Source organism: Phaethon aethereus, assembly GCF_964289735.1.
Source record: "Phaethon aethereus genome assembly, chromosome: 4".
NCBI lineage: Eukaryota > Metazoa > Chordata > Aves > Phaethontiformes > Phaethontidae > Phaethon > Phaethon aethereus.
In genome coordinates, this window is record NC_138578.1 from 67,605,084 (window position 1) to 67,749,262 (window position 144,179).

General features: G+C 39.4%; 5 protein-coding genes across 5 annotated transcripts; 2 read left to right on the top strand and 3 right to left on the bottom strand.

The window, feature by feature from the left end:
• Positions 1 to 2,421: 2,421 nt before the first annotated feature.
• On the top strand, positions 2,422 to 46,537 carry FAM184B (family with sequence similarity 184 member B; the record flags this gene model as incomplete). Its single annotated transcript, XM_081999734.1, has 12 exons — positions 2,422 to 2,556; positions 19,365 to 20,129; positions 28,082 to 28,192; positions 35,447 to 35,659; positions 36,894 to 37,047; positions 38,230 to 38,342; positions 38,856 to 39,104; positions 41,944 to 42,089; positions 43,516 to 43,633; positions 43,832 to 43,936; positions 44,645 to 44,847; positions 46,354 to 46,537. The coding sequence occupies 12 exons, from the start codon at positions 2,422 to 2,424 to the stop codon at positions 46,442 to 46,444; spliced, it is 2,403 nt and encodes an 800-aa protein (XP_081855860.1). The 3' UTR covers positions 46,445 to 46,537.
• Positions 46,538 to 48,340: 1,803 nt separating this feature from the next.
• MED28 (mediator complex subunit 28) lies at positions 48,341 to 50,982 on the bottom strand (the record flags this gene model as incomplete). Its single annotated transcript, XM_081998783.1, has 4 exons — positions 48,341 to 48,951; positions 49,429 to 49,541; positions 50,657 to 50,723; positions 50,824 to 50,982. 4 exons carry the CDS (start codon positions 50,980 to 50,982, stop codon positions 48,754 to 48,756), a joined length of 537 nt encoding a protein of 178 aa, XP_081854909.1. The 3' UTR covers positions 48,341 to 48,753.
• A 1,062-nt stretch (positions 50,983 to 52,044) lies between these two features.
• Positions 52,045 to 67,973, bottom strand: LAP3 (leucine aminopeptidase 3; the record flags this gene model as incomplete). Its single annotated transcript, XM_081999590.1, is given in 14 exon segments — positions 52,045 to 52,285; positions 52,395 to 52,507; positions 53,203 to 53,282; positions 55,014 to 55,116; positions 56,240 to 56,328; positions 57,970 to 58,094; positions 58,860 to 59,018; positions 60,030 to 60,191; positions 63,485 to 63,644; positions 64,721 to 64,826; positions 66,644 to 66,698; positions 67,102 to 67,217; positions 67,822 to 67,950; positions 67,953 to 67,973. Coding segments are annotated over 14 exon segments (1,617 nt in total). The 3' UTR covers positions 52,045 to 52,086.
• Positions 67,974 to 73,807: 5,834 nt separating this feature from the next.
• On the bottom strand, positions 73,808 to 80,152 carry CLRN2 (clarin 2; the record flags this gene model as incomplete). The annotated part of the gene is made up of 3 exons (XM_081999695.1): positions 79,867 to 80,152; positions 74,507 to 74,686; positions 73,808 to 74,073 (listed from the first exon to the last, which is right to left on the bottom strand). Exons 1-3 carry the CDS (start codon positions 80,117 to 80,119, stop codon positions 73,808 to 73,810), a joined length of 699 nt encoding a protein of 232 aa, XP_081855821.1. The 5' UTR covers positions 80,120 to 80,152.
• A 1,143-nt stretch (positions 80,153 to 81,295) lies between these two features.
• On the top strand, positions 81,296 to 91,041 carry QDPR (quinoid dihydropteridine reductase; the record flags this gene model as incomplete). Its single annotated transcript, XM_081998859.1, has 7 exons — positions 81,296 to 81,382; positions 81,508 to 81,600; positions 83,126 to 83,222; positions 84,752 to 84,892; positions 87,292 to 87,400; positions 88,809 to 88,892; positions 90,841 to 91,041. The coding sequence occupies 7 exons, from the start codon at positions 81,296 to 81,298 to the stop codon at positions 90,944 to 90,946; spliced, it is 717 nt and encodes a 238-aa protein (XP_081854985.1). The 3' UTR covers positions 90,947 to 91,041.
• Between the last annotated feature and the right edge of the window lie 53,138 nt (positions 91,042 to 144,179).

A 144,179-nucleotide genomic window follows, 5' to 3' on the forward strand; every position in this document is an offset into this window, starting at 1 on the left:
AGCTTTTCCAGTGTTTGAAGTATTGACTAACAATAGCACTAATCTGTACTCAGAATAATTTACCACTGACCAATTATGTTCTGCTAACACACTGTCGTGTACCAAAGCCTCAAGTTTTTCCATTCTAACCCCCCAAAATACATAAACAGCCTGCTTGAAAAAACCGCAGTGGTTTATTCCTTTCCCAGTGTACCTGAAGATCTGAGCTCCTCTGCTCTCTCTGTGCCTGTGTGTCTCAAGTCTCTGTCCAGCCATGCATTCAGGTCCAGTGTGTCCTCTGCTGTTCAGCAGAAAAAACATAAATGTTACTGTCTGTCTAGTTGAGTGATAACACAGGTAACTTATTGTAAGTATTTTTAAAACTTTTTGTATTTTTCTTAATTTGCTTTCAATTTTCACTCAGTTTTCTTCTTTTTCTGAAGAAGGTGCTATGAAATTGCTGTAGCCCTTTGTGCTCTCTTGATTGTCCTAATAAGTTCATCAATTTTATCAAAATTTTACACATAATTAAGTTCCTACACTTTTTTCTCAAATTGATGACCATGTAGAGAAGATACTATAGCCAGTTAAACTTAAGTGTGAGTACATGTCTTATCAGATACCAGACAATTGACAATGGCATGTACTTATGCCCTAGCTACAAAAAAAGTTTGTCACAGGCAGCAGCATCTTGGACGCTAATGGCAGTGAATGAAGAAACTATACTTAGCCATTCCTGTGTACAAGGCTCTGTTTCTTACCTTTTCTTATTCATGTTCTGTCTGGGCTAAACTTTTCTTCCCTGTTTAGCATCTCCCAGGAGCTGTGATCATCTTTGTTTTCTTTCCTGGACTTTCCCTTCTCCTGTGCTGAGTTTCTCAGTCTTAATTTCCTCTCGCTCCTGGACTGAAGATTCTTTCTGCCCCGGGAGATTGAGTCCCTCCTTTCCTCCCAGCAATTTAAGAATTTGGTTTCTCTGTCCCAAGGTCTTCTCTTACACCTTCTCACCCCTCCTTCTCCCCACTGCCTGCAGGCTTTCTTCTTCCGCCCTGATCTTTTTCCTCTTGGAGTGTTTATTCTTGACAGTGCTTTATCTCTTTTTGCCCTCACTGAGGGTTTTCTTTTTTTTCTTTTGCCCTGTCCTTAGCTGACACCAGATAATCCTCCTTCCCAATTCCGATAGTCCTAAGGAAGCTCTTTTTCAAACCCACCACTAGCAAAGTAGAAGCATCTTGCCCGACAAGGACAGAAGGTACTGCCTGCCCTGCATGGGGCAGGGGGAAGAGGCAGCCTCACGTCCCCTCCGGTGGGCAGCAAGCCAGTGTGAGCAGAGATGGGGCCCTCCATGGGGTCCTTTGTTCTGGCTGTAGCGACACGTCAAAGGAGAGTTGAGCAACTCCCGGCTTCTCTTACCTGTTCTTTCCCCCTCTTCCTCTTCTCCACCTCTCTGACTTTACCCTACTTGGCTTCTCCTTCCCCTTTCTCTTCTAGACTAGTTTAAACACGTCCTCTAACCATTTTCTTCTTGAATAACACTTTACTGAACCATTCTTCTTTAAAAATCACATTATCTTAATAGCTGGCCCTTTCTGTGCCCTTTTTCTTGCCTTTTTTGTCTTTTAATTTCTTTTTACATGTAGAAGGCTGGTCTCTTTGAAGAGAGGGAACTGCTTGCAGATGAAAAAAAAAAAAAAAAAAGAGACCTGTAATATTGTCGGTTTTCTTCTGGCACCTCTCCAGTGCCTCCAGTGTACCTTGAGGGGGATTGACCAGTCTCTTTGCCTAAGGCAGGGGACCGGGTCCTGGCCGCAGCTCCCGGGCTCAGCTGTGCTCAAGTGTGCCTTTTGGCTGGAAGAACTGTTCCATTCTGCGTTCAGCACGGCAGCAAAAATTCAACAAGCTTTTCTTCATCTTTTTATTGGTCCATCCGGACTTAGAGAGGATTGCCAAAATAACAGCGCTTATGAAAGGTGCGCACATCGTCCTCTCTGATGACCTCTGCAATCCTTTGGCAGCCCAGGAAGGTAACATGATTTAATCTGCAGACGATCTCTATAACAGATCCCCAGCAAGGGCTGTGCTGCTGCCCGTATGGCTGGCTCAGCGTCTCCTCTGGGGAATCTGTAGCATGCAGCCGCTGGCATCTTCTCCTGGCAGAAGCTCAACCATTTGAAGAGAAGGGGAGGGGAAAAAAAAAACCCCGATCAGGATGTTTGCACATGCTGTTCGCTGCCTCCTCGCCTGGGTGTTTCGCTGAAGGGTTAGGACATCTGTACAGAAGGAGAGCGGCGGCGGCTGGAGCTTGCCCTGCTCGGGGCCGAAGTTGTTCCAGCGCGATGGGGGTTTGAGTGTGTGCAACGCACCGGGCAGGCCGGCAGCAGCGACAGGATCGCACTCCCCATAGCGTACACAGACGGACTTCCTTAAAATATTTCAAGCCTAATGGCCTCTGGCATAAACAAGATTCATCAGCCCGGGACTAGCAATGGATCTGAAGCCGCTCACAGGAGCTCGGCAGAGGAATGCAATCAGGAAATGCACATGAAAATGTGCAAGAAGATTGCCCAGCTCACTAAGGTACGTCTGGCTGTTTCAGCCTTCCCAGGGAGGTGAAGCTGCTTTGGCCGGGGGCGGCGGGGCTGGCTCCGAGCTGCCGCCTCTGATGGCCCCTGTCTGAGAGGAGGGAGGGGAAACGGGCCCTCTCTTGCAGGGCGGTTGCCGAAAACATCGGTGTGGCCAAACTTCCTTTCAAACAGTTCCCCCGCGGGTGCCACAGACCAACCTCAGCTGGTTGCCTTTGTGGCTGACGATCGACGTTTCTCACTTAACCGGTCTAATTAGCGTGCAACCATAGCGAGAAGGGCTCAAGCTCTGCGAAAGACGTAGGGTCTGTCCGTGTGCTGCTCACAGGGGTTGACGGTATCAGCTTTTTTTACTGAATTACGAAGACGGCAATTCATTTGCGTTTTATAAATTCTCGAGTAATGTTGTTGCAATGCTGCAGCCGAACTGTGGTGACTGAAGTACAGCGTTATTTGTTGTCTTGTACTTAATTGTTCTTGATGTGCATAAGTAGAAATACTTAAGTGACCTTCGTAAAAGACAGGAGTTGGAGAAGAAGCAGGATTAAATTACGTAGTATATTGCGCTTAAACTTTTAGTCAATACTGAGCTACACTACTAAATATTTTGAACATTTTCCACACCGTGTTAAGAAATAAGAGAAAATCTGTAGGAGGTGGCAGTTACCTTTTAAACTATTTTCATGCTTCATCTTTGTCAGTGAGAGAAACCTATTTCCTACCCTTGTTTACTAATCCAGCTTTTACATGTTCTTTAACTTCACTGCAATCGGTAAAGACATTTTAGCAATGAAGAAACACTGACAATGAAAAAACACTGACTAAAAATACAGGTCAAACAATAGAAAATCATTAAGATGTTCAAGTTAGAATGGCTATGAATACATACACAAGTGCTACCTATATTTATGCGTATACTTGCTATATTATAGTTACTGTGCTGTACCAATACTTACTTTACCAGTGCTTTGATTGTGTGTTTGTATAACAGTATTTGTACACAATATGATCCTTACTTGTTGCCCATGAATGCACACATTACTCTTCAATGTACATTTTCGTTCCGTTGTAATTGAAGGAAAACTATCCAAATAAAAATACGGTTTTTAAACTATTTTGAATGCAGATATGCAATGAACAGTGCAGTGAAGTCTGTAAAAATTCTTAGAGGGAAGCACTTTCTGTTTATTGATAACATTCCTGATTCCTCAACCACGGTGAAATGTACATGGAAGATGACTGTAAATTAGATTAAGATGTCCTAAGTCGTTCCCTTGTTTTCTGTCTGATACTGACTTGCTACCCTTGATCAATGTAAAGGGTCACTATGTAAAGTTTGTCCATAAGTATCACTCAAAAAAAAAAAAAATCAAAGTATTACCTTTTCTAGCAAAAAAGCAATAGCTGGGTCTCTATTAATTGATACCTTATAATAGTAACAAGAATTGAGGAATCACCAGCTCCCTCTTTCTGTGTGGTCCATTTCTCATTTTCTGTAGAGATTTCTGTGCCTTCCTTTTTAGATAAAGTTATTCTTTTTAAAGTCTCTCTAATACGTATTAAATTTTGAGGGAAAAAAAATTCCTTTCTGAAAACTCTTATGTTACTTTATAAAGCTTGTTTTTGGGTTGGGGAAGAAAGTTCTGCTATTTTAGTAGCAAAGGGAACAAAATCATCTATGCAAAGGATCATGGCAAAATTCTGTTGCAGTGGGTTATTTTCAGATGCTTTTGCTAAATTTCTCTGTTAAAATGTGGGTGGGGTGATTTCTTTACTTTTAATAGAATTTCCCCTCTGGATACTTTTCAGTCATGTGAAATAAAGATGATTTATACCTGAAGCTCAAAAAAGTGCTTCCAAACAGCAGATAATTCTGTTTTGGAACGTGGCCTTTGAGGAGCAATTTTCTCTGCAATAACACTACACTTACAGAGAACTCATGGCAGAATTGTAATTTTAATCATATTCTTTCCCTTCTAAATTCTGGGTAGACTCATGCTGTACCAATAGCAAACATCTGAGAACAAAATCTGAGACCGCATTAGCTGAAAAATGGCTATATGGAAAATTTGTTATAATCATTTTTGGTCTAAGAACTTTGAGAGCTCCATTTTGAATCACTGTTTTCTTGGATATACTACAGTCGGGATCATTATAATAAAATCGCTCTGACCTTTAAATTGCCTGTAGTGCTTTCCATTCCCATTTCTAACCTCGTATGTGATACTACTGTCTGCTGTTACACAGCTGCAGCTTCCTGTCTCAGTAATGTTAGATTTTCATTGACGGGGAGGTAATGGTCTAATTACGCATCCACTCTGCATTGTGCTGGGAGAATTGAATACAAAATGTTTAAATTAGGTGTAGGATACAGAGTTAGACTTACATTCTCTCTTTGTTACATAGTAGTGGCCGCCTCCTACTTTCAAAGGCGAAGGAGGGATGTGCATCGACAAGCAGAACCAAACTGGGTGAAGTGATTGAGTGTCCATTCTTGCATGAAGTGCTGATTACATTGTAAGACGTGGGTTGGTACAGGGAGTTCCCATACATAGTCAGGACACAGAGATCCGGAAAGCTGCCGCCATTCTACTGCCCTGCTATTTCTGCTTTTGGAGAGGTAGAATATAGTACGTTTTCATACCTTCAGTTGTGCATTTTTCTGTTCTGCACCTTTTTGGCTGTAGCAGCAAAAATACAAACCTTTAGAAATGTTTTGTTTGCTTTGGGCAGCAAACTACTCCTTTTTGTAGCCCATTTATCAGTACTTTTAGAAGCCTGGCCCTTCTCACAAAGATTGACTTTTTCCACTGTTTTCATATAGAACATACATTGTTTTTCCACATTGAGCTATCACAACAAGCAAAACCAAAAAGCGTATTTTTAGCAGAGCCTGTTGCAATAGGACAAGGGGTAGTGGTTTTAAACTAGGAGGGTAGATTTAGACTACATATGAAGAATTTTTCACAGTGTGGGTGGTGGAACACTGGCACAGGTTGCCCAGAGAGGTGGTAGATGCCCCATCCCTGGAAACATTGAAGGTCAGCTTGGATGAGGCTCTGAGCAGCTTGGTATAGTTGAAGATGTCCCTGCTCATTGCGAGGAGCTTGGACTAGATGACCTTTCAAGGTCCCTTCCATCCTAAACTATTCTATGATTTGTAAGTTCAGTCAGGCTCCCTGTTCTGCTCTGCCTCTGTCTTTCCCCAAAAGTAATGTGCCCTTTGGATTTCAAGGCAGAACTGGCCACAGATTCTTGTTTACCATTAGACATCTGTCTGCCCACGTTTGAATTGTACTAATGAAAATACGTCAGGGTTTTATTATTAATTGTACAGTTTAGGTTTTGCTTTTAAAGCCTCAGCTCACATTGCTAAATGAGTATGTGGGATAACCAGGTTTTGTTTGAAAAAAAAATATTTTTTTTTAAAAGGGTATATTAAAAAGTGCAAACTGAATTTTTTTGTTCCCATGGATGCAGGTGTAAAGTTTAAAAGCCCTGGTAAGATTATTGAGTTTGGATGAGAGCTGTCTAGGCCATCTGAATTTTACCTTAAAATCTGGTAACATTGCAGCTATTTCCAGATGAGCTATCCTTTCATTTATGAACTTGCACAAAGTAAAATGGAAACATTCTGCTTGTAAATGGGAAGGACCACCTGTAGTTATCATTCACATATACGAATCGCACATTTAGTTGGTAGGTGCCTTTCTGCAACACTAGTACATTCAAATTAATAGGGACTTGAAGTTAGTGTACTCTTATGATTGTAGCAGAATGCATGACTTTGTACCAGTAATTAAGTTTAAATCTCCATCAGACATTGGACCTTTGGCATGCTGTCTTGTGTTTGCCAGTTTTTTGTATTTCTGATCTGTTTAGCAATAACATGACGTTTAAAATGCACGGTGACTTTATAATGACACTTCATGTTTCATTCCCTGCTGCCTCAGACTACAGATTTCTGACATCCACTGGCTCTTACAGGACTTACATGTGCTTATGGATTCTCAGGGCAGTCCTTTTTACTTGAGATAGGATGAGAAATGCAAATGAACTCTTGAAGAGGAGTGCTGAGGAGAGTGGATCACCTTTCATTGAAAAGGCAGTTCGGGCAGGGCTGGCAAGAACTAGATACACTGCTGATACATATGTTATTCAGGCTTCTTTTCAAACCTCTGCCAGTGGGGCTCAAACCAAACCCGCTGTTCTGGACTGCAGCTCTGGAACCAAGCCTGATGTGAATAGCTAGGATGGTGACATTACCTGGTGATCAGAGAGCTACCTAAGCCACAAAATGGTTCTGTTTCCTTCCTAGAGACAAATTCCTGGATACCAATGGAGGAATATTTTTCATGGGAGTAGATAGTTACCCTCAAACTCATTTTCCCTAAGGGTTCATCTGGTTCTATATTGTGGATCTTGCTGTAAGAAGCACATTTTAAATTGCAGTATTTCTGGTCAAATAGATTGTTAGTCAAAAAATCAAGCAGTCTGGCAAGAATTTTCTGTATGTATATTGGATACTGTGAGTTAACAAGGAAGAGAGTGCCAATGCAAGGAAAAGTTAATTGCTGGTAAAAAAGAATTATGAATCTTTTTTTTTCCTCCAGGGGAAAGAAATGTCAAAGGGAGCAAGTGTGTTCCTCTTCTAGAAGCAGCAATATAGGCAGATGTTCCTTAATGACTCTATGTAGAGCGGTTGAAAATGTTACACATTCCATCTGCTTATCACCACCAGTCACCAGGAGGGTTATTGCCCCTGAGCTCAGTCAGCAGGGTAGAAAATATGAACATTATTAAATAAGCTTCAATGGAAAATCAGCCAGATAAGCAAAACCCACTTTCATTACTTATTTAAGGAAGGATGTCTGAAGTGTATGCTCATATTTAGTTCTATTAGCTTCAGTCTGTGGGTGGAAATTTACAGAAGAATTAGCAAGTGGCCTGGTATCTGTGTGAGGGCATAGACTGTTTACATCATTGTCTTGTAGCATGGCTGTATATTAGATCTTTTAACCTTTCCTGTTTTATTTGCTATTAAAAAAATGGCTGATAGGTTCAGGAATGAAATATGATCAAATTCTAATGGGTTATTCCGGAAGCACCTATTAGCTGAGCAACTGTGACGGAGCATTCCTGTTGTCTACTCATGTTGCTAGTTGAAATATGTTGCCTTTTTCACATAATTTGAGCTAAATTTATTGGTCTTATTTACCATGATGTGTTAACAGTATGTGCTAACCAATGCTTACAGTGGCTCAGCTCGTGCAGTTAGTTGTTATGCTACCAGAGCTCTCCTGTGTGCTTAAGGCTTTTTGATCTCCATTCTCTAGAGAGGTATCAGTATTCTATAGAAATGAAGCAAAATGGAACAGCACAAAAACTAGGATCATGCTTTTGGAGCAACAATATTTTTCTTTTGGGCAAGGAATATGAAAACTGCTTTCCATGTAGGCCAAGGGAGAGAATCTTTTTATAAAGCTGCTTGCATTATATACTGACAAGACTAACAAAGTCAACTATCAATATTCCCATGTACTTTACTTTATGGTGTATTTGTTTGCATGATTTTTCTATCAGAAAATCAAAGCTAGCATTATTTTTGCCTACCAGCTGACAAAAATGTTCAGACTAAGATTTCTTAACTTGTTATCACTATGTTTTCCTTACAGAACTAGAAAGGAACTCCTGGATCATAAAATCCATGTGCAATGTCTTATAATTGTGTTGATCAACTAGTCAAAAGCAGTATTAAAGCCACTATGTCTATTAAAAAGCAACCTAGAATCTTATTATTTAGATGGCTAGAAATAGTCATTTAAATTAATTCAAGGTATAAGAATGACATGTATATACTGGAATTACCTTCTTACCATACAAATTTGTCACTGACTATACCAAGTTTGCTGAAAATCTGACAGCCTTAGTAATCGACAACTCAAAGCTACTTTATGATAGGAACAACATACTACATTCAAGTCACGTTTTCAAGGAACTCCAGTTAATGTTTATATACAAAATGTTGTGCATTTTATTAATATGCACATTACAGGCAATAGGTAATAAAATATCTAGTGATCCAGAGTTGCGCAAAAGAAAATTGCAAGGTTAGAGTTTTTTCATGTTCTCTTTTCTTCATGAGTAGTGTATAAAAGTACCCTTTTCAGTGACACTATAACTAATCTCTCCTAACATTTTTTTTAACCAGCATGTAAATGCCAATATTTAACAATTCAGAAAATTATACGTAAGTTAGAAGTCAATGCCAACTCAGCTTAAGACATTCTGGTTTAAATATTCTAAAGCTGTGGACTTAGGCTTTTGAGCACTTCAGTGTTGTGTGTGGTATAAAATACTTTTTCCATAAAGTATCCTGTTGTCTTTTCCCTGAAGGCACGGCTTCATTAGGTAAAGGCATGTTTATCTTTTATTAAAACAGCTGTTACACTGAGGTAGAACTACCTCTGCTGCCACCTCTACAGTCAGATCTTAAACACATTAGCTGTCTCACTGCAACAATTCACTTGCTTTTCCTGCCTGTACACAACCAGACTCTCTCTATGTGGTGCTGAAGGCCACTTCACCTGTGCTTTTAGTAGGAACAAATAGGCATGTGAGTTTTTCTTGCTTGTGCTTAAAGCCATCAGGAAGTGTGTGAAGGTAGTTACCCCAGTACCAAGACTGAGTTAATTTATCCTATTTCCCTGTGGGGCATGGTGGCTCAGACTTGGCTGTGGTGGTTCAGGCTTGGCATTTTACTTAATGTATATTCATTTGTCTTCCAAAGAGCTCAGAGACAGCACAACACACATAGCCTTATTACTGAGGAAATACTGCCTTTATTTCATAAACTACAAACTGACTGTTTTCAAATAGGGATTTTTTTCCTTAAGTTAATGACCTCAGTGAATCATAGAATAGTTTGGATTGGAAGGGCCCTTGAAAGGTCATCTAGTTCAAGCCCCCTGCAACGAGCAGGGACATCTTCAACTCGATCAGGTTGCTCAGAGCCCCATCCAACCTGACCTTGAATGTTTCCGGGGTGGGGCATCTACCACCTCTCTGGGCAACTTGTGCCAGTGCTTCACCACCCTCATTGTGAAAAATTTCTTCCTTGTATCAAGTCTAAATCTCAGTTCACCTCCTAAATCTGTTTTTTAGTTCATATATTGAAAAAGGTTATGATTGGTCATTTGGTATTTACCGTCTCCATTATACTTTTGACTGTAGGGATGGCATGGATCAGATTCAGTTTGAGATTAGGATACTTTAATTTGGTGTTCTTCATGCGTACTATACATCCAAGGTGCCAGTGTAGTCAGCAGAGCCTATAGAGTAATTTAGTAGACTAACCATTAGAGATTGAAGTCAGTTTCATGAACTAGCTAAAACTAGTGTCATTTGAGAATTGAGCATAATCTGCCTAGTTCTGGAAAAGCATAGTTATCCTGCAAAGCCTGTGGCGTATTTGTCAACTCCTGTGTGGATGTTTCAGGTGCCTATGGCATCTTAAAAGGCACCAGATCTCTGGGATTAGGCAAGTGAGTCAGGACCTCCGTGTCTGCCTCAGTGATCTGAATCGCTCTCAGGTCTCTGTCAGCTTTACTGATCTCTGGTGGTGGACTATAATGGGAGTTTACACAAATGGCACACCAGTGAACACCTAAATCCCAGTATTTTAATCTCTAGCAAAGTCATCTCATGTTCCCTTCCCAGCTGTGTCTCTTTTGGAGTTGGAGAGTCATGCTTTATTGTGTTACTGCTTGCAAAGAAGCTTTTATCATGATTGATTATTCTTGTTGCTTTTTAGTATCCCTTTTTTCAGTTCAGTTAGACTCTGCTTAAGAGCAGGGGGACATACCATAACTGCATTGTATACAAGATGTGGGTGAATCACAGACTTATGATTGTGATACAGGGAGCTTTTTCATTTGTTCTGCATTTGTTGCTTAGAAGTCCCATTATCTAGCTGTCTGACTGCTGTCTTCATTGTATGTTTTATAGCTCCAAGATTTCTTTTCTGAGCAATTTCAGATTCTGTCAGCGTGTATGCAAGGTTTAGATTTGCTCCTTTTAAGAACATTATCGTACATTTATCTACAGTGAACTTTATCTGCCTTTTGACCACTGTGTGAGGTTCTTCTGCAACTCCTGTAGTCAGGTATCACTTTTGATATTCATTTATTTTTCAAAATTTTAATGGATGTATTCAGTAGGATAGCTGCTAGTTCAGTGCTCTAGAGACTCTATTCATGGTCTCTATTCTGAAAACGGACTACTCTCTCTGAGAATATCTTCAGTCATAACAAAGTAAGAGTATGAACGCATATTATTAGGATGAGAAAACTGCAAGGCAACTGAAATCTCCACAGCCCCTAGAATGCTATGCTTTGCTTTTTCTAAAAGTGTGTACATAATAAACTGGGAAGAAAAAAGTGACAACCCTTTTGTTAAGATAGTAATGGTAGAGGGTCTGTGAAACTTTCACATGTATTCTCACTGTTGAATTTGCTTACAGCAGCAAAGAACTTAAATTTTCGTGTCTGCAGTAGTAGAAACTCGTATTATTAATTCATATATCATTAATTCATAATTCAATACCTGTGGGTTTTGATGGTTTCTTGTCTTAATTAGCAAAATATGTAGAACATATAAAGAAATCTTTTTAAATTTTAAAAATTACTCTGTCAGAATTTCACCTGAAAACTATAGGAGAGTAAGAATTTGATCCAATTTGTATAGTGCTTTAGTCTGGATTAGGAAGAAACAGGGCTCATTTTATCTATGCTTATCACAGATACGCATCAAAGGCAAAACCTGAAATAAACGTTGTGGTTTAGATAAATTACAATATTTGTCTCCACAAAAAGATGTATTTGGTTGGGAAAATCTGTTTCACCCTGGGCTGTAATTAAATCAATGATTCTACAGTTTATATTTGCAAGATTTCCAAATTCTACTGTATTTATAGTAAGAAGATACGTTGAAAAACAGGTATTGAGAACTTACTTGATGAGTTTGTTTACTGCATTTATTGTAAAATTGAACAATGTTGCTTTATCATAATCTATAACAAGATTTTAAAATTTATTTTGTAAGGATAAAGTTTCAGATAAATATCTAGAATAATCAAAAAGAAAACCCAACCCTTTGAAAGCACTGAACATATGTCTGCAATTTTAGACTCCTTAAAGCTCTTTAAAAATCTAGGATATAATGAAACATTTTCACAAAATCGACTGTTAATTTGGCAAATGAGTTCTATCATCACTGTATTTATCTGGTTAAGAAGATGCATTAGTTCATATTTTGGAGCATAATAGAGAGCAAACTTCTGGGATATAAACCAATCAAGCTCTTCTATAAGTTTTACACAGGTAACAAAAACCAGACAGCTACCCTGTCAGTGAATTACATGGAGATAAGGCCTTTTTATTCCTTCTATTGACACAGAATTGTTGACTTCACTTCTGTACTAAAAATTCACCTGGACTACAATGACCTTAAAATGGACAGACAGAAGGCATAAATATAAATGCGGTTTGTGTCAAACAAATCTTCTACTTCTTGCACCTTGTATGTCTGAGACAGCTTCATAAGATGAAGTTGCACTCATTCAAGACTGTAAAAGCCTAAGATTTATGAGCATCTTTGAGATCTTAAGGAGTTAGGCAAGAATTTCACCATGACAGAGACTGCAAAAGATGGACAGAAAGGACCTTGAAATCAAACAGTTTGGCCTTTCTGCTTGTCTGCATATGTGTGTTGATTTACATTGATACAACATGAGTCAGGAACTGTAAAAAAAGGGTTTATAACATTATATTGTAGGGAGGCAGATACTACAAAGATCTGGGCTAGAGCTTACATTATTTCACATATTAATGACCTGGAAGTAAAAATAAACAACATATTAAAATTAACAGATTATACTAATTCAAAGGGAGTCATAAACACCTAAACAAGATGGAAAGAAGAAAGGAGTGTAGATGGAAGACAAAATAAACTGCATTCAGTTTGGAAAAAAGCTTGTTTTTCCAAAATCCTGCATCAAAGCAGATGTGCATGGTATCTTTATGCCCAATACCTGTTTTGTTTGGTGAAGTGTTGGTAAAACAACATGGAGTGGGTGTACAGAAATGAAGTCAATATGAAGTGAGACATTAGTGCAGGATGGAGAGAAAGCCCAGAGAACAGAGAAATAGGAAAATTAATTAGTTTTGGCCTCTGAGAATTGAAACTTGTCTCTTCCCTTTGTATGGGAGTCTCTCTCAGGTCTGTAGAAAAAGGAAGAGCTGGGAAGTTGGCTGTGCAGAAGAAATGGCAACAAAACAACTAGTCAAACACCTGAAGCAATTTGGTTCACCTCTGTTACCTGATTTAGACACCTGTATTGGAAAGGGAAACACTGTCCTTTGGAAGCACCTGTCTTTCTCCTTTGACTAACCTAGATTAGATGTGTAATGATAAATGGATGATGTTAGGTGAGATGAATCCCATCTCTTGTATGCAGGAAACATCTTTCTGAGAATGAAATGCATAGGGTTTTTCTTGTTGTTTCCTTGCAGTAATTACTAGTGGCCTCTTCTGACCTCCTTCTGTGGTAGCTGTGTTTCAGAACAACCTGTTTCTCTCAGAATTTCCGTGTCAGAACTTGAGGAGTCTTTAGTATTTCCATGACTGTCAATGAAGACCTATTTCTTGAGATGCTGAGGAGGCACTGCTTACAACCAGAGTCATAGAGGGTGGATTTGTGACCAGTGTAAAGAGAAGGGATTAATGTTGAGTAGATTTTATAGAACAGTTCCAGGAGAAATTTCAGTAATAAACTGCATGTGAGTTTTCCAGCAAAGGAATCTCTGTCTAGAATTAACTTTTATGATTCTACAGTATATTTTTGCTTTGCAGAAATTGTTGGGATGTGGTATTGGTGCCTTTTTTAGCACTTGCTCTGCCTCTGGAAACATTTTTGCAATACAGTTTTACTTTCCTAGTTCTTGGAAATTGCCTGGCAATTATCTACTTAGCTCATTTGAAACTATAAAATAGAAATCAGTGACAGCTGATTTTATGTTTGATTGCACTTGAGAAATCAAGTGCAATACATAGGCCACTAAACTAAGGTTTTCTAAGTTTAGTTTTGCATTGCACTAGGCAAAAGAATAAAAAAGTAAAAAATGGGAATGAATAAATGTGCCTGTGAGATTTTCTTGTATAAAATTTAAACTAAGAGGAAAAAAAGTGAGAGAGATGCAGAAAGAGGCAAAAACATGCCAAAATAGTTTAGAAACCTGTAGACATTTTATGCTTATAGTTTCTTGATACATTCTAGTATCGCAATATATTTTTGGACTGACTGTAATACATGGTACATGTGGAGAAAAAGGGCAATATGTTCAAATTTTAAGAATGTAAGATCAACTTTACCTCTTCTACTGTGAATCTCTAGATAAGGAAAACCACAGATACCGTGGATACTGTGGAACATTCAGGAGGGTGAGACATTGCAGTGAACTTCTGCCCATGAGACATCAGATCATCTGAACAGTATTGGATTTCATACAGAGCCCTTGGCTACCTCAGTGCTGAGTCCTCCTCCCACCCCTCCAGGATCTGAAAGGCTTTATTAACATGGTTGGAGCAACGGATGAAAGGATTTAGATTGACCCTGCACTAAAAGAGAATGTCCTGAAGCAAAATCTTTTTTTAGTATGGTAATTAGGATTCATTCTGGTGCAGGACACAAGTGATGCAGCTCTTCTGAAGCCTGAGGAGTTGTGGAAACCAGCTTGGGTTATTGTGGACAACACAGGTGAGAGCTGATGGAGCTTACTGAGCTTGAGCTAAGGCTATGTCAAGCCAGTTGCATGTGTTTGCAACATGATGCTGGGACATCTGATCTGGCTTTTTGTTGAACTGGCATCCTCAAAGCTCATTAGTTTCCAGGTATAGTTTCCAGAGCTAAAAGCAGACATGCTGTTTTCAGCAAGAGGCTGGCACTGTGAGCTGTAGCTGGGTTCTCAGCTCTGACTTTGAGCTCATTAACTCCATTGAACATAAGTTAGCCCTGAACTCTTTGCATCTCTGACTTTGTTAATTTGTTATCCGTGCTCAGCACGCATGGATAGATAGAAGTTTGAGGGTTGGGAAATTTTGGAAAAATATTTTTAATAATTTACTGACAGTGAAAGGCTTGAAAAAATGTATTTTTATTGTTTTGTAAGTGAAAGTCAACACTGATGATCTTGAAGGTCCTTTCCAACCTAGTAATTCTGTGATTCTGTGTTGATTCAAGGTAACTTTAATGTACTGTCACAGTGAGTGGATAAATGAACAATGAACTGTGTATGTTTCTTATGAAAAGAAATATACTCTATAGCATTTTTCTAAAGAACGGGATGGTAGTAAGCTATGTAATCTGAAAGCTCACAAAAGAAACCTTTGGTATTTCTTTCCACAACTCCATCTTTTGAAAACAAACTTATATTCACTGGAGCTGAACTTTCATTTCAGAGGAAAATAAATTACTTTAGCTTGTGTTTTTGCAAGGTGCTGAAGTCACATATGGAAGATTAAAAAATTGCAAGGCAAATTAAAAAGAAAAACCCAACTTTAAAATCACAAGGAATTTTTTTTCTATTTTTAAGATATTTTTGTGATTTTTAGGTTCTGAAACACTTCTGGCTGTTTGGAGTGCCAATTTTTTTTAAAGCTTCTCTCATGCTACCCATTTATGTGTTTGTTATCAACAGTTGCTGCAACTATTTGGATGCATAAAATTATTCCTGTGCTTTCAGGAAGCCACAGAGGACACACGGAGAGATTTGAGACTTAGTTCATGAGTTCCCTACAGTATGTTAGAGTATCATATGTTAGAGCAGTATCATTCATCTGAAATCAGCATAGATGTAAAATTGGATCAGCACTGTACCTAATCATAGCGTAGGTCTGTACCTTAATTAAAATACATTCTTCCTTCTTCAGTGTTCAAAATACAAAAGATTCTTACTAGACTATTAGTTAATAAATTGTAGGAGTTGGTTTCTTTTTCTAACCTGTATAATTACAGTGACAGAGTGGGCTAAGGGATAGAGAGCTATTTCTTTCAATAACTGAACTTACTTTTAATAATTTCTCTGTCCTTTTCTCTAAAAGAGACCCTTTTAAGGCTGACATGTTTAGATACCTCACTCTGCTCTGGTCTGCTTGGGAAGTAGACAAGACAGAGTTCATAGAAACAAATTCACCTGCTAGTGAAGATACAATACTACTGCTGTTAGTGAAAAGGTAATACGTCTGGCATCAGTGAGCCTCTAGCAAGGTAATTTGCAATGGAAACTTGTCTCTTTCCCTGCTTTGTTTAGGGTGCTGCCAGGAGTACCCTGTTTGGCACACCCCTCCAGGGTCTTTTCTTATTCTTGTGTTTCTTTTATTTTTCTTTTAGTCCTTTCTCCATCAGGAAGGGTTTGTGTTTACTAGCTTGTGCCTGAAGGAAGAACACTTACGATCTTTTGCTTTTCTTTGATTCTTGTCATCCTCACTCGTCACCTTCCGTACCAAACTGTCTCATTTCTTATTCAGCTAGTAAAGCAACCTGCTAAAACCATTTCTTTGTTATGATAGTCAGGTACCTAGAGTAGTGTTTAATACTACTGTGGAAAGACAGAACAGTCTTTTTTGGTTTGAATGCTTTAGCTTTGTCTTCACTGATGAGGTGCAGTTGAATGTTTTCTTTTTTGTTATTTTACATCACCATAAAGAAAAGGAGAAAGGAAATGCCATTTAGATTTACAGCATTTGGAGAATAAAATAGGACTAATAAGATGTATTCATATTCACTGCACTGTTAATGTTCAAGTGTATGTGTGTAATAGTGTTTTTACCAACCTGTCGTATAACTCTTGGTTGCTACAAATTCAGTACAACATTTCCCAATACATTCAGTTTTGGAGAACTGCAAGGAGGCAGTAGCCGTTGGTATTATGCTAGTAACTCAGAGTACCGTAGTGCTCTTTTCATTTGAAAGCAATTCTGTCTGTATTGTCACACTGATCAATTTTAGAGCTGCTTTTAAAAAGCTGTTTATCAACACAACTGTTAAGAGGTTTATACCACATTAGCCAACAGTGCGTATGCTCACAAGGTATGGGCGCTGAAATGATTTTTCTGTATTTTTCCTTCCAGCACATAAAGTACCAGAGTCATCTCACATAATGGCAGTCTCGTAAATGAGGTATCTGGAATAGGAATATAGTAGCTATATTTATCAGGGAGTGAAAGGCATGTGTGAAGGACTTAAATTTCGTAAATTTTGTAAATTTCAGAGTAGCAGCCCTCTAAAAATTAAATCTCTTAAGAAGGTTAAGATACTGAGGAATCAGTTTCAGCACTGAAGCTTGAAGGTTAATTTTAAGGGCATGCATTTTCAAGTCAAAATTCTTCATTGTGGTTCTAGCCACTATTGAACAGAATTGTAGGCATAATAGATAGAGCAGGGAGGCCAGTTTCTTCCATTCTTTTAGATAACTCACTTAAGATGTTGGTGATGGTCTAATTTGGGAAATCTGTGTGATGAAGTCAGAGAGGAACCCAAATTCCCCTGTCAGCCTGAACACAACATGAGACAGGCAGTGCTGATTTACTAGATAAATTAATCATTAAGAGTGGAAGCCTTTGAGTCACAAAGGCCAGATGTTCATCTCTGTTTTGCTGGTGCAATGAAGCACAGAAATGTGATCATCAACATCTGACCCAGTTAATTGAAGAGCTGACTAATTACTGGTCATTCTAAACCTGTGGGCAAAATTAATCTTCTCATAGTTTTTATGTCTGTCTCCTGAATAGTTAAGAAAAGTTCATAGAATGATTTTAGTTAGTTGGGAGAAGGAATCTGCTCGATATGCTGCAGCTATTTCTGTTCCAAAGGAAAAATGGTTAAAAATAACAGAGAAGAATTAACAGCATGAAAGCTAAGGCCCAAAAAGATACATATCTCAATGTAGACAATGTCTTTTTGTCTGCTTTTATTCTGGAATATGGTGCTGTTATTCTCTTTTATCCAGAAATGTATCCAAACCATGTTTTGCATTTGTGACTTTTTAAGATTTCATTACTGCCAGGGAGGAAGTTGACTACACACAAGTTGTATTTGCTTTCATTTATGGATGACTGAAATTCAGTATGTTATTCATATACAGATAGCACAGAAAATGGTTAGATGTAACTAATAAAATAATTCTAGAGACATCATCCTCAGGGCTTATACAACACAGACTACAGACTTGTGACACTTACTGTGGTCAAGATGCCTATTGGTCTCAGGTGAGGCCAACTGAAGGAAGGATTGAAGATTACAGGGACAAATTTCTAGTATACTTAATTAATTAGTTTTGTGACCTTGTTTCCATATTTATTCATGTAATTAAAACTTTCTCAAACATTGTCTAGGAATCTTCTGATTAACCTCTGTGGGCTCAGGCCAGACTGAAGGTATCTGTCATAACTTGTATACAAATTCCAAACCTAGTTTTGTAGAGCAATAAGTTCTCTCTAAAAAAACCCAACCAAACAAGACGAAAACCTCCACACATGTTAATACATAATGTGCTACTCTCCTTGAGTTAGATAACTATGTCCAGTAGAAACTGGATTAGCCCCTATGTGGCCTAATGGGGGCCTGAAAAGACAAGCCTGTGTCTTTTCAAGGCAGTTACTATGTTTTGCAATTACATATAATTGTCTTGTAAGCTTACAACATGCACTTTTACCAGTTTTGACTCTGAATTCTTCATTTCATTCTACTGTGGGCTTCTAATAGCATTTTCTTTTCAAAACAATAGTAGCATGCTTGTATAACAGCTTCTGTGAGAGGTCTTTTGTGTTTGTCATGGGTAACAGATGAAGCCTGCTTGGGGTAATAATTTGTCTTCCAGTCATGAGAATTATTATTCTGCATTTTGTAGAAAGGAAATAAAGCATAAAAAGGCTTAAATCAATTGTTTGAAAAAATTGCTTATTGTCATCAGAGGCTCACTTGAGTCTCCTAAAACCTGATTTCTGAGTTATATACCTGTTATATACCTGAAGTGTGTGTGTGTGTGGAGGGGGAACCACATTGCCTGAATACTGCTCAGAATCAAGCCAAAAGGTGCTTGCAGTCAAGTAATACCTATCTTGAAATGCTGACCAAGCTACCTTGCCAGGCATATGGTTTCCAGGGGTGCCTCTGCAGTGGCATTTTAGTTTGAGTCAGGAGTGCAAAATTTAATCCTCCTTACAAACTTTCCTTTCGTTTACATCACAGAGTGATTTTGGTCCACATGAATTGGATGTCAGGACTTCAGGTTTCACTCCACAGATCTGCCACTATGGGTCCCCAGCACTTGCTAATGCTAAAAGGAAATGTGGCAGGTAGTCCTCCTGCACTGAAGGCTAGGTGAACTGGACTACAAACAGTAGTCCCCCTAGAGAAGGGACCCTATTTCATTCCTTGTACTGGAGATCAAACTAGGGGTATGAAGTGACAACTTGCCAAGAATAGAAAAGGAAATTTCTGACAAAAAGTGAGCAAAAATATTGTTTCTCACAGTAATGTCTTCCTTCTCTATAAGGTTTTGCAGTTTATTATTGTCCCTTCTGTTACTAGTGAAAAAAAAAACAACACAAAGAAACAACAACAAAAGATTTAACTGCAGCAGTAATTCTTGTTTAGCATTTAACACCTTGATAAATATAGTAACTGAATTCATAGCTACCGTTCATGAGATACTTGAATTTCCTATTATTTTTCTTGTTCAATAGGTAATCTATGCCTTGAACACTAAGAATGATGAACATGAGGCAAGTATACAGGCTCTGAGAGAGGCTCATGAAGAAGAAATTCAGCACATTCTTGCTGAGACAAGGGAAGTGATTCTGCAGTGTAAAAGCAAAGCTGAAGAAGAACAATTGCTGAGAAAACGTATTCAGGCCCTTGAAATTGCAGTAGAACAACACAAGAGGCTAAAGGAAGAGGCCTTGGCAGAGTTAACATTGTGCAAGAAGCAGGTGGAAGAGAGGGAGCCCAGAACAGAAGCGAAACAAGCACAGGCAGTCCTTTCTGCAGATGTGGTAGGTACCAATGCAGACTTTGAAAACAAGCTTCTACATTTAAATCGGGAATCTCATGGACTGCTAAATGAATGCAAAGCATGTAGGAGAGAAAATCTAGATAAAAAAATAATTTTAGATGAAAAACACAGTGTGAAAGGACAAGCTCTAATAAATGAGATGGAGAACCTGGAGACTGAGAACCAGAAAGCAACTGAAGAATATACTCAGAAAACAAGCAAACCGCAAACCTCTTATGAGAGAGGAAAAGAGACTTTGAAAAAGGCTATGCAGCAATCTATGATAGAAACAAAGAAGAATTGTCAGCAAGGAGAAATGGAGCAAATGAAAAGCTCAGAGGCTGACGAAGGTTTTTGGCTGCAGCAGATAAAGAAGCTGGAAGCAGACCTAGAGGAGAAAAGCCAGAAGATAAATGAGAGGAAGAAGCATTCCCAGAAGCTGAAGGAGAGAATACAGGTAGAATATGAGACTGTGATTCCTATCTTTGCCTATAAAAGTGCAAATTATCAATTCTTCAAAATTCAGCGGGGGAGGGATCTTTTAAGTATCGTATTGAGTCAAATGCTTTGTAAGCACTAAAGCAGTTTTAGAGGCTTAGAAGAGAAATAGGAGCGATGTAGTGCTGAGAGTTTTAAAGAAAGAGTTAAGACGATTAGTAACTCATTAGGAGAACTCTTTGAACACTAGACTTTGTATTCCCTGAGGAGTGAGGTAAAATTTGTCTGTTGACTGAATGGAGCTTTACCTATCCTGCCCAGAACTGTGAAAAGAACAGCAAGCCAGCACTAATGCTTAGCAATGAGTATTTACAGCGTACACTCTCCTTTTCCCTTGTGGTTGCCAACAGCTCAGTGCATGTATATGAACAGGGTTAGATAAAAGAACTGAGCTGGCAGGTTAGGAATCAAGTGCTTTGTATTGTATGGCTCTTGCAACAGTGGCTTGTACCAAGTGACATCTACTGAAGTGTCCTTTACACCTGTGAAGTTTTATGTGCTGAGCCATGAGACTTTCACCATGCATTCTCACCTCACACTTTGCCTGTCTACCCTCGCTGGTGTATATCTCATACAGCTGCAGCACAGCTCTGTAGCCCCTTTCTGCTTAATTGCATCATGTGTCAGATGCAGTTTCAGAGGTTCACACATCATGGGCAATCTGCCGACGAGCTGCATTTGGTACATAAGGTCAGGGTGTGGGAGAGACAATGATGAACTGCACTGAAGCCGAAACACCCAGCCATGCTCTGTGCTCAACAGTTCCACTCCCTTCTAATACTATTAGAATTAGTATATATAAACTCACCAATCAGACCTGTCCCCAGCGCTATGACAGCATTCTTGCATATTAGATAAGAAAACACCTTGAAGGTCTAGACTTGTAGCATTTCAGAATAACAATAATTGTTTCCTGATGGGAAAGAAGACTAATCTCCTTTAGAGTCAGAGAACCCCAGAATCCTGTAAAGAGCAGGGTCACCTTGGCCAGCTGTGTTCTTCCAAGATGACTCTGACCCTTTTCACCATCTGGCCTCTCATCTTGCCTGTCAGTATCATTTTGCTGATGGTGCAGAGTTCTGGGCCTCTTCTTCGAGGATGTTCTTTGAGGGAGTTCAGCCTTCAATACAGTCGCTGACTTATTGTTACACAAGATCAGAGGGTGAAATGAATAAGCCTTCCCCAACATTATTCAGATTCTATTCTCTCCATGTATAGATCTGTAGCAGAACAACCTCTATCTCCTCCAGAAAAGTGGAGAGGATATAATGAATGGCAGAGATGCAGATAAGCCATTTTTTTAGATTGAGTCAGGGAAATCCATAATATCTATTTCAACAAGGAAAAGAGTCCTGTCCCTGTAGAAGTTCAAACCAATAGAGGGGAAGAGGGAAAGTAAGATCCAGATTTTTTGTGGGTACTTGAAGTAACATTCATCAGAAATGAAAAATGGAGACATGAAAATTTATGCATGTGGTTTACTGTTCTGATTTATCATACAAGAAATGCAGTCTTTTAGGAATAAATAATGTAAAACGTGATAGGAAATGGAAATAAGAAGGTGATGTCATTAGCAATTTAATTTCTAAATTCAGTATCAGCTGGATAAAGCTGGAATATTTTCTGAGGGACATATGCTCAACTTGTACATTTCAGATCCTCTAAGTCTATGGAATGAGACTGATTTACATACCACCGGAGCATATTGCCTTGAGTCTTTAAAGAGATAGCCTCAGACTAGGATAAATCTGGAAGAAGGAAAACCGTTAGACACAATGTTATTTTGTGTTTCTTTCCAGTTTAAATAAAAAAGTAGCAGTTTCTACATTGGCTATATCTGATGCCACCATTAAATAACTATGTTTTTTTCAGAATCCTGTGGACAATGGCAGACTGGGAAACAGAAAAAATTCTTTAACCAGTATCGTGGTTTAGCCCCAGCCGGCAACTAAGCACCACACAGCAGCTTGCTCACTCCCCCCTCCCCCAGTGGGATGGGGGAGAGAACTGGGAAAAAATTCGTGGGTTAAGATAAAAACAGTTTAATAGGGGAGCAAGAGAGAAGGAAACAACAATGATAACAACAACAATAATACCGACAAAGGAATGTACAAGAACAAATGATGCCCAATACAGCAATTGCTCACCATCTGGTGATCGATAGCCTGTCCCCGAGCAGCGATTTCTGCCCCCCGGCCAACTCCAATTTAGGTACTGGGCATGATATTGTATGGTAGGGAATATCCCTTTGGCCAGCCTGGGTCAGCTGTCCTGGCTGTGTCCCCTCCCAGCTTCCTGTGCACCCTCAGCCTTCTTACTAGCAGGCCAGCATGAGAAGCTGGACTGTCCTTGACTACTTAGCAACAACTCAAAACATCAGCATGTTATCAACATTTTCTTATCCCAAATCCAAAATATATCCTCATGCTAGCTTCTGTGAAGAAAACCAGCTCTATCCTGGCTGAGACCTGGACAACCAGTAATAAATAAATCTTTAACCAGACCATTAGTAAGTACTAGCAAGAAAAGCCTATTATAAGGCTTGAAAGGTAAAAGGACTGACGTTTAAGCAAGATGAATTTTCTGTGTTCTCCTTAGTGTATGCCAAGAGGTCTGAGACCTTTAGATGAAAGGCATCACATTAGTGCACGTTTGTGATTATTACTGTGGAAGAGAGAATACAAAGGATGACAAGTCATTAAGTCTGATCTGTTCAGTCTAGTTTTGTAAGAATTTTGGCATATGTCAGAGGTAAAAGGAACAAGCTTACCTTTAAGTTTTCAACTACGGAAAGTGTTAAATACAGGTTAATTTTAACCCTTGAGGTGTTACTCAACATTCATATAGGAACAAATGGCAATTTTGTCTGAATGAGTATTGCAGTTTTATGTTAGACATCTGGAAGCTGAGACTAGAACCTCCAGAAATAGAACATTAAATCTGTTTCAAATTTTTGCCTCCAGTTATGGACAGATAATTCCCAGCAAAGTCTGTAGGAGCCAATTTTTCTGGTTTTAGGCAGCTGTATTATGGATTATGTTACAAACTATTGTACTTCAGCAACTGGAAAAAAACACAAAACTAATATTCATTAACATTTAGCACAAGCTGTTGTGAAATTAATGGAAGTATATCCTGTTCCAAGTTTAGGATAACCTCAGACATCTTTTAGATGGTAGCTCTTGATGAGTGTTCACTTTCCAATGATGCCTACTACATCTGACGCAAGTGGCTGCTCATTACACATGTTCTGGCAGCAGACACAGTTTAAGGGTATGGAAGAGCAAAAAATGCATTTCAACCAACCAGCTCTGTAGGTGAAAGATTTATATCATGGAATGACACCAAGAGAGAAAACGACCATTTATTTCAGATAACAAAACAATAACATATGTAATAAATGTAGAAGTAATGTTATGCATATTTTACGATTTGGAAGTGTAGCTTAAGGGAACACAACAAGAAATTCTGGGATCAAAAGGTATAGTGAAAAAAGTGGAGGAAGATCTAAGTGTAGTCAAAGAGAGAAATATACTTCAAGAGAATTAAATCCTGCAAAAAGCAGGGAAGATGCTCATTAATGTCATTCTGAAGTATTTCCATTGTTAGTAGTCACTCACATTGGAAATTCTGCAAGTTATTTATGCTATTTGAAATGTAAATTTTGATACCATGGAAGATATGGAAACTATGTTGAATTCTCAAAGAAAAGCTGTTAATAAAGTAGATGAACTGAAACATCTAATAACACAGCTGCAGCGAATGACTTCTACCAAACAGAGCCAGAACAATAGCATCTCTGAAGATGTGCAAGAGCTTAAACAGGTGGTTTGCTCTCAGATATTCAAAGGCATGGCATGCCAAAAGTACCGAAATCCATGTCATTTTTCTTTTAAGATTAATGGCTTTTGGGTTGTTCTACAGTAATCAATCCTGTAAGACTCCCAGATCTCTGACCTCATCCAGTGGAACACTGACCTGTTTCATAACCTGAACTACATGAGTTGCTGCAATGACAGCAGAGAAACTACTGACATCCTTGAGCTAGACCAGGGCAGAGTGTTAAACTTCTGTAACCAAAACCTTAAAGGGAACAAGGTCCAAGGCAGACTTTCTCTGTTGAAGTCAAATTGGAATCCTGATTTATTTTTTTTTTTTTTTAGTCTAGAAAACAGTTCTGAAAAGCTATGCAGAAATAATACCAGGAGTAAACTCAGTACAATGAGGAATGTATGTATCCTGAGAGTTCCCTCTGTACAATGTCTCACCTTAAACAATTGTCCAAGGCTGAATCTTTTCTATATTTCTTAGTTCTAGAATATTGTTCTGTTAGCATTCTGTAAAATTAGACCTGGCATCAGAGACATAAGAAAAACCAAATAGTCCATCATATTTTTTCACAGAACTAAGGTTGTCCTTGAGGAATCCTGCACAGTTGGAAATGAGTTACACACCTTAAAGTCAGAACAACAAAAAAACAAAACATTTCTAGACTGCAGAAGAGATATCAGGTCTCACAGCCTTCAATCACTACAGTTCTACTAAAGTAATGTCAGTATTTTTCAGTGGAGTATATCCACCTAAATAGCATATTTGCTATAAAATAGACTACTGCAACCCCAGAATTCTACCCTGCTTTTGTCATATTATACAGTTAGTGTGTTTTATAGACTATGGAAAGTGTAGCTATTTAAAAAGAGGGTATGAATAAAAGACACAGACAACTTGCTTTGTAAAGGCAAGCATCAGTCCAAAAGGAAAAGATTTGTCTGCAGGAATAGATGTTAAAAGGGCTGGAAGATCTTGTAATGAAGCATACAAAGGAAATCAAGCCAGTTTAAAACTTCATGGAAGCTGAAAGACAAAAATGCAGAAGGTAGGAATGTTCTTCTATTTATAGATGCTCTAATTAATCTATTTTTAATCTTATTGGTCACAGTGACATCATTTGAATTATCCTCACTGGAGGCACTTTGAATTAACATAAAATGCAAGGATTTTCTCGCTATGGTCTTACTGGAAAAAAAAAAAAAAGAAAAAAAAAAGTCAAACTGATGCATTTATGTAAAAAGCTTCACAAGCAGGAAGGTGAATTTATCCTTGATGTGATAAACTGCCTTCTTATTCTTGCATGCTCTGCATGTGACAGTTGGAGTGATTAATATAAGGTCCCTCCTGAAGAAAAATATATTGTAGGTGAATTCCTATTTCTGACTTACATTTCCACGGATTGCTGCTGTGAAACACTCAGGTATGATTTAATAAAAATGTTGCATTGTTTAGGCAGAGGATTTAATTCTGCAAAGTGTTGGTAAATGGATTCAGAGTGCAGGTGTTACCAATGAGATGACAACTAGTTACAAACAAATACATGCATATACATGTCCTTATTTAACTTTAGTCAGAAAGAATGCTTATCTTCTCCTGGAGCCAGGCAGGTTGCCTGAGCAATAGCTTCTCTCAATATGTTTCACATGGCTGAGATGTAATTTTTGTTCTCGGTGTGCATTAGCAGCGATTGGCTTAAGGTATTCTTCACAGAATTTCACTTTCATGAGAACTGCTGTCTGTGGCTGCATCCTTTGGCTTCAGGAAATTTGCAATCTATAATGTTCCTGTGCAGTAGGAGCCTAAATGTGAACTGAAATCTATTCAAACGGAGGAAAACCTTGAAACACGTTTAGTTTTAAGCACATGCTTCAATGCTTAGTGAAGCTTACAATTCAATGTATGCCCAAGTGGTTTGCCAAATTTGGGCATAAACTAATAAGGAATATAGTTTCTGTCTCCTAATGTACTTACGTGTTTGTCAGACATCATCTAGAAAAAAAAATTGGTTAGAGCAGTTTGTAGAATTGGACGAGCAGACTATTGGTCAAGTGTCTTAGACCCTTCTTGGTGTGAAGAATGTACTTCTACCCATTTTTCCCAGTTTTAATGCTTCTCTACTTTTCTGAGTTCAACATTTTATTGAGAATAATCAGATTGTTTGCTGACAAGTTGCAAAGTCATAAAAAGCATGTAGCTCTTATCACTAAATCTTGAGCTTCGTAGTACCTTCTAGATTTTGGAGACTAGGAATTGTGTTAAGTGTTCGTTAAATAAATTCATTTCTGCCTATGAAACTGCTGGAGTTTATACATTTATGCAATCTCATTTCTCAAAAAGGAACCTGTGTGAGTAAATTATTTTATCTGATTGTGAAAGTGCTCACAATTGATCAGTATGTAAAGATGCAGTGTTTCAAGGCATAGTTACACTATCAAGTATAAGACTTATGAAAAGGACTTTGCTTTTTATATATTGTATTCTTTTATGTGAATAAGTTTGTATAGGTATACTTAAAATGATGCCAGGCTGAAGCTCTTCATGTGAGTCAAATTTAAATATCAAGCACTTTATACTGTAGTAAAAAAGGCATAACAGTAGGCATTTATTGCTTATAGGCAAATAAACGTTATTGTTTATAATCATCTCATCTTAGAGATTCACATTATTTAAATCAGAAAAATCTTGACTTCGTAAACTGCAAATGAAATTACAATATTTTTCATTACTAATGCTATTTATATCCTCTGATGCAATTAAGACCAGTAACAGCTGTTTGAGAAGTATTATCTCTTCTCCAGACAAAAAAATTAAGATATAAAGAAGGAAGTCAGTTGGCAGAGTTGCAGCGGGAATGCTGCGAACACCTGATCTTCAGGTTTTAATCAAACAGACCATTATATCCTCTCCTTTTCTTACAGGCAAAACGAAAACTAATTTCTCCCTTTTAATATTAATGTCTCTCTGTTTGATTCCACCCTTTAATTGCTACCTAACAATTACCCTGTTTTTAAACTGTGAAATGCTAATGTGTTCTTTATTTAATTATGAGTTGTGAGGAATATGTCACTATGGCCTGTGCTTCCATTTCCTAATATCATGCCATCCTCCCAATGATTATCAATTTCTTAGTTTTTAGGTACTTTTTCTGTTATCTTGAATACTTAAGTCATTGTGCTATAAAAGGGGGGGTGGGGCAGGGAGTGTTAAGAAGGTGATGTACAGGAAGGAGGAGGTGTTAAATTACTATTTTTTACCTCTGTTTCCTCTATTTGTGGTGTCTGAAAATATGGTAGAATGTTTTTCTGAGTCAGCAGATTGGCACAACTAGGAAGAGCAAGCACACTAATAAGTTTGTAATATATATCACTTCATGACTTTTCTAGAAGTTGCACATTCAGTCTTTCTATAATACACAATTGCTCACATGTGCTACAAACGATTGCTACAAGTTCTTGGTCACTGCCTTGCAAGTGGTATTATCGTTGATTTTTTCAAAAAGTATTTCCAGCAATAAGGTGACTTCAGTTTTTAATTTTATTCTATTTTTAATTCCTCTCTGGGATTTTCTTTAGGGTTACTATAAGGTAGTGCTTCCTTTGATTCCCTTTTCTACTAATTGCCCATTAGTTAGCCAACTGGTTATTTATATGGTCAATGTACATATATGTTTTTTCAGATCTTGTGGTGACTCTTGCATACTAAATTATTTTTGAACACTAACACCACTCAAGGTACAACAGTCTGATTCTTCATGCTGTACAGCTTTCCACCTCAGGGAAGCTTTCAGTAGAAGATTAGGATTATGTGAGCTGTATTGTCCAACACTAGTCTTAGAAAGAACCAAATCAAACTGTTAATACTTGTTTGATTGAATAATACATGAGTGACATTAGAAGACAGTAACATGTATTATTGTGTAAACAGTAGCATGTATTACTGTGTATACTGCTCTATTATCTACGTTAATGTAGAAGAAATGTTCATTCTTTTTCATGCTGCATATTTTGTTCCAGCTATTGCATATTCTTTTTTTTTCTTTTTTTTCTTCTCTCTCTTTTTTTTTTTTTTTTTTAACTTTAGGAGCTCCAGACACAGCTAGAGGAATTTAAAAGAAAATCTGAGTGTGAACTAAGGCAAGTAGAGAAAGAGAAAGAAGTCCTAACTGGGAGACTTCAAAACTCTTCACTTGAGGTAAACTGGGCATAAATGTAACCCAGTAATAGAAGGGCTCTTCATTTTTCCTCTCATCTGAAAGATTCTTGTTTAGATTTTAATCGTATTTGCTGTGACTGTCACTCATGAAAATATGCAAGGACTCCAGATAGAAATAATAGAAATTACTGCTCCTGAACATCTATGAAGATTTTGACAAGCCTGTTTATTTTGATAAATTTCATATATCACTCTTTGGAGATATATTAAGGTTTTTTGGTGAGGAGTTTGGCAACATCAGGGTTGGATGGTGACTCTGACTGTCTGTACACAGGGCTAAGTAAGGGAGATTAGAATTTTCCTTACAGCTCTTGTTCACTTCCTGATTTATGTTTTTTGTATGTAGACATGTAAAAGGGCCTGCTTGCTTGCTCCCTTGGGCAAGAGAATTGAATGGAAAAAAGGTCAAATAGATAATTGTTTCTGTTCTGCCTGCTTGATGGTAAGGGTAGTAACTGAAGCAGATTAGAATGTGCAATAATTTACTATATATTAGTTGCTAAGTATGCCTCCCTCTATGTTCTCAAGATCAAGAGTGAAATAGAGAAATCATTGTGACCCCAAAGTAGCTTTGAGGATGTCATAGCTTATGTACTGTTCCCTGCTCTGGTTACATCTAAGTCATAATGCAGATCTGTGGACATGGATTAATCTGGAAATAAATACCTGAGATGTGTTAGTATTAGATTGGCCACCTGTAACATCTGTAATGTATAGTCAGTTGCAGGCCAAGTGGTGTAACTTTTTCAGACTAGTACATCTACCAAAATATTTATACAGGAAAACGTTGTTATTTGAAAAGCCGTAACAGGTTAGTTAAATAATTTTCTGCCAGAACAAAAGCAGAACACCTACAAGGCAATTATTTACCCAGGTAAACAGTGCACCTTTAAAATTTCTGGTAACTGTGAATACACATTTTCTCCCTCTCAGGTGTTCCTCTTTTGTGTTGTTCAGTTCTTTTCAGCAAATGCTATCTGCTTTAAAATGTTATGTACAGGATATTTCCTTTTCCTCAGTGTGAACATGTGCAGTTTTTCCTGTGAATATTTTGATACTAGTATCCCATGGATAAGCTATAAAGCAACAGCTTTAACAGAACTGAAATCAGTGCCCTAGTGAAAAGTTCTGAGTATGCTCAGTGCTGCATTTATTCTTCTACCCCAAGTATATCATTGCATTTGATATATTGTTCAGAAGAACAACGAAATGATTTGTGATTATCCATTCTGGGAGATTATGGGTGAATGGACATGTTTTCACCATAAGAACCTGTCATTCATTTCTTTGTTTTTTTCCTGCCAATCCAAGTTTTGAGTCTCCAAGATTTTATTAAGCAAAATGAGGATATTCCCAAATACAGAAAATTTCTTCAATCTAGTTCAAGAAAAAATAACAACAGGAATTAGGTAACTCACACTGTGGAACTCCTGAATTACAGGTAGCCACTGTTGTTCTAGTATAATTTACATTGCTTTATATCTTCACTGATTCTAACCAGTTTCACTTATAGCAAGTTCAGTGGGAGCTTGGATGGCAACAGCTCTGCAAAAGTTGAAGACGTAGGTCTTTCTCAGCTGGCATTTGTAGACACCGAGTGGCCATAATAAGCTTTTTTTGGGTGTTAGAAGACAGAAAAAGGACAGATAGGCTTATAAGGGGGCTAAACAAGATGTTGGTCCCCCTCATCCTACCTGCTTTCACTTTCCCACATGCCCTTACTTGGTGTGGCATGTTCTAGCAAAACAAGGCATGTGTTGCAGTCATTTAGTGTGTAACACCTGCCTTTTCTCCCATGCATGCTATACTAGTCTGATCTTTTCCCTTGGTCTTTTCCCTTTCATTTCTCCTATAAAACAGATTTATACATTCTGGTATCAAACAGTTTCATTCTGACATTCTATCAATTTCCTTGTCTTAGAAATACAGAATTTAAATGTAGTTCTTAATGTTCTTAAAGGTCTGGCTAAATCCCATTTTTAGGTTTCATTACACATTTCTGGCATGCCACTGTTTTTTACAGGTTCTTCTCTAAGAGAATTTCAGGTCAATCCAACCTGTGTTGACCTATCCAGAGTGACTTCTTTGCGCCTAATGCAAAATATGGTTCTCAGAAATCAGTGGACTTTATTCTTTTCCGAATTCCCCTAAATGTACATATTTCTACAAAAATATCTTCGTCTATTCAAAGCTGAAAATTTACACCCTGATATTCTGGCATCCATGGGTAATGCCTGAAAGTTATACTGGTTTGAGATGTGAGGGGAAGAGGTGGAAGGAAGGAGTAGTGGCACGCTGACTGATCTCATAGTATAGTGTATGTGCATGCAGGTGGTATATTCCACTGTAAGGTCTCAAAGAAATCAAAAGGCTTATGACATGAAGCAATTATTGTACAAGTTTTACAGATGGAAGAAGTGAGTCATCAAATTACTTTTCTTGAAGTCACACATTCAGGACAGGGAAATAGGAAAGAAACCTGTGTTTCCTAACTGGTAGTCTTCTCATATCATGAGATCATGGTAACTCCAAGGGGGATGGTAATTTATTGCCACTATAAACATAAACAAATAATATAAAATAGTATATGTCATGCCATATGTTACATTCACAACACCATGGTAAGTATGAACAGATACACTAAGAAACATTTTAGCGTATTTTAGAATTTAACAATGCTTCCAAAAGGGAGGAAATGCTCTCTCTGAAGAGAAATTTTGCATTTTTCTTGGTACTCTGTAAGTTACTTTCTGAACCAATTACTTAGCAGTATTGCCAGGAAAGTGAAGTAATTTCAACTTATAATACTTTCCTTCTATAAATATGTGAATATTCACAGCCAGGAAACCACCATTTACTATACAACATTATGTTTCACTGAGAGCATGATTCCCAGATGGGAACCTTTGCAGTGGCTCAGCCCACAGCTTCTGCCTCAGAGGTTAGGCAATGTGCTGTTACTAATCCAGTTCTAACCTGGATATAATTTCAGATCTAAAAATACCTTCCTTGGCTGCATAAGGCACATTTTTCATTGGGTTGACATAGCTAGAGCACTATGCAGAGTAAACAGAATCATAGAATCTTAGAATGATTTGGATTGGAAGGGACCTTTAAAGATCATCTAGTCCAACCCCCTGCAATGAGCAGGGACATCTTCATCTAGAGCAGGTTGCTCAGAGCCCTGTCCAACCTGACCTTGAATGTTTCCAGGGATGGGGCATCTACCACTTCTCTGGGCAACCTGTGCCAGTTTTTCATCACCCTTGTGAAAAATTTCTTCCTTATATCTAGTCTAAATTTACCCTTTTTTAGTTTAAAAACATCACCCCTTGTCTTATTGCAACAGGCCCTGCTAAAAAGTTTGTCCCCGTGTAAGTTCTTGTACAGAAGACTGTGGATGGGAATGTAAAGTGTGGGAGGAAGATATGGCAAACCAGAAGAGGACAATGACAGAGCTGGAAAATGTGAGATAAAGAAAAGAGTTTGGGAGGGCAGGAGGATGTCAGGACAGTGAGCAGCTGGGAAAAACTGCATGGAGTAAGGCCAGGGAAGAAGATAATGGGAAACTAGAGGGACCCTTAGCAGGAACAGGAAGAAATACCATGAGAAGAGGAGAAAGTCTTGTGGATGCAATAAGGAGCAGATGTGGTTTCTTTTTCATGAAGGAAAATGTGTACATGTGACTCACTGAACGCAGATTTGCAGGTAAATGTGACTCTCTTTTCTGCAATCAAGTGAGCTAATTTTTCCCAAGCTGAAGTTCTGCCAGCTGCAGCATCCAGTCATCTCTGGCTGTGTCTCTGAATACATGATGTCTCTAAAAATCATGATAATTTCCTCTTTCTGGGGATGTACTTCAAAGTGGTGGTATTTCTGTCTTACTGAGACTTTTCTGGATAAAGAAATCAGATTCACACCTATTTGGTCCTTTGGAAGGAAGGATTGTCAGATCCCGTGTGGGTTGAATGCTAATTCATTAAAGTCCTCCAGTTCCTTGCTTTTGGACTACAGGATCTCTTCAACATGTGTTAAAGGGGCTATTCTGGAATTATAAGGTATAAAAAGTGGAAGCACCGGCATCACCTTGTCATGATACATCTTTGAACAATGCTTTGAAAGCCCTTTTAACTGAAAGACAGGAGGAAGTAACCTGATGGGATGGAAATGTTTGTTTCTTAATCTCTAATATATTAGAAGTAGCAGGATTCATAAGAAAGAGTGTGTTTTATGTCTGATACATTTGTGTAGGTCTTTTTCCCTATCTGACTGAAAAATAATGTTTTTAGAAATACTTTCCCATCTGATTTCTTACTACATTATGTTCTGTGTTGTTACCAGTTTACTGCTTAGCCTATTTCTAGTTAATATGATCTTATGTTTCATGTTAGTAGTGCAATTAGACAACCAATAACTGCCTATGAAGAGAGTCTGGAAGGTTAATAACGTTGTGACCACAGCTGAAGCCTATATGTGCCTCTTTTAGTCTTTCCTGCCTAGATGAATATTTAATTTGCAAAAGAAATATTCCAAGTGACATTTTTCCTGTTTCCATTTTTTCAATTAGCAAATACACAGCCTAGTCTTCTAGCACATTCTTTTTACTCACTTGCTTACTTTCAGGAAGCCCAGAAAATAAATGCATGCTTGAGTGTAGTAATGCTAATGCATATGACATCAGCTGATACAGGGGACTGTACAGCATTAAGTGTTTCACAGCAAAGGTTAATTTTATAAGGAACTGCAGTACCTAAAAACTTCAGTGTTTCCTTCCTTTCTTTATATAGGAAAACATTGGCTTGAGTTCAATAAATATTAAGACAAAGTAAATATTTTACTTGTAACCAGAAGCCAAAGTGCCCCTTTGGTTAAATCTTATGATTTACCACTTCTTTAAAAAAAAAAAAAAAACCAAACAAAAAAACCCAAAAATTGCAGCAGATCTGGAAACAAAGGTGTGCTTGGGACGTGGCTCTGGCATCTGCCTGTTCTTGGAGTGTATCCAGGCTACAGATATATCCCATCACACAGACACATTAAAGACAATTAATGTTTTTCATTAAGAATAATATTTAGCAATTATTCTTTGCTAAGTTTGTTCAGACAGATAGTTTTCTTTGTGTTTAATCAGATGACGCAACAGAAGAAGCCAAGAAACCACTGGAGGATTAGTTAACTTAAACTCAGTTTGGAGCTAGGTACTCTTTCAGGTTTGCTAACTCAAAACAATTTGGTTGATTAGCTTCAGTGAAATTCAGTGAAACAATGTTGGTTTGAAATTGTTTAAGAAGTGGTAAAACTAATCTTCCATTTTCTGGCACTTAAAAGAGAACAAAATAAAAAACTTCATTTGCAAAACACTGGGTGAAGGAATGTTTGTTTTCTTCTTACTTACCAACCTAGCATTCCCATGATATGTGGGAGACCTGGGCTTGTTTTGTGGGGTTTTTTACCTACTGTCAGTTTTCTCACCTTTTAGAGAGTCCCCTTGTCACTGGGTTATAGGATAAAAGAGGGTGAGCTACGTTGTGTCACCTGTTGCTGCTTCTTCACTTGTATATTAAGTTGTCATTGAACAATCTAGGCCTTCATCACCTGGGTGAGTGTCCCAGTTACCTTTATAGGTACACTCTCTTGTTCTCTCAGTTTTTCTGTGCCTCCATGCTTCCTTTTTCCCTTTCACACACACAAAGCGGAACCACCACTGCCATCTCTTCTTCCCGTGTTCTGTGAATGAAGCCATTTGTCTCCTTGCAAATGATTAAATAATTTAAATTTTGAAAACATTGAATTCAGGCTGGAGAAAATATTTTAATTTTTTTCATTTTTATGTGTACATTAAAATTTTTTTCCTTTGGATTATTTGACTAGAAGTTTTGTTTGATTGCTTGATTTGGCACCAAATAGGAGGAAGTCAACTGCCCAAGCTGATAGCTTTGCTGAAGGGTTTTTTAACAAGGTTCATCTGCTTGCAGATTTTTGTCATGTCTACATTACAGATGCTGTTGTAGATTTTGGAACATGTGAAAAATCAGTAATAAAGCTGAGGAACTTTGAAGTTCAAACATAGCACACTACCCCACCTGGTAAAGGAAATCCATATTAATTACATTAGTAGTATGGACCTTTGTGAGCAAGCCATTGGAAGGGGTTCAGAGGGAAGCTGAAGTGTAAGATCAGTGATGATCTGTAATGACCACCACCAGTTAATTGGAGAAAAGGAATCTGACTTGTGGATTTGAAGTGAAGGACAGACTCTATTTAAATGGAATACAAGTATACTTGCTTCTGTATAGGCACAAGCCAGTATACTGGCTTGTATATAGGAACAGCAGTTCTGCAGCCATAAATCTGCTCAAAAATGGAACAGTAATTCTTTCTTGTAGCTGCTTACACAGGTACAGAAACTAGATTTAGTAAAGGAAGTTATGTAGTTCTCATGATATACGTGTGCGTTCAATTTGGAGATTTTGAGTTATCTCCACAGCACATGAAGTCCATGAACAGCAAAAAAGCAGACTTGGAAGTCAGATACAGCAGCAAAAATGCTAATTTGCCTTACTAATTATGCATGCTTCTTCTACGCAGAAGGCAATTTTTCAGAATTCCACAGCTATGATGTTTGGAATGGCAAATTTAAGAAGGGCAAATACAATTTTTTGATGAAAGTTTAGAAAACCTACCAAATAGAAAAGAGAACAGACTCCTTCCTTCCCCACCAAGTTACTCTTATAAACAGGTATTTTTTGCTACTTTTGTGTCAGCCATTATAGGCATATCTACTGTATTTAGTAATTAAGCTAAAAGAGGAGGGGAGCTTAATTAGTAATTAAGCTAAGAGGGAGGAACATAAATATGAACAGTGATGTGCAGAATTCTTGTTTCCATTGGTTCTAATCTACTGCTTTATATAAATGGACGCTGCAGTATTACCTACACGATGCCTCCTGGTTTGTGCCATAATTATTATGCAAGTTGAACTATGTATCTATGAGGTGGAGACGATTTGAAAAGAAATAATTTAAGAAACTTTAACATACTTGATGGGCAACAGATAGTATATGCAAAAGTGATGTCATTTTTCACTGAAAAAAGGGCTTCTTGCATGTAACAAGCATCTTGCTATTTTTCATAGAGGTACACAAGTTCATAAAATGTACTTGAATTTAAATAATTCTTCTTCATTGTGAATGCAGCCATTAATCCTATCGTGCTGCCTTACTTTTCTGGAAGGTGGCTCAGCTGAAGCAAATATTAGACCAACAAGCAAATAATTTCAAGGAGTCACTGAAGAAACATGATCTACAGTCCAACAAAGAAAAAGAGAAGCTTTTGCAGGATCTTCAAAACACCATTAAAGAAAGCCAGAATGTTAAACTGCAGCTGGAGGCATCACATCAAAAAGTCTTAAAAATGTTGGAGAAAAGCAAAAATCAGGAACTCAAGGTCAGTGTACAACATACTAGTGTTAAAAAAAATTATATTTGTGGGATAAACCATATTAGCTAGAGCCAGTTATCTAAACTCAGTTGTCTCCGGTTATCTTAATGATGGGTTGCCATTGCACATAACGGATTATTCAGTGATTTTGAAACCTCAACATTTTCAGGTGGTTTGTTTTTTTTTTTATTTTGACATTTGAACTTAGACCATAGTGTGAATGAAATAGTTTCATAAAATAATATAGCCTACCCTCTACAGTTAGGCTGCGATGAATACAAGCCCCTCTAGCTGTGCTCTTGCTTCAGAAATACAAGGGAGTTCCTAAGTATATTATTAAGAAGACTCAGTTTTATTCTGTTTCATCCATTATTAATTTATGCATAAATACTTTAAAAGGAGTATAATAGACATGTATAATGATGTGTATTGCCTCAGATACCTTCAAGAAATCAATTCTGTAAGTGGATAACCAAAGCTTTTAAAGGTTTAAGTGGATTTATTTCAGTGACAAAATGTTAATGCAATATATTGAGATTCTAAAGAATGTTGCTGTTTGAGGAAAAAAAAAATCAGCTTAAAAAATCTACATGTCATTGTGACATGGAGTTCAGTTGTCCCTGTTGATATCACACACCTTAGTGAAAACCTCCTTATACAACATGCATAGTAAAACCACACTAAGTAGAATTTAGTGTCTTGATTATATATTTAGAATAAAATCCCAGCTTTAACAAAACCAAGCTGAAGGCAGTAAACTGAGGATAGGAGTTTGCTTTAGAGCCACTACAGAGCAACTGCCCCATAGTTAACAGCGTATCAGCAGCACTTCTAACAAGAGCAGAAGTTTTAGCCAAGAATGATACAAGGAAATATAGAAGCCTTTGTCTGAGATGCTGTGATAAGTAATAACATACAGGTCAAATCTGTGGGGCTTTGTATGTTGAATAATAAACCCTCTTTCTAATGCCTAATAGTGCAAAGATGTCACTGTTGTTATTTCACGATGTACAACAAATTTAATAGATGATATCTTGATAATTTTTCTTGTCCTTATTAAGTCTTATTTTTTAACTTCAGCTTGTTTTTATTCTTGTGTTGTTGAAGTGTCATGTGAAGTGGTGATGAAAATAAAAGTTCTGCAGTGAAAGACCAGATTCATCCTGGCATTACAAGTAAAATAACAAGGTGATAAATAGGCTCCAACTACTTTGTTTTGGGGGGGGGCTTTTGCTTACAGGAGGCAGAAGAACGTTTGAAAAAGGAATTTAATGAGACTTTCAAGAGGCAACATCAGTCTCATAGGCTGGAAATACAAACCTTGGAAGAGAAAGCAAAGAAAGAATTACATGATGAGCTCGAGCAAATACAGAAGCAGCAAACCCTGTTGCTAGGTATAATGTCTCATGTCATGCACAGCTCCTACTGCTTGAGTATATGCTGAGAGGCACCAGCTTTCCTCCCATTCATTTTCTTCCCATTTTCTGGGAACGGAGGTCTTTGTGAATTTCCTTTTCCATACCCTGCAATTTCAGCAATACAGACTTAATATTCTTTGTTAACCTAGCTCTCAACTGTCCGCAGCAGAATGTTGCTGGGAGAGTAGACTGGCATACAACATTCAAGTATGCATTATCAGGTATATTAAACTAGAATATTGTAGTTAGTGTATATGACTTTCCTCTTTTTTTCTATGATGTGAAGGATTATTACATGTGGTTCAAGTCTGTCCTATTGAGTCCAGCAGTGGGGATCAGTTGCTCCATATGGATTGTTTACTCAGTTTAGACAGTTCCCTAAACTGTTCAGATAAACAGAACACTGCATTAGGAGGACCTGTAATATTGAGGACCTGGGTTAGAACTCGGGTTATTGAAGCTCATCTATAAAAGGTTTTTTAATTAAAGAAAGAATAATTTGAAAGTGCTTTAAGTATAAACTGGATTCTCTTCTTGGTTTTTTTTTTCAGTAATTCAAATTTACTAAAAAGATTTGTTGCTCTTTAAAGTTTATATGTTCAGTAGATAACTTTTCTTGAAGAACAGAATTTATAGGGAGACAATAGAGAGAAAAACTTCTTTCTCCTTGTATTTGATCTATCCTGAAACTTGTACACAATACACGCAAAAGTTGCAGTATATGACAGATCTGCTTATGTAAGTGTTGTACTTCTCTAACACAACCGGAGCTCTCCTCAGGCTGCCTTATGGCCCTCTGTAAGACACCAGTGGACCTTACAGGGAAGCTCAGGGGTGCTCCAGTAAAGTTCAAGGTTAGAAGAAACAATTATAGTGATTTAGTCTGCAAAACAACTGCCACAGAATTAAGTCTCTGATTCCGATGTTGAATCATTGCTATTGTAGCTCCGTATCTTCTTCTATTGCTCAACTGAGTTGCTTCTCTAGTAACAGGAGGCCTGTCTTTTACCAGACTGTTTATTATACTTAATGGTGAAGGAGTTGAGGGACAAATCAAAATGTAATGTATTGATGGTTTCATCTACATTGTGTGTATCCACTTTCCCCATCCAGCTGGCCTCTGACTGCCTTAATGATTGTCTGTCTGATTGTTACTAGGATCTCTAAGGATGGAACTCTCTGAGCAACAGACATCATGCACTAATCTCAAGAAACAAACAGAAGAACTGCAAATGGAGCTGAGGAGTGTGAGGACACTGAAGAAGCAACAGGCAAGAATCCAGTTCCTACTTCATTGCCATGTGGTGTTTTGCAAAAGCAGTAGTATCAAATTCCTCTCTCCAGAGATAGTAATATAGTACAGAAGTAAGTAAGATAGAAGTAAGAAGTATAGTAAGTAAGAAGTAAGTATAGTAAGTATAGAAGTAAGACGTATAGTAAGATAGTACAGAATCTCTTACAGAAAGGGAATGGATTTCCCTCCCTTATGTCACACTTTAACATGTTAGCATTGTTTATCATGATTTTCCTATGGGCAGGCTTTTTTTCCATTTAAAGATCAGAATCCACAATACAAGTAAATGAATGAATGTTACAATAAAATAAATTTTATGGTGACTATAAAATAAGTTCAGAAAGTTTTGATCACAGATTTTGTCTTGCATGTAAAATTGCACATATAAGTGAAAAATTAGTTCACAAAAATTCAGTGCACACAATTGCAGTGGGCTCTGTGCATTAAATAATTAGAGGCTGTGAATAACTAAATTTGGCCTTTTTCTTAGGAAGGAAGTAGCCAGAGCCAGATCAGATCTCTTCATGATGAACTGGAAAAATGTCAAAGTGAAATTTCCGAACTCAAGAAAGAGAATTTACTTTTGAAGGACACAATGGAGCTACTCAGTGCTGAGCTGGAGTCGCAGAAGCAAGAAGCTGCACACCTTCAGGACAGGGAGAAACAGCACAGAAGGTTTGCCTTAAATTCACACCTCACAGTGCCACCTAGAAAGTCAATAATAATGCCAGCATCAGAGGTGTTCTAAATGTGATGAGTGTCAGAATCTCTCCTTTCTAAAGTACTAATTTTACAGGTTAGGAGTTTTGCAAAAGCAATAGTTCATTTCACATTTCTCTCCAGCCATAATAAAAGCATTTGAACTAACAGTTCATTATAGGTCACAGAGAAATATGTCCAGTGTAGCCCCACAGGAGTGACCTAAGAAAATCTACATAACATCAGCTGTTGAAAGGCACTAGAAGACATAAACAAATCCCAAACTCACCCAAGAGCTACTAAAAAAATGTAGAAGTCTCTGAGAATAAATACCAGTTTTTTATACGTACTCTTTGTAGCTGAAGCCAATGGATTGTTAACTCTAAAGGGGACACTTAAGAATGCCGTACGTACTCTGTGAGGCTATGCTTTGGCTGCAAAAGCCAGCTTTGCACTGGGGGAGTTAGGGCAGTGATAGCAGATGCTGACAGTGCCTCTGGGCTGATGGAAGCCTGGAGTTGTAATATGCTGTGAGGGCACAGGAGCGGCAAGCTGACTTGTAAGGCTTGACTGTCTTTGTAGAAGGTAGACCGCATCCTTTTAGTGTAGCCACGGACTCGGAGCACACGTTGCATTGCAGTAATAGCAGTCTCCTCATTTGTGTACAGAAAAAGTGCAAGACTTGCCTTTTACATGGGAGACAAGACTGGAGTTCGCTGTCCAGTGCATCTGTATGGCTGTTGAATCCTTTGAGATTTCTGGGTGATCATACTTAACACATTCTTTTTGCAGAGAGATTGTGGGATCTGGTGCATAGGTACCTTTCAGTTAATTTCTGCAGTGGTATAGAATGTGTGCCCCTAACTACCCAAGCTATGTATATAAAAGGATTTCTGAAGAGTATACCCTTAAAAGAATCTTTAAAATTATGTCCTATATAGTCTAGGAAAAAAGCACTCAAGGGATACAGTGTCTCTTGGCAGACTGCCAGAGTGGCCAGAGTAATTCTGTTGCTGTCTAGTCAGCAGATATTTAAAGAATGAGAAAGAAACTTTTTTTTTTCCTTTGCATTCTTTGGAGAGTTACTTGAAAGTGACTTTCATTTCAAGCTTTTGAGGCAAGATCAACAGAAAGAATTGCAAACCAGAGAGTTTCATCAGTGCCCTCCAGCTACCTTGATGGAATTTAGAGCCTCTGTTCATGAAGAGAATTATTCACATCAGTGATGAGGTCTAAAAGGCCTCAAATGCTAAAGCTGCTGGGCTGAAGGATAACCTTTACAGGGCATAGATGGTGTAGTTCTACTACAGCAAGCATTTGAGAAGGAAGCATTAATGGAAATTATGTAAGGAGAAATCCTTTAAATAACAGGAGGTAGAACTGAAGAGCTCATACAGTCCTAGGCACCTGATACAGACTGCTCTGATATTAACCCATGGAAGATATGGAATGTTAACTTGCAGCTCATGTTTTGCTTTTGCAGGACTAATAATTTGGGTAGGGGAGTAGGTAAATTGGTGAGTGCATGTAAATACCAGCTTTTTTTACTGCTATTTTAACAACAGTGACCTTGTCTTATGCTATATAGGTGTTTCTGATTTGGAAGCTGATAGTGGCTTGTAATGTGCATGTGCCAAATTTTTATAACTAGTTGTCTAAAATTACTTTTCCTACTGTTGCCAAGTAAGTGAAACCAGTAATCTGCCTGAAGTAATTATTCTCATTTCCATTGTCTTGAATTGTGTGAATTCCACCTCCAGTACAGAAACCTTTTGCAAGGACTAGGATGAGAGCAGGCAAAGGCATTTTTTTATGGGAAGACAGGACAAGTCCCAAAATGGCTATCTTGAAGGAGAGCGTCTATTCTACCCCTGAAGATCTATTTCAGGGGTTCTGCCCATTTTTACTCTTATTCTTCTGCTTCTTATCTTGTGCCAAGTTCTAAATCAATCACTCCTATGGCTCTGATTTCAAGGGCAGAAACCTTTCATGGGCCTTTTGGCCTTTCCTGAAGCATTTCAGAAGTAAGTGAAAGGGGCTTAGAAATATATTAAAAAGGAAAAAAATGGTAAACTGAGTATCTTTTGTGAAAATTTTGTTTTCACATCCCTATTTTAATCAGTAGTCAACAGAACGTGGGGTCTGCATTGAGCTAATGAAAACGTTTCTCCAAGGTTTACCAAAACAGCAAACAAAAGGCAACAAGCTAACAATGATTCTTCAATAGATGTCTATTGATTTTGGGGTTGGTATCAGAAAGCAATGTTATGGCTAGGCTTGAAAAAAAGTTAGGCATTTTTTAGTTTTCAGTTGACAGTGTTAATCGAATAGCAGTATCTTTCAAAATATGTTGTCTGTTAAAGACAGGTGTTGTAGTTAAAGGCATTGTTATAACATTTTTTACCTTCACTTTTAAAAAAAATATATTTTTCAGATGGCAGGAGGCAGTATTAAATATTTCTGGTGCCATGATGTGATGCAATACAGCATCAGAGCCTCATGTTAAAATCCCAGAGGTTTCAAAATAATTTTGCTTAATACAAGTGAGTTCCTGTGGTACTTTAATGTCATGTTTGACCATTAAGATTGATGTACAAACTAACCATAGACAGAATATCAATAGCATCATTATATAGAATAGACCCTCCATTTCCTGAAGGCTGAAGGTCTCCAAATAATTTTCCTCTTCCTCAGTGTTAGTTCTGCTTCAGATTGCAGCTGAAGTGTCAAAGTCAAATCAGTAAGCAGAAGCCCAGAACTACGCCCAGTTAACTACCTTTGTAGTCAATACAAGATCTCAAAACTGCATGCTTTGATCAAAGATAATAAGCTAGTATTGAAATGTGAGCATTCAGACATATTTTAATACCAATGAAAGGCTACTTGTAGAAGACCTCAATGTCAAGCATAAAAAAGAACTGGACATACTGAAACAAGATCACCGGAAAGAAGTCGAAAACATATTATCTGATTTCAGCAGCACTCAGGCACATCTCCAAGCAAAGATTTTCTCCTTAGAAACTGAGTAAGTCATTTTAAATAAACTCTGGCTCATACTGGCAATGAGTTCTGATTGAAATTATTATTGTTAGTATGTATAATTTTTTTTTGTTACTCATAGGTAGAATATTATAAGGACTGAAATAGAGGTGTATAGGTATTTGTTTTGCAAACACAAAAAGACACAGATATATTGTAATAAACTTTGAATATCATTTAATGTAGAGCACTATACATACAGTTTTACAATGCTAAATTAAAAACTTCACCTAGAATCTTGCAATTTTATAACATGTAAAATCATCTTTGTCACAGATGATACCAGAAGCCTTCATCCATGATCTTGTACTTAATTTTGTTCAGCAGAACAACATCTTTGAGGTTAAGCTCTTGCTCATTCTCACACCCTAGCAAATTTCCCAGGACAGTGCCCACTAACTCATGTAAATAAATGCACCTTGCAGCCCCCTGTGGAGTTAAGTAGTTCTGTGGTCCTTCAGACTGTACAGGAGAAGCCCCTCAGAAATAATCCCTGTGAATATATATGTCCCTTGTCCTTTTCTCTTATCGCAGCTGTGTGGCATAGGTCCAGAATAAAGACCTACTTGCATGTAAGCAGGTCTCAAACCATTCAGATGTTAAGATTTATCTTTTAATTTAAACTCTGATATACACTAAATTAAGAGTATAAGATTGGGGGGAGAGGGGTCTCAAAAATATTTACCCTCACCAAAAAGACCCCACAAAATGGTGGTTTGTATTCTGTAATACATTTCTCAGTATGGCAGGTGAACTTCATAGCACTCAGTTTCTCAAGCAGCAAAATTCATGAACTTGGCTGATGAAATAATGACTAGTTTTCTCATGGGTCAATCAAACGTATGTTTCCATACCATCTCTAAGAAGGTATAAGTTTTCATTTGAATCTTTTTCCCCTGATGAAGGCATTTGAAGAGCTGAACTCACACTGCAGATTTTAACTTAGGGGGTTCACTAAAGCAGCATGTATATCCAAGCGTCTCTGTTTGTGAAGGTTATAGGAATTGAGTATTTCTGAGGCCTCGATCAAATACGGTTGGAATTAACCTGTGGATTCTAAAGTTATTTAGTCAGAAAAGAGAACAAATAGATGAATATAGACATGCATAGATACTGTGACACAGATTTTTTTTTCTTTAGGAAACTAGACTAGCGATGTGATGTGCAAGCTTGTTCATATTTTACATCAGGGGCTGGATTTTACACTGAACAGGTGTTGTGGGTTAACCCTGCTGCAATTTATTTTGGAACTCCACAACATTCTATACTTACATGTAATCCATCTACAGATGTCCATTTTTAAAAACAGAAAGGCCTGAGCATGTCCCTGTATTTTAAGCTTGGAACTTAGGGCAGAATACAGCCCAGGTATCTCTTGAAGTTTTTTCCGGTCTGCATTTTCTTTGGTACAGACTTAAAGAATTAGAAGAAAAGTCAAGAAAGTGGGAGTCCAGATTAGAAGATACACACCTTATAAGCTGTCTGCAAGACAAATTAAGTGAGAGAGAAGAGATTATTAAGCAGCTGGTGGTAAGATTTCCTTTTATATGTACATACATATTTTGGCATCTGTTGGAAGGCCCTGTTCAGTGTTTCACACATTGCTTCAGACTGATATTTTCTTTATGTTCTGGAATACTTTGACAAAGATATTTGACAAATATATGTTTCCATATGAACTTCCAACAAATCGATGTTTCCATACACGTAACTTTTCTTTCCCCTCAGGAAGGAAGAAAATTTCAGCATTCGCTTTTAGCCAACACTGAATCTTACAGGAATCGATCATTTTCTTTCAACCCTAATACAGGATGCTTGATTCCTTCCATGAAGGTAAGATGAGCAATGCAATTAAAATTGCAAACTGTGATGGTTTATTGCTCTTTGAATCATACAGATATTAGGACAATAAAGGCCCTATTAATTTTTTATGGTAATTTTATTCCGTAGAATTCTTTCCGGTAAGCCAACATACAGTCAGGTGCTGAGTATAACATAAATTCAGTAGAAGTATATATATGCACATAGATACAGCTGTTTAAGCAAATACAAAACACTAGAACTCCAAAGATGTCAGTCATTCCACTGGGATAAGCACAGCCATTACTTGCAGATTTGGGAGTTGCTACTTGGGATATTGCATGCATTGAGGAAAATTATGAATTGTGTTTAGACAGCTCAGGATTTTCCCTTTGTTATTCCAGCCCCTCTGTATGATACTGTCTATAAATAGTCATGGAAAGAAGGGAGGTCAAGTTGGTAGAAAGCACCTAACTGAGCTCTGCAGAGCTATCGGCTTTGATGTATCTAAAACCTCAAAGTCAAATACACAAGTTGTTTTAATTGGACTACCTAATCCATGGTTCCTCACAGCATACCCTGAGAATTTATTTTAAATGCCTATAGAAAAAGATGGGAATCTTCATTTTTGGGTGCTCCTCACAAGATATCTATGAATGAGGTATTGTTGAGGTTTTATAGTATAAAGTGTAAAATAAAAAAAGGATGTGTAATGAAGTTTTCTATTACAATAAAAAGCAGCAGAAGAAAACGGTTGAGGTGCCCAGTCGTGTTGTCAGTGTTCCGAATTTAGCTTCCTACGCAAAAAGCTTTTTGAGCTGTGACTTGAGATCAAAAAGAAGTGCTCCTCAAATGACAAAATCTACAAGCTTAGACCGGAGCCCTGGCTGCTTCAGGGTGGGATCTCCATCAGCACAGTCCTCAGACAACAGTGCTGCCATAAGGTATTTGTCTGTTTTGCAGTGACTTGTAAGATGATAAATGAATTGGTATTCAGAATCTTGTAGGCAATTTAAACATGTAAGACATTTGGAAATAAACAATGGAGTAAGGTTCTTGTCATGCAGTGAACTCCGTGTGTACAATTCTCTGCAGATAGACCCAGAACTTTACTGCAGAAGTAGACTATGATCACTGCCCAGCAGAGCTTATGCTTGCAACCCCTCCTGGTATGAAAAAAGGACAGGAGTTGCAAATATTTAACTAAGAATGTAGTTAATAGCAAACATGGCTGTTTAAAACTTCAGGCACATATCAGTGGTTCTGTAAAGGATGTGTTTCCTTACTTTTATTTCCTCACTTTGCACTTGGTAGATGTAGGTGGTGTATTTTTATTTTAGGAGATATTTGAATGAACCTAGGCTAATCATTTGGCAAAGGGTTTAGAAACTTAAAAACTGATTAGCAGATACTTAACTAAAAACTTCTTAGTTTGATGTTTTTTCTCTGAAAACCTTGAATTTTTCTTCAAATCTATGAGTTATTATTTAAACAATGTTTCATGTTTTATAAACATGACTGAACTCTCTCTTCAAGAAATAGTTAAAACTTTATGTAGTTAACATTATACACTTATAATGATAAATATTAAAAAAAAAAACAAATCTACCACTATACTTCAGGACAAAAGCCAGTCTTTTCACCCATCTCCTAGTGGAGATTAGTTATCCTGTAAAGTGTGTGCTATGGAGTTCTTTCCTTGAAGGTAAATGGTGCGGGCTACTGCCAAGGACAATAACCCGGGACGTAGGCTTGGATCCAGTTTGGCAGTTCCTACGTCTTAAAGATAAAAGCATTGTCTCATGCCAAATGACTGCCATGGCAAATCAGTTTTGTATTTTAAACAGAAACATACACGGAGACTGAAGGTAGCTTGGCTGCTACTTACTCTTTTAAATCAATCAATCATAAGTGAAGTCACACTTGCTACTATTATTAGTAGTAGCTAATAATATTATTAGCTAACTGAAATTAATATAGATGTTAAAAAAGCATCCTGAATGCTGAAAAATCAGGGACTAAGTAATAGGATTGATTATAAAAGCCAGTTAATATTCAGATAAATCCTTAAGTTCCAAATAAAACATTTACTCAACATTTCCTATTTTTAAGAGTGAATTGCAGCTGCCATTTTCTGATTTTCAAGACTTCATATTCTTGAAGCATCCTTTTTTTTTTTTTTTTGAGATGTCAAGTCAAGAATTATGTTTGAACATTTCTCCATAGCTGTGTAGCTCCCTTTCACGCTTTCCTTTGTGTTACTGGCCAATGCTGTTAGCCCCGTCACCCAGCTAGCACAGATCCCACTAGAAATTGTAGCTGGCACCTTTTGGCCTCATCCAGTTCATGTGAGCACAGATTCATTCATGGGATCATGAGTATTTCCAGGAAAAAAAGTATTAAATATTTATAAGATTTTAAGTAATGCTAATGCTTGTTTGTTTGCACAGGACACATGGCAATGAACCACCACAAACCAAAGATGACCAAAAACAAGACCCTCAGCATCAAGAATGGTTTACTAAGTATTTTTCATTTTAAAGCAAACTATTTCCATACTTCTCAGAATTACTAGAAAAGCTGTTCCTGTTTTCTTTTAGGGAATGATAATCATCTAATACCTGATTTAGAAGAAAAAAAGATGTTATTTCCAAGTAAATAATTAGGAACAATTGCACTCTCTTACATCTAATTATTATGGAGTTATAGGCATGGATTTCAGAAAAATGCATTTTTTTAACAACCTCTGTAAAAAATGAATCTAAAAAACTTGAGATACTATTATGTGAAGAGACTTGTTAATCAAGAGACTGTACCATTCCACAATTACACTGAATATGCAATTTGGTCTCGGATACATCCTGTCAATCTGACTCCAGCTGAAAAAATAGATTACTTCTGTAGGTGATTTTTGTACGTTTACACATTTGGTTCATCAGCTGTTTAAAATAATTTCTGCATATAATAATGTAATTTTTAAAATTTTTAATAGGTTTTTGTTGAACTTAAGCTGTACAGCATGTGGTATACTTCCAAGAGTAGCATATTTATAGCAAGCTGGCTTAGAAATACTTTGTGGTTTGCTTAATAACTGTTTTGTACAGTCAGCATTGCAATATAATATTCCTGTTGCACTTCAATACATGTAACAATCAGCCTGATGAATCAGGATAATATGTAAGTATGAACATTAAAACTTGCTTGTAAATCATCCATTTCCATGTTTTGCAAAATAGTGCTATGTTATGCTGAAGTGCAAGACAGACGGATGCACTCAGTTCCAATTTATGGGAACTGCATACTTGCACATTTTATCTCAATAATGTTCCTATACCCACCAAAATGCGAAGTGGGCAAATGACTACATTTATCAGGTCATGCTAGCTAACTCATTACTGGGAGGAAAGACACCTATGAAGAAATGAACCCACAGCTAATTCATCAACAAATGTGAAAGGCAGGGAATTGTGCAACCAGCAGCCTAGTGTTAAAGGTAAGATAGTTCACCTGCAACTGCTCTATGATTTGAATCCCCATTTAATTTCGACTAGCAAGGCCCAGCTACAGTTTTACCTGTGCGAAATGGAATACCTCCAGCCTAACGTCTCCCATCAGCCAACAACAACTGTACCAACAGATGCAAGTGCTTACTACTGAACAGCCACTGCACCTCAGCCATGGTAAAAAGGTGTCAGAAGACGCAGAATGCTTCTACAGGCCCGTACTTTCATCCCAGATGTTCAGTATTTTTTCAAAGGTGAACGGCTTGGTTTGAAAGACTTTGGCATCAGATTTGGCAAAAAGACAGTTTTTATACATGCAACCGAGAAGGGGGTAAAATGGTGTACAGTACCACTGAGGAGTGCCTTGGTGTCTGTGAAAGGATCAGAAATGTACAGGGACAAGTTTTTCATCAAGAGTTTTCATCCACTATGCCCCAAAAACTTTTGAAGCATGCTAGGAAGTTCAATACACAATTGCTAATTCTAATTTCCAGGGTTACAATATCCTAATTAACTCGTTCCCCAAAACAATGTCCCTATGAAGTGGCTTTCCTGGCTATATGGATGAATTAAGCTTGTTGCCTAGTAATACATACAGGATTCCTTTGCTATTTTTATCTCCAAAATCTTTTTTTGGCTATGTTTAGATTACTAAATAGTGCACCCCAGTAGGAGCGAATTCTGTAGACTGGACAGTGCTGATGACCCAAGTCCACAATGAGTGGTCTTTATTTTGGGGGTAGGTATTTTGGACCATCTCTACACTAGCCTGACAGACAGAAGATGAGTAACATTGGGCCTGCGTTCCATATCACCCCAGGGGTATCCATTTTGCAGTTTCATTTCATCATCTAAGAATCCAATTTGTATATCCCCGAGACCCCTTAATGAGGTCAGCAAAAGTCCAGTGGAGATGGACAATTCACTTCAAAAAAAGTACATTCTTGATCTGACCTAGATACAGACAATTCTAAGGGTGTTTCTACAGTGATACTTATGGATAATACAACATTTAAATCTTCCAGTAAAACCCAAAAGTAACCTTTGCAAGTATTTTCATCATACCAGCAACAGTATAGTTAGGGGAAAGCTAGGGCCACTCTTTCTACAAGGAACAGGATGCATTCTGGAAAAGCACACTTCTACCTGAAAGCATCCTGAATAGCAACTCCACAGATTTTCCATTGAAATATAAAACCTATCCATATTTTTGGAAAAAAAAGAAAAAAATAATTTATTTTGCTTAATTGTCTTCACTATTTATATTTGTAGTACAAATTACATTATACAAAAAGCATACAAGTTAAAAAGAACACTTGAAAATATTCAGGTATGTAAAATCAAAGATCATGTTTGCTTCATTGGAGCAGGAATATTAGCAGATGCTTGTTCTAGGTAAGCCAATGGACCCTGAGGCATTTCTGCAGGCTTTTTGTGCTGTACACTGATATCTTCCAGGACCTGTTGCCAGTGTCGTAGCTTAGCCAAATGCTTCTGAATTAAGGCTTCTTTTCTCTGCAATTCGTTTCTTAATTCTGAGACATCCTGTGGATGAAAAAACGTGTCTTAGTAAATAGAAAACGTGTCTTAGTAAATAGTATTCTTAAGAATAACCACTTCACATAACGAGCACATGATTTTTTTAGCTTGAGTTCAAGCTGATCGTATAGGGTTTCTAATAATGGGAAAGTTTCTAAGCAAACAGAGAGAAAGCACTATGAATGCACTAGTTCTGTTCCCCCAGGTGATGTATTTCAGAGACCGTTACTTCCAACAAAATTTGACTAACTAGTTTGTTTCTGCCAATGAAACTATCATCTGTGTTCCAGTATTCCACAGAGCAGGAGGCATCCAGTTTCTCCAGGTTCATGGTGAGAGCGCTATGTTAACAGTCAAGTTCTACTGACTTAAGATGTAGCATCATGTTGAGAAACCCAAAACTAATGTGAATGAGGTGAATACCTGTACTGCTACTCCGCTTACGTGACCTAGAACAATACAGGTAAATTAATTTAAACATACCTCTTTAATTACTTGCTCTGGTTTCTGGACTGATAGCTGCAGTCGTTTTTGTAGAAAAAAGCATTCCGTTTGTCTTGCAACATCCAGAAACTTTTGGATGCACTGATCAACACCTAAACATAAAATAATAACACAGAAAGAAGAGACTCCGAAAAAAAAGTTATCAGGCTGACACCGTAGTTACCTGCATGCTATTAAGAACACTTTTCACAGTACTTTCTAGAAAGTAAATCTTCAGGTTTACTAAAATGACGTATTTATAAAACCAGGATGTGCATTAAGTCTCTGTATAAAACACTGCTTTGCAAACTTTCAGAACTTCTTCTAAAGGTGCAAGACAACAACTCTTTTTCCCAAGTTTTATTACATTTTTGACAAAGAGTGTTAAAATAATTTGTGGAACTTGGTTGAATAAAGAAAACATTTCACTGTATGCCCAAGCAACAAGCTCAATGTAAGGTTCTACAAGACGGGCGTTTTCAAGAGAATGTTCTGCCTTCATATATTGTGCACTACGGTTTTGGTAACAAAAGCTGTCCCATTTCAGCATATGAACAGCGTATGAAGTATTTTTCAAAAGTGTTTATGCTGTCTTCAAAAGAAAGCCTGAGAGTCAGGCTTAAGAAATTTTTCAGGAAAAACGCCTCTTCTAAAAAGTAGTCGACAGCCGTTTTTTAACTTCCTGCTTATATCGGTTCAGTGTTAAGCCTCCCATGCAAGTCTGAAATCCCTGCTCCTAAGCAATCTAGCTTTTCCTTTCCCACCTTTCAGAATTGCTTCATATACACGAAGCGTCGCATTCGCTTCCTACTTTTTTCACTGCATGTTGCCAACAAGCCCGCAGAGCCCCAGGACCCCGCCAGCACTCGGGTCTCTCCCGAACACCCCGATCGTTCCCGGCTGAGTTTCTCTCCGTGTGAGCCCCCCACTGCTGTGAATAGCGTTCCATCCGGGAACCGGCGATCAACCCTAACTTATGCCAGAGTCACCGTTCAAAGACCCTGAAATAGCTTTTAAACCTCTTCTGGCCTCAAAGGACAGAGCACATACCCACGGCGCAGCCCAAACGCGCCTGCAAAACTCCGCAACACGTTTTAGGAGAATTCGGCCATAGATTGGAAACCCCAGCCGTGCCGCTGGGTGTTCCAAGCCTGCCGAACAGAACCGCAGCCCGCCGGAGGGCTCAGCCCGGCCCGGGGGGGCCCCCCTCCACCCCCCGGGGCCTCACCGGTGCGGATCTCCTCCTGGTCCGTGCCGTTCACGTAGTCCTGGCTCACCAGCGAGGCGAAGCAGGCCTGCGAGAGAGGGAAGCGTGGAGGTAAGAGGATCGCGGGGGACCGGCGCCCCGACGGCAGCAGCACCCGCCCGCGGCCTCCACCATCCCGGCCCACACACCTCGAAGGACGCTTCTAGCTCGTCCACGAGCGTGTTGTTGGGATTGCGCGGCCCCGTCGGAGGCGGGATGAGGCCGGCCGGCCCAGGCCCGCCTGAAGGGCCCGGCGGCGGGGGCCCCGGCGGCTGGCTGCCAAACATGCCGCTCAGCGCGCCCGCCATGGCGCACCGCGCACGGCTGACGGGCGGCCGCGCATGCGCCGAGGGGCGGGAGCCGAAGGTGGGCTGAGGCGCTGCCCCGCCCCCCGGTGCCTCAGCGGCGGGCGCGGCCGTCCGGCTACTGCGGGCCCGCGCCTCAGGCCGCTGCTGGGTACCGGCCCCGCCGTGCTGAACGGTAACGGGGCGCAGCAGACAGCGAAGCCACCCTTCCCGGCGGGGCCCGTCCGCTCCAGCCTGTGCCCTGCCGCGCCTCCTGCCTGGTTAAGCACCAGTTCAGCACCCCTTGTTACACACCAGCTTTTAACACACCCCAAAACAAAAACACCCTCGGGGCCTTGTTCCCCCCAATTCTCAAGAAAAACCTTAGCCCACGTTGTGTGTTAAGTCTGACGTTTGAACTGCTTCTAGGAATCCTGCCCCTGCTCAGAGCCTGACAGCATCACAGCACTAAAGGCAGGGGAACAGCAGGAGGACAGGAATCATGGGAGATGGGGGCAGGTTTTGCCCCAGCAGAGCCCACCAAACACTTACTTGCATCCTTTAGATTATGTAAACCAGTAACAAGATACACTGCTGCTGGCTCTTGTTTAATTCTCACTATATAATTCAGTGCCGACACCATGCTCATCACACCCATGGCAACAGCCTAAACAGACTGATGGGGCATCACTTCTACCTCAGTACACACCCAGAGCAGGTTCAGTTTTTCCAGCATATTTATGAAAAACAGTGCAGTTACCTTTCTCACCTTCTACAATTCAGTTATGATCTCCACTGTTGTTAATTCTCTCTCAATCAAACCACACACCCAAATAAGAGATTTATTGTTTGCAATAATTGTGCTTACTTTACATGGAAAATTCTTTTATATGATCATGGTCTAGTACTAAATATCTCAAATAGTTTAAACAGAATATTTCTTATTTTAAACCGCATAATATGGGATGACAAATCTCAAAGATGAAATATTCTTACCCAAGTAATGATTTATAAAATGCATATGTTGTTCATTGCCATAGTGAAAACATACTTGAGGCATTAATTTATGAAAAACACTTTTAAAGATTTTTTTCTTAAGGTCAAATGGATGCTTGTAGAATAAGTATTTTATTTGGTATTGTGACTGTCTTGACTTAATCGAGCCGCAAACTCTACTAGCGTTCTTGTAGGCCGCCCTGCCATGCCTTTTCGAAGATAGGGCACCTCATCTTTATTCAACATCACACCAGCTATATCTAAATGAGCCCAGTGAGAGGCAGTCACAAATTCCTTCAGGAATGCAGCAGCTGTGCATGCTCCGCCAGCTCTGTGGGAAGCAGAGAAATTGTATTGTTTCTAAAGCAACATCAACAGCACAAACTTTAAACAAATACACTGACAGAAAGGGGCACATGAAGGTTATTGGTACATCTTACCTGCTGTACTTTCCAATGTTACTCAGATCTGCAAGAGCACAGTCTGTTACTTGTTTTGTGTAATGTTCAAAAAGAGGCATTCTCCAAACTCTGTCTCCTGTCAAAATGCTGGCCTGAAAAAGAAACAGTGACAGCTTTGGCAATTAAAAAACAAACAAACAAACTGCATTTATAAGCCCCAGTATTGTGCATGCTTATTTTTGTTTAGCTTTGATCAGTCTAAAAATCTTCAGCACAATATAATGTTTGCTATTTGAAAATACACTGCAAAACAAAACAGTGAAACCTACTTTTTATGTACTTTAGCACTAAGTCAAAAGGCAAAATCTAAAAATTGCACACTTTTTTTCTTTATTTTTCCCTGTCAACACAAATCCTTCCCTTCAGAGACTTCCTTTAGCCATTGCACTTCAGCCATTCACGAGGCTTCTGAATTTCTGTCTCCGGGTTGTTAAGCAAGATCAATTATCTTTTTAATATGAACTAATTACTGTCGGTAGTCCAGGGCTTATGCATATGCAGTAAAAGTTATCGGAAGATGCTGTAAGTTATCTCACATCCTTGAGATGATATGCATGCTGTTTGCTGTATGATATTAAACCTCACTAAAGACCTAGTAATTAATAGTCAAAATTAATTATTTTCAGTTAAATACAGTACTAACACCATTCCTATGAGATTTCAAAATGTAATAACATACTTTATGCAAATCTAAAAGGTAATAATTTCAGTAAATGCACTAATGTTTCAATAACAACAGCTATTACTGAATTATTAGTATGGTTTAATAGCAGTGCAGATGGCCTACCTCATAAAGGTGAGTCCAAAGCCAAGATGAGTTTGTGAACACTCCAGTCGCAGCAGACCCCAACGCCACATCCATGGCACCTACAGAAACACACCTGCAAGGTTATACAACAAAGGCAAAGGTGGACCTGAGCTATTCCTCTGCATCCTGACTCCCCACAGAACTTTCAATTTTTAATACCCACTATCAGCAATTTTTACAGTCTGCAAAAACTAGAGATTTTAGTACATTTGCATTTTTTAAAGTTTAAACATTGTTGAAACATATATAAAATAGGACAAGAATTCATAAAAATTATATTCTGTGTCTCATGAAACTAGATTTTTCTGTTTTCAGCTTGATGTTTCTTAACAGCATTTCTGATCTACTGTATCCAGCAGTGTCTTCTCAAAAACCAAAAAATCTAAATTTTATTGTTTCTATATAGAATATATAAATTGGAAAAAGTCCACTCACTTATAGACCTCTACAGTATTCCAGGTGATACTTTCCCTTTTGAGAATTTCACTTGCATGGATTTTTGCACAGCATATGTGAATTTACTTTAAATGAAAATAATCCTTATCAAAACACTAAACCACGCCTAAACCAGAGGGATTACATACATATTTATTTATTTATTTGATGCCACAGAACTGCTTCTCTAATGCTAACACTCAGTCCTCAGTGAGATTAAAGAAAAAAAAGTAGTTTAACAACATGATATGTCAAAGAAATTTCTACAGGAGCTCTCCTCCTTCCTGCTTGGTGCCCAAGGATGCCAAACACAGAAAAATCTACAGTGGGAGTAAGCTCCTCCTTCTATCATGCCCTTTATATGGGAATACTTTCAAACAAGCCATCAATCTTAAAATCAGCTTCCCTTCTGTCTTTGGAAATTTTCCGCAGCATTTGAACTGGTAAAACTGATGGAACATAATGTAAAGCGCTAGTAGAGAACGTATAGGAAGATAGTTATTTTGCTTAGCATATTCACTAAACACCACAGTGGACTCCTGTCTGAACTACCCTTCCATGTTTGCTCTCATTTCAGCTGCAGTCACTTCACCCATGACAGATTGTTACTGCAGTTCATGAGATGCATATACAAGGCTGGTTTTAAATTTAAAATTACAGCCTCATTCATATACAACTGTAGAGCTTAAACAGTTAAAGCACATTTTATTATGCCTGAAAGTATGCAAACTGCTTGATTATCTGAAGTTCCTAGAGCAGGAAACAAGAGGTACTTTAGTCAAACTCGTTCTTGGCTCTCCTACTGTCTAGAATCATGGAGACCAGAGCTAGCTCACATAATGGAAGAACTGGTACTGGCTAGGTCAGAGCTCAGGCACCCAGGAAGCTGTTCACAAAGAAGCCATTTTGGCTCCAGCATGGCCAGTGCCATATGGACCCGGCAGGATTCTTCCACACCCACGCCAGTATCTCTGTATCACACAGCCCCAGGAGCTGGGAGGGCTTAGCTCAGAAATGGAAGCACTGGGAAACACTGTGCAGGAATACCAAAGTCTTTGTAGGTTTTTCCCTGCTCTTCTTAGTTCCAGCTCAACTGGGCCAGCCTAACTTCATCTACATTGCTCAGCGTGAACCCTGCATGCCAATACCCTCCCCAGTCCTACAGACACAGTGCCACTATATAAGTTCTTTGAGCATAAACTGTGCTAGCTGTTGTCCTACAATGTGTAAAATCATCTCAATTGCTTTTGAATTCAGGTTGGCTTTATATACATAGTGCAACTAATCCACAGCCCAATTAATAACAGTAACAAAGAACTGCCTTGCAAAAGGAGAATGGAAAGGAGATTGCTTACCTGTTAATGTTGCAGCATTCACAATCGCCCTTGCATTAAAATTGTGGGCATAACAGAGAGCATCAGCTAACAGCAGTCTTCCTTCTGCATCTGTGTTATCTACCTTCAGGTGCAGAATTAGTAAAACCAGATTAACTACTGAAAACATCCCTTTTACTGACTTTTTTTTCTTACATACTATCTTAAATAGCTGTCAGATTGTAAATGCACTGTCACAGGCTCTAGGAACTTCAGATAATCAAAAATGTACTCAAAAACAAAAAAAAAAGAAAGAAATAGTATTGGTATACAGTTATGTTTGTAAAATAAAAGCATATCTGTAGCTGAGGTCAACTCTTCTTTCCCCTTTCAGGGAAAATTCATGATGAATTCTGCAAGATTAACTGCATGACGTGCACTGAGCTACTAGCACTTCCTTGCAAATTTCGCCTTGGCAAGTGAGTATGTGCCCAGTCTTTTCCCTCAAACCAGAGGGCAACTGAACTCAGTTTTGGGAGAACAACCTCAAGGTACTGAAAGGTTCAGCAAGTCAAACGTGGCAGAATGACAGAAATCCGGAGAGAAATATTGATTAAGCCATCTACTTCTGCAGGAAATTAGTAATCTACAGCACAATGACTTTCAGTACCATTTAATCTATTAAATGAGTATGGAACAGTTTGAATTAAATATGAAATATGTATTTTGGGTACTGATTGGGCAAGCTCCTTTGAACCAACAGCCCCTATGACTCAGAGTTCTGATTGTACAGAGCAGCTTGGCAGTGTAAAGACCTTGGTTATGTCAGCAGGAAACTAATACTCTTATGTCTTACTCCAGATAGCAGGGAAGTGTCCCGAAAGGTCTGCTAGAAGCAATTAATATCTTATTCATTCTGACTGAGAACCTGTATTTATGAACATTGTAAAAACCTCTAGTGCTAAAACAAGATTTTCTAGCATGTTCAGCAAATGACCAGACTTTTCAGCTTTTCCTAGCAAGTTATAAAACACGTCTAATCTCGTCAATCTATATTTATGTTTGAAAGAATCCTATTAGCAATTATAATAATAAACAAATATAGCAATTTCTAATTAAGAACTTCTTACATTTTTAAAAACAGTACATTTGCACTGCTTATCTTTTTAAAGGTTCCCTTCAAACATGTACTCTGACTGCAGTCATATAACTTGATGGATTAAACAAATTCACTAAAAGTATTCAAAATCCAAGCTTCACATGCATACCTGTATTGTTTTTCCATTCTTGGCTTTAACTACATCCCCCGGCTTGTTTGCCTTACCACTGGGCATATTTTCACAGAGGGGTGCCAAACCTCAGAGAGAAAAAGAAAAGTGGATTATGTTTCTTTCTCAGAAAAACTTTAGGAAAAAACACTTAGGAAAAACCCAAACACCTCCTTAACAAAACAGTACTATGCTCATCTTGCCTGTTGCGACAGGATAAGGGGTAACGGTTTTAAACTGAAAGAGAGTAGATTTAGACTGGATATAAGGAAGAAATGTTTCACAATGAGGGTGGTGAAACACTGGCACAGGTTGCCCAGAGAGGTGGTAAATGCCCCATCCCTGGAAACATTCCAGGTCAGGTTGGACGGGGCTTTGAGCAACCTGCTCTAGTTGAAGATGTCCCTACTCATGGCAGGAGGGTTGGACTAGATGGCCTTTGAAGGTCCCTTCCACCCCAAACTATTCTATGATTCTATGATCTTTAATTTATGCTCGATATCCAAATTTCCCTGGTTACTGAAAGACACATGGTCCAGTTTTCAATCGGGGAAATTCCTCTGCATGTTGCACCACCACATTCTCTCACCCACACCATTTTACCACTAGTATTTACTTCTACTTTATGCCCAGAGAAGCGAGATCAGAGGAGCAACAAACACCATCTTATGTCTTCCATATAGGAATAATTAGACACATGTAAAGGGATTTCTTTCTTTCTGAAATTAAAAACTTCTCAAATTAACACTCTGAGCCATTCAAGCTCTGCTCATTGTAAATAAACATTATGTAATGTCAAGAGGGGTCCAAGGACTCGCCATAGAACTCCAACCGTAAGAGCAAAGAGAGACAAGCAAAAAATATGGTCAGCATCAAAACTCCAATTATGAATGGGATAATGGGATGAAAGGCACTCCATTCCTAGGGAAAACCTGCTCCTGGCACAAGGAATAAGCAAACTGTGGATCACCACTTTTCAGTGGAATTATGTACACAGACTTTTCCTCCACTGATTTAGCCCTACGCATGGCATACTTTGTCGCGAGGATGTGTTTCGCTGCCCTCTACTGGCTGAAGCATAGAAGTGACTAAAATACTAGTTCCCTGAGAGCCAGGTTCTCAAACATAAAACTTAGCCTAGAATGGATTACATGTCAGCAGCAACTTGTTTTGACACGGTTCCTTAAGCAACTCCTTTAATTTTAGCTATGCAACATTTCTGCAGAAAAAAATAAGCACTGCTTATACTTAAAAATATTATCAGCAGACTGTTTTATTTGTTTGTTGTGGATTTCTGCTGAGCTATTCACCTAAAGAAACAAGAACAGATCCCTCTTCCTGTTCAGCTGTAGCAAACACTCATAGAGGTAGCTCAGCTAACTCCTTTTCATTTTTAATTGCTTTTACAGATATCCACACTCCTCCTTGTAATGAGAGGATCAGGACTTCTGAAAAACCAATTGAATTGGCAATAATTTCTCTCCTAAGATCTAAAAATAATGCCTTCAAGATTTTAATTTGGCATTGTAATATTTTATTCAAGCAAAGCTAGTAATTTTTTTATAAAGAAGTAAAAAAGGAAAAGTGGAGGAAGGGAATGAGAGAAGTAGGTCTGCAAGAGTCCATGACATTACTGTAAGACTGTTAACCACTGGTGATACTAGAAAATTACTGCCTAAACAAAATCTTGTAAAAATAAGATTTCTGGATTCTCTCACACACACACTTACCAATTATGTTAAGAGGTAGATTTAAAGCTGCTGCCGTCACAATGGCTGAACAAACAGTTGCTGCCCCTCCCATATCTGCTCTCATTGCATCCATACCTGATGAGGGCTTCAATGAAATGCCACCACTGGAACAAACAGCACGAGTATCAGCCAACACGTAGGAGTTCGATGTTGCATATGTTTATAATATCTGTCCATCAGTATGTTTTAGCACCAAATACCAGTAAATGCTAGACTTGGCATTATCAAGTATTCCTGCAACACCCTAGGACGCATACCACAAGGAAGGTCTCTGGGTTTTCATTGCAGATAAAATATGTCCCTGCGTTATTTCTTCATAATTAGGATGCCATAAAAGCCTAGGTAATCTGCAGCAGACTAACTCAATGGTCTTCACAACAGCAGAAGTGCACAAAACAAGAATCAAATAGTACACTTGATAAAAATCAGCATATGGAAGAGAAACAGACTGATGAATTCTTCAGTAGTTATGTGACATGAAAAGCAGTTACAAGGAACTGCTGTGAAGTATGAACTGTTTTTTCCTTAAGCATGACCTTGATGTCCAGTGACAGACTGCAATTCTAAACATGTAAATTCTTCATCCAGAGGTTTGCTCAGGACAAAAAAGAAGAAATAGCACGTCCTCTGTTTTCTTTCCCCCGAATTTCCATTTCTCCCTTAGAAGACAAGGGCATGTCAATGCCTATTTAGTCCTAACACTGAAGCTTGTCTTAGCCCCAGGAAGGGCAGCACCATCTACTATATAAGGCAAGTTCACTGGAATGGCATTAGAAGATGCACTGTGCAAAGAAAAATCATCTCCCCATTGAACATGAAGTAGGAAGGCATTTTCCCCCCTCTAGTCATTAAAATATTAGCATACATACCTGTCAAATGTAACTCCTTTTCCTACAAATACCAGCGGGGAGTCATTTGTATTAGCACCACCTAAATAGTGAATTTCCAGAAAGATGGGAGGTTCAGCTGAACCCTTAGCTACACTCAGGAATGCTCCCATCTGTTGTGTTGCTATCCAAGACTCCGGTCTGGAATAGAAGTAAGTATTAATTCTTTTTGTAATTGGACACTTTGACCAAGGTAATTTTGTTTGTTTTTAAGAGATCATAATTCTTGAAGGTTCATACAGAAACTATTAATTTCTTTTAGTTAGTTATTTTGGAAACTGTCATTTAAATCCAACCATTATTACTTTTTTTGCAAAACAGAAAAATTCTTCCTTAAAGTTACTGCTTGGTTTTTGTTTTGCCTTGTTTTAAAAACCAAACAAACAAAACAACAAAAACATCTACACTTTCTGCATCGGAAATATTAAACCTTCGTTTGCATGTGAGGCTGTAGTCTCTGAAGGGATATGAAGTAACAATATTGCAGCAAGTTACAGTTTAGCCTTCTGCTATCAAGATGGTTAACTGTAGGCAAAAGTGATTTCCCTCAGTCCTTTGCTTTTCAGCAAAACAGCCTCCAACACTTGCACAACCAGTTAGTCCATTTCCACCAAAATGCAGTAACTAGAAATTCAGAGGCAACAAGCATTAGCTGTGCAAACTCAGTTGCAAGGGCTTTTATGGCTCAATCTCAACACTTTTAAAAGCTTAAAAAAAAGCCCCAACAGTACCAGCAATAAATAGAGGATGTTTATTTACCACATCCAAACAAAAAAGCAAACGTATGCATAAAACCCACTTGGGAAGAAAAGAAAAGGTGTTAGAAAATAGGTACCTAGTATTTGTCCCCTATTCACCGAGTCTTTATCAGGCTTCCTTTCACAGCACGTGTTAATTAAGCAGTGATTGACTGCATGACTAATTGACATTTAATCATTTTACTGTGTCACAATATCTTGCTTACTCTGCAAACTTGAAGCTCACCTTCTAATACTGAGTAGCTGAGAGTCTGGGCACCCTCGTACCTTTTTGCCAAACACCTCCCCTGCTTTTGTCATTTGAAGCGGCACAGTGAAAATGAGAGCACGCTGCATATTTGAATAGCCTAGAAGGTATCGTACCCTGTCGAGGAATCATTCCAACGGAGTTTACCTTATATGGACCTTCACGTTGCTGAAACTTCTGAGCTTCTGTTCAATATGTTCGGCAAATTTGATTGGAGTGATATAATTAGCTGGAGCCTCCATAAGGTACCGAGCGAGGTTCTGACCCTCAGCGTAGATAATACCTTTTTGCCAGGCTTCACTTTCAGCACTAAACAACCACCATACAATAATCAGGATCAAACATTTGCAAAAGTAAGATGACAGCACCCATCTGTTCTCTCCTGCTTGAAAATGTGATTATCATTAATTTGGGGTAATTAAGAGTATCATAGTAATCTTACTACAAGGAGTTTAGGATAATATCTAAAGGTGCATCTAGTCTATTAGCTCATCTCTTGTCAGTGCCAAATGCTTCACAGAAAGCTAGAAGAATCCTAGAGCAGACAGATGTAAAATTATCTGCTCAATACATTAGGTGTTGTCCTAATACTTACTAGTCAGAGATTGGCTTAAATCCTTAAGCACAAGGTTTAATATCACTTCCAAAATTTGTAATTGCATTAATTGTAACAGCCCTGAAAGTTTTGATTTACCATATAAAGCCTCCAATTCTGTTTTTCACTTTACTGATTATGTGGTAAGAGTGGAATTTGGATCTCATTTCACTGACAAATGAAAGAGCTGCCTGCATCGGAAATGGGGATGTCTCTCTGGTTGCTTTGCAACACTACCAGTACAAAACCTTTAATTTTACTGAGACAGAATTGAAAGACTTATTTGCTTTGTAAGATATCAAAGCAGGGCATTAAGCTGGATTCCACCTCTCAAAAGAGCAACACAGTGAAGGAGGAATCCAAGACGAATACAGAAACATTGCCCAGATACAAAGGGATGGAATTAAGACAACAAATCTCAGCAGACACTGAAACTGGCAAGAAGTGGGAAAGGCAACAAGAGGACTTCAACAGGTACATCATCAGCAAAAGGAAGGTCAGGAATAATGCTGTCCCATTGCAGGCAATCTACTGAACACTGGAAACACTGAAGTTCTCAATGCCTGCTTTGCCTCAGTCTTAACAATCATTAGGCCTGCTTCAAGATTCCCCAGTTCTTTGTACTTAGTAACTGAGTTTGAGGGAAGAAAGGTACTACCCATGGCAGAGGAAGATAGACTTAGGACTGCTTCAGGAAGCTGGACATACACAAGTCCTTGGTAGCAGGCAGAATACATCTGAGGATGCTGAGGGAGCTGGGTGGCATCATTGCAAGTTTGATCTCTTCCAGTTTGAAAGGTCATGGTAACTGAATGTCCTTTCCTAGTCATCAGGGACCACAAGTCCCCCTCTCCAAGAATGGCAAGGAGGATATAGGGAACTACAAGCCAGTTATCCTAGACTAAATCCCCTAAAAGTTTACGGAGAAAGTCATCTTGGAAGCCATTTCCAAGTACATGAAAGACAAGATGGTCACTGGGAACAGTCATTATACATTTACTTGGGGCAAATCATTCCTGACCAACTTGACTGACTTTTATGATGACCAGGTTGGCACAGAGGACCACAGTGGATGTCATTCATCTTGGCTTTAGCAAGGTTTTCACGTAGAATCCTTGCAAATTAAGAAAACATGAACTGGAGAGGTAGCCTACAAAACGGGGGAAAAACTGTTGGGCTCAGAAGATGGCAGACAGCAGCTGAACGGTCTAGCTGGCAGTTAGTTATGTGTGGCATTTCTTGAGGGTTGATACCCTCAACATGGACTATGAAATGCACCCTCAGAAGATCATGGACAGCATTGCATTGTGGGGAGCAGCTGAAATGGGGAAGGCAGAGCCACCATTCATAGGGGCCTTGACAAGCTGGAGAAATGCACCAAAGGGAACACCATGAAGGTTAACAAAGACTGGTGTAAAGTCCTGTACCTGCAACAGAAAAGCTCTATGCAACAGTCAGGCTGGACACTGACAAGGCAGAAAGCGACACTGCAGAAAAGAACCTGGGGATTCTGGTGGATGAGTTGAACAGGAATAAGCAGCACGTTACTGCAGTGACAGAGGCCAACCATGTACTGGGCTGGATTAGAGCATAGCCAGCATGTTAAGGGAAATAATTATTTACCTCCTTGGCACTTGTGAGGTTGCATCTAGCTATGTCTGCTTTTGAATTCCTGAATATAAAACCAATACTGAGAAACTCAAGAAAGTCCAAAGAAGAGCCCCTAAGAGGGGTAGGGAGCTGGAGAACATGAGGAAAAGCTAAGAGAATTGGGTTTGTTTCACCTATAGAAGAAAAATTTAGGAAAGACATATTTGCAGTCTTTCCTCTGCCCTTAAATAGGGTTTATAGAGAAGATGAAGACAGACACATCTCAGAGCTGCACAGTAAGAGAGTAAGAGACAATGGCCTCAAGATTCAACAAGGGAAACTGCAATAGGACATAAAGAAAAAGAATTTCACCATGAGTGTAGTTCAGCACTAGAACAGATGGCCCACTGAGGCTGTGGAACTTCCATCTCAGGAGATTTTCAAAACTGGACTAGACAAAGGCCTGATCAAGCTTTGAAGTTGTACGTAACTTCCAGATTATTCCTAATCCAAGTTGGAGCTGGACTAGATGACCTCCAGAGGTCCTTTCTAACCTAAAGTACGTAAATAACTTTGTGTCATAAATGGTCATAGGACCATCTATGTTTTCAGGAAATGTTTATTTAATATAAATATGATCTGCTCCAAAACTATGTGCTGTGTTACAAAATGGAAAGAGCATTGCATGTAGCTTATGACCACATGCTTACATTGAGAGGTGTTTATTTTATTTCACCAACCTCCTCATAAGGAAGGACTTGTTCCTGTACGAAGAACATACGGGAAATACCTTTCCTCTGCGTGACAGAATATCCTGTATGGAAGGTACAAATTCCACTCTGATACATTAAAAGGGTATTATTAAAACTTTGTTCTGGAACCAAAAGCTCTGATATCACTTTCTGCTCTCAAGTAACAGTGATGTCTATTTAGAGGCCAGAAGCACCCAAGCTTCTCTTCTTGCATTATATTCTGTGAAAGAAAATAGCATGGTCTGGTGTCAATTAGCATTCCCTTATTCTGAAAAGGATTTATTAATTTATGGAGTCTGAAATACCTCTGCTCCACAATTTTGGCATGCAGTATCAACAGAAGTCCTTTTACGTCACAACTATGCTTCAAGTAATTTTTTACCTTTGTTTTTATCCTGGGCTTTCTTTTCTATGAAGCAGCATTTCTTTACACTTAACCTCAGAACATGGCATACTACCAGAACCCACGGAGCAAACACTATAAGTATAGTTGAGATGTAAAATACTTCAAGAAATTCAAAATAGGAAGAGTTAAGAGGGATACTGCTGCTAGGCCTCTTCTTTCAGTTTTGTGTTTTTCTCATGCAGAAGCATGCACAGAGTTTTATAAATAAACAAAGAAACAAACAGACAAATAAATAGGCAAGCTTCCCATTTGCTATCACCTTCCATGAAGCTGAGGAGTAACTACCGGTTTCTTTTTTTGCTTCAGCTCGTTATATTCATGCAATCCAAGGACAGCGCCTTCTGCAGCTGCTTGAGCATCTCCACAGGGGTCTACTTCAACACAAGGGATCTCCAGATCTTGGATCTGCCTACAACCAACTGAAAAATACAGTACAGAACTGGTAGGCTGAGTATTGCCCAGAACGCAAAACAGGCACCTGAGATCATCAATATCACATTTCAAGGAAAAAAATAATTTTAACTCAAGATATCCGAGTTGATAAGTAAATTGACTAAAAAGATCACACAGTAGAATAATTAAAAATGCTACTGACCATATACTGACAAATTTTGACTAAAAATACCACTTGATGAACTGTAATGATTAAGACATTTTACAAAAATAAAAAGGAAAGTCCACAGTTGTTCCAATTCCTTTAAGCTCACTCTTTATCAAAGAAAAGCTCGATCACTCTGGAGTGCTATGGATTATGACTACAGGTATCAGAAATTTGCTGTAATTTAGTTTTTTGCTAAGAATATGACTGCTCTTTTCTTTCAAATTAATTTATACAGACTTTTATAAACACACAAACAAAAAATATTCCATAAATTATATTTTGTACCCAAATAATTTAACAAAGTTTTGGCAGTCGGCAAAACAACACAGGCTAGCACTTTGGACATACAGCTCATACCAGTCTCAAATTATAAACTCTGTGGCAAGAACTTTTTTTGTTCTTGTTTTATACACACTTAGATGCAGCAGTTATCCTTGATTAAGATAAAGAGGCCTCCTCTGTCTAGGACAGATAACATACTGACTCATACTACCGATGTTGTGAAAGATACCAGTTTATAACACAGTATCTCAGTTACAGACTAAGTGGGAAAAGTAAATATATGTGCATACTTAAGTCCAGCATGAGCATAGAGTGAATCTGTGATGCTCTCAGGCTTCAAAACGGTAGTAATTAAACAAGTGCCTTTTCAATATCACACTGTTTAGGAAAGTTATTTTGTATAAATAACTGGAGTTACCTGTCTGCAGATTGATTTACATGCCCTGTAACTCCTTCCTCACTAAGGAAGTAAATGCACTTACCAAACCATGCAGTAGGTTTTGCATTTCAAAAGAAAATCATATCTAGACTCACTCTTCAAAAGTGGAACATGCTGCATCATTGTAATGATTTTATAGACAAAATGCTTAAGAAAATTTAAAAATAGTTAACCTGCAACAGCTGCACGGATATTTTCTTTGCCTTCATTCCAGTTTTCTTGGTCATTTACTCCAGCATTCTTCTTACCCAAGCCAACTACAACCACACTCGGAAAGTCCTAGATGAAGCCGACACACAGATGGATTTACTTTCCTCATTGTTACAGCCACAGCAGAGAGTTGTTAAAAAGACCTTACTTTCCAAATCAAGCCAAGCACTAAATGCATTAAAATACATTCAGTACTTTCTCTACGTTGCGCACATTTCTACATTAAGAGTGCCGATATGGTGCCACTGTCTTGCACTCCCAATCATTTGCCACAGGCATGCAACCAGTTTTTCTGTTGTCCTGTTAATAGTTAATTATGTGTATTGCAGTGGATAGGGCTTTATGCTCAACACATAGCAAACCTGATACTCCTAAGGGCAAGTCTAAGAGTCCTTTGAAAGCAGCTGCAACAAAGACCAGAACTGAGCTGGAGAAGCGTAACCTTTTTTGGCACAGTACTATGTTCAAGGAAATAAAATCACTTCAAAGGCTGAACCTATTAGCTCAGCTCAGGAGCTGAGCTGGCATGATTTGTCAGGTAACAAACCAAAGCTGCACAGAGGTACACAGCTCCAGAGCTTAGGAAAGCAACGTAGCACAGCAGACTAAATGCTTGCCTTATAAGCTGCAAGTAGAAGGCAAAAAGGAAGAAATAACAAAGATTACAGGAGCCTTTTATGAATTAAGTCAAATTAGTACGAAATTCAAGGATATATATGTGAACAGACTTCCCATTGGTCTGGAGGAAAACTGAAGTTAATCTTGGGCTTTCCCTTCCATCACAAATAGATACTCTGCCAGATTCTAACAATCAACTTTCAAACTGCTACACTGTAGTAAAGTCTTTTAGACCACAAGATGCTGAAACTAGTGCTAGCTTTCCAGATGATCGTGATTCAAGTTAACCTTTTTTTAGTTATCATTATTTTACACACTTAGAAGAGTGCGTAAGGCCAAATTCTACTGCCTTCTCTTGCAGAGATTTGCTACTCACTTCAGAGGCCATCCTGTGTGCAGAACTGGGATAATGGGACCTTCAGTGGATTCAACTTCCAGGAAAATTTCTAAGAGCCTTTCTACTGAGTCCAGTCTCACCTGTCTGGGGTCTCCACACAGGAATTTATACATGGTAGGCAATACTCACTATAAATTGATTTAATATAAATAACCCTAATGCAAGATTTGGTAACTTACATGGGGACATCTAGCATCATATTACATATCTGTCTAGCCTATAGCTACTACACCAAAAAAAGCACCATATTTGCCAGCTCCATGTAGGTGTATGAGATGTATTAGGGCTTCTCAAATGGCACCAAAAGTGTGATTTTAAGCAGATGAATTGCCATCTCATACCCTTGCGATATATCACGTCTGTGCAGACAAAAGTCCTGCCTGAAAAACAGTCCCACATCTTGTTTTCAGAGGTTTCAAACACAAGACCTTAAAACCTCTGATTACAGCCTACGATGGGACTACCTTGTTAGAACTGTCATGTCTGGAAGGCCTTTGCACATATCTGTACACGCCTACGTGTACTTACTCCTCCAGAACACAGAGGGCACAGTAGAAGCCTGATCCAAAACTGTTGTGCTTCAGCTCATTCAGGAAGCAGTTATTCAGAGCACCACACCTTTGGAGCAGACTCGTTTATATCTTCTCAATTTGCAGCATAGTGGAGAGAGCACAGGATTGTGCAAAAGGCCATGCAAACATGGGCTGAACAGAAGGTTTCAATAAGAAACACAGCTTTTATTGAGAGGGGTGAGGGGAGGAAGAAGGGCAGAGCATTTATACAAGCACAGCAGCGAACTCAGCTTAAAATAAGATGTCAGGGCAAACCTCACATGTCAGTCAATACATACTCGAAAAGGCAAAGTTCGTACCTGATGCAAGCCATGGAATATGTGTGTTTTGCCTTTCTTCAAAGGTGGCCCACATCTAGGACACAAAAAGATTCTTTCAATAAAGAAGTCCATATTGGTGATAAATCTGATGGTACTCCCACTGTGTGGTCCACTCCACAACCACACAGTGCTCTTCAATACTGTACTGGGACACTTGGCTCAGTGCTGATTCACAGAAATCATGCTCCCATGAACATTTGTTCCCCAGTTATCATGTTCCCATGAACATGTGCCCCAGTTCCCATGAACGTTTTGCATGTTTCCTCAGTGGCTTCGTTTTTCCACAGGAGTTCCTCTCCAAGCTGCTTGGCCTGGTAGAAGCAAATACCAGCCTGAAAAGTGGTCTGGATACAAACATTAATAATGATAAAAAAATATCATTCTTACTGGTGTTGGAAGTTTCTTTAATTCATTTCAGAAGCTTGTCACACACTTACAGGGACAGAAGTTCTCTCAGCTTTCCAGACACAAGCCTATCAAAAGCATCTCCTGCACTAGTGAAGTGGGCAGCACCTTCATCCTTTTCACTTGAGTAGATTCCCAGAACAAGACCCTAAAAAAGGGACGTGCATTAATGGAAACAACAGGAAATTCAGAGACCCATCCAAAAGACAAGCAGCACACCGTTCAGACCATAGCTACTGCTGTATATATTAATCTCAGTTTATGCATTTATCTAATGTGATACACACAGTGACACTTTGGTAAACCGGGGTAAACTACCCTGAAGCGCAAAAAAGAAATTAGATACAGTATAACTAAAGTCATAATAACTTTGCCTAACACATAAGAGACAAAAACTCTGTCAATCTGTAATTTTAAGTACAAAAGAGCTTTCTTCCCCACCCTCCTCCCCCCAAATGCAGATCCCCAGCCAGCTGCGCCCCAGGAGAGGCACAGGCAGCAGCACCGCTGGCAGGGCAGCGGGTGCCGGGGCAGAAGGCGGCTCTGAACTCCCCCAGGGCTCGGCCCCGGCGCGGCCCCGCCAAGGTACGGCGCCCAGCCCAGCCCCAGGCTGGAGCCGGGGGGCACACGGCGACCCCGAGCTGGGCGCCGGGAGGCTCAGCCAGGAGCTGCGGAAGCGAGCAGGAGGAAGGAACTCCCTCCTCCCCACGCAGCCCCCGCCGCCTCCTGCCTCGGTTCACCCACCCTCTCACCTTCCCGCCCGCCTCGCGGCCGTAGCCCCGCGGCGAGCAGCCGCGGGCCAGGGGCAGATCCCGGCCGAGGCGGCGTGCAGCCAGCCGCCGCACCGCAGGCAGCAGCATGGCCGGCGAGCCGCCCTCTAACCCTGGCGCGCCGATGGCCTCATCAGCCCGCGCCCCGCCGGGCGGGCGGGGCCGGCGGAGGGGCGGGGAGGGGGGCGGCGAGCGGTGCGGTGCGGCGGCGCCAGCGGCGGGGCGGAGGCGGTGTTTCGTTGTGGGCTCGTGTGTCAGCTGCTGTGCCGCAAGGAACGGCGGCGGCTCGGTTTGGCAGCCGATCGTTGCCCTCGAGGTTTGCGCTAGGTAAGCATTCGCACGTGCCGCTGAGGATGACGCAGCTTCTCTTGTGGGCTTATCACACAGACTTTAAGTAAAGGCAGTCGTGCTATGCATACAGTATATGTTACTTGCACACTGAAGATAAAAATGTAAATTGTTTATAAAATGCAAAAGAAGTGTCCTATTGCAAATGCTGAGACAACAAATTCACATTATTTCCCATGTAGGACAGTGGTTCACTGCTATAATATTTCTGTCTGGCAAGAGTTCATTAAGTTCTAAGAAAAAGCAATAACAATCCCAGAATGAAATTTAAAATAAAAAAAAAAAAAGGGAAAATGTAGTAAGTGAAAATAAAAGGCCAATAAGAATGACTGCAGTTGGATTTTTTCAGGAAATTTCACACTAGAATACTAGGTCATCAGTGTAATATCAGACATAGATTTATGCTTCTCTGGCAAAAGCACTGTATGGAAAAGCAGTGGCTGAAGTTTGCTGATATTTATTGTACTATCAGTATGAAGAACCAGAGTTTCAGTGGCACTGAACATGCATTGGCTTTTAATGTCAAGTGATCCAGCATTTTTTTGCGCTTTTTTTTTCCTTCAGAAATGTGAAACACAGATTATAAGTAATTCACTTTTATATGTGAGAATCTGACACTTTATGACACTATGTATAACAATTAGTTTGCTTTTCCGTGCATCTGTAACCCAGATTAACACTGCTAAATCGGCAGAACATGATGAAGAAGGGTAGCTGGGTCTGTTCTTCTCTAACAATATATTGCAGTTCCCACCTAAGCACTTTTTCCACTAAGTGGTATAGAGAAACATAACATGTCTTATGTGTGGGGTTTGCATGGCAAGGTTTTAGTAGCAGGGGGGCTGCAGGGGTGGCTTCTGTGAGAAGCTGCCAGAAGCTTCCCCTATGTCCAACAGAGCCAATGCCAGCCGGCTCCAAGATGGACCCACCACTGGCCAAGGCCAAGCCCATAATGATGGTGGTAGCGCTTCTGGGGTAACATAGTTAAGAAGGGGAAAAAAAGGGCACGCAGCAATTGCAGCTGGAGGGAAGACTGAGAATATGTGAGAGCAACAACTCTGCAGCCCCCCCGGTCAGAGCAGCAGGAGGGGCAGGAGGGGCTCCAGGCACCGGAGCAGAGGTTTCCTGGCAGCCCCTGGGGAAGCCCACGGGGAGGCCGGCTGTGCCCCTGCGGCCATGGAGCTCCATGGGGGAGCAGATCTCCACCCGCACCCGGGGAGGGCCCCACGCCGGAGCAGGGGGATGCCCGAAGGAGGCCGTGACCCCATGGGCAGCCCGCGCTGGGGCCGGCTCCTGGCAGGACCTGTGGCGCCGTGGAGAGACCAGCCCAGGCTGGAGCAGGTTTGCTGGCAGGACCTGGGACCCCGCGGGGACCCAGGCTGGAGCAGCCTGTTCCTGAAGGACGGCACCCATGGGGGAACCCAGCCTGGAGCAGTTCATGAAGAACTGCAGCCTGTGGGAAGGACTCATGTTGGAGAAGTTGGCGTAGAACTGTCTCCCGTGGGAGGGACCCCAGGCTGGAGCAGGGCAGAGTGTGAGGAGTCCTCCCCTGAGGAGGAAGGAGCAGCAGAGACAACGCGTGATGAACTGACCACAACCCCCATTCCCCATCCCCCTGCGCTGCTCGGGGCGGGGATGGAGGGAGAGAAAATTGTGAGTGAAGCTGAGCCCGGGAAGAAGGGAGGGGTGTGAGGAAGGTGTTTTAGGATTTAGTTTTAGTTCTCATTACACTATTCTAATTTTGATTGGCAATAAATTAAATTAATTTCCCCAAGTTGAGTCTGTTTCACCTGTGATGGTAATTGCTGAATGATCTCTCCCCATCCTTATCTTGACCCACGAGCTTTCTCTCCCCTGTCCAGCTGAGGAGTGACAGAGTGGCTTTGGTGGGCACCTGGTGTCCAGCCTGGCTCAACCCACCACATCTTACTAAGGAAAGCGGCACTCAGAGATAAGGACTGAGGGAAATTGCCTCCATTTTGATTTATCTTATAAAATGACATTTTTTAACATTAAATCATAACTATTTAAAGAATCAAAGTGGAAACTAGTTTTTAGCTTCATTTATTTTGCAGAGGCTCTTAGATACAATGAATGGTTTCTCAGTTCTTTGAAGAATGGCTCCATAGCTTCTCTGCATCCTGCATGGAGCTTCTTTTTATTCTGCATGTGCAAATTAAGCGGGTATTTTCAGGGTATATGAAGTTGTCTTTGATTTTATGAAAAAACAGGATTTGACCCATAATCTCTTCAAAGTTCTGGGCAGATATTCCTCATACATGTTCTCATTTGGGATTTCAGATCTTCCAAAGTAAAAAGTACCCCCGAAGAAGTCTTTATTTCCACATGTTGAGCATTCGTATGATCAGATATGCTCTGTGAAGTCTAACTAAAATGAAAATGTGTAAATAGAGTAGGTCACACATATCGAGTTCCCATTTTTTGAAATTATTTGATAATGTAGAAGGGAAAGCTGAAAAGGTCTGAGTGATAGACTTACCTACTGTTAGCCTTTAGGTGTGCTTTGTAATTGTACATCTTAAGTATGGGTGATTGCATTTAACCTTTCTTTCCCAGACGGAATTTCCCAGGGCAAATATTCTATGCATTGTCCCATCAGTGTGTCTTGGCAGTGCTTAAACTGAGACAACCTGTGCAGCTGAAAGGTTAGTTTAGCCTTGTATCTGTTTTGTTTCATTTAGTTCATGCATGGTAATACTTCTGATCACTCTAAAGTGAACAGAAAATACTGTTTTCTCACAAGTTACAAAGTAGTCGTTGGGTGATAATGTTATTTGGTCATTCAACTCATGCAGCTACAATATCCCACCATAATACTTCATACATCTGCTGTGAGAAACCTTTTGGACCGTTACTGCGGAGTGTGCTTCATTGTTGAGTAGATTCAAAACAAGAAATTAAAAAACTGATCAGCTTAGCTATTCCTCTTTATTTATACAGCATACTCTAATGGTTCTTCCAGAGCTCCTGTGACCTACGTAGGAATCCAGTCCAACAAATCTTTAATCTTGTCCTTACCTAAGTAGTCCCACAGCTCTTACTCAATAACTAGTTTGGGGTGGGGGGCATTAAGCAGTTCATTAGCAATATGAACAATACAGTGTAATACACGCATCCTAGTACTACTGAAAAGCATTTCTGAAGCAATTGCTCTATATGGAAGATTGTAAAATCGGCTTCCTTTTCACTTCCTAAAGAGAATTCTATTTAGTAAAGGCTTAGTTACATGTTACAATAGAATTCTTTCTGTACAACAACTACTTCTAAATTATATGGTCATAGAACAATTACAAATATTTAATTTTCTATATGTGTAATTATACTGCAGTTTAAGGTCTTCTATTTCAGAACCACTCAGAATTTTCTGGGAGGTGAAGGTGGTGGTACCACAGAGGCCTCTGTAGACAGTTTTCTGGACAGTACTGTGCTGCTACCACTGAAGGCACATCCATTGGTTGTTTGCTGCCTATCCACATACCAGGTATCGCGTCATCTTCCTGGAGACGCGGCCCGGGATAGAGACTGCGTGAATGCACTAGTAAAATTAGAAGAACAGTGAAGTAAGTGGGTGGTATAAATGAGGAGTCACTTTTTCTGCCTTATTGAGTATCCTTTATGCTAAAATGGTAACAGTGCTCTAGCTGCATCTTAAATTTTTATGGGTCTTTTAAAAAAAAAGTTTTAGTGCTCTTAGCAAAAAAGTGTCTAACACTGTCTTGAAGAAGACCAATTATTGGGGCCTATTGCAGAAGCACCCTCACAAATTTCTGCTTCATTCATAATCCTGCTAAACTTGTGGGGCCAAAACCAGAGGTGGTTCAGACTACAGTGATAGACACCACTCATTGCATCTGTAGATTGACTTTGGCTACTGATACTTCCTCTGCAACTGGCCACTGCCAAATGTCTGCTGGTCTTGCTGTATATATTCTAGAAAGGACATAAATAATTTTCATTTCTTACCTCACGCAGAGCTTGCACATATACTGCTGAAGCATTTAGTAAACGTAGTGATTTGAGTCTGCCATGTAAATTAAGAGTACTTTAAATAGAGTTTTACAACAGCAAAACTGATTTTATAAGAATACAAATGGGAGTAGAAGTTAGTCCATAAAACATCTGTTTTCATTGGTCTTTAAATGAAAACAAGGTAAAAAGAGCATGGAAAATAAGTATTTGGGCCAAAGATATTAAACTCACAGGCTTAAGCTGAGTTATAATTCCTTATTTAAATGTCTAAATAAGTGGCCTAATCAGCAAACATGTTGAATATCAGCTTATTCTAGCAACTTTCTTTACTGAGTGTTCCACACATTTCAGTGATAAAAGTAGTAATGTGGGTACATAAAATATGGTCTTAGACACTTCTGAAAATACTTGACCCTTACAATACTACTTCTCTGAAGAGGTCTTTTCAAATAAATAATAAAGAATTTTTGTATATCCTGGCACGTTCTTAAAACACTTTGAATTCCTTTCCTAAAAAAGTTACTATTTTTTTCAAAGAGCTTTCCACAAGAATAGAGTTACACAACCTCGTGGTCTGACGAAGAGTAACTGACTGCAAAATAATTTCTTATTTATATGATAACTTATTTCATTCATTCAAAGACATTTTTCAGGTTCTATTGCTAAACGGTTAGTATGTGTTCACTATAGTAGTCAAACTCTAAAAAATGACATGCTTAATGGCATATTCTTTTCTTTGAAATATTCATTAATCGTGACCCAAGAACTGGTTGAATGCCTGTCAAAATTGTGGTACTTCCTAGCAAAGTAACTTTTCCATCCATTTAACAATTTTTATTCATTTTAATACTGTTTCATCATTCATCAGTTTTACTTGATTTCAAATAGACATAAGAATTGACAGGGTTCTGAAGACCATTAATCTGTTAGAGTATTATTTCCCAGGTTATCTAAAAGCATTATTACTTATATTCTGTTTACTTTACTTTCAGAAGCTGCAACGAAACCTTCATCTTGCAGGTAATAATTTTTTTCATAGTCTACTAGTATCTCATAAACTTTACTTTTCTCACTTGTTTACTTTGCGGGGTTTGATAATTTCTGTTTAACAACATTTCACACATACTCAGCCTGTGCTTCCCCTTAACTTTAGCCTCACAGATGATGAAGTTTTCTTTTTCGATGCAGTGTTAACATCATCAAACATACCTTATATGGCCCTCTCGTCATTTTCCAGATAATTCCGTGAAGGTAATTGGCCAATGTCCATTCTTTCTGTTTTGAAATAACCCTATACTATCAAAGATTTGCGATGCACATATTTTCTTTCTAAACAAAGGAGACACTTGGTTTCAGTGAAATCATATTTCACCTTCGTTTGCTAAAATACCTCAAAATGCAAATTTTCTAAAAACTGGGAACAGCATATATTACTGCAGATATCAGTCAGTTTTGAGAATAATTATATTTGTAGTGTTTGTTTTTCCTACACATGTTAATTGCTGGTATTGTAGACTGACATCTTCACATGTTTATACTAAAACCATCCATCCAAATCAAAAGCTGAAGAGCCAAGAAGCTGTTTCTATCATGACAGTTCACTTGACCAAAGTAGTTTCGTATAAATTCATTAGTACATTATATCTTCGGCTGTAACATTTGCTTCTTCTGTTTTAGTCTTAATTTTAGGGAAGTGAATCCCACTAATGGCTATTAGCAGCAAATTTACTGCATGTGATGTGGCACTTGCCACACAAAGCCAAAAACAGTCTTCAAACCGTTCTTCTAAGATAACGAATTGAAAGACATTTTCCCGAAAATTGGCAATTCTTTCTGTGAGGTGGTGAAGTTTCACAGCAGCCATAAAGCTGGTGACTGCAAGTACTATAAATCCACCTGCAACAAAATGAAAGAATTATTCACCATTGTTGTCAAAACAAGACAGACATTTTGGTTGTGCTTCAGAAGGCTTATTGAATACAACAGTGAGCATTAGACAGAATAGGGATAGACTTAGGCATGGCTTAAACACCTTCGAAATGCTTACTCTTTGTTGCATGGCTAAACATTATAACGGTGTTTGTAATAATGTCCTTTCATCAGTGATATGGAGCCTAAAGACCGGCATTCATAGCTCCTGTAAAAAGTTGACTAGACACAAGAAGCTGAGATGCCACCTGACAGTTCTGTTTTGATAGATGAGAATTCACTGCTAACTTCATTTTATTCACAAGTATTTCAGTCGACAAGATATTTAGTAAGGCAAGAGAAGGAACTTTTACTTGTAACATTTTGTATGAATGTGAAAAATACTGGAAAATGATTTTACCTGCAAGGAAGTTCCAAAGGCATACTCCTGCTGGACCTTTAATAGCCCGGTAAGGAACTTTTATTGCGTTAAGTATGCAGAATCCAAAACTGACCAGTGAAAAGAAAATGGCCACACAGAGGAACATTATAATCATCATGTGCAGGCTTGTATTCAGCTTTTTCACCATGTGCGGGAAAACTGACAAGAAAAAAAAAATCATCTATTCAGTGTGTATTTTTTTCTTGACAAAGTAAACATCAGGCTGTGCTGGTGCTATAATCTTAAATTATACTTAAGACTATTTTCTACAGAGGAGTTACTTACAGACATCTTAGTTCATGATGCTTTATTTGTCACTACATCAGACAAACCAGGGATCTTCTACTACAGGAATAATCCTTTACATAGCATCTGTGCATAAGGATTCAGGCTTAAGTCCTGTTTTACTTATCTAGTTGTGTCAATGTCTTTATCTCTGCTGCATTATTTTCTGTCTCTCTCACCTCTGCTTTCCATCACAAACTTTTTTCTTTTTTAGCTTCCCATTCCTGTCCCGTGCTCTTAATCTCATCCCTTTGAAGTCTGATAGTCTCAGTTTCCTTGTCCAGCCCCTTGCTGCCTAAAATAGTATCACTCTTTTCTGTGTTTATTTTGTCATGTTATTCTTCTTTCTCTCTCTTCCTCTCTTTAATACTGGCTCCAGTGAGATCTGCTCTGATTTCATACTTTCTAATCCCACAGGTTTCCACTCTCAGATTCCCTTCTTGCTTTCTCATCTAGTGTTTATGCCGCTTTTATGGTCTTCTGGGTATCTGGCAGCATATTAGTTACATCCATAGGAAGCTTGTAAAGTATTGTGGTTGGGTGGGCTTTAGGTGAAGTGCTCATGTGTTTTTTCTATAGCCATGAGCTCTTCCTCAGCAGCCTGTTACTCGCTTGCCTCTAAAGAAGGGTGACTCTCTTGTTTTTGTCTTCACAGACAGAGGTACTTTGTTGGAGGGCCAAACTGGCCAGCAGCAGGGAAGTGTGGAGCACCTGAATATCCAGTTTATCCCGCAGCCTTTTGGTAACAGAATCAGAAGAAATGTGCTTAGAGAACTGTAGGTAACATGCTGACTGACAGGCAAAAGAGGAGCTGATCAAGAAGAGCCCTTCAGGTAATGTAGTGCTGCACATTCATTCATGTTTTGAAGAATGAACTGCCTAATTACTAAAAAGTTACTAAAAAGAACGTACATTATATTATAAAAAACTAAACAGATTGCTTCCTATGCAGCATAACTGAAAAAAAATCCAAACAAGCCACATGAAAAGGAGGCAGCAATAATTGGTAGATGTCACAGTGAATATCAGGGTACAATTTGGTCATCATGACATGACAGAATTCCAGCAGATTATGTATTGAAGTTCATACTGTGCAAATTCCATACAAAAATTCATGATTTGACAGTTCTACATTTCCAGTAGCTCATTCTGGGGTTGTAGTTGGGTCTGGTATACATGGGAGCTAAAGAAGAGACTCCGACAAGAAGAAAGGAGGGAAGTAACTGAGAATCAGAAGTATATATGACAAATGGGAAGCCAGAAACTAGCTTGCTTTCTTACTGGAAAATAACTGGCAGTGTAGCAACAAGGCACAAGGAATTTAGCTTTCTTACAAACCAGCAGGGTTTTACAGGTGGTTGTAAGGATTCTTTGCCTCTTTTCTGAGGCTTTCAGCCAAGTCCCAAAGACATGACCAGTGAGCTTGGCAAAGTATGCAGAAATAAGAATCCTCATGGAGGCTCCTGACACATTGCACCTGGGTTTGCTATGCACAGACAAAATGCCTGGCTTCCCCAGCTCATTCTCGGGGCTTGATGCAGTTGGCAAAACTTAAGCATCTTACGCCAATTTAGATGCCTTAGGACTACTGTAACAACCACGTGGGTCTAACATACAGGGCATGTTAGGGACATATGGGATGTTAGGATGTATGGGACACCTCCAGAAGCAGTAGCTGGAGGCCAGATGATACACCTTGAGGACTCTGAAATGGCACTGGACACCTATTACAGCAACTGAATCATGCTGTCACTGTCCCAGTAAAAAGAGAGCGTGCCAGCTGTAAGCCTACTGTAGCGAATGTCGACACAAAAGCGACGTACTAATAACTGTGTATTACTGCGATTCGGAATTCCAGAGTGTCAGAGCTACTGCAGTACTGCAGCATGTGAGGTGCCAGCTTTCTCTCTTGCTCTGTGCAGTCCATTTATGCTAACACATTCCCCAAGCAAAGTCTCCCATGTCTTGCTCCCCAGTAAGTTCAGAATGCTTGGAGATTAAGGGGGACATTCAAAGCAAAAAAAAGTCAAGTCAGAGCCAGAATCCCCAGAAGTCCTTCTGACCATTGTGCAAAAGTATTTAACAGCTTTGTATACTATCATGATAGCATTTTGAAACCGGAACTGTGAAAGTCTCAAACCCAATAGAACTATTAAAATGTTTAAAAGGGAAAATCTCTGGGATACTTGTTTACCTAAATGCATGGTTGTGCCCACTGCACTTAATGACACAATTTTACAGTTCTAACAGGGAGAATTCTTACCAGCTTCAGTGAGAGCTTTGTTTGTCTAAGGAGTATAGGATCATGTCCTCCAAATATGCATCACAGAATCATTAAGGTTGGAAAAGACCTTTAGGATCATCAAGTCCAACCATCAAGCCAACACCACCAAGCTCACTAAACAATATCTGAAGTGCTACATCTACACGTTTTTTGAACACTTCCAGGGATGGTGACTCCACCACCTCCCTGGGCAGCCTGTTCCAATGCTTGACCACTCTCTCTGTAAAGAAATTTTTCCTAGTATCTAGCCTAAACCTCTCCTGGCACAACTTGAGGCCATTTCCTCTTGTGCTATCGCTAGTTACTTGGGAGAAGAGATCAATACCCACGTCACCACAACCCCCTTTCAGGTAGTTGCAGAGAGTGATAAGGTCTCCCCTCAGCCTCCTCCAGACTAAACAACCCCAGTTCCCTCAGCTGCTCCTTGTAAGACTTGTGCTCCAGACCCCTCACCAGCTTCATTGCCCTTCTCTGGACACGTTCCAGCAACTAAATGTCCTTCTTGTAGCGAGGGGCCCAAAACTGAACACGGTATTCGAGGTGCGGCCTCACCAGTGCCGAGTACAGGGGCACAATCACTTCCCTACTCCTGCTGGCCACACCATTTCTGATACAGGCCAGGATGCTGTTGGCCTTCTTGGCCACCTGGGCACACTGCCGGCTCATATTTAGCCAGCTGTTGACCAGCACCCCCAGGTCCCTTTCCGCCGGGCAGCTCTCCAGCCACTCCTCCCCAAGCCTGTAGCGTTGCATGGGGTTGTTGTGACCCAAGGGCAGGACCCAGCACTTGGCCGTATTCAACCTCATACAGCTGACCTCTGGCCATCGATCCAGCCTGTCCAGATCCCTCTGCAGAGCCCTCCTACCCTCCAGCAGATCGACACTCCCATCCAACTTGGTGTCATCTGCCAATTTACTGAGGGAGCACTCGATCCCCTCATCCAGACCATCAATAAAGGTATTGAACAAGACCAGCCCCAGAACTGAGCCCTGGGGAACACCGCTTGTGACTGGCCGCCAGCTGGATTTAACGCCGTTCACCACAACTTTCTGGGTTTGGCCATCCAGACAGTTCTTTACCTAGTGAAGAGTAAACCTTTCCAAGCCACGAGCCACCAGTTTCTCCAGGAGAATGCTGTGGGAGCTGGTGTCAAAGGCTTTACTAAAGTCCAGGTAGACAACATCCACAGCCTTTCCCTCATCTACCAGGCGGGTCACCTGGTCATAGAAGGAGATCAGGTTGGTCAAGCAGGACCTGCCTTTCATTAACCTGTGCTGGCTGAGCCTGATCCCTTGGTTGTCCTGCACATGCCTGTGAACACCCTCAAGATGAACCACTCCATAATCTTCCATCGATGCAGTCCAGAGTGATGGTGGAACATTAGGCCATCCTCTCAGGTTATACAGTAATGAATCAGAAAGTTTATTCAAGAGTCCAGGAAGTTGTACAGAGATTTAAAGGAAATTGGCTACTTTTTTCCTCATTCCCTCTGACAGGATAGGGTGAAAGAACTGGGACTGTGTTTCTGAATGCCCTGAAGAGGAGCAGAGCAGAGCTGGAAGAGCTTTGGCCTGATGGCCTGTCTGCCAGCCATTCAGACTCACTAGAAAAAGCATTTGAGCATGACTGCTGTGTCTGTGTCATGAAGTTGCAGCTGCAGTCAGAGCTTGAGCAAGTCTTGGTTATTGTAAAAACGACTAGTCCAAATTCATCACAGCTTAACAACTGGTCATGCTGATCTAAAGCTGAAGTTGCTCTGGTTCTCTTCTGCATTCCCTCTGAAGTCACACAGTCCTGCCTTCCGTCGAGTTTTTATAGTAGTGTTTGTGCAGTTGTGTAGTCTACCGTGATGCTAGGGGAAACTAATTTTTGGGGGGTTTTGTGGGTTAATTTTTTAGCCAGCTTAACTTCCTGAACTACCACAACAACTACCAGAGCCATTGCAAAGGATGGGGTGGGACAGCATTGCTGTGGGCCAGGGAGAGGGTAAGAGCATCAACTCATATGGGCTGAAGTTGCAGTGGATCTGCACACTGAACTAAAAATCTTCAGTGCAAAATACCATTTCCACTACAGCACAGGATGTGTGAAAACTAGAAACCATCCAAAGTACAGATCAACATCTGGGTGCTTTTGAGACCTCAGGAAAATCTTTTAAGTTAAAAGGAATAAATTTCTAAGAATTTCTACATATTTTAAGAGTCAGCAATTTTTTCTCTCCGAAGTTACCAGAAGAGAAAGTAAAAATTTCTTCAACATGTTAATAAAGTTAGGAGCATCTGCTATGGCAGTTGTCTGCATTAGGACAGCTAGAGAAATATAGAAATGTGGCCAGCTAAATAAATCTCTGCTTCTTAAAGGAAAAAAAAAGGGAGGAGCTTAACGGAGAAGGCAAGGACAGAGGCACAGAGGGATTGCAGAGCAACACTTGGCATAGGAGGGAGTCAGTCAAGGGGAAGGTATGATTTACAGGGTCATCTCCAAATAACTTTCACTCCCTTCACAGGACTGAGAGGAAACCCTCAATCTTGCTCTGGGGATTGTTTTTCCCATCTTGATTCCAGGATCACAGAACATAACCCGAAAAAAAAAGCAAGCCTGAAATCATAGAGATTTTACATTCACACTCAGATCCCAAACCATAAAGACCACAAATATAAATTTAACATTAATGATTTGCATTCTCAAAGTTCTGTAAACAAAAAGAAGAGAGTGCTTTTAAAGGTGAACTAGACATTAGACCAAAGAGTCAAACAAAATTGTACTTACTTGTGAATTTGGAACGCCGCCCACCTAACCCACACTGGCGTATTTTGCCGCCTCGAAAGAGTCCATAGTGGATTTCTCCAATGAACTTGATAAGCTCCAGATCTGTGGCATTGACCAAATCGGCTCCTGTTTTGCAAAGGATCTTTCCAGTCATCCACTTTGGGATCCCCATTGCAACAACAATCAAGATAAAAGACACAAAACTTACTAGAGAAGCCAAGGCAAACAAAGTCTTTTTAAAACAGCCAGGCATTCTAGTGGTTTCAAGGAATCTTCTCCAAGGCCTCTCTGCAGCAATCAGGCATGTTTCCCATTTTTTCTCATGCTCTGAAATCCACAAATGAATAGCAGGCTTTTCAAAATACATCGCATTGTATTTTGAAGCTCCAGAAATCAATCCATGCAGTTAAAAATCGGGTCCAAAAATATGTTTTGCTGCGACAGCATCCTGACATGGTTGCAAGTAACAGCTTCATTGGAGTATGGTGATGCTTGTTTCTGCAGAAAGTAATCCTGTATCTGTTGCCTGGCTAATGTTTCATCGGAGGTTTAATTGTCCTACTCAAATGACACCCAGTTCCATACTGTACCCTCACGGGAAGAAAATTAGGAGCAGAATCCGGGTTTTTAGGTTATTAAAAACGTGGGTAAATAGCTGTGTGCAAGAGACAAAGCATTAAAAGCACGTAAATTGGCATCAGGACCCTGCAGTCGTCTCGGCCGTGCTGAGCTGCCCTGCTTCGGCGCTTACCCCCGCCCTGCCTCCCAGTGTCGCTGCGGCCGGCCCCGGCCGTGCGCCTGGGTTCCGCGCCCGCCCTCCCGCCGCCCGGCCCTGCAGCTCAGCCACGTGAACGCCGTTTCGGGGCGCCGAGGTTTCACGTACGGAGCTTCTGGGCTAAGCGGGCGCAGGCAGCTCCCCAGGCGGAGCCCAGGCACTGAGGCAAGCGGCCGCCATTCAGGCTACAGGTGCGATCCGGGAGCACTAAAGAACACCGGCCGTAATTGCCTGCGTTTCTACGGTTACTGCTACTCAAGACCGGCGGGGCCTTTATAACCACTAATTAATTAACCCTGGCCGGATCCCCGGCGGGCAGGTAGCACAGTCTACCACTGGAGCTCAGCCCACGTGGGGAGAGGCAGGCCGGCCGGCCGGCTTTCGCCCTGGGCCAGGTCCGGGTGCCGAGGGAGCCGCAGGTGGAGGATTCCTGAGGTAAAAGCGGTGGCGGCGGCACCCTCCCCGCGCCCCCGGGTTCAGGCGGGGCTCGATCGAGGCAGCGGGACCTGCCCTCCTCTCGCCTCAGGCACGGCCCCCGAGCGGGCGGCAGCCCCTGGCCCGCCCCTCGCCCGCCCCTCGCGGGGGACAGCCCGCATGCGCGGGCGGGGCTGGCCGGGCCGGGGATAGCGAGGAGCCGGCGGGCGGGCAGCGAGCATGGCGGTGGCGGGCAGGGTGTTGGTGTACGGGGGCAGAGGGGCGCTGGGCTCCCAGTGCGTGCGGTACTTCAAGCTCAGGAACTGGGTAAGCGCTGGGCCGAGGTGGGGGGCGAGGCGGGTAGCCGCGCTGGGAGAGCGCCTCGGCCGCCGGGCAGCCTCCGGCGTGTCGGGAAACGGGCCGCTAACGCTACGTTCCTCTCGCCGCGGCAGTGGGTGGCCAGCATCGACCTGTCGGAGAACGAGGACGCCAGTGCCAACGTGGTGGTGGGGGCGACCGACTCCTTCCCCGAGCAGGCCGAGCAGGTGGGTCGGAGCGGCCGCTGCCCGGGAGGCCTGCAGCGGCCCTTTCCCGCTCCCTTTCCCCCTGTCCCGCTCCTGGCGAGGCGGCGGGAGCGCCGCACCAGCCTCTCCCTGCCGTTTCCCCCCGCTCGACCCTCGCCCGTCGCGGTGGCTGCAGCAACGAGGAAGGCGGCCGCGGGGCGAAGCGGGGCGGCCGGCGGCGGCCCTGCTGCTGCCCGGTGAGCCCGAAGACCCCGGCCGCTGCGCGCCGCTTTTTTTTTTTTTTCTGTCGTTTCCTTTTACCTGCATGCATGCATGAATGCGCAGAAAGAGCTTGACCTGGGACGTTCGAGGTTCAGCACTTAAGGCAGCTTTACATTATTTTTCTCTTGGTGACTTGAGAAGTCGCAGGCTGAATCAGATGAGTATAATGAAGTTGGTTTAGGACTTAAAAAACGCAACACTTCTTTCTAGCGTCCTAACTCTTAAATGCGTTTTGTGTAGATAGGTGATGATCTCAAAGTATGGAAACCCTAAGCCCCGGTGGGATCCCTAGGGAATGCACTGGTTTCCGCAAAGGTAAATATGGGAGAACAAGCTAGCCTAAAAACGGCTCTGCTTTGTTCTCAAGAGGTAGGATTTATTTTTTTATTCTTATTGATTAAACCGGATCAGTAACCAATATGTTTTCTTTATATCTACACAACTGTTAAGGCTTTTAAAGAATAATGTAGAATGTTTGCAACATATTTTTCAATGCTGAGCCCTTGTGAAAACCAGTGGATTTTTTTTTTTGCTGAGAGATGGATTGCTTGCTTTTCAGTTTGGCAGAGAAAATTCGTAGCCAGTGACTTCATTACCTACTGTGAAGTCTTATGTCTGAAAGAGAAGAAGATACTGGATATCTAAAAGTACACAAACTCAAATCTAGGAGCCAGACTCAAACTGATGGTTGTGGTCTAGATAGGAGCAATAAGAAGGCTCATCTTTCACAGAATCACAGAATCATTAAGGTTGGAAAAGACCTTTAAGATCATCAAGTCCACCCATGAACCCAACACCACCATGCCCATTAAACCATATCCTGAAGTGCCACGTCTACATGTTTTTTGAACACACAAATCTGTAGTTCATTTCTTGCACTGTCATCAAAAGTGACAGCAGTAGTCCTGGTCAGACCTGGAGTTTCATTTCCCATATTAAACAGCACCATACCCAGAGAAGAACCCGTTGAAATGTAAGTCACAAATAAAACTTTTTGTTATTTGTACAGGTAAGGGTCAGATCTTTCAGTCCTGCCCAAGTCGGTTATTTCCAGTGACATCATGCACTGCATGGTCTGACTTTCATTTACAGTTACATATAGTTACAATCGTTTTGTTTTAAGTTCATAGAGCATAAATGATCACTCTGCAGCTGTTTAAATTGCTATGTGTTGTGTTACTCAGCTACATAACTGAAAAAAAGTAACTTTAAGGCAGTCTTGATATTTACTTCTTTATTTTATCAGTCCAGTGTTTTCAGTATGTTTTTGTTCTGTATATTGAAGGTGACAGCAGAGGTTGGAAAACTTCTTGGTGAAGAAAAGGTGGATGCAATCTTGTGTGTAGCAGGAGGATGGGCTGGAGGAAGTGCCAAATCTAAATGTAAGCCTTTGGTACATGCATGCTGGTGAACACATGAACAAATCTGAGGGGAATCCTTAAAAATCATGGTAATAAAGATATTTGGGATCATCTTGCTTCCTGAGTCTAGAAGAGGACATGAGCGTAAAAGTACAAAATAGCTCAGTCACGAGGCTTCTTAGCACTTCTGTGAGGTTTTTCCTATCTGTTAAATTTGCACAGCACTTAGAATCTCAGTAGTACTTCCTGATGGCACCATTTTTCATCGGAAGAATCTTGATGCACATTATGAAGCTCAGCGTTATTATCTGTGAACTAAATTTTGCCAAGGTTACCTGTGTCAGGCAAGGTCCGTAAGATGGTGGCTGGGTAGAAGGCATTGATGTTGTTTCCCAATTCGTTGCTTTATGCATAAAACCTCAGTTGCCTCCTGCAGTTCTCTGAGTTATTACTGTGCAATACAGCATTGGAAGGAGCTGTCTAATGACCAGAGATCAGAAAAAAGCCTTCTGTTTAAAAAAAGCTTTTAAACATGTAATATTCAGAATGAAATTTCCTACTTTACCCACTAGTGTAGAGATACAAGTTTAAAAAAAAACAGCCTTGTTTTCTGTCTGGAGTAAATCTGGTAAAATGTGTCCTCTTCTTCCCCCCTTCCAGTTTGGACATTACAAGGAAAGATTTCTTTTTAAAGAGAGGCAATATGGAAAGGCGTATGTCACAGAGTTATTTATGCTCCTTCCATATTGTGTTATGGAAATGGTTCTTTCTGAACACTAAAATCTTTGACATGGCTAGCTGTTGTTTTTCTTGTTTTCCCATGCAGATATTGATAGTAAAAAGCAATGGTGAGAGTTCAGGTTTTGCTGTCGTTTGAAGTTACTGGTGTATCTCCCCCAGTCGGCTGCCTTACTAGAGGCTGCACTCCAGTATGTAGGGGTACTGCAATGCGCACTCAGTACAGTGCAGGTGGATGCATCTTTAATATTCCATACCAGAATGGTCAGACAGACAGACTGTGTCTTATTTTAAGAAGTAATCTGGTGATAAGAAATATTTTTTGTTCAACTCCTTTACCTCTTGGAGTCTTCTATATCTGCATAGTAATGGAGCATAGCTCTTTTGCAGCCAGTGAGGAAGTTACAGAAAGAGACAGATTATGCTGCTACAGAGTGAGATGAAGCTAATGTGAGAGTTCTGAGATCCTCGACATAGATTTAAGCAACCCCTACAGAAGTTTCAACAACTTGGAAAATCTTTGAACCATTAATGGAGAGCTAATGGAATGATCTTATGGGTGTTTGGCTTTTTTATTTCTGCTAGCAAGAAAGCAGGTAATTGCCTAGAATATATGCTGTAAAGCTGGCATTAGGAGCCCAAATAGAAGGGAGATAGAAGACATAAATTGATATTTTTCCCAATGTGGAAGTAGAAAGCACGTTTTCATAGTCCCATTGTATAGTGCTGTTGCACTCTGTGTGACAGTACGGAAATGAGAGTTACAAGTCTTCTATCTTTTAGTTAACTTCACTAATTCTCTTCCTAATCAGCTTTATACAAAAACTGTGATCTGATGTGGAAGCAGAGCATTTGGACATCGACTATTTCCAGCCACCTAGCCACAAAGCATCTGAAAGAAGGCGGCCTCTTGACTTTGACAGGAGCTCAAGCTGCTTTATCTGGAACCCCAGGTAAAATGCAATGTGTGATAACCACTGCAACATCAGCAGTTACAGCTGTCTGTTAGTCTGAGCATTCATGTTTGTGAAGCAACAGCTTCACTCCCCCGTTTCTTGATGTCTAGTACAAATGGAAAATTGCTGCTCAAACACTTAAGGAAAGTGTAATTTTATAGGTAGCAATACTGAATCTCTTGAAACTGCAGTGCTTCTTTTTGATAGAATCGGTATTTAAATAATATTTGACATGCATTGGTGAAATGTACTTGGCTAATATATAATACAGTAAAAAAAAGAGTTTGGAAAATAATGAAGAATAGAAGCACACAGCAAGCTGCAAGTACAGTGCTTAAATAAAGTTAAATCTCCTATTTGTGTTCTGAAAGGCAGAGTCCTTAATTGCCCATTTTTTCTGTTGGTGATGACTCGGCTGATTCTGTTAACTATGCTCGTCCTGTTCATGTTCTGATTCCAGTCTACCTTTGCTTCAGACACAGATAAGCATGTTGACCTTCATCTTTGCCCTCCACTAGCTATTTAATACAAACTTTATTGAATTTTTTTTTTTCATCTTGCCTCTCACTGTGTTGGTCTGCACAGAGGGAGAAAGCTGGGAGCAATTTAAAACAAAAAAAAGCACTGACACACAAGCCCACAGGCAGGGAGAGGAAAGTTTTTGAGACAAATACTCTTATTTCCCAATCTTTCATTAGTGTGACTTCAATAATATTTTGATGAGACATAGATACTACAATTTTAAAACATACAAAATTTATCAATATTCCTGAAAGCTGTGTGTAAAACTGTTTAGGAAAAATATGCTATATTTTCTAGTTAATGATTTATCTTCTGTGTTTATAGCTGCATCTGTCATAGTCCGAAGATAAAAGGTTTTATTTTATGAGAATAAGCAGATGAATAATTTACTGTGTACTACTGACTGACCATATACAAATGAAAAAATGTGAACTCTTGCAAATTGTCATGTTTCTTGTTTGTGTGGTTCTGGGAGGTAGGGACCACAACACAGGAATCAGTGATTTGCTTTCATGTTTTGAACTAGCTGTTTTCAACAAGTCTGGATTTTTCTAAAAAACACAGCAGTGCTTTGGGCAAACACATGCAACTTATTAACATGAGGAAGAATTGGGAAAGAATTGTTACTCAACTTTTGTAAATATGACTTGTTAGGCTTGTTACTACCCGCTGTTATGGAAGGAGTAGTCTTCCTTGTTTGCTGTTAGTATAATTTTTTTTTTTTTCTTTTTCTCTGTGAAAATGTTGACTCGCATAATGGAAACTGAGGAATACTGAAAATTACATAAACGGTTACAGACATGGTCTGACAGTGATGGTTATGAAATGTAAAAGCATGAAAAGGCTTAAGAAGACTTGGAATGTTTGGTTTAGACAAGACAAGAGGGAAATGTGATAGAGATGCAAATATTTTTATCATAAAAATAAAATAAGTTAGCTGCTGCTGGCCATGATTCCTCCTAATAAAAATGGATGTTATACAATATGTCTAACTGAATGTAATGGAAACGCATTTACAGCGCAAAATTACCTTTGTAACTTTAATACGAAATGCTTTTTAGGGAACATGGGAATGGGGTTGTGTAGTTGTATAGATGGGTAGAAAGGCATCCAGTTGTACTAGACAAAATACATTTATGTTTTCTTATGTCCTTAACCTGTGTCTGGACTGCTTGGCAGATAGGTCTGAGATGTCTCCCAGTATCTATAGCACCCTGATTGCCCAGATCTTGTGCCTGACCTGTGTGCCTTATGCTCTCGTTCCTGTTGCTCTTACACTGCTAAATACTGTCTGCCTAGAAAGCAACAGTATTTAGGAAGAAGTTTGCTTTACCTTCAGGTTATTTAGTAGTTTTCTACCATGAGGGGGTTTGTTTTTGTAGTTTTCTCCAAAGGGCCTGTCAGACTTGGGGTGCTGACCAAGTGAACTGCAGTTCTGGAGAGAAGTGAGCTGTATCTGTTTGGGTCAAAACCTGAAAATACCTTAGTCATATGATTAAAATTAATGGATGATTGACTTTATTAAAGTCTATGAGCATCTTCACACTTACTCTATTAGATTTGTAGGCCTATCCTTCAGGGTACATTTGCGTACATTAACTAAATGTACTTAACTCGGTAAGCTGCTTATTTCTATAGTGCTGAGTAAACTGAGTTCTGTGATAGTTCCTGGATGTCTAGTAAGAGCTTTTTGGTTTTTCCATTCTCCCTTTTTTCTCTTAGTATGTATATTTTGATGTTTTAAAAGTTCGATTCTGTTCTGGCTGTGATAAGCAGTCTTAATATTCATTAAACAATGTGAATTTCTGTCATACTACTGATGATATTGAGTGCTGTATTGATTGTGCTCTAATTTGCCTGTTTTTAATTGTTAGGAATGATTGGCTATGGCATGGCCAAAGGAGCAGTGCATCAGCTTTGTCAGAGTTTAGCTGGTGCCAGTAGTGGCTTGCCATCTGGTTCTGCTGCTGTTGCCATTTTACCGTAAGTGGTTGCATAGTTGCCTCTGCCTGTGTTGTTTTATTTAGTTGCTGCTGTAACCTAGAGTCATATGGACATGCTTGTAATGTTCTGCTCACACTACACAAACAGCTGCCCAAACTTACTTAGAGTTCCACAGAGAATGGAGGCATCTTGAATGTATGAACGAAATGATACACAAGTCACCCTAAAAAATGATTAAGTTCTCTTCCTTTCCTTTGCAAAACAGTAGTGAATGTTAGGATTAAAATTTGATCTGCTTTTAACAAGTTTAACCATAGACATGCATTAATGTGTGATTTTCTTTTTTTTTCTTTTTTGCAATGTAGACAGAATTCCAACAAAGAGATGAGCTCTTCAGCACAGTTTTAGACTTGACTATGTGATAACAGTAAAGCAAAAGATTAATTGACAATTTTTGACTTGGTTAAAGATGCTTCTTCATAAGGTTCTGCATATCTGTGCTTGATCAGTAAAATTAGGTTACTTTGAGGATCTGGGAAGATAAAAAGTTTAGCTTGTATTTGCCTGTCACAGCTTTCTTTTTGATGAGGAAAGCTAGTAAAAAGTGGATGACCTAGCAGGTCTTCACTATGTCAAAGTTTATTAATTCTGCTGCAAAAATTAAAAGTATTTTTCTTGCCAGGTCTTTACTTAAGACTAAAGAGTTCTGTATAGGGATTTGGAACGCTACCTGAATTCTCCCTGCTCTGTATTCCTCATATACACGCTCTTATGCATACTTCTTCAGGTCAGAGAGCAACGGCATTAAAAATGTTTGTATAATTGACACTACCTTCTACAGAGCTTTACAGACAGGCAGACACCAAGATTACTGGATTTTTGGGCATTCTGCATTTGCCTAGTTCTCATGCAAAACTCTGTTCTTGAGTGAATTTTCAAGGGAGTAATGATACCTTGGATTGTCAACAGCATCTCAGTGAGGGAGTTGTGAAAAGTTCACCCCTCAGTAACATTGTATATAGTGTAAATATGTATCATCAAAGTCAAAACTTCCTATGCTTCTGCACTTAACCTCTGCATTGGCAGCTGGCATGAGGCTATTTGAAAGTATGGATGTAGCACAGATGTGCTGTGCAGTACATGTGAACAAGCATACTAACTGCCATTCCCTGTCTGCATGAGAGACTGGAAGGGAGCTGTGGGCTAAATGATACCCCTAATGGGCTGTATGTCATCAGTGAGCCAGGAAGGTGAGGGGTTATAGGTTGGAGCCTTTGATATGCATTAAAACTGATGGCTATATGCTGTTAACACATGTAGAGGATGCAAGGGAAATCCATACCACGTGGTATAAAAGTCAAGCACATGTTAGAGAAATTAATAGAAGCAGGTGGCACGCATCAGAAACATGATGTATAAATAAAAGGCTTATCTTTTTTAATCACAGTGTTACCTTAGATACACCAGCAAACAGGAAATCAATGCCTGATGCGGATTTCAGCTCCTGGACACCCTTAGACTTCATTGCTGAGTGAGTATCCATGTGATAACTGATAGTTCCTCACTGTCCCTTTTGCTGCTGTATCTTATTGCATGTTCTTTTTAAATGGCTATCTTGGATTTGGGTGGGTTTTTTCCCTTCTGTAACGCCCTTGTTGTGTATTTTTCTAAATCACATTGGGTTTATTGCACAAGCTTCTTAACTGGAGAAAATTAGCCCAACTCCATCAATGTCAGCATCTCTACACCAGTTATTCCAACAAGGGAGATAGCCTTAAGCAGTTGGAAGCCGGAGAATCTCATAAAGCCTGTAGACAAATTAAATTGGAGACAGCAGATGCAGGAGACAGTAGTCTGGCGTAAAGGTAAACCGCAAATAGGCATGTAAACTTTGGGATTTTTTTTTTTCTTTTAAACACTTTACTGCCCAGTCTGTGGTGTGCTAATTCACCTCTCTCAGTTGGCAAAATTCCTGCTCTTGTTCAGAAAAATTTAGTCAAGAATTTTGTTGTTTGCCATCCTCCACAAAGGCATGTCCTGAATGATGTTGCAAAAAGCTGAAACTTAAGCTGTAGCTTATGTGACAGCAGGCTGAGATTACAAGGCTTACTGTTTCTCATACCTTTCAGTTAGAGAAGGTGCAGCGTAAGTACCACTTTCTGCGACGTGATGGGGAGTAGGAAAGGTTCTGTTGAGGGTGAGCTGTCAAAAGGAAGAAAATGGGACATGACTGTCTTGCCTCTGTGAGGAAAAACAAAGATGAATCTACATTTGTACATTGTAAAGGGCTTTACTCTCACACATTTTTAAGGTCTTGTAGAACTGACACTGAAATTGCTTTTACCTGTGGCTAATTGTTCAGAGAGTAGTTTAGTTCTGACATTGTATTTCCTTTTTTGTGATTTTCTTTTTTTTAAAGTTGGATGTCAGAGTGGGAAATGGTCTTTGTTGTGAGAAGCCTATGCAGCTGTTTGTGGCTCTTTAAAAGGGCCCCATCAATTGAATTTAGTTGACCTAAAAATGTTCAAAAAAAATCTTTAATTTATTGTGCTCCAGAGATGGCTTAGCCAGATGTGGTTTTACAAATTCTTTTTTTTTAATTTTTAAGTTGTTTTTTTTTTCCTTATGGGAGAATTAGTTTGACTGGTTTGTTTGGTTCTAATTCCCTAAACTTTATTCAGTTTTCAAAGCTGGGTTTATCTCACTGGCTGTGGAAGAAAAACATCCAATGTTATTAAGTGTTGGTGACATCTTGGGAAGGATGCAGGAAATCTTTTCCTATATGGCACTTGAATTTTGTGCCCTGGAAGCCCTTGTGTCAGATAACAGGATGTTCCAACATGGCAGTTGCTGTGTCTGCAGTAGTGGAAGGGTTGATGGACCTGAAAAATATAGTGCACTTTCTGTATTACATTTTGACTAAGGAGTTTGTATGACATTTTGATAAGGAGTGTTCTGGTGTACTACTGAGAATGAGTCCATCTTATTCGGCACTGTTTTGGATGTCTTACGGCTTTCTGTGCTTCTGCCAAGACTGCTTTTGCAGTTAAATGTCTAAGTGTTACAATGGCCTGTTGGCAGAGTAGTGGGTTTAGCAACTCTGTTTTAGGCCTAAGTCCATGTTTCTGCTATATACTATAAAGGCAATTTAAGAAGCCTCTCCTTCCCCTTTTCAAAAACTTGGAAAAAAGTTTCCACTTTGACATTTTAAGCTTCTGGCCTTTTCCTTTTGAGATGTTCTGAACATCCTGTGTGTGCGCTGTAAAGCCCCACTGATTTCTTTGTGCCTCTGTCTGGTTCCAATGATGGCATTGCTAGTTCACAACGTACATAGAAATCACTAGAGAGGGCAATAGGACAAGAAGGGAAGTAATAGGATTTTATTTTGTGCTTCCCATCAATGCACCTGATTAGTAGTAGGTTGTTAGTTTTTCCTCCTCCTACTACTCACCCTGTTTTATCCATCTATTTTAAAACAGAACCTTTTACGACTGGATAACGGGAAAGAATCGACCAAACTCAGGGAGTCTAATCCAGGTGATAACTACAGGAGGGAAGACTGAACTAATTGCAGCACATCTTTGATGTCAGTCACTTATGGTGGTGGAACTTGAGCAAAGGAGAAGCTATGGAAAAATCTGTCTGCCAGTATAATTTGTATGGTCGTCTGTATCCAGTGATTGTTGTCATGTCATTAATGGAATCCCATTTCAAGTGATGGTTCCGTGCTGTCAGTCGTGAGCTATCAGCATTTGCTTGTCAACAAGTATCAAGTATTTGTCTCTAAATGAAGGTTGCAGGCTTTACAGTCTGTAGATGTCCTAATTCTGAGCATTATATGTCGATTTACCTGTTGTCTCTGAAATGGGAATTGTGCTTAATTGTATCATGTAATCACATACATAATGGTTGGATTTTTTTTTCTCGGTCAGTAAGTCTTTCTTGCAACTTACTGTGCATCTTTCAGTAGCCTGTCTGTCTTTTTCTGTCTGAGAATATAACGCCACCCCTGCATATTATGTTGGCTGTAATTATAGGAAACACTGCAGTCATATATAATGTCCTAGTCTTGTAACATTTTTCTTGCGAGTGTTCCACTTGAGTTAATGGAACCATATAGAGATTACGCACTTGAGAAGGAGCTCCTAATTTGCCTTACAGTTTATAAGCTGCTATCGGGCCAGCAGTTGTAGGATGAAACAGTCATTCTGCCAAATGATTAGTATGTCTTTGTGTTGGTCATGATGGTTCTTTACTTTTTTCAAAAAGCAAAGTGCTATAAAGAAGTACTAGAAAAAGCACACGTGGACTTCTGTTTGAATAGGGAACTTTTTGTGCTAAATAAATGTATATTGTTTTATGTACTGGCTGTCTCCATCACTGTAATCCAAATATCTGGGTAACACTTTAATCAGTTTAACTGAACTTGCAGTTCTGTTATGACAAAAGACTTAATTTTTTAACTTATTTCCTTCTGATCACGCTGCATAAAATACATTTCTGTGGTAGAGGTGCAAGAGAGCTACTAGCCGTGCATAGAGGCAGGCCTTGAGCTGGAGCAAATCTTTTCTTTAGTCCAGCTACATTACACAGAAATACAGTTTGGTCACAGAGTGATGGTATTGTCTGTTCTGAGCATAGGTTTACATGGAACCAATACTGTCAGGTTTTTTGGAACATCTTGAAAACAACTGAATAGGCAAAATTGTATGTACATTGTCTCCATGCACTTTTTTAATTAACTTCAGGGTTGTGTTGGGGAAGGATTTGCTGCCATGAGTTGGGAAACCTTTCCCCTCTTCCCACTAGGAGAAGCTCACATGTCCCCATGTCAATTTTAATATGGTCATATGGCTGTGTGGTTGCCTCTTTTGGGACGACGGTCCCTTTACTCTTTTTGTTTTGCTGGATACAAAGGTGTAGAGGGGAATTGTTATGCCCTGTCAAACCAGTCAAGAATTATCAATTCATGAAGCTGCTTTTGGTTTTAAATGGAAGACTTGCAGCCATACTGTTTGACCAATTTCTACAGGTGAAGAGTACAGACAAAAACTGCAAGGCACTGATAAGGAATGAAACACTGAGGTGTTATTCGATTATTATGGAAAAGGGAAGAGCTATTGTACTACAGGCTCACCTGATTTGAAGGCTTTCATTTGCCAAGCTAGCTGAATTTCCAAGTTGCTTTCAGGTTGCTGCCTTGTGTTGTCTTGCAAACACCTATTGAATTGTGTCTCTCAAGCTCCCTGAAGAGCAGATCAAACTTGAATAGTGAAGGGAATGCAGCTGTGTGTAAGACCACAGGGCCAAGGACCTAGCAGGCTGATGGCTCATGGATGCTTTCGCAGAACTTGCTGTGGCAGAAGATGGGACCAAGTAAAAAGGACTCAGGTGAGCAGAGAATCTCTTATTTGCTGAGGTTTACAGGGGCTTTTCAAGCATCTCTTGTAGATAATGCATACATACATGGACCTTCATGTTGTTATTAATAACCTGGTGAAAAAGGCAAATGGCTGGTCATTGGTCACGTGGATTTAAGTTGTGACCCTGAGATTATACAGGAGCAAAGTGGGAAATGACATTTAAACTTTGGTAGAGGACAAAAGGTCAGAAGAAGACAATGAGGTGTGATCCATGCATTTCAGAAGCTAGATTGATTCCTCCTTCTCCACTAGAAAGACCTGATGGTCCTGGTAGGAAAACCTAAGGCAAATCTGTGGTTCTGACCTAGATGCTTCAGGTATGTTCTTGCCAACGTCAACTAGAGATAGGGCCTCAAAAACAGGAGAGGTGTCTACACTATGCAAAGGAGAGGGTCACTAAGCTTGTGGAGACCTAAACTGCTTGGTCATCTGCCTCCATGTCATATTGCGTGTGTGCATCTGCACAGGTCTAGCAGCAGAACACCTGTGGTAGGACAGTGGTGAATATAAAGCAGCGCCACCAGTTGCTCTGTGCTGCTGTATGGGCTCAGCTCTAGCTCCAGTGCCAATTCAGTGCCTCACAGGGGTCTGCTGTGCATCTCCTGACAGCTGCCCTCACCCAGCTGATTAAATGAAAGGCTATGGTTATTGTAAGACAGAGTAGCTGTATATAATCTCATGAGATGGAAGAAATCCATGTTGAATGGACTGTGAACATAGTAACAGGAACTTTGTCCTCAACTGAGCCTTCCTTCTTCCACTCTTGCTTGAAGGGGGAAGAATGCTAGAAAACATGAGCAACTTCTCTGCTCCATTGAAGTTGTCTACCCTAGTGTCCTCATTCACCTTGTGCCTACTGCATAAGAAGCAGTAATACAGCTATTGGAAACAATAATAGGTTGACGGTAGCAATGTGAGAATATTGCTGAAATATGCTGACTGTGAAACAGTGAAGAGTGTTAAAACACAACTATGAATGGAAGACTGTTGACTGGATGATTTTATCAATTGCAGGTACGAGTGGAAAGATATGGAAATGGCATTGTTGAAGCTTGAGAGTGAGAATGAAGGTGTGGGCAAGCGTACGTCAAGCTTGCTGCTAGAAGTGAGAGGCTTAACCTGGGGAGTTTTGATGGAAAAGAGGCTTTACATGACCAGTTTCATCCTGTGTCTCTACAAACTTTATTCCAGTTAAGTAATTGTCTAGGGGAAAAAAGCCACCCTGACACTGCAAACATCTGGGTTGCCTGGCTCCTTCAGCAGGCTCAGAGATCTGTTCGTGCTGCAGTGAGGAGAGGTGTAGTCTGTGGGAACTGTGGGAAGTTAATCCATACTAAACACATAGACACGACTGGAGACTGCAGGTCTGTTGTGAAGAATCACAGAATCACAGGATGGTTTGGGGTGGAAGGGGCCTTTGAAGGTCATCTAGTCCAACCCCGCTGCCATGGGCAGGAACAACTTAGTGCTTCTTACTGAAGTACGACACTCAAGGAATTTTCACTGAAATTCACTGAACTGTTCAGCATATTTTACTATTGATATGGCACCATCAACGACAATGTAATACTGTAGCGGTAAGAAGTTTATTCTCCTTTAATTTGAGGAATGCAGTATTTATTCATTTCATTCAGATACTAAGCAGCTGAATTTATCAGGTTTTTTATCTAGGACTGTACAACTGGTGTCATATTAAAAAAATCACATGCACAGAGCCAGTTTAGTAAGGCACTTTTCTCTACAGCCTCCTTTCGAAGATGCATACTACTGTTTACTAAAGAAAGAGGTCAGTGAGGCCTGGAGAAAAATAAAACACAAATCATGCCACACAGATCAGTCCTGCTCTTGCACCCTGACCCATTTGTGCCCAGCATTCTGGTTTTCACAGGTGTAGCAGTCTACCCCTTGTTCCTACAAAAGGGATGTTTCAGACCTGAGCCAATGCGCCTTTGGGAAGATGATGCAGTTGCATGGTACATCCATACACAGATAGATACAATTACCCCAAACTGGGGCGGCTGTTACACATGGCATCGGGTACAAATGTGCAGAGACAAAATACATCTTTGCCAGAATGCCATGGTGGCGGGATAGGTCCATGCTCTATGAATATTTTTTTCTCCTACAGATTTAGAAAAAGTAGATGTTAATAAATGCACAAGTACGTATAAAAGAGACTTGTACAGAAGAGTATCAGTAGTATGATTACAGATCCAAAGATCTCCAAATACTGGGCACGAAGCTGTTTCCGACATTTCAGGCGTAAGTGGGTGAGAACGTGAGCTGCTGTTCGAACTGAGGCTGCCATCCTGCAAAGCCTGACCCAGGTATGGTCCTGTTGCTTTGCAGAACCTTTGGTTCATTGCAGGGCTGAGTCTGAAATGCTTTCAGATTTCACTGTGAAGTGAAATTCACGTATTTTACCAACAGGTTTAATTAGTTTTTCAAAGTTACATTTTTATGGGAAAATTTGTTTTCTACCAATTGGCTAATAGCAATTGCCACAAAATGAAGGTTTAAAATTATGCTCTGCACCCAAGGAAAACAGATGGAATGGTTTCCAAATACGAGGGTAGCTGAGTCATGCAGCAGTTGCAGTTCTACATTCACCCAAAATTGCACTTTGAAATCTTTTGTTGAAATAATTTGTTAAACAAACACTTTTTTTTTTTATATAGTGGAATGAAAACCACCACCACAACAAAAAGTAGCATTTATTCTCTTGTTTCTTCTTCCTTGTGTTGGCTCACTGGAAGAAAACAGATGGGGACTGTAATAGCACACAGAGATGCTTCAGACTAACGCTAGTAGCGTTACACAAGGTGAGAAGTAGGCAGACATCTGAAAAGCATTGCAGAAGTCAATAGAAAATGTCACTTGAGATTTAGATCCCTGTCAGACGCTGTCATTCTTGCACTTCCTGAAACACCACGTTCTAAAGGATTTGCTTTATAAATACGGCCAGTCTCAACACTGTCTGCGAGGACTCTTCAGGGATGTGATCACAGACTCCCACAGCTGAGCTGAGGCTGATCTTGAGGAATGCCAGTAGAGGGCAGAGACTTCCAATACATTGGGGAGATTTCTCGACTGCCAGGAATACCTATGTTCTTCGCTGTGAGGATTTTAATTGTGCCACAGCCTCTGCTGAGAGGCTCATTCTCCTTTCTTGCTTTATTGCTCTCGATCCAAGGTTTCTGGCCTTTCCTACACCAAGCACATGCAGCCTATTATGTATACCACTTCCAGAAACCATTCCATCTGTTTCAAACAAAACAAAAAACAACCACCATGACCACAACAACAACAAAAAAAGAAGCTAAGGCTGTGAAGGGAGTCCCACAGCAGGGTGTAGCATTATGTCCGACACGTTATCAGCGAGTGGATTGTCAATCAATACTCTGTAACACAGCTTTAAGGGCTTGGACACAGTAGGAAGGGAAACAGATTTTTCAAGTTCTTTACTGCCCGTAAGAATTATAAGAATTTCCTAACCCAGCCAAAAGAACAAGCATCTGTTCAAACCAGACTAGTGTTAACAAAGACATGGGATGTGGAGACACAAAAATTAATTACCATGAGGTTTTGAATGTGAACTTTTTAACTCCTTTGCCTGTGAAATGAAGGAATAGATGGTATTACAAAAGTGTTATTTAGGAGGGAACAAGAAGTAGCAAGCCACACTACTGTCATTTCTATAGTTTAGTATTCATTATCCAGTGCCTCCTGTAGATATGAACTACACCACTAATCACAGTATTTTCCTGTATGAACTCTCTCTTAAATACTGTTATTAAATATGTATTAGGACGTTCTTACAAATGAAAAGTATAGAAAAACCTTAAGATGAGAGCCCTTGGTTTCTGTTCCTGCTTTGGCCACTGGTCTGCTGGAGGACTTTGAATACATGTATATGCATCTGTGCCTCATATCCCAAATATATGAGACCATTTTAAAGTGCTTTGAAATCCACTGATGAAAATCAGAATATATGAATGAAATAAAATTATCTCTCTGTAAGTACAGCAGTAGAAGCTCAAAATACCTCTTTTGTCATCGGTCTCACTGAAATTAATGTAAAATTGTGACTGCAAGCCAAAGTTATATCACTTCACTACCAGTCCTCTTTGGTGATTTGCAAAAGAAGTATCATGCCCAAGATTACCTCAGCCAGGTAATTTGGACATCACTTACCGGTGTATCTAGAGGTAGGTAGTGGTATTTTCTATCCAGCACAACAGGCATTATTTTTTGTGACTATCACAGCTGGAATTTAAAAATACAATGCTGGGTTTAATTTTGAACAAACCAATTACTCTTTCTACCAATGTATCCTTGCAGCTTAGTGAGACAGGGCTGAGGAAATAATAGAAATGGGCCCCATGTTAGATTCTGCATCCAGGCGAGTTAGTGTGATGGTTGGCTTTTTTATTTAAGCCCATACACAAACATCACCTGGAAAGAAAAGTGTCTCTTTGACCCCAAGAAGACATTTTTTCCAAATTATTAAGATCCTTCTTATATGCTCAGACTCCCAGTTTTTTCTCCATCCTCCATGTGAAGAATAACTAGACTCTCAAAATGCCAGCTGCCAGTTACCAAAATCAATGCATACTATCCCAAACAGCAAGGCATAGCTATGTACATCTAAAGTGCCTCATGCATACAGTATTGCACTAATCAAACGAAGCAGTCCATAATCCAACAGGTGCTAATGACCTACTTTATCCACATTACCTGATCAATAGCTTTATCTGGACTAATTTTTGTGAATAATGAAGTTTCTTTCTCCTTACAACCCCTCCCAAAAAACCTTCCCTGTTTGCAAATTTAGGCCGATCTTCAACCAGAGTGTCACCCTGCAAACCTTTACACCATCTGTATAGCTAGCATGCAGGGAAACCATGCTATTACCAATATGAGGCTACACAGACACGTAAAAACGTGTACCCTCCACCCTTCCCCAGTCTCAGCTCCCTTTATTTTCCCTGTGGACTACAGTCTCTCAGCCCACGTTTGCTGAGAGAGGTGTCAGGCAGCGTAGGAGGTCGAGGTGCTCTGTGCCTAATGGTTTTCTGCTCCGCTTTGCTGACTGATTTTCCTACTGCTCTGTTCCTGGGTATCCCTGCCCCGGCATGGGACATCCCTGAGGGGCTGCGACCACGGGCACCCCACACTGTCCCCTGAAGGACGCTGCTGCCCCGGCGAGGGGCACCTATGGTCCTCTCAGGGGTGTTCCTGTGGCCGAAGTCCCTCTCAGGGGCGTCCCACAGGCAGCAGCCCCCTCCATAAATGCACATACCTCCTTTTGTCACGAAACAACCCCCACCCGAGAGTGTCCCCAAGCTGCTACCAACGTCTTTCTTAAATAAGTTTCAGCCAGGGCACCCTGTGCTTCCCCGACCTGCCACGGTTTTGGCGCACAATGGGTTCGTCCCCACACGTGTCCGAGCTGGATGGAACCGGTCCTGACTGGCCCAGGGCAGTTCCTGGCTGCCTCCCTCAGAGGGCAGCTCCTGCCACACAGAGCTCCCTGTCACCCCTTAGGAGAGTAAGCAGGGGAAAATACCGTGGGCAAGGGTCAGAAAAGGACCAGCTCGAGAAGAAAAGGAGTAAAAAAGGTAAGTTTGCGTTGGGCTTTTGCCACCTTGCCACAGGGTGTGTTGAAAGTCTTGTCTGAGGTCACTGTGCAGGCACATGCCACGTTCTGGCTGCGGAGGGGATTTATCTTTGTCGTGCTGAGGATCATGTGGAAGATAGATGGGGGGGCAGGATGTGTTGTTAATGATGTAATAGCTGTTAGAAAGCTATGACCTGGTTGCCGTTACTGAAACTTGGTGGGACAAATCCTGTGACTGGAGTGCAACTATTGATGGCTACAGGCTGTTCAGAAGGGGCAGGTGAGGAAGGAGGGGCAGAGGTGTTGCCCTCTACATCAAGAAATGGATAGAGTGAGAAGAGCTGTCCCTGAAGAATAGCCATGAGCAGGTCAAAAGCATATGGGTAAGAGTCAGGGACCGAGGCAACAAAGGGAATTTTATGATTGGTGTCTGCTACAGGCCACACGATCAAGGCGAGCCTATTGACAAATGCTTCTTACTCCAGCTACAGGAGGCATCACACTCACAGGCTCTTGTCCTGCAGGGGGACTTCAACCACCCCAACAGCTGCTGGAAAAGGGGTCTGTACTGGGACCAGTACTCTTTAATACCCTTGTCAATGACATAGACAGGTGGGATTGAGTGCACCCTCAGTAAGTTTGCAGATGACACCAAGCTGAGTGGGAGTGTTGATCTGCTGGAGGGTAGGAGGGCTCTGCAGAGGGATCTGGACAGGCTGGATCGATGGGCAGAGGCCAACTGTATGAGGTTTAATAAGGCCAAGCGCAGGGTCCTGCACTTTGGCCACAACAACCCCATGCAATGCTACAGGCTTGGGGAGGAGTGGCTGGAGAGCAGCCCGGCGGAAAGGGACCTGGGGGTGCTGGTTGACAGCCGGCTGAATATGAGCCGGCAGTGTGCCCAGGTGGCCAAGAAGGCCAACAGCGTCCTGGCCTGTATCAGGAATAGTGTGGCCAGCAGGAGTAGGGAAGTGATTGTGCCCCTGTACTCGGCACTGGTGAGGCTGCACCTTGAATACTGTGTTCAGTTTTGGGCCCCTCACTACAAGAAGGATGTTGAGGTGCTGGAGCGTGTCCAGAGAAGGGCAACGAAGCTGGTGAGGGGTCTGGAGCACATGTCTTATGAGGAGCGGCTGAGGGAACTGGGGTTGTTTAGTCTGGAGAAGAGGAGGCTGAGGGGAGACCTTATCGCTCTCTACAACTACCTGAAAGGGGGTTGTGGCGATGAGGGTGTTGGTCTCTTCTCCCAAGTAACTAGTGATAGGACAAGAGGAAATGGCCTCAGGTTGCGCCAGGGGAGGTTTAGATTGGATATTAGGAAAAATTTCTTCACTGAGAGGGTGGTCAGGCATTGGAACAGGCTGCCCAGGGAGGTGGTGGAGTCGCCATCTCTGGAAGTGTTCAAAAAACGTTTGGATGTGGCACTTCAGGACATGGTTTAGGGGACATGGTGGTTCTGGATTAATGGTTGGACTTGATGATCTTAAAGGTCCTTTCCAACCTAGTGATTCTGTGATTCTGTGATTCTGTGAGTTTGCAGATGACACCCAGCTGAGTGGTACAGTTGACACACCTGAGCGATGGGGTGCCATACGGAGGGACCAGGACAAGCTCGAGGAATGGGCCCATGTGAACCACATGAGGTTCAACAAGGCCAACTGCAGAGTCCTGCACCTGGGTTGGGGCAACCCTGGGTATCAGTACAGGCTGCGGGATGAAGGGATTGAGAGCAGCCGTGCCAAGAAGGACTTGGGGGTCCCGGTGGATGAAATGCTGGATATGAGCTGGCAATGTGCATTCGCAGCCCAGAAGGCCAACTGTATCCTGGGTTGCATCAAAAGAAGCATGGGCAGCAGGTCGAGGGAGGGGATTCTGCCCCTTTGGTCTAGTAAGACCCCACCTGGAGTCCTCTGTCCAGCTCTTGGAGCCCTCAGCACAGGAAGGACATGAACCTGTTGGTGTGGGTCCAGAGGAGGGCAACTAAAATGATCAGCAGGATGAAACACCTCTCCTGTGAGGACAGGCTGAGAGAGTTGGGGTTGTTCAGCCTGGAGAAGAGAAGGCTCCAAGGAGACCTTATTACAACCTTCCAGTACTTCAAGGGGGCTTCCTTATGAGAAAGATGGGGACAGACTTTTTAGCAGGGCCTGTAGCGATAGGACAAGGGGTAATGGTTTTAAACCAAAGGAGGTTTTGTATCTAGTTCAGACTAGATACAAGGATGCAATTTTTCACAATGAGGGTGGTGAACCACTGGCACAGGTTTCCCAGAGAGGTGGTAGGTGCCCCATCACTGGAAACATTCAAGGTCAGGTTGGACTAGCCTCTGAGGAACCTACTCTAGTTGAAGCTGTCCCCAGCATTGCAGCTGGCCTAGATGACCTTTCAAGGTCCCTTCCAAACCTATTCTATTCTATTCTATTCTATTCTATTCTGTTCTGTTCTGTTCTGTCCTGTTCTAGGTACAAACTGTTTAGCTGGCATACAGTCATGTAGTCACTTAAAACTTTTTTTGCTTGTTTTTTATTAGGTAGGGCCAAGTAGTGTTTGCACTTATAGTCATCAGGTGGTATAAAATGCTGTTTGAAGGGATGAAAACACTTTACCGGCTCTCGCTGTAGGCTGCTCGCTGGGCACCGGCTGCACCCGGCCCAGGGCCGCAGGCAAGGTGGTGTGTGCAGGCTCCCAGGCAGCACTGCAGCATACCCAGGTACACGGCTTCTGAAGCAGCTGCTTACCAGGTTTAAATCAATAGGTAAATTCAAAGTAGCAAAGGTGGATAACAGTATCTTTAAGAAAGTAAGAGTTGAATTTTCAGTCAAGATAATCATTAATTCTTTCATGAGGATCTGATACCTGTTGAAATACTGTTTAAAATTGGAACAAAACAGGAATTGTCACTCTCAAAGTGCCCACTATTCATTTCCAGTGGGGGCTGAATTTTCTAATTTACATCTTCTCCTTAACTGTTACGCATTTAGTTAGTAACTTGCCAAAAACACCGGACTTCAGATAAGGGGATACACCTTCTGTTATTCTAACTTAGGGTTTTGCAGTTGTTAGATGGTTTAAGTCAATACTTTCTATTCAGAAAGAGATACTATGTGCATATGCTGTTAAGTACATCTGCTACAACAAAACTACTTGGGTAAACAACTTCAGGATTAAAGCTTTCTAAAAGCTGTGGCAAATTTGAGTTACATTCCAGCATTTAATGCATTAATTTTGTCTGAACTATAGTCAACAGGGAACTGATGAAAACAGAGCAATTGCTTTGTGCACGGCTGCATTCTGTAGATTTCATGCAGAGGCTCTGAATGCAGCTAAACATGTCATGATTAGGAAAATTCTTAATGTTTAGGGTTTTTTTCCTGTAATGTTTTTTCACTGAGGGTGGCATTTACAGGGTAATTTTGAAGTTCAGCAGGAAAAATGGGGGATTGATCTTAGGTAGTTTTGTTCCACTTATTCATTGTTAAACTTACTATTCTTTGTCCTGTTAATTTTTTTGAGATCTCAATCAAAAACACTTTATGTGAGGCATGATTCCAGCCGCTGTGATTATAGGTTGCTTTGGAGTGCTGAGCAAAGTGGAACTGTTAACAAGAGAGGATCTCTGATGCGGGTGAACTCATGCTAGAGCTTTAGAGCACAGCTTATTCTAATGGAGAACAAGTGGGGGCTGTACTAGAGAATGATGGTGATACTGAAGACTGGGATAAAACAGATGAGTGAAATGAGAAGAGCAAACATGGACACGAGGAAGAGGGGGTTACTCTTCAAATTGAAGGTAAAAATATGAGCCCAGAACATCAGTTTGTGGCAAGAAGCAGAGCTGTGCAACACCCGTTTTCTTGTTGAGTAACAGAGCAAACCTAGGGTTGTACTAGCACTAATTGGCAAGGTTTGGTGTAAGGGTATCAACATAGAGTCATAGAATCATTCAGGTTGGAAAAGCCATTTAAGATCATCAAGTCCAACCGTAAAGCTAGCACTGCCAAGTCCACCACTAAACCTTGTCCCTAACCACCACATCTACACATCTTTTAAATACCTCCAGGAATGATGACTGCACCACTTCACTGGGCAGCCTGTTCCAGTGCTTGAAAACATTATACAGAAAGGTCAACATTCTAGGTAAAGATGCAAATAGTGGATTTATGACCTAGAGGGGGAAAAAGCTTGAGAGAGGTGAATTTTGAGTTAAGAATTAGCCAAAGCAGGCATGAATATTAACAAGTTATTTTCTTTTCTTGCTTGATTCTTTCTGGGTTAAGGGAACCAAGACTCCATATGTTCTTTATGCAGTCATGAAAAAAATCAGCTGGGTCAGTCTCCAATACAGTGGAAATTATCAGCTGCATCGTAGAAACCGTGTACCCGTTCCAATCAGAAAAGATAACATTTTAACCCCTGATTTGTATTTCCTGAACAAACAAATCTCATGTTGCTAATTTCAGAAACCAACACTCCTTGTAGTAATACAGACCTCCCAAATGTGTGTAATGAGTTACACTAAATGTGTTTCGTATGTGAGCAGAACAGTCCACTGTTTTGATGGGAAGCTTCTGCAGCCATACAAAATGAATATTAATAAAGTATCAGCAGCTATCATTGGCTGCATAAGTTGTGATTTGGATTAAAACATATAATGTGTTCTCACTGAACCCAGGGGAAACAAATGGGTTTGAGTTCTACATCCTTCTGCTTGTACCAGGAGATGGAACACCAGTAACATCACTGCAGAAATTAAAAACGTGGTTCTTTTCACTGTCAGTGTCTTCTGTCACCCCAAGTAGTTACAGTTACAATTTCTGTGGAGAAACTAGAAGTATAAGGAGGACTTAGTGGAAGGAGTGGGTGAGAAAGAGAAGGTAATGACCAAGATTGGGACACTGTGACCTAATTAACTAATTGGCTAATGAGGAGGGTTGTGGAAAGTGGAAGATAAAGTCTAGGATCATTCTGGAACTGGAAGACAAATCCACCTCTACAATTTTCTAGCACCGCATTCTTCCACCCTCTATGTTCTCAGTTATATCCAGACTTATTTTAATAATAGCAGCCACCCCATTATGTCTGTTACTGTTGTCCAGTTACTTCTGCTTCTTTGCATCCCTCTTTTATTTTAAGGAGTGTAAGAGATGAAGTTCGGCCTCCCTTCAGTTCTTCCCACTTTTCAGAAGACACTGTGATAACTTGTCATAACCTGTATGAAATATCACATGGGTAAAGACTCTGAATGTAGCTATCAATGATTCAGTGCTTGCATTGGTGATGAAACTGGCATTTTGGGTTGTTAGTGCCCTGAGAAGAATGTTCTCCACTGCTGATAGCTTAATAACCTGAAGTTGTGTAATGTTTCATGGCAAGTACAGTGAAAATGAAACTACAAAGTGTCCTATTTGTTGCTAGTCACCACAATCGATCTTATGATATCAAGAGCCCTGTCTATGTACCTGTTTGGAATCATTATTCGGCAGCCAGTTAGTCTTCCATTCATTGAAAAATTAACACTAGGAAACTAAACATTTCACTTTTTTCACTAAATTTTTAGCTAATCAGATGTTTCTTGTCAGATGAACTAGTGTAAGGCAGAGAAAGTTGAACTTACAGTTTTCAAAACAGATTGTAGCAGTCACATCTGTGATTCTTTTTAACCAATAACACTAACTCTAGGCATGCCAAACTAAGATGTCTTAAAAAAGGTATACTTCTACCTATACAAAGTCATGAAGTCCCTATAGGTCCTCACCCTGAATATGGTATAGTGACCTCCACTGTCACCCAGTCCAGCCAGATATTTCAGACTGGAATACAGACTAGTTTTAAATTAACCGAGGTATAGCAAGAGTTCAGGTGTCATAGGTCAAGGTTCAGCCTGAGCTATTTACTGTACTTAGAAACAGTTAAAAAAATTAGTAATAATGCACCTGTAATCTTCTTCCCTAAAATGCCTCTTAGAGGCTTCAATTGGTCAGAGAGGAATAGGACCAAAGAAAATATGCTTATTAAGTTAATTTTCATTTCAGTTACAGTTGGCAATGAGTGTTTCAAGTTAGCGTGCCTGTTTCTGTCATAGTTAGTATAGCTCTTACTTGCTCTTCTAGTACTTGATTCTTAAATTCTTTCCCAAGGTATCCTATACCACCCACTGTTGGAAACAGGATGCCAAGACAGATGGACTTTGGTTTTGGTGCAATATGCTAGTTCTTAAATTGTTTGCATTTTTTACATCTTGCTGCTGAACTGACATAGGGTCAACCAGAAGTTAGAATAAGGCACCGGTCATTAGATCTGCTAGGTTTCGGAACAGCCTTCTCAGTGGGATTAGAGAGGGCAAAATACTGCCCTATCTTCAAGATGGAGCTCATTAAATTTCTAAGTGTTGCGTGATGTGACCGTGTGTGACATGAGGGGCAAGGCTTGCTAATCTTAGGAGCTTTCTTCATTCTTGTGTTTCTTATGCAAAAAACACACAATGGTCTCCTCAGAAGTCTCTTTTGCACCTCTGGAAACCAGGAATAAGGCTGTTTAAAGATGATGAGATGAGTGTTGGCAGTGGAGATAGTGACAATCTGCCTTTCTCTTGAGGATAAAACAGGAAGATATATTCATTTGATGGCAGATGTCAAGAGTCATGGAAATTACAGATTAAAAATCATTTATGTAGGAAACAGATTTTACATCTCTCAACTTCTATTTTGAAACGGTGTCACATTAATGCACCACCATCTAAATGCATCATGGGAGCAAAGGATATGAGAAAGGCTGTGCACTAACAGTGACCTACATCCCGGGGCATACCAAAGCCACAGCAACGTCAGGCAGGATCTTCAGATTGGCCATTTAACTGTCAGCCACATGATTTGTAGCTGTCTGGAGTAAGGACTTAAAAAGCCAGCATTTCCATTAATATGTAGTATGTTAGACACACTTATACAGGGGAAAAAAAGCAAAATAAATTGGCAGCACTGAAATTTTTATTCAGATTGTAAATTGAAAATGGGGAATTCCCACTCACACTACCCATTTCTCTAACTGCAAACTGATAGGAATGACTCTCTTTTTTCAGCCTTCCTCTGGAGGAAAAAAACCCCACAGATATGAAACACAGGTTCAAAATACTTGCCATGTAAAGGGGAGCACAATATCTCCATTGCCTGTAGACTGTCAAACAGGCAGCGATTGACTCTAAGGTGGGAGTCATAGCCTATGAACCTGACCCTTCAAAAACATATTTTTTTTTTAACCTGGGTCTTTTCAGTCTTTAAACTATTTGAGGTGCTTCTTGCTGACTCTCCTCAACCACGTCAGCATAAACCCTATGAACAGTGGCTTTCAGGTGTGCCTCTTCAATGCTATCCCTTGCAATTTCTTCCTTCTCACGGTTCTGTTCTTGCCCTGTGGAGCGCCGGGCAGAGCTCCGCAGGGAGGGGAAATCAGCATCATGGAAATGTGCTTCTGGCTCTGCCTGCTGAGGAGAGGGAAACTGACATGCTGATGTGATTTAACATCATGTCTGATATGAAATCAGTACTAGTTTTCTCTTTTCAAAGAAAACCTGCTGTATGTCCAAGAATGGTGGGGAGTAGCCTTACGTCATTGGTGTGCGGGCAGACACTTAAGAGTTGGGAGCACAGATGGCTATTATATTGAAGATCTCTGTGGGAGAACTTGTAGACCGTTGAGGCTTGTAGACCAATCAGTTAAGCTGATCAGTTTGACTGGGTGAGTCATTTCTACGTTATTTCTGTTGCTGCAGTATGTTATTACTGGTCATGCAGTATCTGATTGTAGCAGCACGTCTGCTCTGCCCATGGAGTAAACAGCTGTATTGTATTTGGGCAACATGTCCTCTGTGTTTCTGGTTGAACTGGATGTTTTTCTGAGGGCAAGGATTCTGGAAAAAGAAGAAAAGAAAAGCTGCAGTAGTTCACAAAACCCATTATTTAGCAGATCTTGCATTTCTCCATGAATTGGATCTACTGTTGCTGGTGTTAGGAATGATGGCTTACAGTCATGAAGAGAACCATTTCACTTCAGATGATTCGATTACAGGTGAAGTGTGTCTAAGTTCTCTGCATCTAGTCCTTAATGCTAGGAGCTGCTCTGTTACTTTGTTAGTAATTCTTTAACCATTACTCCTATTATCAATAGCCTGAGAGACAAGCAGCAACATTTCCTTGCCCCTTCCATACACAGCTTTGTCAGACACAGATAAATGTAAATTATAGCCTGTTCTATGAGACTAAAATTGCCTTCTAGCACAGCTCTCTAAGCCTTTATTCCCCCTCAAACTGAGATCCCTAAAGCATATGATTGGAAATGAAATTGCTGAAGTGACAAAACCACAGCTGCAAATGGCCTTTATATTTTCTTAACTATCTGAAAATCTTGCTCATGGTCTCTGCAGGTGAATAGAATGAGTGCTAGTGTGAAGACAGGATGAGTGAGTCTGAGGATGCAATGAATTAGAGGAATGCAGGAGGCACCACCAATAGCTCTTCAGTTTAGTGATCAACTAGCCCCAATTTCTTTTCGTAGTGTACAACAGTAACTCCCTACCTTGCTCCAGACTAATCTTTTCTAAAACTGCTTGGTGGGAAAGGATGGGACCGGTGATGGATATATGTTCATCTTAGACTTTGTTTCTTGGAGGTGTACAGGGCTCCACTATTCCATCCACCACACATTTTTTCTTCTTTGCAATATTTACATGGACACAGTTTTGATTCTAGACCTTCTTGAAATGGTTCAGAAAAGTTAAATCCTACTTGGATACTATCACTTTGTGGGAAACTCAGATTTTTCATTGCCTTTGTTGTTCTATTACTGATGACTCAAATGAGCTTCCATTCTCATGTGTGTGTTCTAGTATGTTACCATACAGCATAAGGAAACTACAGATCTAATCTGCTAATGATCAGATCCACCTAAACATCACCCTGTAGGCACGTATTTATCAGCTGAAAAAACCCAAGGCATTACTTTATATATCATGTGGCAGTAAAAGTATGTGGGGAGGCAAACAAAGCAGAACCAGAGATGCCAAGTTAAGTGTTAAGTGGAAACTTAATTTATATAACCTAGGATGAATATGCTGTATTTCAAAGCAATAATTCATGACTGAAGGTTCACTGGGTATCTGTAAGTCAGACAGAACCAAAGCAAGAAGCTTTCTTCAAAGCTGTCTTCAAAGTCCAAGCCTGAGACAGAAGTCTTTGACAAGGACTTTATCAGATTCTTTAGCCAGGGTAGTTCTGCTATCGTTACAAAAATAAAATCACCAATATTCAGCCATTCTCTAAATAATTTAAACATAATGGCAGAGGAGTACTGAAAGATTTCAAAAGGGAGATGAATCCATGAACAGAAACTGACACAAAAATGTCCAAGTTTTATTTTGGAGATTTGACTGTTTATCTCAAATGCAAGATGGAGCAGCAGTAGATGTTCTAGTTTGGACATCTCCTTTATTCAATTATGTTCAGCAGTTAACTTGACCTGCCAAAACAAGTTGTCTTTTTGGAGGAATTACAACACTGCCTATTTTAAGAAAGAGAGGATGAAAAGAAAGAGAGGCTGTTTAGTCTGGAGAAGAGAAGGCTGAGAGGGGACCTTATCAATGTCTATATAAATATCTGAAGGGTGGCTGCCAGGAGGATGGAGCCAGTCCCTTTTCAGTAGTGCCCAGTGTCAGGATGAGGGATGAGGCAGGAAGTTCCACCTCAACATGAGGAAAAACTTCTTTACTGTGAGGGTGACGGAGCACTGGAACAGGCTGCCCAGAGAGGTTGTGGAGTCTCCTTCTCTGGAGACCTTCAAAACCCGACTGGACGCGTTCCTGTGCCACCTGCCCTAGGTGATCCTGCCTGGACAGGGGGGTTGGACTAGATGATCTTCAGAGGTCCCTTCCAACCCCTGCCATTCTGTGATTCTGTGATTCTGTGAAAAGCCATGAGTAGAATCAGATGTTTTTTAAAAGCTCATTAAAAAAAAAAAAGGTAACCTAATACTTCGTAATGTCTGAAAGGCTTGATTTAAGGCAAGATTACTAGACAGTCTAGATTATTTTTGCACTAATGTAATGAAATTTCTTTTTTTTTCTTATAGCTAAGTCTGTAACTAGGAGATTGAAGTTAACTTAAAGAAGTAAATAGATTAGAAGTGCATTTTGTGAAATTAGAGAAAATAGAAATTATTTTAATGTGTATTACATTAAACTGTATCAAACAGCTTTCAAAGAGCTGTTCTTTCAGACAGAGAAAAACCTGTCCTCTTCCTTTACTTCTACCTAATGTTTTTGGTGTGTAAGTGTATATTAAAAAAAAAAAAAAAGTCTGAGGAAGATTGTTGCATATCTTTTTCTTCCTTTTTTACAAAAGAAGAAATAGGGAAAATGCAGTAAAAACTCAAATACTTAATGAGGAATTTAATTGTGACTAAACAGAATTTGTTTTCCTATAAGAAAAATAGATGGGAAAATTGCCATCTGTTTTACCAAGAAGTGCTGAAACTTGTCTTTTGAGCTAATTACTGATTCTGAAATAGTTGAGGAAAAATTATAAAATGCTTTTCTTTATTTCAAAAGATTAATCATCTCTGGGATGTGGTTCCCTCCCTTCATGGCATAGGAGGAAGACAGTGATAGTGATTAATACATTGACATAGGATCCAAATGCTTTTCCAGTCTACATTTTCTTTAAAAAATACACTTTATCTGAATGCTGACAATCTAAAGATTGCATGAAATATTAAGATAATGTGCATTTACAATCTCCTAAGTAAAAAACATGAGAACAAAAATACTGAATAAACATTTTTGTTTGTGTAATAAAAATATTGTGCCAAATTACAGACAACTTAATAAAGTAATTTAGTCACAGTAGATAAATGTATTGGTTCTCTTACATTCACCCAGCAGCAAAATGCTATACAATCTCTGTCCCAGTCTTGAAGATCAATCATCTTGCCTTCCAACTCTATGCATTCCTTTTTGTTACTTTATACTCCTGACAGTGTTTATATGAACCTGTTCCACTATTACCAACATTACTGACATTGTTCAAGTGGTAGCAGGATCAGTAAGGTTAGTAGTGGGTTCCTTATATTCACTGAATTTACATGCTTCTCTTTGTTGTTCAGTGTTGTTGGCCGTAATCCGGCAAAGATTGCAGATCAGTGCTGTAGAGCTTCATGAGATAGGGCTTTTATTTCACTGGTTCCAAAATCACTTGTCTTCTCATTGACTTGTGTTTTCTTTCTGACTATGCAAAGAGTTACAACTAAGGAACTCTCCAAAAGGAAAAGGGAGGAAAGAATGGATAAGAGTGGATATTGGGGGGGTGCTTTTTCTAGTAAGAGGGATTAATGGAGTAAAACCTCGTGTAGAATCTGCCCAGACAAAAAGGATTTATTCACATTATGCCACAAAACTTTTTTTCTCCCTAGGCTTATGAATGTTTCTTCAATTTGCTTAAGAAAGGAATGGTTTTTGCCTTTCTTATGGTAGATACATGGAAGCTTATGTATGGACAGCATTGTTTTATACTAAATTTCAAAAAACATCAGAATAAGAAGGGACGGATTTTAGCCAGGCTTAATAGGCACTATTCAGCCAACAATAGAAGGGAGCTGTTTAGGATCTGAACAAGGCTGTGCCTGTCTATCACACGGTCACAGAATAAGTGAGGGGCACCAGGGGTTCCTGCTGCTTCACCTAGTCATGATTCTTCATTACTTTTCATTTAGACATAAACAGTATTTCTGTACTTATAGAGCAAGAGGTGTAAGCTGCTAAGGACCATCTGGAGACACTGTATTTTATGGAATTAGAAAACAGGAGTTTTAACTGGCTTTGCTGGTAGCCTGTACATACACAACCCCAAAGAATCTTGTCTCCTAAAAAATTAATTTAAAAAGTCTTCCATGTATGATAAGGAGAATATAATTTCCTGAAAATATTTAATTAGGATAATATATTTTAATAAAAATAAAACAAAATATTTATTATATTTTCTTATTCCTCACAACCTGCGGGCATTGTGCAAGTAATACGCAACCAAATATTTAATTGCTAGCATATTAGAAAACATTGAAACAAGAGAGCTCAACAGTGAATGCTCTATAAAAGTTTAATTGGTACCAGAGCAAGGAATTTTTTTAACTGTTTAATAGGGTAGATTGGATTTTAATAAAGAGACTCTGCTGTTATGACTTTCTCTTCCTTGTTATTAAACAATGTTGTCCCTTTTCCTTCCTAGTAAGTTCTTGGGTCATAATTTGAGATGTACCATATTTGGATGTTTAGGTGTGTTGGTCATACTAGTTTCTCTTAGAATTTAAAATAATAATTTAAAAAAATTTCAAATAGAGAGAGTAGGGAATATCAAAGCTGCTTTGCTCTACTATTTCTCAGTTTGTTCATTTGTTTGTTGTCTGTTTGGTTCTTATCCTTCCTTCCTGGAAAAAGGAAGAACTTTGTCTCTGTAGAAGTATCTATTTGTTCTTGCTTAGTATAAACGGTAGGTATAGGGAGGAGAAAAATTACTCCTGTCATGGAGTCAAAGACAGAAAGTCTGAATGCTGAAATTCTCTTTTTCAGAGCTTTCCCTAAAAATATTAAAATGTAAGCTATAGATATGTTATATTACTTAAGAAACTATTCCACATCTCTCTTGTACCCCTAAGCTGCTGTGTGAGTAATGCAGATGATAATTTTAGGTGAAGACCATCCTGAATGCAAAGTTTTGCTTGCTCTTTATTTATTCAAAGTCTCAAATTTTGGCAAATTTCTTATATCAGGGATATGCAGCACTCGAAATGGGAACTTGTAAGGGACTTGATGACGTTGTCCATGCTATAGACTCTTTCGTATCCTGCACAAATAATCCTTGTCCCTTTAACTGGAAATACCCAAAGTCATCCAGGAAGGGGTGAGCTGCAGAACAATTGCACCCTTAATACATACAGACCAAAGCTCTTTGTGTAGGTGTAGCTATCCTGGCAAAAGGGTCTACATATTGTATTGCACCAAAGCCAGGAAGGAGTAACAGTGCCTATGCTGTGGTACTTGGTCTGGCTGGGCAGTAGGTTATAAGCGGCATTGCTTTCAAACTGCTTTGTCTCCTGTACAAGCCATGAGGACAGTGCTTACCTAGCACATGCTCTGTCTTCTGGCCCTCTCACTAGGACAGCTTGGGAGCAGGCTGGGGGGGGATGGATTGACCTGGAGATGGCATCAGCAATATCCCCCTGCTTGGTTGCTGTCTTTATGAGTCCCTCAAGTCTCCTTCCTTTCATCTCTGCTTCAGGGTTCTAGATTTAATACACATTTGCTGAATACATGTGTGATTTATACCTGTTCTATCCCTTAAAAAAGGAAAAAGCCTACTTTATAAGACGGTACATTTATCATGTACACGCTTAGGCAACTTCCCTGAAAGCAAAAGAAAGCGAGTTGTCTCCCTGAGCAGGGTGAGTAGATACATGAGGTCTGGAACCTGAAGTTCAACAACCATGGAGAATACATATTCTGAAAGATTTTGGACACAATTGTTTTTTGTGATTCCCAAGGTCTGATATTTATATGTTCCATAAAAAAAAACCCTCAGTATATGTTATTCTGTGTTACTTTGTAGAAATTATGAAAAGATCTGATACTGAAACTACTCTTTTTTTTTCTTCAGCTTGACTATGAAGTCAAATAACACTAAAAACCTGTGCAATGAGCAATATGTAAACCTGTTAACATCAATTCAAGGAGACTGTATATCGTGAAACTTATAGGAGGAAAAATGATTAATAAACATTCATTGTGTCACTCTAAAAATGACACATTTTACTTGTTAATACACAATATGCAGTAGATGTATCTATAAAAGTGTTACAATTCTTAATACTCTTTCTGGCTTTGAAATGTCATTAAATGATACAGTACCATATTAATAATTAGGCATCCAGAATAAAGTAAATGCATACCAATATGCACAAAAATCTGAGAAATAAAAGACCATCATAGACAATAAGTTAATTTGATAGAATGTCTTTCCAGACTTTTAATTGCATTTGTAAACTGTTTATAACAAGGGTGTAATGTTTACTCAAGCGACTAAGACTGCCAGGCACCTCTAAGCAATAAATGGCATCAAAATAGCAATGCTGATTTCATAAACGTGGGAAGTATTTAAAGTTTTTTTTTTTCCTTTGGCTGCCACTTGTGCTAGTCTGCTCCTCACCTCAGTCCAGGGACACAGCAGCAATGTGCTACAATAAGCCTCTGAAGGAACAGTAGTGGTGCAGGCTGGATCTGGTACCTAAATAAAGAATAAAGGGAAATTAATTTTAAAATCTGCTGGCCTGTGAGAAAATTACAGGAACACATAGGTACCAGTCTGCTAGTACTGTGCTAGCACTTTCTCTATAGCATTGCCACTCTTTATTTTTCCCTCTTAGATATACCTCTGATTCAGGATTTTTCAGTGTTACATCAAAATTAGTTCAGTAAATGATTCCTGCTGGGTCTAGATTGCTTGCACTATGTTCTTGTGATTTGACATAAACAGATGTTCAGGACTGAATAGCTGTCTTGCCATCACTGCAGGCTTATGCTGTACATAAAACAATTTCAACAAAGGCTAAATTACTCTTCCTTTAAGCACGCCTGCTTTCTGTTTCATGTATTACTGACAATCTACTAAAGAAGAAAATTACAGTCAAAAATCATGGCAATTCAGGTTGCCACAGGATAGAGAGAGCAACCATACAAAACTTTAATTATCACAGTACAGGGAAGAAAAATTTACCCAAATTTTCCTTAAACTGAAGAGCAGTGTCTTGCACAGTGTTACTTCTGGGCTAATGCTGAAATGAGCTTTGGAAAGTAAATCAATGAATAAAGGCTTAATACAGTAGATTTATGTACGCTGTCAGTTTCTAGGCAATATAATTATTGTCAGCTTTCTGCCTCCAGCTACTTCTTTAGCTTCTGGGAATAATGAGAGAATGTGTTCAGCCATGTGACATTTTTTCCTTTGCAGAGCTAACCGCTGTTTCCCCCTTGGTGAATCTTGCATTTTAAAGAGCTCTCACATGTTCTTCCATAAGAATTTTATAAAATACCATGTGACAAAAAATGATTTTACAATATTGTAGCTGAAGTGACTTTCCATATCACATAGGCTGCTGAGAAATCGATGCCAGGGTTGGATCCATAGAAAGATGCTGCCTTAAATAAACTGGAAGTCAAAAGGTGCAATCCCTGAGCTTTATAGAAAGCTGCAGAGTGACCATATGACAGATGGGTTTCATTCATGATGACAATGCACTGCATAGTCAATACCTTCTTAAAATTATTTGAGACGTTCTTGCTTTCTTCCCTTTCTTGCTTTTTGTCCTCTCTTTACACAGTTCGCCCAGAATGATCCCAGATCCTACAGTCTGAATGGCTGTCCTTAGATCAGACTTACATCTGACTCTGAGAGCTGGTGAATTAGTGCACTGTAAAGTCTATAGATTATCAGTTATTTAGTGATTAACCATTTCAGAGGAGCAAGACTGCTTTTTCCTATTTGTAGTGTTGATCCTGGTCAGGAGAACAGACATTTCCTAAACGTGTTTTTCATGCTTCTTTTAAATTAAACTACAGTGAGGACTGGTCTTGTTTTGTAATTCTGTGACGCTGAGAGAAATGACTGATTAAATCCATGGTACTGTAATTTGAATATGCAAAGTCATATAGGTTAAAGTAGTACGAAGCTTTCATTATGGCTTCTATGTTCTGTCTTCTCTTCCTTATAGGGCCATGAACTTTGGATCAAAACACTCACAGAGGTGTATTTGTAACTAATAATGCATGTTTGTATTAGGAATCATGTTCTGGCCTGACTGCTTTGTTAATTTCTAGTAAGAAAGGAAAAGCGATCTATCTTTCGTAGTCCGGAGTTCACTGAGCAAGAAGGGATGTGATCAGCAAGGTCTGAGGTCAGACTAACTGGTTTCAGCTGTTGACTGTAGAATTAATGATCTCCCTGTTTCATGGGAGAGAGGCAGGGGAAAAATACCTTGTGAAAAACAACAACAAAATTACTTGTTGTCTATAAGAACCGTAACTGAGAGGGTTTTATTTTTATCTGGATTTTTTTGTTTGTATGTAAAAGAGATTGACTTGACCTCTTTTATTGCTGCTAAGAAGTAACTCTCTTCATGTCTAGGTAATTTATGTTACAAACTAGGAATGCAGTGAAAACATTTTGAGAAGTGGAAATGTGATCTTAAAACATTCTTCCAAATTTTGTTAAAAAGAGATTATATGCCATTAATATTTTTACATGTGTAAATTTATGGGAAATTATAATAATTTCTATACATGATAGAATTTAATTAAAGTGCTTAAATATATAAAGAAATTTGCCAATATTTTTCCTGTTGTTTTAGTGAGACCTGACTGGAGATTAAAAAGTTAGGTTAAAATCAGGCAAAGTATCCCAAAGATTTACGTAAACTTTGAGGTTATCATTCTGTAAAATAAATGTGCACAGAATTATGCAGTTGGTAACCATAAAGCCTTTATGCTTTACAGACTAAATAGCCAAAGAAATTGTTTTAACTATGATATACCTGTAATGCACTGACACTTGGGGTGCAAACCTTGAGTGAATGCTCAAAAAGGCTATGATAGCTTAACACAGCAAATGTAAAATTAATATTGTGGGTAACATGTTTCACAGAAGTGCTTGGAGTCTCAGTGGATTACTGCATCAGAGATTTGCCCAGGCTCTTAATTCTGTTTTAGGTCTTAAGTGGAAGAGGAGAAGGATTTGACTGAAGACAACACCTATTCTGTATATCACAAAGTTATCAGAATCATTAATAGGATTTCTTGTCCTTGGTTAAAAGGTATGTTAAACCAGGATTAAAATGTGCTATATGGAGTTATTTCAAGATATATGCAGGCTAGCTTCTAGAGCCATTATTAGAGACAATAAGATTAATAATAGAAGGATAAGTTTCATTTTATCAGCCGCACAAGGTGAAGCTTCGTCTTATGTGTTTTCATGAGAACTAGACAAATGTTTCAAGGGACTATAAAACAACATTTAGATGGCTACTGTAGTGACAAGTGAATATACAGCAGCAAAGCTCAGGAGGCATCTAACCTGGGCAGAACGTAGCTCAGAAACTGTGTGAATTTATCAATCTCTGTGGGTTGTCTGTATTGGAAGAACATTTTTAGAAAAAAAGAAAAAAAATATTTAAAGAACAACAAACTTTGAAAATACCTTTCTTAAGGTATATAAAATACATAGAATATATATAAATATTTAAAGAAACATGGAAAAACTGAGAAAAGGATACTTTTTGAAGAGTTTTGAAAGTTAACTCTGATACTGTGAAACTTTTCTTACAGGCATTTTCCCATGCTGTAGTTATTTACAGCTGCTTTTTCAGGCTTTCAAATAAATTACATATTCAAGCAGATGTTTAAACTGCTGAATTAAGCCCTACCAAATTTGAACAAATACAAGCTTATATTTAGGCTGTGTTCTGCAGAATGATACTTTAACAAGGGCTGAAATTACCTGATTTGTACACATCACAGAGGCCATAATTTCATGTTACAAAACTTTGGCACCAGGTACAACAGAAGATACTTCCCTTCCTTACGACTTGCTTCTATGCAACATGCACCTTCGCTATAGTTATGGCAAAAGGACAATTTGCGGGCTTGATCTTGCTTTAACATCTCATTTGTTTGTTTCTTCCATTTCATTCAGGCTGCATCAGTTTCCTGATCTAGTTCCAAACATAGACCACAGAAGGTGATGCTGGTCAAATGGAGATGGTCCATATGCCAGAGTGCAGGACAAGGGAATTTTAAATCATTGTTGCTGCTCTATTTTGTGAATATGCAACAGGTATAACAAGAACTGCTTTCCATGATATACTAGAGGAGGGCTACTCAGTGAACTCTGACACAGCTCCACAGAGTAATTTTATGTACTGGTTCCAGTTCTGCATGCTTCTTTTGTAGCAATGGTGGAGGTATGATTCAGCTGCTTCTCAGGAAACAAGGAACATGACAGCTGATAGAGGATCTCTCACTAAAATTGAAAATTTCTTTGCAGTTCGGATTCAGACTGGAATAGCTCTGTGCTACATTACTTCAAACACCTCCAATAGGTAGTGTTTGAAGTTGGCTGCTTGAACAAGGAGGTGACAGAAGTGTTAGTGGCAAATGCAAAGGTTGATCAAGGCACAGAATGAACTAGGCTTTCTTTAGAAACAAGCAATCTCCTCCACTCTTCTCCCACATTCCTATAGCAGCTGAATAATTTTATGATATACCACTGACTTTCCTAATTCTTCCTTTCCTCTTTTAACATTTAAAATTGTTAGCTGTTGTAACTGTGGAGGAAAAAACCTCCAAACTTGAACATGAATTGAGCTGACATAAAATAGAGATGTCAGAAGAAAGCCTGGAACAGTAGATCTGACAAGTGTGATTTGCCCCATGTCCCTGTGGGCTCTGACTAGCATAGCTTCACTGTCCTGCTGGGATTCATTCAGGTGTGCACCGGAGTAACACAGCACAGGTAACGTGGCACTGAGGAACTGGCTTTTGCCTGCTTTGAGTGTGTTATCAGAAACAGTGGAGAATTAAGTAGCTGACATGGTCCTTTGTTCAGATTACATATCCCAGCAGAGAAATTAATAATTTGTTGCAAAAGCCAGCCTACAGTTTGGCATCTTGTCTGATGTCAGTAAAACCTAGGCAACTTACAGGGAAGTGGGAAATAGTGAGGCATTAGCTGAGTGCGAATTGTCAAGCTAATTAAAACTCCACAAATTTTTTTATCTGTTAATACTATTTTTGTAGGTTGTATTAAGACAGTAACAAATTATTTGAAAGTCATACAATTCATCAATGTTTAAATTTTTACATTTTTTCATTTTTACATTTACATTTTTTCAGTTCCTTAAGCTTTTTTTTGTCAACATAAGAAGGCAACAGAATAGAATTGCAACTATTTTAGACTCAAAAATTAAATTACATCACCTGTGTAGTTTATTATAGAATATTATTCTACCATTACTGCTTAAAAGTTTTATGGTGGTAAATTTCCAGTAGTATTAATGGCAATCTTCTGCATAAATCTCATGTGTATCAGTCCAAGATGCTATTATGTTTGATTATTACTGATACGAAGGGTTGTAGATTATGATGCTCTCCTTTTTATTAATTTGTACTGTTTTGTATTTGAAAATCAGTTATGCAAGATGTTAGGCATGCACCCGGAACAATTAATTTCTCTATTAAAGTTACCCACACAGCTTTATGCTAAAATGTTAGTATCTTCCTTACATTATAGTTTTTTCTTTAGGTATTCTTGCCATGATTGTAGCAGCTGTTGGCACCTGCTAGTCCATCTGTAAAAAACATTACGCTCTATGACCTTTGTTTAGGATGTACTAAAGGTGTTCTTTGCAATGTCAAATCCAATTGTTTCTCCAAATTTTTATTACTAACTTGTATTTATAAATGATGAATCATAACCTTTTTAATGCAGGGGTCTAAGGTTTCCTGGTTGTGCAATGACATAATTTCTTTCAGTCATCAGTTTGAGTTCTCCCAGAAGAATCCACGATCCCCTGAGCTCTGCCTTTGAGAAACTTGTCTTCAGTCTTATGGAAACCTGATTTTTATATAATTGCCTCTGGAGACAGTTTCATGAAGTCAGCTCTGTTCCTGTAGAACCTGTAAATTTATATAGTTACAGAAAAGTATCTTTGGTAAATAAATAGCAGTGTATGTCATTTGGAAGATAGGAAATCTAGAAAACTCATAAGGAAGCCAAGAACAATAGAGGAGAAAGTCAAAGCTAATGATAATGAGGAGTCAGAGAAATCCTAGTCATACTGTAGATCCATTACTAACTGGAGATAATGAAATTGTTAACAATAATATAGAAGATGTAGAAATATTCGGTAAGAGTTTCTGTTCTGTGCTTGGAAAACCATGTGTTCGCATTCCATGAGGATAAGAAAGTACTTTTTAGGGCATAGATAGTCACTAAAGGATAAACACTTTTAGAATTGCAGATAATTTGTATTAAACAGTCTTTAAAGAACTAGAAAGACATCTGGCATGCTAGTAATTTTTAATAAATCTTGAAGTTCTAGATAAAATTCAGAAGAGCAGAAGGGAGAAAATGTAAATATTAAAAAGAAAATGGACGAGTTGGATGAGGCAGCCAATGGTAGTTTCTTTAGGTGGTTGAAAAAGCAGATACAGAAATGTACAAGTCTTCAATTTTATTTTTCTCCATATATCAAAAAGTTCTATCCTCTGGAAGTAGAAATTGGAAAATTAATATTAGAAATAATTTTTACTAGGAGAAGGGATTAAGCCATTGTAAAACAAACACAAAGAGAAGGTGTGGTTACTTCATGACTTGAAGTCCTCAGATCAAAGTCATACACCTTTTTGGGAGGTATGTTTGAGTCAATCACAGGTTAGGGGTTCCATATTAAAGTTGGTAGGTAAAATGTATTGTATATTGCAGAGATCAAACCAGATGATATAAAGGTTGCTCCTGGGTTTTGACTTTAACAATACATCAAGCACTTCCACTGTATTTCAAGATGGGAAACAGATCTGAACATTAATGTGGACGTTATGTGTCTGTTTATTCTGAGGGTAATAAAGGATGGTAAGACAGTTTATTTTAAAATAACTTTTGCATTGTGTTCTTCAGTTATAATTTGTCTAATGTTTCTTGGCAGACAAAAAAGTGTCTTTTCCTGAAAATATGTAAATATGTATGTGTATATGTATATGTATATTTATAGACATGCATTTCTTTGCAGAAAAAATAGAACATGGAAAACAATTTAAAAAGAAAAAAGGCTTTCAGAGAAAGCATTTCCCACTTTCTACAGAGAACTATGACATGCAGGGCGCTGAAATAATACCTCAAGTATAGGTTTCCCTTTAAAGCCGGGCATTGATGCAACGTCTACTCACTGGAACAGTTTCAGGCAGGATGGTCGGGCTTTTGTGAAGTTACAGAGCACATCTGACAACCTCCAAACAAATGTTACATGATGAGGAAAAGGGATTATATTCTTTTAATACATGGAATAGGAATTGAAGAAGGGCTTGTGTGCCTGAAACCTTGTCTGATTTTCCAACTGCATATCTGATATATGTATTATTATATTACCTCATAGTAATACATGCAGTAATGTACAATATATTTAATACCTTTAATTGCTGGCAAATCAATCGGTTCTAAAAGGTATTATCCCTTCTCACAATCCTTGTCTTGGATCCTTAAAATTTCTTGGTTACAGCAACTCTATTCCTACTCATACGTCCTGTAAGCATTACAGTTCAAAGTACAAGGAGATAAGGTGTATAATGACTTACAGTGATCACATTCTAGTGTGAGAATATTCAACTCAGTAAAGTGTTTCAAATATATTCTAGATGGATATTTCCTTGCTTGCATTTTTGGTTTAGTTTTGGCTTTTCTTTCATAACACAACTGTTCTCCCTGGTTTATAAAATGTCAAGGTCAAAGAGAGGTGAAGCTGAATGGTGCTGGGACTCTGAGATGCAAATAAGTTTTAGATAATCCATGTGATGCTCAGAGGCCATCTAGTTTCACAGAGCCATTAGCATTCAGGGACGCTCATTAGCACTCAGGCATCCAGTCAGTATGCATTAGCAAAATGAGATGTGTTGATTAAAGTTACAAATTATGTGTTGAATGTTTAAACTTTAAACCATGGTGGCTTCACATTTATCAGAGTATATTTCTATACACATTAAAAAATGTTGACTCTTTCTAATCTTCAGTGTTTTTTTGTGTCTGTGAATTTGTTTGCATATGTTTGTGTGTATGGGAGGAGAAAAAAGTGAAAGCATGGATGGAAGACAAGGTTAGGAGTTAATACAATTTTAATATTTGATGTTTTCATTTTGAAAAATCTTTTAAAAACTTATGGTTAGGACTGCTGCTGCTCTGATGGTAAAGTTAATTTGAAATAAGATTAAAAGTACTAAAGAAACTGGGAAGGTTTTAATCTTTAAACTGCATTATCCTAGTTACTGACCTAGGTGAGGGAGCTTACGTTGTTTAGATAGAAATATCCCATTGTTTTAATGGGACTTAGGAACTAACACTTAAAAAAAGTCTGGCTCATACTTCAAGGGATAATCAGAATGTATTATCTGATAATATTTCAAAGCTTCAAGTGAGATCTAGCTAAAACCAGGGGATTATGTGGAAAACAGTAATATACTAGTTTAATGTCTGTATTAATATTAAATTTTATCACAATGTGTCATGCTCATATTACATGGGGCTATCTTGTGTAAACATAATAAACAAGGATACTGTACGTAACATTAGGCTATCAGCATTTTGGACAGCATTAGTAAAATTTATCATCCTTATTGTGCAATGTATGCAGCAATCACTGTAGATACTCTAGCATAGTTATCTTAAGCAAACATAGCATGCCACTCTAATCTCTAACAATACCAATCTTCAACACTGCCAAGATAAGGTACATCAAGCTGGGAGTTTAATCAGATACATAGTTCATACCCTGAAGTATAGAAATTTTTTCTGAGTATCTTCAGCTAAATCTTGTTTCTAATTGCTGTACAGAAAAGAGTAATGTAGAGTCATACTAGCTAAATAACTGAAGTAACTATTTGCTAGTAGTTTTCACACAGCCTAAACTATCAGTGGCAAGTAGGGATGCTGCTCCAATAGCTAACACTTGTTCTTACATTTTGTGGTTCTATGGAAGGGTCTGGGAAAAGCAATTATATGCAGATGACTATATTAGATGAAAACAAGTTATGCAAGGCTGATATTGTGAAAATGAGTCGTTTTCAGGACTAATAAAAAAGTAGTTTATTTGTCTTCTTTCTCAGGAAACAGTGTCTAATATCTGCAGCTGAAAAGGATCATGGAGAAGGTAAGAATGATTCTGGGCATGACAGCACAGATTTTTTTTTTTTTTTTCCCCTGGGTCTGAAACAGATATTTGAATAGATAAAATCACTAAATCCAGACATTGTTTTTAGGAGGAGAAGGGTCTTGCAATGTTACTTAAAACAAAGGTCTTTTTGGAGAAGGCCTTGCTGTGGGTGCAGATCAAATTTGAACATAAGATACTGTATTGAAAAGCAGCATAGCATAACTTCTGTTTTTCTGTTCCTGATCATATGCCTTAAGAACTTCCTCAGTGGGTTAGATAGAAGTGCCAGCAATATCAGGTGCTGAGTCCAGCTCAGTATCCTGTTTCTGATAGTGATGTCTCTGCTCCTGGGCAGACCACCACTTGGCAGCATCCCTCAACTCCTTGTGTAGTGTCAGAGAGTGGTGGTTGCTGTCAGGAGTGCTCTGTTTAGCATCCCTTTCAAGTTCCCTGACTTTTTCACTTTTGATGCTTTGACTTCTTCCTTTATTTCACTTCTTGTAGTCTGGGATCATTTGATTTCTCTGTTTGATTTTCTGTAGCCGTCTTGCTCCCTGTAAGGAGTTTGAATTTGGGAGAAATCATCATTGGCAGCAAACAGAATAGCCAAACTTTGCAATATGATGATCAGAATGCAGGATGCTTAGACCTGCAATCAACATTCATATTTTGCATCTATGTTATGTTTCCTCCTTGAAGTAGACTTTTACGTTCTAGGTTTACATTAACGGAATCTGTTTCCCATTGGTATCTTTTTCTTGAATCCTTCATTTTTAAATCATCATTCCTGTTTTGGTTTGTTTTGGTTTGTTTTGGTTTGTTTTTTTCATCAATTGTATCTGCATTATTTGAACTCCAGATTCTATGCTTTAGGGAGAAGGCTGTTTGATTCAACCTAGCTTATTCCTGTGAAAACATAGAATTAAAAGGATAAAAAGTATAGGATAAGACTGGTATTTTTCAGTCTGTCCTCCTGACTTGGAGGCTACACTTATACCATCAGGTTTAACAGCTGTCAGTAGATTGCTCCCTTATTTAATATAATTTTATCTCAGCTCTATTTATATTTTTGGGCTCCATGACATCTTGTGACACCGAGTTTCATAATTTGATTTATGTAGTTTATAATACATTTTAAAAAATTCTTCCTATTGCTTTGAATCTTTTGTTCTGATTTTGCCTTAAAGAATTGCCAGCTTTTGCTTTATAGTTGTCTCTAAACACCAGAGAGAATTATGACTCCTTCTGAAGAAATCATAGGTTGTTCTTTCAGACAATGACTGTATTCAAAACCGTTAGAAGCAAGACATGTTTTAAATTAAATTGTTTATAATTATAAGGAGTGGTTTCCTTACAGCAGCAGGGTCCTTCAGACATTACTCTGGCTGAATTATTTTCCAGCTAGTTATTAATAGCATTGACAAATCATGTTCTTATGAAACTAAAACTTGCATGTGAAATTATATTCCTTTCCACACTTTGGAGTCTAGAATCAATAATTAAATAAAAAGCTGAAAATTTGATCAAACTGACACTTCAGGCTCTTCTGAGATCTTTGAACTTTGGTTTCTAGCTTGATAGTCATTGCGACAAGCTTTATATTTATTCTCAAATGAATGAGAAATAAGGCTATTAGAAAGACACACTCTGATGAACTCGTTAAGTCTTTTTAGCATATTTTTATTTAAATTCTTATTTTGTGCTGTTACCAGACAGCAAAAGGCTTTATTTTCACAGTAATTATACATGTGAAATTAGTAATAGACATTTTTCCATAAGATCTTCAGTGGAAATAGTAATCTGGTTTTCCTTGGTTCTGGGAATGTGTGCTTTTAACTCAAGTAAGTAGAAGTAGAGAATTTTCAGCATATTTTAAAAAATGTTTTTCTCTACCCAGATGTGAGTCAGGATTTTCCAGAGTGTGCCAGTCTCAGTGAAGATTTCTGAGAGGAGGAAATAGCAAGTTTGGGGTGAATTCCTGTTGTTACTCATCTTTGCAGAAGGAGATTTTTCACTGATACAGGGGAGCACAGGTAGGCCCTGTTATGATAGCCAGGGTGCTGTTGGTCAGAGCAGGATTTTTGAAATCTGAGAATAACTGAAATTATCTAAGTTTGCTTTCTGGAGCTTTCAAAATCAGTTGGGAAGTAAGACACAATGAGTTTGTTTCTCTCCTGTTTGGTCACTTTTTATCACGTTTCAAATATACAGAAACATTTCACAGAAACAAAATTCATAAAGGTCACAAGTGCTTTCATACTTGGGAGTTCTGAGAGGTATATTTAGGCCTTGGCAGACTTTTAACCTTTTCTATCTTACAATAAGTTTGCCATCCTTTTAAAACCCTTTGATTGTATGGCTTTTGTTCCCCTGAAAGGGGGACAGGGCTGCCTGGTTACTAAAGCAGATGCCAGGCTTCTGATTTGCATTTGATGAAAGCCACTTGTGAAAGCAGAATCAATGCTCAGATTTACAAACAGTAAACGTGGGTATTGGCTTGTCGGTATTGGCTTGTCATTTCTTCCTGGGTTGTTGTCCTATAAAGCTGCTCAAGTTCCTCTCTTCGCAAGAACATCTTCCTGCTATCCCTCCTGCCCATAAACATTATGTTAGATCGAGATGAAGGGTGAGTAATTCTTTTTACCTCCATTATCTGATTTTTTTTTATTTAACAGCAAAAAAAGAAAAGGAAAAAAAGAATGAAAATGCAGCCATTTAGAATAATGCATTATAAGTTGATGAACCATAATAACCAAACTGTGTGTCTGAAGGGGCCTAATTACAGAACACCAGAGGCACAAGAGGGAGCTTATTGTGGACAACAAAATAGTGTTCTAATAATGCTGTCACTGTACCGAGTAACAGCATCAGCATTAATCCATGGAGTTATATCCAGGTAAAGAATGGAACAGAATGCATCAAAAAGAATAACAGAAATGAGTCTGAAAGGGTTATATATCAAATCAAAGCTAGCAGGGAAAGAGACATTATTTTGAATGAGGTTAACTGAAGGCAAAATGGCAGTGACTGAACCAGTGTTTCTAAAATAAGGGTGTTTTTGACTAGTTTGTATGTAAACTCCCACTGATTAATGTGTAAGGAGTGTATATGTATGTTGGGGTGTAGATACAGGAGTAAGAGAATCAGCAAGGCTGGGCATTTGAAGCACAATCTGTTAGTCTTTTTATGCCATGAAATCAGCTCTTACAGACTATATCAAGACCAGTGCCCAGTAAGAAGAGCTGTGGATGTATTTTTTCTCCTATTAAAGGGTGTCTATGCTTTTTACTTTGGATATGTGGCATGGCATTATTATTTGATGCCTAAGACATCAGTAATAAAAACACAGTGTCAATAATGTGGCCTAATGAAAGGATTATAGGAGAGGTGTTGCCATTTCCCTGGAGTATAAACTTGAATGGATCTAACTTTCTTTGGCTTGGGTGTCCTACCTCACTAGGCATGTTCCATAAAACCCTGTTCACTGTGATAAAACATAGCCATTTTAACAGAAAAGCTAGAAGTTTCACACATACCAGAAGAAGAACATTTTTTATAGTGCAGGAGGTCAGATAGATAGAAAATTCACCCACAAGCAATAGGACTGAATATAAATCTCAAGGGATTCAAAAGCTCAATCCTTTGTCTTGGCTATTTCTATTTTTCTGTTTTTCTGTACTGCACAGTGTGATACAGTGCATGGACTCATGAGCTAGATCTAAATGAGCTGTTGCAGATGTAACTGTAACTGCAGTGTAGGTGGTAAAGCACCTCTTGGGCTAACTTAGCTTTCTTCCTATGATACAGTTGCTGTGCTCAGTACAAGACAGATCAGTTTTAGCAGATTTATACCATAACAACATCACCAAACCACATCCAGTGTCTGATCAAGTTTGGCTAGTGCCAGTTTGGGTATTTCTGAATTTAGTTCAATTTTTTGTAATTATAGACGGTTGTGTATGTGGGAAGTTTTAACAGATTAATAAATGATCACCTTACTTGTGTCAACTTTTACTCTCACTCTTATTTTCCAAATTTGTTTGTGCATCAAATATGCTTAAACATTTTTCAAATGTAATATTGAGGGGTTATTTCTGTAGGTGAAAAAATAGTATGACATAAAATTACAGTGAAAATGTAAGTATGTACTCTTGGTTTTATAGTGCAAATATTTAATGCACTTATTTTTCAGAATCATAATTTCCCACTTTTTAAAAAGATTGTTGCTGTAATATCAGACAGCTTCCCTTTAAAAAAAAAAAGCAACAAAATTTCCTCATTTAGTGGCTGCTTGCCACTTAATCCATAGGGAGTTCAGGTGGGCTGTTTTACGGGGTAGATAACCATATTTGGAACCTGAAGGTAGGAATACCTCCACAGGAACTCCAGGTTTAAAGACTGTCGTTGTTGGTTTTTGGTTGGGTGTTGTTTTGTTTTTTTTAATATGTAAAATAAGAAGCAAGGTTGTGTTACTTGGTCTCTTCTAGGCCTGGCTTTTAGTCATCAAGATTCTGGTTTAAAGCCTGACTGCAGGAATAAGGACATGAATTTGATTGGCTCAATCACATGAAACTTCATATTTCTCTCTGGTTGTTTAATTTCAGAGAGTATAAAATGGAAAATTTTCATCCTGAATTTAAATATTGTGGTATACAATGATCTATTGTAACGATGGCCAAGTGAAACATGTAGTGAGAATTGGCCTGGTGTGTGGAAATTTGACCGGTTACACGTCGATATAAATAGTTAATGTGAGTAGTTTTGGTGAACCCTCATGGCTCAAGATGTTACTGTTGCTTTCTCCAATGAGATTTGAATCTACTTATATTCATTTATTTGGGGATCAGATCATCCCCTGGCTAAACTATTTATACCTGCTCATTTTTTAGGTTGTAGGCATTCTAAAACACTTAGTATTCAGGACCAAAGTTTGGAACAGCCTTGGATAGCTGCAGGCACCAGGAAACAAAGGGGTAGTTTTTCATGCAAATGTATGATCAGGAGACAGGGATGGGTAAGCACTACTTCCAGGCAGCCAAAATCTTTTCATACTCATGAGAACCAGTTCTCTGACAGTACTGTATCAGCTGTACCCTTCTTTTCCCTTTCTCTACTGTCTTCCAGTTACACCAAGTAGCTGAACTTTATTTCCAGTTAACAGATCCCACTACGAACTTTACTCTCTTATGGTTCTCTCGCTTTTCTGTCATTGACTCAAAGCCAAATACTTCTTAATAGACTTCACAAATTATATTTCTTTCTTGTTCTTGTTTTGCATACTATGTGTATAGCATACTATGCGTATATCTCTTCCAGCCTTGATCACTCCCATTTTATGCCCCCTCTGCATGTGCCTCTTACCTGACAGCTCTTTTGTGACTTGATTCTTATAGGCTGACTCTTCCCTGCACTTGAAAATAGACTCTTTTATTTTGGCATTGCCCACCTCACTCCCTCATTGTCTCTCATTAAATCCATTTCTCTCAGCTTACCGCCCTTCACTGCATCTGCTCTAGTGCAATCCAGTTTTTAGTTGTGTGTGTATCTGAAAATGAAAGAACCAAACACCTATAAGTATAAAGGAAAAAATATAAAGACTTGGAACACCATCCTGCAAATAAAAATCCTTCTAGAGTGATCTGTATGCTCCCTTATCCCATCATGAGTCATCATTTCTTCATGATTATGTTACCAAGTTTCCACACTCTTCAGATCAGGGACCTGACTTTCTGAGTTGTCTGTAAAGTGCAATCTTTTCCAAAACATTGTGAAAACCAAAAGACTTGTTTTGTTGGGAATCCAGGTGTTGTCCATGTATTCAGAAAGAGAGTTAGAGTGAGAGTTCATTTTCTGTGTTCTCTTTTGTGTTTCGGATGGAACAGATGGCTGAGGAAAATGAACATGTGTATGTGAACTGTGAAATGTTCATGTGTTAGTCTGTGCCAATGTAAAGGGAGACCTGGACATCAATACTTATCCACAAACTATTTCTGGGAGAAGATTAAGAAATCTTGATTTAACACATAAATCATTAAGTAGAAATTTGCTGAGAACTAATAAAAAAAATCACTGGCCATTTCTGTGGCATCAGTAAAGTGCTTGGCCCCATACTACACAAAACAGACATAAGCATCTCTGTTCTTGCAGGATTTCTTTTATAATCATTTTACTGTAAGCATTCCTGTAAGCTAAGGCAAAAAGCAAGTGAAGGGCACTGTCTGCTACCTGCTGATCGTCTCTTGTCTTTGCCTCTACTTTCTTTGATGCTTGAAAATTACAATACAACTATCTGAAACATGCTAATAATTGCATTAGCTGATATTTGTGTGGTCATGCCCCAGAATTTCTGTTGCACTCAGTATTTGAGCTATGACATCTTTACTGAAATTGGACTCTCCAAATTTACTCTGATTGTCTCCTCTCTGGTTTAGGGAACAGTTCATGTAGCTTGCAGATATTTCAGTTAGTTTTCAACAGCCCTTCTACTGTCACTGTATTTTAAAAAGGGGTAAGTTCTGTTTCATACTGAATAACCTAGGCAAGGTTTGTAAGGGAAGAAAATATCTTCTGTTAGACCTACTGATGCCATGGCAGGGGTGTGGACGAGATATAGGCAAGTTTTTGGATGCAGAGGTTCTACTATAATGTATTCAGTACTTATTCCCCATTCTCCCACCCATTTCTCCGTGCCATGCCTGAGGTTTTGTATTGCTGTATCTGTTTTGTTTGACTAACACATAACTGTATTGTAGAAGTTGTTACAAGTTGAGAAGAAAGATTTGACATCTGTGTGTGGAATAATTGATGCCTTTGACTTCTGGAAAATTGTTGGAGGCTATTTGCCCTTATTCGGTTGTTGCTACTTGGATGATGGGAAGGAATTTATTTCCTTGTTCTAAGCACACTGGCATGAACAGAGGTTTGGTTTTTTTTCTTTTCTTTCTCTCTCTTTTTTTATTGAATGTAACGTGAACTCCTAGTCTGTTATCCAACAAAGATGACAATGTGCAAGCCTGGAGTCTCTATATCTGTAACTGTTGTTTGTTGTCAACAGTTATAGATAAACACAATAATAAAAATTACTAGCAGTGAAAATTATGTAACTTTTTATATTTTCAAGATAAAACCCTGTTGTGAAAAATAGAGCAGCTGAAACTTGTCAGAACTTGTTTTAGATTGTAGCATCTTGGAAGAAATCCTGATTCTACAAAAATCAACAGCAGTAACTGTTGACATTGATGGAACTAGGAATTCAATGGAGCTTCAATTTCTAACATGCTTAACAACCACTTCCAGGCACAGGTATATTTAAATGAGGACCGTGACAATGGAAAGCTTTATATGCTTGTTTAGTGCACATATTCTGAGCTGAACTTACACAGAAACGTAACATGCTTATTTCTTTACAAGACTAAGCTTTTTACTGAGGTGAACTGAATTCAGAAGTTATTCTCATTGCAGACCTCGTCCTACTTTTAATGTCAGTTGAGTCTGGTTGAGGAGTTTTATTTCAATGGTAAGTCCAAGATCTCAAGATTTTAGAAACTAGGAGACCCCAATATCAGATCCAAAGATCTCAAGGGTTTTATCTGCACATAGAGTTCTATTTTTTTTTTTAAACATCTTATCTTCGTTGTATTGAAGTAAATTCAAATTCTAAAGTGATGTTAACACTGTTGTCATAAATCAGTCTTGCCTTGCAGTACTAAAGAATAAAGACATAATTAGGACATTAAAAAAAACTTAGATGTATTCATGATACCAGAGCAGCCAAACTTCTGTTCTTGAAATCTTTGATACGCTACTTATTTCTCATTTACCTTGGACTCACTTTCAGATTTATCTTGTTCTTTTGAAACAGACAACAAACTCCACTTGACACTATCTTCTAATTTATTATTTCTGGACAAAATTGATACGTAACTTCAGGTTCCTTGGTGCTCTTACTATTTCTTTTTCCTTCAGCTCTTTGAGAAAGCTGAGTGCTAAATTATCCTATTGTAGATAATTAAAAAAAAAAAGGAGGAGTAAATGAATGAAAATTGATTTGGGTGCACTAGGCATACCTAGTTTTCATTTTCAAACTCTTTTTTTCTGTTTCTGAATAAACTACCCCGCCAAACCTGTTTGTTTTAATTCTCTATTCAAAGGAGAAATTAGAAACATACAAGTAATTCTAAACGGATGCTATACAAAATTTGAAGTCAGCTTTAGAAAGCAGAAGGGGCATGAAATTCAGGACTTGGAAAGGAGTGCACCATGCTAAGGCAGTCATTCAGGCACATAAAGTAGTTTTCTTTAAACCTTAACAAGCAAAGCTGGAATCTGTCTCAAATTTTTCCTAAGTCAGATTTTTCCTTCTTTAGCTGCTCTGGACTAAATTGTATTAAACAATTGCATTGTTTGTCTGCCACATGGCTGCAATGTTGGGAGGCACTTAAATTCCATAGTGTATAAATAGCACAAGGAGGACTTCCTGTTTCATTTGAGGTTGTGTGTCCCCCTTCCCCAGCTGTCAGAATACAAAAAGGTTTAGCAAAGCAATATGGATAAAATGAAATGTAATGCTCTTGTGGGTGTACTTCTCTGGGACAAATCAATAGTCATGATACTTTTACTTGAAATGGGAAATGAAAAATAGAAAAGAATCCAAAACAATAATTTAAATGGAAAATATTGTGTTGTTTTGAAAAATACAATGTTAATTTCAGTTTTTCATCTGGCTTTGCTTTTTAATAATACTATCTATTTCAGTCTTCTGTGTTTATTTTTTTATCACATACTTTTGTTAATGTACTTGATTGCATTTGGGGTGGATATAAATTATAAAAATGACAGGAGCTGGAATTTATGTAAAATATCGGGAAATGACCTGGGAGCAAAACAGTACTGGAAGCAGATATGCAAAATCTGCATTTTAAAGTTCATCAGGTTTTCTCCCTCTCAGAAAAATAGAACAAAGAGTAGGACTCCCTTTTTCCTCAGCTACTTGAATGGATCACAGTGATATAACTAGCTGTTAACCACAGGATCAGAGTTTTTCTTAATCCAAACAAATCCAAGGCAATGGCAGATGTGAGAAGCACAAGTACCTTTTGTTGCATGTGAGAGTAATATGAGGAGAGCAGCTGCAGAAGCTGTAGTTTCAAGTGGACAAGAGTAGCATGTTGTAATCTGTTTTAGAAGTGAGGAAGGAATGGATTACCGCAGTCTGAACCACAGCTGAAAGGAGAGGTCTTGACCTTGCAAAGCAAGCATTGGAGGAAAAAAGTTCTCTCATCTTCAGATATCTGTAGACAACCATGTGTCTTGACTACACCTCAGTCATGTGAATCTATTTAAACCAAATGCAGAAGTATCTCCTAATTTGAAATTGGAGGCAACTTTATGGTTTCTTCATAACGTTTCCTGCAGGCAAAAATATTATTTAGGAATTGTATTAGCTGGGAAGCAGAAACTTAGCCTTCATTCAAGGTTTGATTGTGACTGTGTAATTAGGCACAGGTTCTTTATTTTAAATCTGTGGAAAGCACATCTTACAGATGTGTAAGCTGGTAGCAGTTCATTCTAAAACCTTCCAAGGGGATGTGCAGGCATTGTTTAGTCAAAAGTGGTAGTGTCACTGCAGTTCACAGGATCCAGCCAGGAATCCCTGAGGCAGATGATAAGGTATTCTTCAGGTCTGAAAAATTCCAACAATTCCTCTTTTCCCCATACAAAATTAAAGACTGTGTCAATGCTAAGGGAAGGTGGGAAGGTCTGTGAGCAAAGCCCTTATTATCTGCGAGATCTTGGTACCCTGCTTTTCTGTAAAGAAATGTTGAACATTTAGGTTTTTCTAGATATGAGGCACAAATGTCCATCTTGAAAGGCCCTGTTTGAAGCCGGGCAGAGTCAACCCATCAAGCCTAGAGATCTGGTTGGACTGGGGCTGGAAAGGGGCTGCTAAAGAAAGGTTTGGGCTACTAAAGGACTTCTCCCTTGAAGCTTTTCATGTGCACTATTGCTGATGAGTTTGAGTGAAGAAACAATCTTTGACTGTTATTAGGGCAAGTGTAAGGATTAGGACTGGGAGAGAAAGTGTATAGTGCTAACTCTGGTCAGACTGGAAATGGGATGGTGAGGACCAGGTGTAAAAAAGGGTACATGAACAGGGATTTAATGTCTTTAGAATAATCAGAATGTACAAAGAGGCTTTTCCAATTTTGAGGTTCCTGGTTTTGCAATCGGTAAAAACCACTTTTGACTTGTGTAATATATAATAAATGGCAGAGCCTTGGTTATTTTATACTTAGAGCCTAAATTAATGCATAGGTATTTATGCATTAGTTATGCTGTATTTTTGTGTGCAGTATATTGCATTCACAAACATCTTATCAGATTCTTAATGTTTAACATCTTTTTAATGTGTGAAATGCTTTTGAATTGTTTCTGAGAGTTGGCTTCAGCACAGACTGTGTTGGATATGACTTGATATGGCCCTGGAAACATAGACAACATCAGGGAAGGCAAAATAATATTGGCAGTTCTGTTAGTGTTAAATTGGTTTAAGCATTTCCTTCCCTTGATCTATTCACTTATTTCTGCCCAAATTTAATTCTCTTAGTTGTGCTTATATGACTATTTATAGGCCTATTTGTTGAAACAGGTCACCAAATATCTTTTTGGATTGATGTGGTTCTCAGTCTAGTCCCATAAAATGTTGAGGTGGTCATGGGAATTAAAGTTAAGGCAGACTTGCTTAGTAGAATTTTGCTGCTTAGAAATATGGTTTTGAAATTCTGGATTTAGACAACGTATCATCTTTTTTCTTGGCTTGTTTTTGTTCACAGTTCTGCATGCCTACCCTCTGCCACATCACTGCAGCTGCCAATGCAGCTGGTTTGGGGGCATGTGATGAACCAGATCTTCTAATGGCTTATCACCAAAAAAATTCTGGGTAGCAATCCCTGCATTTAGCACTAGATCTAGCAACGATTACACTGCTAAAACTAAAGCATGATTTTTTTTTACTCGTGTTTCTGCTGCTCCTGTATCTCCAAGAAAATGTTTTTAAGAAAAACTCCCTGACATAAAAAGAGTTCTGACCTTAGCTGGCCAGTGATATTCTCTAGAACTCCGTGAAATATTTTTATTTTTACCTTTGTACAAAGGTACCACTAACAAATTGGAATTTACACCAAAAAAGAAAAGAAGAAAACTCATAAAAAAGCTGATAAAAAAGCCTGAATCATGACTAATGAAATGTATTCCTGAGCATGACCTTCCTTTTCAACCGGCAAGCAATAAAGTCTTCATTCTTGCAAAGCCACTTGTTGAACCAAAAGAGCAATAAAATAAGAGGCAATAGAGAACTTGTCAGTTTTGTAAATTTTAAAAGACTTACACTCCTCATCAACAAGTTCAATATCAGTTGAGTATATTTTCAGTACATTACATTCAATTTTGTTGAACTTAGCGGTAAGATCATTAGGCAAAACCACCTAGGAAAGTATCTAAGGGTTGATGCAAAGCAATAATAGATCCATTTACAAGGTTATATTCTTGAATCTTAATGTTCCATTTCATTTTGTGAAAAAGTTGAATTTTTACATGGAGGTGAGGGCTTTCTTAGTAAACTATGTGCATTTCATTCTATGAAACATCAAGAGAGTCTCTCTTACTCCTCACCCTAGTGCATGTGCACCTGGTTTCTTTGGCAATGCAGCATTTTAGATCATGACTCTGCAAAATAGAAGAGGCATTCCAGATTTTCTTATAACCTCTGGATACTTAGGGTATTTGCACTGATACCATAGTTGTACAGTGATAAGCTAAACATCTATTTAATACCTACAATACCTATGCTGTATTATAAAGCTATGATTAATGATTTTTCCATTGTAATTAGAGATAACAAGTGTGTGATCACCTCAATTCAGATGTATTCTACAGTAATTAGCAAATACATAACACATGCTGTGAATAGATATTGACCTTCCTTTCACTATTGATAAAGAAAGATGCCACATGAAGAAGGCTGCAAATCTTAATACAAGTTAAAATTAAGTTCACTTCAATTTAAGGTTTAAATAAGAGATGTTACAATATACAGCTGATTATTTTGATATCAAACATATCCTACTGAACTTTCTGCAAGGTCACAGCCAGCCCACATTGGAGATGGGAACAAAACTGAAGACCTGCCAAATTAAGACAATAGTTTTCATTGTTGTGGACCCCTAAAGGTTTTCCACCAGTAATTCTGACTCTCAAAATTTTACGAAGGTCAAATGTTGTCAAATTGCTGTATGTTGCTTCCCATGGATCCCTTAGCAATACTACACAGACTCAGGGCCAGGGTGAAAATTGCTTATCAAAGACCAGTCACACACACAGTGGTTTTCTTGAGTTCAGGAATCTATGCTGTTTCTCCATTTAAAAGTAACCACTGTCTTGCCAGTAGTTTGAATCAACAAAAACTTTTGTTCTTCAAACTTACCTTGACCTGGTTTGTACAGAATGTAGATAACTCGCTAGTCTCATCAGTGATCTTGCTGTCAGTGAGGAAAAGACTTAAGGGGTGAAACATGGGACCTTTCCCTGATTATGGTGCAGTGTGGCTTGTTTTGAGAACTTTTCCAGGGCTATTTGACTGGGGTAATCAATTGGATTGGAATTGTTGGAATTTTTTCCTCTTTCATTGAGGGGACCTCATACTAGGTTGTGGTACAAATAGGAGCACAAGAGAAATCTAATGGAATAGTTATGGGGAAAATTGCTTGTAGCAAGCAGAAGTAACACAACTAGATTTTTTTGGGGGTGTAACAAGCCACACATTCCTGACACTGCCAGTCATTGTGCTGGGTATCAATCAAAGCTGCAGCTGTCATCTTTTGGTAAAGACAAAATTCTTAAACCTTCTCTGTCATCGGTCCCCAGTATTCCTTATCTCAGAAATTCAAATAGCAAGTAGTTTTCTGTTGTATTTCTGAACACTTTTTCTAGTGCACCTGTCTTGAAAACTCCCAGGAACATGTACAGGTTTTCTGGCTCTATGGTTAATGGCCTCTTTTCTGCTGGTCATGGGTGTCTCTCCTTTCACTCAAGTTCCTTTTCAGCTACTTTAGCTATTGGTGATTTTAACTGTTTTGTGCAACCATCCTTGCACAAATCAGCACGGTTTCTCCAGTTTGGACATTACACGCCTGATTCTCTGCTGTGTTTAGACTTGGAGTCACTTTCTCTGATGAGAAATGAATACAAAGTGAAGATAAGTGAAAATGATGCAGACTTCACTGTCCAGGTGTTCCTATGATACTAAAAAAAATTTTCTTCCACTATAAGTAGAATCTGAGATAAATCGCAGAAGGAATTGGTGGCTCTGCTTTTGAACTATACATTTGTCTTTTGATCTAGATTGTACATCTTCTGCTAATCTCTTTTACTATGGAGTTTTCCCAGATTTTTCTTCCTTAAACTTTTTACTACTTTGACTGATCTCTTCCTCTGGGAACTCTCCTAACTTTACTCCTGGGCATCTTCTTAACTTTTTATATTTCAAGTGAAGCACAGAGCATTTTACAAAGCTGAAAACCCAGTGTAAAGCTAGAAAGGAGAAGTGAGTCTCAGGAGGAAAGTGGCATCCTTTCCCCCCTGAAGCAAAGTCTGTCTCCATAACATTGATCAGATCACTGCAGCTTGCCGAGCTCCTGTGTTACTGCCACTTGGGAAAAGATTACTATGGGGACAGTATGTTACAAAGTAAAGGTGACTTACAGATTTGAACTAGCCTTGTATTTGGAGAACATATGCACCTGCATAGCTCTTCCCTAGTCATGTAATATAGAATGTATGACTAATACTGGATGAGGCCTATGAGAAGACTGTAGTCTTTTCAGCATTCCCCTGCATCCACAAGTCATTGACTCAGGTAATTATCAGTAACCAAATAATTTTTATTCTAGAGTAGTATATCCAGATAGAGAAGGATCTGCTCTAGTGTAGGTTAAGTGGATTAACTTACTCTAATATAGCTATGTTAGTCTTACCTTATCAGCAAGAACTTGGACCAGAATAAGCATATTTTCCACAGTGGCTGGAAAGCTGCCTGGTGGAAAAGGACCTGGGGATGTTGGTCGACATCTGGCTGAACATGAGCCAGCAGTGTGCCCAGGTGGCCAAGAAGGCCAACAGCATCCTGGCTTGTATCAGAAATAGCCAGCAGGACTAGGGAAGTGATCGTCCCCCTGTACTCAGCACTGGTGAGGCCGCACCTTGAATCCTGTGTTCAGTTTTGGGCCCCTCACTACAAGAAGGATGCTGAGGTGCTTGAGCATGTCCAGAGAAGGGCAACATAACTGGTGAGGGGTCTGGAGAACAAATCTTATGGGGAGCGTCTGAGGGAACTGGGGTTGTTCAGTGTGGAGAAGAGGAGGCTGAGGGGAGACCTTATCGCTCTCTACAACTACCTGAGAGGGGGTTGTGGCAACGTGGGTGTTGGTCTCTTCTCCCAAGTAACTAGCAATAGGATGAGATGAAATGGCCTCAAGTTGGACCAGGGGAGATTTAGATTGGATATTGGGAATAATTTCTTTACTGAAAGAGTGGTCAAGCATTGGAACAGGCTGCCCAGGGAAGCGGTGGAGTCACTGTCACTGGAAGTGTTCAAAAAAAGTGTAGACATGACACTTCGGGACATGGTTTAGTGGGCATGGTGGTGTTGGGTTGACTGTTGGACTTGATGATCTAAAAGGTCTTTTCCAACCTTAATGATTCTATGATTCTCTAACACTGGGGCAGTTGCACTCTGTTCTGGTAGTTATCCTCTTTGGATGAGGTGGAAAACTGGGGTTCTTACAATTAGGGATGTCCTGTGGACATCGTTCATGTGTAGGAATGCTCTGCCGCAGAGCCTTTCCAGGTTTCACTGGGTAATTACATTCTACTTATTGAAATTGTTTCTTCCCTGTTTGTGAAAAGCATCCCTTCCTTTCTTTTTGAATTGTAGCATATTGTTCTTTAAAGCGCATGTATCATTCCTATGTAAATTTAAATCACCCCATAGCTAATGTCAATATTTATTTGTTTTATGTCATCCTCCACAGCCAACATTATTTTTTGTAATGTAATCCAGCACAGGTTTGTGAAAATCAGTCCTATTCATGCGCTGTTCCTTTAGTACTTGGTCACTAGGTGTCACTACCGGTCTAGGAGAAAAGTAAAGCTTTGTTTCTGTTTTTGTTTTAAATTTCTGCAAAGCAGAATATCATTTGTATGTAAGAACTTTTGTATTGTCTATAAAAACTCATACCTATGGACTCCGTAGTATGGTCGGTAAGGAGTCATTGTGTTCCCCAACTTCAGCAAAAAGTCTGCTATGCAATCCATTTTTAACTACACAAGGAAGAGATAGTAATTTTTTTTTCCCTCCAGTATGTTAGCTGTTTTGAACACGGAATTATTTTAGCTGCTGTTCAAATCCAGGACCATAACTGTAAAAGGGACAATATTTTACCTTTGTTGAAAGGAGTACAGAAACAACTATGTTGTAACAGATCAAGAAGTCAGACTATATATGCAAAAATCAATTGTCAAAGTACATTTCCTGCTTGGAATTTCATTTGGGTCTTCTGGATTCCTGTCCGTGGGTTAGAATCAGTAGTTAGAAGGATTAACCAGCCTACACACAATATATGGTGATCCCAAGCAAGGCTGGAAAAATCAAACTGAAAATCTGATGAAGTATTGAATGGTCTATTTTACTATTGTATGTAGGAGAACTAAATTTGAATCTGGACATAAATCTTGTTCACTTCTTCACTGATAGCTCCTGGTAAATGTGAGGCACCATTTTGGAATGTATGCTGCTATTCTAAGAAATGAACTTTGGCCTTTTAGTGAAGGAAAACCTGCTTCCTTTGCTGGAGTGCTGTATAAACATCTCCTACTCATGTCTATTCTCTGCTCTTGGGATTCAACAGAGCTTAAGAAAAATATTTTAATGGAGACTGATTTCTAACCCCTGCTGAACACCTCAAAAATAAGTGTCTAATGATTACATTCACATTTCTTCTCTTCTAATCATTTAATGATCGGCAATTGACAGCAAAATGCCTGCTTGAAGGGGAAGGCGGGGCGGGGGGGATGTTAAGTGATCCCTTCATGGAGGAAACTAACTATGTGTTTTGTCAGTCTCCCTTTTTTTGTTGAAAAAAGCTAAATTCTCTGTGCCTGACACACCTTGTGCTGATCATAGGTGAAGGTGGCTGCATAAGCTATCAGTGGTTTAATGTTCTCTACCTGGGTGTGGCAAGTTTTTAAACAGAGGCAAGTGGTGGTTTAGCCCTGCCTGTTGCAGATGCTTTTGAATACAAAGATATTTTTACGGCACAGAGGAAGGAGCTCAGTTTTCAGCACATCGTGTTGTACCTGCAATGTATGGCTATAGTGCTTTGGGGATTTTTGGCTATTCATGAAAATTATCCCCAAGCATTGCTGAAGCAGTATTCAAAAGAAATTTTTGTGTAAAGCCTTACCAGAAGAGAATCACTTTATTTGCCCTGCTACTTCATCAGCTATCGCAGAGCTGATGACTGCTAACAGACTTGTGATTATACTGTTAATAAACCAGTTTCTGGGTAAAGGTTTTCCTGGCCTGTCACTGAGTAAATCTGTGGGTGCCTGATAGGTCCCTTTGCTTGTGCATGGAGTCCTTGCTGTTTTATTTTTGAGGGCATCACCCAACTTCCCTGTTGTGGCATGGAAGCTGGAAAGAACAATTTAGCGCTACACCTTTCCAAATGTTAAAATACAGAGTATCTTTCTAGAATCACGGGTTTTTATCCACAGAGGCTGACTCAGCCCCTTTGCTGGCTGGTGCACATAAGCTTAGAATTGAGGAAATCTTTGTGTTAGTCTTCTGCAAATAACCATAATAACAGAGGTCCTGTGTTCATGCTGAGCAAGCTAATAATTCTCCATACTTCTCTGTCAAAGTAGCTCCCCTTTCTTCCTTTTTGTCTTCTTCTCCTAATAATGACCATTATTTACAAATTTCTTTTCCTCAGTGTGCATATTTTTCCCACAAGAAGTCTCAGGCAATGTCACAACCTTGAAGGTAAAATTTGCCCCATGTACTAAAACATGCAAATACTGAGAAAGGGACAAATCAGACTGCTCTGCCAGAACAGGGAGGGAGACAGAAGCATGTCACAAAATGATTTGGTGAACTAGAGTCTATGGAGCTTCAGTTGTATCACATGAATAGCTCCAAATTTATGTTCTTTTAAAGGTATTTGCTCCACTTTTTCCTCCTCTAGCTTTCGTATGTCCTACGTACATAGAAAACTCTGAATTCACTCCCCAAGGAGCCAAGAAACTGTTTCCTTTAAATCTGCTACAGCAACAGTACTGTTGTCCATGTGTTTAATAAGAGCAGAATTACAGTAATATTCCTGTTACATGTGAGCAAATATAGTAAGTATTTCCACAATGGCTACAGCTGGGATTTTGTAATGCTAGCTGCTTTAACCAGTTTAAGTAAAGCACGGCAAGCCTGAACCTAAAAATCCCAATCTGATTTGCAAAACAAGTTCTGTCCTGACTCTGTATATATCCTAAATCTTCCTCCAGCTGTTAGTCAAAACAAATGCATAATTAAGGAGAACTACCCCTTATTACTGTTCAATTTCCTGATAAAGACATTAAATTAAATTAGAAGGAATTTCCCCAAAAGCCCCCATTCCAAAACACATATCTGTACTAACAAGCTATTAGATTTTTTGCAAAACAGAATAGCAAACAAACAAACAAACAAAAAATCTACTTTTGGGCTTTTAGATTTGTGCAGTTTAATTGTTGGTCTATTTCCCTGATAAGGTGAGACTAGTCCCATGTCACTAGGGGAATGGTATCCTGCTGTGTTTTTCCATCCTCATTTACAATGATTATGTTATCAGGCTAGCCAGGCAAAAGGGTGGAGCAACTATAATTTCAAAGCAGGATTAGGTTGAAATAACGAGGTCACCAAGTTGTGGTTGTCATGGCAACGTCACATCTAAGAATATGGGATGCTTCTAGGAGATGAGGCAAGCCTGGAATCTCTCTCCCTTTGCACAAAATCCCAGACTATTTGTGTAAAATTGCTTAATTGCTTTTAAACATTTTTTTTTCCAAAGTGGCTTTTGCCACAACAATGAATCCAAATTGTACTTCTTTTTATTGACAGTGTCTTAAGGATGTGTTTATCTCTGATCTGCTATTGATCCTGTTTTCCTGTCATCTTCTGAGTATCTATTTTGGTTGTCTTTAAAAGATCTTTTGTTTTAAATGTATTACAAAAGCCTTAGGTAATTCAATCATTGCTCAGGTGTTTTGATTCTCCTTGAGACTTCACAATCTTTTGAAACACAGGGTTCTCTCTCAGGTCATATACTGCCCTGGGACGTCTCCCACACCCACAAATAAGAGACAGTGTTAACTCTTGAATTTCCATTCTAGTGATAGTTTGTATCCATTTCTTAGTACTGTTTTATGTTTTTTAAAATATGTGTTAAAATCTTTTTTTTCTGGTAGTGCCTAAAAATTATTATTTTAAAACACATTTTTTGTCATTGTTTCAAGTTGTATTGGATAGGATAAATTTGAGTGGTTGTAGAGCCTTACTTCACTGTGTCACTGCTTGTCACAGGCTTTCATGGGAACTTTATAGTACAAACTCCTGACAAGTGCAGTAGGAAGCAGCTGCATTGTGTTTTTATTTTATTATGTAAAATCTCACCAGAAAGACTTTCTTTTCCTTTCTCAACTTTTACCTGTGCTGTAATATTGGTGTAACATTATGATACAAATCTCACAACACTCATTTCTGTTGAAATTGGTTTGATTCTTGTGTGTTTTCACTGCCGAGCATCTACTGCTATCAGTGTAATGCAGTGTTTAAGTGTGCCAGGCTAAGGGATTTGTGGAATAAGGGAGTAAGTTACAAACAATATAAAGGAGGTGCAGTAGACTGTAATGGTAGGCTATGGGTTTTAGTATGTAGTTTGGGAGCACTGAAGCCTGAATTGTCTCACAAGATCTTGTCTAAGTTTTTCTTCAGTGACTGAGGCTTTTTCATGTCTAGGCATCTGAGCTCCACACACTATGCAGTCTCTTGTGCTGCAGAAGTCTCCCCAGTGGTATAAGTTCCATCCCATTATTTATGTATCAGCCTAGTTACATGGAAATTGCCACAACATAATGGATCTAGAGATTATCTGTTCTCAGATTTTTGGTTGAAAGAAGCAGGTGGACATTCAGACAAAGACATAAACATGGAGAATGATCATGTAAGGCCCATTACGAAGGGGCTTACATGAAACTGTAGGATGAGGGTTCTTACAAATAGGAAACAGACCGAAAAAAGCTGGGTTTTTTTAATGCTATAAGAAAATTATCAGGCATGCCTTATATATGCTTTCTTTGATAGGGCTTTTGGTTAAAAAAAAAAATCAAAGAAAGCAGACCGAAAATACCATATTTGGCATCTTGTTTCAAGGACATGAGATGCAAGGCCTAAGGGCAGATGGTGGTTTTAGGCAACCTGATTTTCGACTGACAGCAGACTGCCTTCATAGGACAGTATGGATTTTTTCTGTTTCCCTTCCTTCCCTTCTCCTCCACTCTCCAGTTAGAGCTTGTGAAGAGTGTGGCATCTTGCACTTTGCAGAATCCCCACTCCCCAGCATGTCAGCAAAGTGGATGATTTCCATCAATAGTGAGACTAATTGCTCAGTTTTGAGAGTAAAAGGAAAAAGAAATCTCAGCTTTGGTGTGGAATGAGCTGTTTAACCAACTAGTATCAGAGTACTATTTGCTTTCTGACTTTGTTTGGAGGAGGTGTCTGTTATTTTCCACAAAGGATGGGATCTTTCCACTGTAGCCTGGAAGAGCCAGGTGAGACTGGATTCTATGTATTTAAAAGGTCTGCCACCTATGATGGTATGTGAAAATAGGAATCCCCCCCCGGCTTTTCGCCAGTTTGTATCTTGTCCCACAGAGAAGCTATAGATTACTATTGAATAGATTGAGTGTATTTCTTCTGTGACCTTATGATATTATATTCTTTGGCGAGCTGAAGAACTATCTGGGAAATAAATAAAAATTTAAAACCCAGTTGTCAGTGGGTGTATCCACCAGATGGTGATGTTCTACCAAATTATTTGCACATTGATATTGCAGTAAAAATCTTGTAGTTTGAGGGAATTCTGATTACTTATTAAATTTCAGATGAGTGACTCTTCCTGTTGCTTCACTGATAGTCGGGTTTGGAGAGAGATCATGTTTTTCTCCATGATGAAGAGTCTACCCTGTTTGTGTCCAGTACTACGGACACAATGAGGAACGGAGAAGAAAAATCTGTAGCTTCTACCATATTTAAACTGGGCAAATGTTAGCGTATTAGAAGCAAGATTTACGTGACTACTTTACAATTACAGAGGACCATGAATCTGACAGCTTTGTTTACCATTTGGGGCAGTTTATTTCCATGAGAAAACATGCAACAGAATGAGAAGGGTGAGGAGGGCTTGTATTGCTATATTGTTCCATGGCTCCTCTTCCCTTAGCCTGGAGGATCATACGGATGAATGCCAAAGGTTTGGTTTGCTGGGTGGGGCCTCATCTGCATCTCAAGCTGGAAAGGAACAGATCTGCTGCATTCACCCTGCCTTTTCCTTGGCTGCCGTTGAGTTGAACAGCCCTCAGGAAAACTGTCTTATGGAAAGTTACACAATTTAAAGTCTAGCTTTTCCATCTTGATATACAATACACATCACTGCATCTTATGCACATGCACTGCAGCCACTCAGATGGAAAGAGCTTTCCTATTAAAAATTATTAGGCTTATTGATTTAGTTTGAGGAGTAACTGCCAGTAAAATTAGATCCTTCAAAAGTCTTCACCAATTTTATCTAACAGAGTAAAAGATTCTGAGAAAATTCAAAGATGTTTTTTCTGTGTAGTCCTAAACTACAGTTAGAAAAATCAAAATGATAATTTATTGTTCCATCTTATATTTGTCTTTTTCCCATTGTTAGTGACATTGTTCTGCATGCAGAACTGCAGTGAAGCTGTTCTATAGGATAACAACCACCTGTAAATAGAAACTCTGCTGTATTTGATCCAACGATGTCAAGAGGGCCAATTAATATACCTGCAAAATTTACCATTTCTAATAGGAATACTCTTCCCAGGATAGAATATCAGCAACAGTAATGATAATCTTAAAGTTAAGTAAGTTTGCCAAAGAAAATACTTGTTATTACTTAATTGCATTATTTCACTCATTTTTTTTTTAAAATGCCATTGTACAAAATAGCAATTTCAAGTATGGGTTTCAGTAAAAATTATTTTTTTAAATGAATTCTGAATTGTGAGGATGGTCTTCCTTTTCTAACAATAACATCCTAGTTTGGCGGGTGCCAGTTCAGGACAGGTCTCATGGTGGGAACACTGATACTATTGATACTGAAATGGTTCACACATGCAGATTAAATTCTACTCTTCACCACAGACTTCTTGGGAGAGGTGGATCATCTGGGGCCACAGCGCATTTGAAAGGAAACAGGATGATGTTCCTTCTTCCTGCCAGGATGACATTAATTATGTGCGGCGGGTGCTGGCCATCTCCCTCAACACTGTTAATCCAGTTCTCTTCATGTCCTTAGCCTTCTTGTTCTTAGCCAGGACAGCTGGGACTGATTTTTGTGTGGTTGCATCAACACTGCGAGCATAAATGTGGTAGTTCTCCCCATCCCTCACTACAGCTAGCTGCTTTTGTAGAGCTCACCTGCGTATGCTGATAGTTTTGTGGGTTTGTTTTATTTCAAAGCTAAAGAGATAAAAAAATTGCCTTCTCTCATGACCATTATGCATTGGTCACTTTTTGTTATCACTCTTTTTGGAAACCAGCCTGTATTTCCTCATTCCATTCTGCACTGCCATTTGTTGAGGCAGAAAACCCGCTCAGTTTGCTGCCACTGGTCCTTAGAGGACAATGTATCTTTGACTGAGAGTTTTTAACAGTGTAGCCTTATCAGTGAAATGGCTTGTGGTACTTGGACTGGACTGTACCAGCTAGGGGAAGCTGTCACATAGGCTTTCTTCTGTACTGTACAAGTCCATGGATGACTTGCTCATTGAATTGGTTTTCTCCTGTGGCCAAGTGTTTGATGGACAACACTGAACATTCAGGAAAGTGTGAGGGAGCTTCTGTGAGTTTTCCAAGTTCTGTAACATTCATTAGGAGATTACTGAGGAACTTGCAAAATCTGAAAAACCCAACAGATACTCTGATGCACTCTTGCTACGCGTAGGTGGATGGCACTGTGCTTGCCCTGTGCAAGCTGAGAGTGTGCCGCCAATTTATTCTGCTACACACATGGGGTGTTTGAGCTGTGGCCAGAAATGTTTGTAAACTCTTTGGGATTCTTAGGCATTTGCCTTCAGGTATTTGGTTTGGTCACATACTTTGAGAAGTGTGATCAAAAACAAATTGTTCCGTGAGCAGCTATTATCTTTATTATGGATTTGTGTCTGATGGTTGGATTCCCTTCTGTCTAGTATCAGTGAAGTTCTGACAGTAGCTTTTCCCATGGGTAAGACAGCATTCACCTGTGTAGATCTTCTGTTGTCTAGTAAGGATTTAGTTCATACAGTTGAACTTCCCTCAGTAAATTCACTGATAAGGTCTCCTCTAACCAGCCATTAATTTTAATGAAATGTATAGGAAAATAATAACTTTGAAACCATT